Genomic DNA, 117440 nt, shown 5'->3' on the forward strand with positions numbered 1-117440 from the left:
ATATAGACCACAATGCATTGTGTTTGAAAGATTTTTCATGTAGAAAAAGTGCTATTTTAATTTGATTTTTATAAATGATCTGAGTTTTCATCTTCAGAACAAAGAAAAGTCATAAATAGTTAGGAAATAGGGAGTTAATATGTGAGAACTGGACTGAGTGGCCCCGCCCCCCTGGCGTTCCAAACAGGAAGTGGCTCCTAGAAGCCAAAATCCCATAGATTTCTATGGAGAAGCAAACAGCTGTTGCTCTGTCGTTCTATTGGTCAGAAGAACCGTTCTGGATCTGATTCCTTTTTGTAACCCTTGTGCTATCCCAGGCACTTTAACATTGAGAGTGAGGTCATCTGGACCCACTAGACCGGGGGTCGGCAACCCGCCGCTAAGGAGCCGCATGCGGCTCTTTAGCGCTGTGCTAGTGGCTCCCTGGAGCATTTTCAAAAATGTTTGAAAATGTAAAAAGATGGGGGAGAGAATATATATTTTATGTTTTAATATGGTTTCTGTAGGAGGAAAAACAAGACACAAACATTCTTTACATTTTCCAATGCTGTAAGAATGTGTAGAATAAATACGAATATTTATTTATTAATAAATTGGAACGCTCAGCACGCTGTCAAAAAGTTGAGCTGTCAATCAACTGGCAGCGCTGAAGAACTGTCCGTGTCCCAAACACCGCACGACTCCAAACAGTCTCAGAGAGGAGGTAGCTTTTAGCGGACCGCTAAGCAGGTGGCTGATGGAAATCGAACCACCGTCAGTTCTGTGCATTGCTTCATGAAGTTGAAAGTGAATATTCTGATCTCCTGCTACACAACACAGTCTGATGGCTGTCCAGGGGTGACGTTTTGCGTCACTTTGTCGTCTGTTTCAAACACGTGAAAATATTCCTGAAAAGCAAAGACCTGGGGCCTCATTTCTAAAGGTTGCGTACGCACAAAAGAAGGCGTACGCCACTCTCTACGCAATAGTTGAGATTTATAAAAAGCAAACTTGACGGGAAAATGTGCGGTCCTTCACGCTCTGACCCAGGCGTACGCACAAAAACGGGTGAAATGAGAAACGGCGACACCGTCGGCAGATGGAAGAAACACGTGAAAGTGAAAATGACAATACTGCCTCTCAGAAATAACATGAAGACTTCACAAAGCAAGTCTGACAATTAACAGCTACACCAACACCCGTTTGATTGATCAGCAGTGAAACAAACAAAAAAATCAAACGAAAATTACAACAGAAATTCAAATGAACACATATTTGCAGAAAGAAAAGTGAAATATGTTCTGTAATATTGGCATGTTGTGCAATTCATCCTCATAAATAATATAGTTAACAGAACGAAATAATGTACAAAACTGATATTCTCGTCAATGTGTCCGTCTGGCGGAGCAGATATAGGTGCGGGCGTGTGGACGGACGGACGGACGTATTAATTGTCCACTGGGGAAAGTTGTTTTCATAGTAAAACATTTCTACATAAGCTATGGAATTATGGTATTCATGCATATGCCTTTAGTTTGTTTTATTTTTGATAAAACAATGTATGGCGTATGTCTCAACCATTCAGAAAGCAACAAGAAATTACATTTGCTGATCAATTTCCCATTTCCACGTGGATTATTACCGACATCTGTAGCTTGTCAGATGTAATTAAATGGAGGGAAATAAAATGCCCCATCACAATGCGTAATGACGCACAATGGCTGATCTTAGAAGATGTGGCAAATGGAAGAATTCAGAGTGAACGCATCTTTAGACAGCAAGAAGACTTGCTGGCAAACGAGGACGAGTGGCTTATGAGCCGGTTCCGACTTCCTCGAGCCGTCCTATTGGACCTCTGCGGGTTTTTGGGCCCGGCGTTACAGAGGAGCACTCGGAGGAACTACGCGTGTCACCCGGTGCATCTGGCGCTCCGGTGCACCCCCCCCCCCCCCCCCCCCCGATGGAGCGCTAGAAGTTTTTTCGCCTCGACTTTGATGTCCGACCATTTCTTTTTTATTCGGCCACGGTCCGAGGTTGTGAGGCTACAGCATTTACGGCGTCTGCCACCGTCTGCCACTCAAGTGCCTTTTCGGCATTAGTAACGCCCACACTGTGCCCTCCAAACAACACTTTTCTCATCTTTTCCACCTCGCCAACGATAACTTCTACTTCACATTGAGTGAAGTTACGTTTCTTTCATTTCCTCTCCGTGTTTGCCATGGTTTCCCAATGAATGAATATTCATTGGTGGGCGTTTCACGGACTATTTATGGGCAACTATGGGCGTGTCATGAGGCCGCAAAAGCTGCGCTGCATTTAGAATTGGTTGTGATTTATTAAGGGAAAGATGCGTAGGATGTGCGTGCGCACGGTTTATAAATCCGAATATTTCTGTGCGTACGCACGTCCTATGTTTCATCCGTACGCCACTTCTGACGCAAATCCTACGCAAAGTTTTATAAATGAGGCCCCTGAACTTCCTGCAACTGAAAGATACTGTGGCCCAAAAAGCTGCACGTTTGGTGGATGTGACTGTGACAAGCCATCTAATCGAGCTGAATGAAAGTCTGCAGGCGCCGCAAATGCTTGAAGCTGTTCTGTCATTCCAGCGCAAGCTGACTGTTATGGGGCACGTCGTCACGCACGTTCCACTTTATTGTTTTGTGTTTGAATCCTCAAAATAAAAATGACATCAAAAATCGGATTTCTTTGTTACATTTCTTTAATTTTATCAAAGAAATGAAACATAATTCATTGATATTATAATGAAGGTAAACTTGCACAACAGAGCAGTCACGTGACGCGTCATTCTCCCAGAATGCACTGCAGGGCAAATAAACATTTAATCGTTAATTATGCTCATTATGTATTTGTAGCAACTTAGTCATTTTGATAGCAGGCTAATATAGATAATATAGATACACATTGCATGTGTTGCCTTCATTAAATAGGCCATAGACACGTTTGTTTTTTTCGTCCAATTTGCCTCTTTCAACATTTTGGGTTGCCGACCCCTGACCTAGACAGAGCTCTGAACCTTTTTTCTTCAATGATTTGTGATCTTCACTGGTGTCCATGGATTACATGAAATCTTTCCACCTTTATCCACCTTTGTCATGGTAGGGGGAACACGTCCATGTAGGGGGGGGGGGTCATAGGATAGCAAAAGGGTTAACATCTTCTTGATAATCCTTTTGTTTTCAAGATATTTTTTCTGTTGTTCAAGTTGTAAACTGACCAATCAGATGCCTCAATAAAAGGAGGAGGAGCTTGCTGGCCCCCACGTCCAACGTTCAAAACATTTTGGCAGATTTTCTGTTTCCTGCTTTCAGGGGTAATGCCTTTCACCAAGCTCACTCATGATTGGTGAGTGGTTGCCATAGAAACGATGACTCAGACTGACCCATTGTTTACTGCTGACGTCTGGCTCCAAAATGGCAGAGTCCATATTGCGGAAAAATGGGGACTGAATTGATTTTCTGGAGGGAGGAGTTCAACCCCCCTCCATGAACGGCTCCTGTCCTTCCGTGACCCAATCCTGTGTTCGGATCTGTTTGATGCTGAATTTTGTTCACAGCTGAAGACAAGAAATGCAGAAAAAAAACCACGAAGGCTCACAGGTTTGAAAGCGTCACTCGGTCTGGAGGAAATCTGACGGATTTGGATCTTGACCTGAATTTTTCTGGCACGAGTGAAGTTCTGGTTTTGGTTTGATGCGGTGTATCTTGAGCAGGGCTCCCACGTGTAAAGGACAGGAAACGCCGTCCTTCACCGTCAAACATGGCGGTTCGTTCTGGTCGATAAAAGGACTTTGACTTCCACTCTGAGTCATGACGTTCTGCCGTTTTCCTCTCAGCCAAAACCATCTAATGGCACCCCCCCGCCACCAACCCCACCCCCGCTTGAGGACAAGTGGGGGGTGTCATGGGGTCATTACTCAAGCAAAGCATCAGTGTGTGTCCCTTGCACAACCCTGGCGGAGCCCCGCCCCTCCCCAGAGGAAAACCGCCACCTCCGGGCCCCTCTACCCACACGGACCCCCTCCCAGCTCTGAGCCGCTGCGCACCTGGGCCGGCCCCGGAGCTGGGGCCCGTTCAAAGCCCAGATGAAAGCAGACATCCAGCACCTGCGTTTACCCAGCAGCCACTGCAGCGGGGGCCCCCCTCCCCACATCCACCTGCCGTCACTGACAGGCTCATCCGTCTTCCTCTGAAGCCTCTAATTAGACGCCTCTGAAGGTTTATGGAAGCATCGCTCAGCGTCATCTGCCTCAGCAGAAACACAGAGATGAAGAGGAACATCTTCTCTGTCATTATCCTCTCCTGGTTTCTGACGCCTCCAGCTTTTCTGGAAACTTCTGACAGAAGAGCTCAGACGGAGCAGAACCTGACCTGATCTGACTTCAGTCCCTCTGTGGTTTCGGTGAAAACTCACTTTGAGACATGAAATCATCCCAAACCAGACATGGAGACACGAATCTGCTCCTTCTGGATTCTGATCATTTTAGGAGCAATCCAACAAAGATACAAGCCACAAATAAGAAAAATTCAGGTTTCAGTTCCCCCCCGGGAGAGGTTTGTCCTGCTGCCCCCCCACTCGTCCCGCGCATCCAAAACGTAACCAATCAAGCCCCATGTCCGTTCCTTCCTCGCTGAGTCGTTATAAAATGCACGTTTTCCGTCATACGTGATGTTTTTGTACTTCAGACATGTTGCCGAAATGACGGAAGGGATGTAATTGGGCGTTGATAAAAAATTGATTAATGAACATTCTGGGTTTTTCTTGGTGTCGACGCAATGGACACGCATCCCAACCGGATCAGTGGAAGTCAGCCTTGAGTCGCCTTATAATCTAGTTCCCCACGGTGCAGAAAACACGGCCGTTGATTCTTGTTTTGCCATTTGTTCACGCACCACAAATCATGTCGACGTCGCGTTGTTGATCAAAAGTGTCTGTTCCCACGTAATTTTCCAAATCCGTGCGGCCAACAAAAAGGTTCAGCTCTGGACGCACAAAGGACGGGCAAAGGTTAGGATGCGGCTACGGTTAGGGTTCAACCATCAAGCAGTTCCTGAACGCGGCTGTTTCACCGCTCCTCCAGGGGAAGGACACATTATGGGACTTTAACCTTAAGTCGCACAGAAATACGTGCGAATAACATCAGCCTTATTGATCACAAAGTAATGAATGGTGAAGTGTGGATTCTCAGAAATGAATTTCTGATAATCCACACTTCGTCGGCCATTATCTCGCTTATACCATGGTCTATTACAAAATAAATAAATATTCAACCAGTTTTTAGTACTGGTACTTTATTCTTGTTATTTTTCCTGTTTGGATCATTTTATCACAAAACACAGACTATTTGTTACGTTGTGCGGCTCAGACCTCAACTGCAGCTCCAAAGGAAATCAACATCTATGCTGATGATCAGGATGTGTTAAATAAAGCATCAGATCAGAGAGAAAGTTCTCCTCTTACCGCTTGTTTTTGTCCAGATGATGAACATAGAGTTTGTTTTGAAGAAGCCAGCGCAGGATACATATCTTTTTAATGCACACCCAGCAGCCAATCAGAATCGAGAATTCACCTGGACCATAGTATAAAATGGCACATCACAGGTTTTCCTCATTTCCTGCAGATCCTACTTTTCAGTGGAGACATTGAAGGTTACAGTTCGGTCCCGGGAATCACCTCCAGTTGGATCTTTGTTGCGATTGTTTCTCTCACTCACATTTGCCAAAATGCTTCAAAGAAACCGCGTTCCGTGCCTCTGCCTCCTCAAAGGACTGTGGATTGTCACGCTCAATAAAGCTCAGTTCAAACCTTCTGTTTGTGCACAAACAACCCCCGGCTCTCATCTGTGTGGGGGTGCACCGAGGCCAGCCCCGTTTTTGCACTGCGCCTCTTTTCATGTGGAGTGACAGGACGGCAAACATCCTCCGATGGGTGTCACCTCTGGTTTCCTCCATGTCAGAACAATGATCTGCCTCTGTAAACCGCTGATGAGAAACATCAGCTGAGAGCGCAGAGGGCGACGCTGTTTACAAGAAGATGAGAGGAGACTCCACGCCGTGGACAGAAAGTCCTCGCATTTCTGCTGCAGCGCAGAACCTCTAAACACAAGCTTCTGAGCCAAAAACAAAGGAACCGTCAGAGAACGAGCCCTCGTTTGGCGCCTCTCAGCAACGCCGCTCCAGCTTCAAACTAATCAGAGGAATCTGTGCTTCTAACACAATCTGGTCCGGATTAATCTGCACAGCACGACAATCCAGCCCCAAACCCAAGAGAAGAAGGAACGTTTCAGCTCAGATGTTGAACACTGATGCAAACACGCCTGTGGTTTCGTAAAGTTAGGAGAAAATTTGCCTGTTTGGAGGTATAAAAGCATCCCAGCTCTTCTAGTCCTGACGATCACCTGAACGGCAGCATGGAGGTCCTGTTTGATTCCACCAGTTCCTTCAAAAATGCCTCTTCAGCCTCCTGGATCATTGCGTGTTGTGCAGACCACAGACGACCCGCCATTTAGATTTCCAGAAAAAGAAAGAAGCTGAGAATTTACACAACATTTTAGGGATCCAAATGCTGCTTCCATGTCTGGAGCAAAGATGGCGACGGAGGCTGGACACGACCGACTAGAGAAGCGTGTGAAGAGCCACTCTGATGAAACTGGTGTTTTTTGTGTTTCTAACACGTTCCTGTGGCATTTTTGTCACAAAGGAAGACAGACAGAAAGAAAATGAAGCTCTAGACTGCATTTCTGAGGATTTCTTTATTCAAATTGTTGTGAATCTGGAGCAGATGGAAAAAGATCGTATTTGTGACGTAGAAGAAACGCCGGGCGGGGCCGCCTGCTCTAAAGTCTCAGCAATGGGGGGCGCCATGCCAACGGTCCCGCCCACAACTCAGAGGTGAATTTCTAATGACCTCCTGCATTAGAAATTCACCTAAACTAAATACGATCACGACTCAAAAACTCTCACCAACACCCCGGCTGAAATTAGGCTGGGAATTAATTTACCTGGGAAAGACTCAAAAAAACGAAACAAAAACCAACAAAACCAGAATACAAGGACCAAAGCCTCTAACCATTTCAATCAAAGATGATGTGGCCGTATTTAAACCCGAGCTGGACGTCCACAGCCAATCAGGTGCTCCGGACAATTCGGGCTCCAATCTGCAGACGACTATTGGAGGAGAAGAAAAGAAAAGACAGAACCTCCCACTGCAGCAGAAAACCAAAGAAAACAGAAAAACGCTCCAAAAGGACAGACAAAACAATGTTACAGTCGTAGCGCCACAGAAACTATGTCCTACAAAACGAAACCACTGGAAACAGATCAGAGTGGGACTTTGAGGGGAGCGTGTCTCAGTTGTCTTGAGGTGGTCGTACGAGCCTCATGGAAATGGAACGTACCATTGTCGCGCGCGACGTGAATGTATCGTGACGTACTCGTACGGATAATGGAAGTTCCACCCACTTATGACGTCCGGGCAATGCTGTCCAGAAAAAATGCGTCCAGGAGGAAAATGAAGATCCGAGGTGGATTTGGAAAACCGAACGCATACTGTACAGGAAACACGGCAGAGAGGAACTACAGCCAACCAGGATGCAGAACACTCTTTGCTGTAATTAAAACACGCAAAATTGGACTTAAAAATAATCTGTGAAACTGTGTCATAGTGAGGGAGGGAGCCTAACTTTTGTACAAAACCAATTCATGCTATTCCAAGTGTCACTGTCGCTCAACTAGACTTTTTAGGTTTTTCTGAAGTAGGCTTATTGTTTAGCCTGCAAGAAAAAAATTCAGTGGATTGATAAACTTTATTTAAAAGGCTGAACCTTGCAGCAAACTCGTTCATCTCCTCCAGCACAGCGACGCTGCAGAATCCACCTGGTGACAGGATGAAACGGTCCCGGTCCCATAGAAGTCCTGCAACCTCTTGGCTGAACTTCACTCCTCCTCCTCTGTGAACCCAAACACGGACAGATTCACTTCATGCTCTGGGTACCGCCTCAGTTACCGCCGGGCGGCGTGAGGTCACGAATACTCGTGAGGCATTCAGGCGGAGCGGTGACCGCCATGAATCCCAGATCCCAGAAATCCTGGAGAGACAGCGGGAGCAGCAGCTTTAAAGCTGTGCTGATATTAATCAGAGGAACATGCAGACACACCACCAGCAACACCGTCTAGACAGTAAACAGTATCTGCCCCTGGGGGGGGGGCAAGGAATGTGGGCAAACCAGATAGAAAACATTCAGCCCAAAGGTCGACCGCATCAACAAGTCCTTGTCATAAATGGAGAGGATGAAGATACTAAAAAGGACGAGGTGAGCGTGTCCAGGCTTGAAGATGTGGCTTCATCAGAACGATGTCAGAGCTGCCCCAGGCTGCCCCCCACCCCCACCCCGGAGAGCTTTAGTTCTTCATCATCGCCATTGCAGAAGCTCCAAAGTGCTTGATGGAGCTAAACAGGGGGGGGGGGCACAAAGCAAGCATGGAGGGAAATGCGCCTTTTGAAGTCTGAACGCTGCTGCTTAAGCAGATCACGGCGAGGAACGATTGCTGGGCGGGAACAAAAGTTCCTGATGATCCGGGGGATTCTGGGGCTGGATTTGGTGGGAATTCCCGTGCCTGCTGGAACAGTTTACTCTGAAACGGTTTGATCTGTGCTAACAGACAGGTGCTACCATCAATCTAACGTCAGGGAGTTAATGACTCAGGTTTACAGACAGAAAGCTGAGGGACGCGGGGATAGACTTCTGTTTTTCAGAGCTTACTTCTGAAGAGTGCAGGCTCTGGCTCGGTCGGACGCCTGCGCTCAGGTGTCTGGCTGTGACGCGTCGTTATGAGGGATCGACCTGCAAAACACGGTGGTGCGGCCCAGTAAAAGCCTTTTGGTAAATAGTCAAATATCAGACTGATATTTGACTATTTACCAAAAGCCTTTTACTGGGCCGCACGGTGGTGTAGTGGTTGGCGCTCTTTCCTTGGGGCAAAGATGGTCCAAAAACATGCTTCAAAGGTTCTTTAGTCAGTGTTACGCCCCCATTGTGTCTAGGGGCACCGAGGCGGCATAACATAAAAAAAGTAAAGTTTTGGCTAATAATTTAACTGTAACAAAACACCAAACAAATGTCTCCATAAAAATATGTCAAATTTATTTACAAATAAACAACCAACAAGAACTAAAAGTGAAGCTAAAAGGCTTCAGGGTGAACCCAGGCCAAAATAACAAACAAAACCCCAACTAACCGAAACATGTAATCATACCTGTACAAAGGAAAAGGAAAAATAAAGACAAACACTAACCTCCTTAACCTAACAAAAAACAGGAGAAAACATGTACTAAAGAAAATGGCGGTTCACCCCTACAGCTTCACCTAACATAACTATAAACCAAAAGATTAATCAGAGTGGGCACAGACAAAACTACGAAGGACTACGAATACAAAATACAAAAGTGCAACACACAACTAAACAAGAGGTGAAATCAAAATCAAAACCAAAATGGAGAAGAGGGCCAAGCTGCAGTGGAGACTGTTGCAGCAAGGCTCCCTTCCCCCCGACTGGATGTCCAAATGGTGCTTTTAAAGCTGCCTCCACCAGCTTGTCCAAATTGAGGCCACACCTTCATGCACCACACCTGCAAATAATCAGACATACAAACAAAGATCCACAAAACACAGAAGTCCCGCTCTGATAAAGAAATCAGTGACCGGGGCCCCCAAGAGGGTTGTCCCGTCCCGCCCCAGAGCCAGGGAAGGGCCGATCCCAGCCCCAGGTGTAGACGGGAAGCCCATCCAGCGCCGCTGGGCCCCCCCCCCGAGCAGCGCCCCCCGCCAACCCCCCCCAGCACAGGCAAAGGGACCACCCCCCCAAGCCAAGCCAGACCACCACCCCACCCCCCCACCACGCACCCCCACACCCAAGCCCAGAGGACCACGCAGCGCCCCAGGCCGCCCCACCCAGGCGCCGGACCCGACCCCCCGACCAACGGAGCCCCCACCACCCCCGGCCAGGCACCGGAGGCCCCGACCCCCACCCCGGCCCACGGCAGAAGGGCAAGGAGCAGCGACGACCATGCCCCCCCCCACCCCCTAAGTCACGGAGTTAGCTATGGGAGACCAGAGAGACCGAATTCTTTCAAAGTTACTTGAACTTTGGGCTGACATTTTTTCCAAGCTGATATGATCAAGCAGCAGATTTCTGTGTTGACTTATATTTATATTTTTTTTGCTTTTCCAATTTATTAAAATAGTTTTTTTAGCAATGCAAAGAGTTATGAAAATGATAAAGCCTAATCCTCCTTCTACATCGATGGCACTCATGTCACCAAGCACACAAAGTGACGGTGAAGCTGTGATTGAAACCTTAAGCCAGACTGATAGATCGGCACATACCTGCTGCCAGAGAGCCTGGACAGGCGTGCAGAACCATAGTGCATGCATGTAATTGTCGGGTAGATTACTGTCACAGTGCTGACAAGTGTCTGAGTTACTGAGACCCATCTTGAACATCCTCTGTCCAGTGTAGTAAATTCTGTGAAGAGTTTTGAAATGGATTAGCTGCAGATTTGGACTTTTTGTCATTTTAAAGGTGTTTAGACAAAGTTCTGACCAAAAACTTTCATCTGTGCTGATGCTTAAATCCGCATCCCATTTTGTTGTCGGAAGTGAAATATTGTTATCTAAATTGCATAAAAGTTTGTATATTTTGGAGAGAGTTTTATTCATTGAGAAATTGATCAGAGTGGTAACTACATCTGGTAGCTTTAAATCGTTGTCTCTGTATTTAAACTTTTTAGTAATAATTGATTTAAGTTGCTGATATTCCAAGAAGTTATATATTCCATGTTTGTCTTGAAGTTCCTGGGGAGTTATGAATCTTCTAATAATAATTATGTGCTCTAGTTGTTTTATGCCCCCTGCTTGCCAAGCTGGGAAGTGGATAATTTTTTTGTTTATGAGGATGTCTGGGTTGTTCCAGATGGGTGTCATTTTGCACGGTTGAATTGATGATTTTGATATTTTGAGAAATTCCCACCAGGCTGTTAAAGTGGCATTTATATTAATACTTTTGAAACAATCCTGTTTTTTAACTACTTGACTAATAAATGAAAGATCTGACAGGTTGATCTTTCCACATAACGCCTGTTCCAAGTCTAACCATGAGTTGGTTTCTGGATTATTTTTTAACCATTTTAAGATGTATTGTAATCTATTTGCAAGAAAGTATTTGTGGAAATTAGGTAGTTCTAATCCTCCACAGCTTTTTGCAGATTTTAAAGTTTTTAGACTAATTCTTGCAGGTTTATTGTTCCATAGAAAGCTTGATATGGATGAGTCTAATGTTTTGAACCATTTTAATGGCGGTTGTGTGGGAATCATTGAGAAGAGATAATTAACTTTGGGTAAGATTTTCATTTTAACCGTGGCTACCTTGCCCATAAGGGACAAAGGCAGGTTGGTCCAGCGTGTTAGATCGTCCTGTATGTTTTTCAGTAATGGGGTGTAGTTTAGCTGCACCAGTTCTGATATTTTGGGGGAAAAATAAATACCTAGACATTTTATATTGCCTGATTTAACTGGTATTGTGAGTCCTTGCTCCGCATTACTGTTCAGTGGTAATAAAACAGATTTATTCCAATTAATGGAATAGTCTGATATAGAAGAGAATTCATTAATGATTGTTGCCGTTTCATTTACAGAATGTATATTACTTAAAAACAGTAATATGTCATCTGCATAGAGACTGATTTTATGATGGCTGTGTTTGGTTTTAATTCCTTTAATACTCTCATTCTGTCTTATTGCTGCAGCTAGAGGCTCGATAAATATTGCAAAAAGAGAGGAGGAGAGTGGGCAACCCGGTCTAGTTCCTCTTCCAAGAAAAAACCTGTTGGAAGTCTGTTTATTAGTTCTAACTGATGCATTGGGGTTGTGATATAATATTTTGATCCAATTGATGAATGATTCTCCAAACCCAAAATTATGGAGGGCAGCAATGAGGAACTTCCAATTTACTCTATCAAAGGCTTTTTCAGCATCCAGTGATAGTATAGTCATTTCCTGGTTTTTGATGGTGGCAAAGTCTATTATGTTAACGAGTCTGCGGACATTGTCATCCGAGTGTCTGCCTTTGATGAATCCAGTTTGATCAAAGTCAATTATGTGAGGAGTGACTTTTTCTATTCTCTGTGCTAGTGCTTTGCAGATAATTTTTACATCTGCATTAATTAAAGAAATGGGGCGATAGCTTGAAGGACTCGTGGGGTCTTTGTCTGGTTTTAGAAGAAGGATAATGTTGGCAGAGTTCATGTTAGGTGGTAGAGATTGGCTTTCATTGATAAATTTTACCGTTTTATAAAACGTTGGTGCCAGTTGTTCCCAGAATTCCTTATAAAACTCTGCAGGAAAGCCGTCAGGCCCTGGTGCTTTACCATTAGGCATAAGTAACAGAGCTTCATGAAGCTCAGACAACAAGAGCGGAGAGTCTAAATTTGTGATTTGATCTTCGTTTAACTTGGGCAGGTTTATATTGTTGAGAAATGAGTTGATGCTTTGTTCTGATGGATTGATCTGTGGAGTGTATAAGTTTTGATAAAAGTCTTTAAACGCATTATTAATTTTTACCGGGTCATGGGTGACATTCCCTGTTTGGTCCATAATAGAAGTGATTGTTGATTTTTCTTTATTAATTTTAAGCTGATTAGCTAGAAATTTGCCCGATTTATTTGAGTTTTCATATCTTTCCAGTCGAAGCCTTTGTATCTGGAATTGTGTTTGTTTATTGATGATGTCATTTAACTGCAGCTTTAAATTTTTCAGGTCCCCCAGTATGTGTTCCTGTGCAGAAGCAGCATAAGCAGTCTCCAGAGTTTTTATTTTATTTCCTAATTCTAATAAATCTGCTTTCTCCTTGCGTTTTTTATGCGTTGAATAAGAGATGATTTTCCCTCTCATGACTGCTTTTGCTGCTTCCCAAAGAATACTTTGTGATATTTCAGAAGTATCGTTGAATTCTAAGAAGGTTGCCCACTCTTTTTTAAAGAATTCAATAAATTCCTGGTCTTTTAACAGAGACGTATTAAACCTCCAGGTTGAACCCGAGGGTCTGGGTACTTCCCTTGAAATAGTAACAGAAACTGGTGCATGGTCACTGATAATAATTGGATGAATGTTGGAACTTTTAATTTCTTTCAAAAGGGAGTTACTGACTAATAAATAATCTAAACGAGATTGTGAGCGGTGAACTGGAGAAAAAAAGGTGAACCCCTTAGTGCTTGGATGACATGAGCGCCAAGCGTCGCAGAGACCCAGATCATTCATGTACTGCTTTAGAATACTTGCAGACTGCCATGTACGCTGGTTTGCTGCTGTGCTGAGTCTGTCAAGTTCAGGGTCCAAAACAAGGTTGACGTCTCCTCCTATAATGATGGTGGAGTCAGAGTGAACTGAGAGTGAGGTGAAGAATCTGTGAAAGAAGGAAGAGTCGTCAACATTGGGACCATAAATACTCACTATACAAAAGTCCTTATTCTGAATGGATATATTAATGATTACAAATCTGCCTTCTGGGTCAGTAACTGTATCCTTATGAGTAAATGTAACATTTTTATTAATAAAAACTGCAACCCCTCTTTGTTTGGAGTTGAAACTGGCAGAATACATAGCTGGATACTGGGAACAGCACAGGAGATGACCAGCTGATAAAGATAAATGGGTCTCCTGCAGCAGAGCTATATCTGCTTTAAGATCATTCAGGTGATTTAACACTTTCAATCTCTTTGGCCCAGAACCAAGTCCGTGCACATTCCAGCTAACGATGTTAAGACTGTTCATAGCTGTTCTAACCGGGAGAGTGCAAATTCGTCTGTCTTAGAGTGACCGTCGCTGCTGTTCTGAGCGTCAAACTCCAGGCCTGTTTGGCGACTGCCGTTAAAAAGCTGCAGCGGCTCTGCAGGAAGTGTTTGCATTGTGGAGTAACCACAAACAACAACACAACAGTGAAGCAGCAGGCTCACACTCCAGCAGCAGATCTTCCTCATCAGCATCGACCTCAAGAGAACGGAAATCTGGGAATCTGGTCACAGTCAGGAAACCGGGAAACAATGAAGATCACGGCTGCTGGAAAACCAAACGGCACTCACAAGCAACACCTGGGAAAACGCCATAAAACAGTTTCTTAAACAAAAGTCAAAATAAAAAACGGGGGGGGGTTGTAGTATTGTACTTTTTTTATTTCATTTTATCTACTGTCTGTTGTTGGCTGGCTGTGGTCAGAAATGAGCTAAGGCTACAATCCTGTTTATGTACAGTTTCTCTATTCTTAGAGCCCTAAACACAGTTTTTTGTGTCCCTTTATTAAGTAAATACATTTCAAACAAACACCCAAGGGTTTATCATGAGTTCACCTGTTCAGTTCTGACACGCGCACACTCCTTTGCATGAAAATGAGGTTTTCCCCTCAAGACAAACCAAAGGAAAGCGTCAGTGTTTCTTCATTTCATCATCTGGATGCTTGTTTTGCAAAAGGCCTCAACGCTTTAGCATCTGAATTTCTCCAAATCAGGAAATCTCTTCCACCCAGTCCCAGTGTTTATAAAAACACCAGTTTCCAAGAGCCTGCAATGAATTTAGATTTGGTTGGAGCTGCAGTGCATCTCACTGGGTTGGCAGTGAGCCCTTCCACAAGCCTTCTCCACCCCCCCACCCCCAGTTTCCACCGCCAGGGCTGATTGATTTGCTCTTTAATGCTTCCTGGGCACGGCCTGCGACGCACATCGGTGAGGCCGCGCTCTTCTGCGGTGGACTTAAGTGAGGTATCTGCCTTTTCGGCTGCCCGGAGGATGACGAGCTTCGTTATAAAAAGAAATGACTGCAGCGAAAAGTGCGGCTCCGGTGCCGAGCGCCGCTGCAGCTCCGGGGAGCAGGGTGCAGGACCAAAAGGGTGGCACAGAAAGATGAAGTAAGAGCAGAAAATGAAACTTTTTTGGGGAAAAAACTCCTTGGCATGCGGCCCATTTGACTGAAATACATTTTTAAAAGAAAAAAGATTCACAAAATCCAAAACCTTCAAGTTTTTAAGCTGTAATACAAACATAGAAACTGGTGCACACGTGGATGTCAGAACACTTTTCAACAGCTTTTCACAAAAACAGAAACTAAACAGAGACGCTTTGGTTTCCAATCAGGCTGCATGGTGGGACAGTGGTTAGCACTCTGGCCTCAAAGCAAGGAAGCCCATGTTCGAATCCCGGTGGGGTTATTTCTGTGTGGAGTGTGTATGTTCTCCTCCTTCCTGAGGGGGTTTGCTCCGGTTTCCTTCTACAGTGTGTCCCTGCAGCAGACTGGCGACCTGTTCAGAGTCTATCCCACCTTTGCCTAACAGTAGCTGGGATAGGCTCCAGCAACCCAATGACCCTCAAAGGGCCCTGAAAAGTTTAGAAATTAATTGATGGATGGGTTTTTCCATCATAGCAGTCTTTCCGGGACGATGGTTTAAGTTTAACGAACATGTTTGTCATTTCCATGGCAACTGTACCCAGAAGGAGCCGCAGTTCCAGAGGAAACTGCAGGTTGATGCTGTATTGATGAATGAAAATGAAACTTAAAGGGAATAATTAACACAAAAATAAAGAAAGAAAGAAAGAAATGATCAAAGTTGACCATAAATAAAGTGAAAATAGCACAAAAACAAAAATGATGTGTCTTTGAAAAATGCCAAACCAGCGAGCTTCTGCAACAAGGATTCCCCATGGATTTCGATGGAGGCAGAAATCCTGGAAATCCTGTAAAATCTTAAAAACTTCAAGGATTTGAAGGACCAAAAGTCATAGCTGGAAAAAACTGAAAGAGCTGAACATTTGAATAGTTGAATGGATAAAATAGATGAAAAACTGTAGGAGGAGTTAAGCACCAAAAAAATGAGGGAAGAAACTAGAATAAAGAAAGAGAAACAGCAAAACACTGGGTTATACTTTAACCAAAAATTGGTTGCTAGATAAAATGGCATGAATTCGTTAGGTGTGGACCATGAAAGTAGATGTGCAAATTTCTAAAGCCTAAGTCCAGAAAAACATGGCGGCCAGGAGTCCGTCAGCCATCAACACATCCTCAAATTTTATAATATTGGTGGATACGGGCTGCCTGTGGGTGAAAAGGATCAAACCTGTAGGGGGGACACAGGGTACCCACACCTAATATCAAGGTGGTAGACCGCTCTGCAGACCCGTAGAGAGAAAATGTTTTTTCTACGTCCATGCTGCAGTTGACAGATCGTAGTGAACACTTCTACAACACGTCAGGGGAAGTAGGTGAGATGTGCACGACAATGGTACGTTCCATTTTCATGATGTCCCTTAAGGTGGCCGAACGAGGCTCAGGGGAACTGAAAGACACACCTGCGCTCCCCTGAAGATGCAGCCGCTCCTCTCTACAACCCTCCATGGGTCCGGACGACCCACAGAACCCGTACAGGTCACTATGGACCCAGTTCATCTGTTCCAGACTGCTTAGGGACCGCGCAGACCAGCTCTGCCAGGTTGTAGCCTACATGTTCAACCTGAGCCTCAACACGAGGAGGGTCCCTGTGCTGTGGAAAACCTCCTGCGTGGTCCCACTGCCAAAGACCGCACAGGCAAAGGAACCCAACAACTTCAGACCTGTGGCTCTAACGTCTCACCTAATGAAGACCCTAGAGATGGCTGATCCTGAATCACCTCCAGCCCCTAGTGAGCCCAGTGCTTGACCCCCTGCAGTTTGCGTACCAACCGGCCATTGGAGCGGATGACGCTGTCATCTACTTGATGCACAGAACTCTGCTACACCTGGAGGAACCTGGAAATACTGTCAGAGTCACGTTCTTCGACTTCTTCAGCGCCTTCAACACCATTCAACCATCACTGCTCCGGGGAAAGCCGAAAGGAGCTGGGGCTGACAACCAGCTGACCGCATGGATTATTGATCACATCACCAACAGACCACAGTGTGTGAGGCTCCAAGACTGTATGTCTGCTCAGGTGGTCTGCAGCACGGGGGCTCCACTGGGGACTGTGCTCTCTCCTTTGCTTTTCACACTCTACACATGACACAGCCATCGTTGGACGCGTGGCAGAGGGAAACCATCTGGAATATAAAAAGGGGATCAAGGAGTTTGTTGACTGCTGTGAACTCAATCACCTTCACACCAATGTCACCAAAACCAAGGAGATGGTGGTGGACTTCGGGAAAAAGGCTTCTCAGTCTCCCCCAGTGGTCGTTGAGGGACTGGACATTGAGACGGTGGAGGTGTACAGGAACCTGGGTGTTTACATCAACAATGAACTGGACCGGTCAGACAACATAAAGGTCCTGCACAAGAAGGGTCAGAGTTGCCTCCACCTCCTGAGGAGACTGAGGTTCTTTGGTGTGTGTAGGCCACTACTCAGGACCTTCTATGAGACTGTTGTTGCCTCAGCAACTTTCGATGCTGTGGTCTGCTGGTGTGGAGGAATGAATGAAAGGGACAAAAAGAAGCTGGACAAGCTGGTCTAGAGGGCTAACTCTGTCCTGGGCTGTCCCCTGGACTCAGTAGGTGAGAGGAGGATGCTGACCAAGCTGTCCAGCATCCGGAACAACCCCTCCCACCCCCTGTATGTGACGGTTAGGACTATGAGGAGCTCGTTCAGCCAGAGACTGCTGGACCCCCAGTGCAAAAAGGAACGATACCGGAGGTCCTTCATCCCAAAAGCAGTCAGACTATGCAATAACACGGTGAAGGACTGCTGCTGGATTTACCTTATCTTATCTCATCTTCTCTTTTCTCGTCTTCAGTGGTTACGCTTTTGGGTGGAACTGGGAGAACATGGTCTGCAGTTGTGAGGACTGCAGGCAGCTTTCATTTCTTTCCAGGGTTTAGTAAAAACAAATAAAGAGACTTGGAGCGGATCAAGATTCAACAAGCTGGTCTGTCAAACACGTGTGTGACGGCGTAGACATGTGCGGCACCGACTGGCGTGGAGTCATTAGTGTTTGTTGATGATGTGACAGGAGACGAGTTTCAGAGTCCGAAGGAAAATCGGAGCAAAACTATGAAACTGAGCAAATAATGATCCAAATCCTGAAGAAACTGTCTGACATGTGAGTCCTTCATGTTTACTGGAGACAACAGTAAAGACAGAAAAACGATTGTGTTCTGGAAAAATAGGAATCAAAGACCCACACCCATAAAAGTTGTGTTTTGTGGCATTTTTCTGATGATGGAGGACATTTGCAAAGAAAATTAAGCTTAAAAAATTACATTTCTAAGTTTATATTTATTTAAATTGTTTCTAAAAGGCTCTTTGAAGAAGATCGTCTTTGTGATGAAGAAAATACACAAGCATGTAAACGGAGAGCTCTCAGCAACAGGGAGGGGAAGGGGTGGGTGGGGTTGCTCTACGCCAGCAGTCCCGCCCACAACTCAGAGGTGAATTTCTGATGAGCTCCTGCCGCTCTGCAGAAACTATGTCCCATAAAACTTTTAGGTTTTGGCAAAATAAAAAAATAAAAACAAAACTGGCATCATCGTAGAGAAAAGACCAGCAGGAAACTGATCGGAAGATGATCAAAGTTGGACTATAAATCCTAAAATTACAAATACAAACATTTAGACTTCTGCAATTTATTTTTACTTTAGGTTTACAAATGTATTAGGAGCTTTGCAGGAAAAATGTGACAAATTCTTAACATAAACTTGTCTGGAGTTGGGACTAAATAAAAACGCTGTCACCTCCTTTGATGAGCTGCCCCCCCCCTTCCAGGATCTATTTACAGCAGTGCCATTAAAGGAGGAGCCGACACCAGATGGGGGCGGCGGCTGACGGGGAGTCAGCAGGTAGAGGACGAAGCACACCTGACATGAAACATGAACACACGCCCCGAACAAAAGCCACTTCAGAAAGATTTCTCCATAATCCAGGGGCGCTCAGCAGATCTGAGGAGTGGGAAAAGTCCCACGTGAAAGCGGCGGGCCGGGCCTCTACCCGGCGCATTAGCAGTAACTCCTGTTTGAAAAGGACTGAACTGCCAGCACAAACACTGGGGGTTACATCAGGCCCCCGCAGAGATGAAAAAAATACCTCCACTTTCATCAACGTGCAATTAATCAGCATCTGGCTGAGCAGGGAAGAACCTGCAGCACTGCCAGCACATGAGAGCAAGCCGCAGAGCGTCCGACCACTTAAGGGACGGAGCGGCGGGACTCAAACCTGCCCTGGACCACAGGCTTCCATCCTGGTGAGGCAAAAACGGGGAAGAAACTGACCCGGTTCTGCGGTTTGGATGAGCAAATCCCTTCATTTAGTTCTTAACTCTCTTCTCCTGGACGCCCACCCCCCTCTCTGACAGAGGTTAGCCTGAAGGGGCCCCGTCACTCTGGAGCCTCCCACCCCCAAAAAGGCTTTGTCTGGGAGGAGTGAGTCAGGTTCAAAGCAGAAACCGGAGCTGACGGTGTCTGCGCTGGGCCGGAGCCAGCAGAGCGGGCCTGCAGGGTTGGAGTAGGTTCAAGCACTGAACAGCATAGAGGGGCGGCAGGGCAGAGCAGAACATGCGTGACCCTTTTTCTGATTCCCCAGACCATTCTGGCCAAACGAATTCACCTGGAAGTCATTTAAAGCTACAGGCAGGTGTGTGGAGCAGCAGGAGTGACCCCGACGCCCCGCTTCAGTACGGCGCCGTCACTCAGCAGCACCCTCCGTTTGACTGAAGGCCACACAAAAGCGGAGCAGGAGTTCAGGGTTTCTCAAGCGAGAAGCGATCGGGTTCACGTCCCGTCCGACATGAGCAGGAACACATCTGGTCCCGGTTTGCAATAAAAGGCAGAGAGACGTGTTGATTGCGATGGCGATGTCTGCCTGTAGTATTTACACAGTTCTCTTTCTAGTGAAGATCAGGCGCTCAGTCACGCTGAACGGCGGCGTGAAAACAAATTGTTGCATGTTTCCTTCACCCTGGTTGCCTCAGTCGTCACACCATGCGCCATTTACCACAAACTGGAGCTTTTCCAGACTAAACAAGTGGAAAAACATGAGGCCAAACAACCGAAGCTTGATGACTGAAATTTCCCGATAAAGTTTTCAGGTCATGAGAGAGAAGGTCATCCAAGTGGGCAGCTGAGTGCGTGGGATTTCCAAACGCTCAGGTTAGAACAGATTCGCTGACTCGGGTCTGACGCAGGCTCCACCACCAGCAGGGCTCGGAGGATTTAACAAGTCTGAACTTGGGTCACCATCTCCATTGCTCCGCTTTTTTTCTTCCTGAAAACACAAATATAAAAAACTTTAATGAGTAACATAGGTAAGAAATAGAAAACAACCGGTCGGTATGGCGTGGGGAATAATTAGTGGTGAATTTTCCTCGCTCCTCACTGTGTTTGATGTCAGGACGTCTCTTCTGGGGATGTGACAGTTCAATGTCTTAACTAACAACTAAAAAATGTCTCACTTTTCCTATTAAGGGGCCCAAATCCACCCACCCATTATCGGGATCTGTTTTGGCCCCGTTAGGGTCACGAGGTTGCTGGAGCCTATCCCAGCCACTGTAAGGCGAAGGCTGGAAACACCCTGTAGGGTGCGCCAATCCATACCTAATTGTATAAGTGTGTCAATAACCCTGACTGTAAAAAACACACACAAAGCAGCAAAACATCCCTTCCTGCTCATGTTCTTCAAACCCGTTTTTCTCTTCTCTTATAAAAATTATTATAAAGTGTTGTGTTAACATGGTATTTACATCATACCAATATGTTAGCTGTGTAATGCTAACACATTAGCCATGGCATACTAATATGTTAGCTTCGTGCTGCTAACATGTTGCCTTTTCCTTGCTAACATGTTATCAGTGTAATGGTTACATGTCATACCTTGCTAACATGTTACCTTAGTGATGCTAATACATTAGCTGTGTCATGCTAACATGTTAGCTTAGGGATGATGACAAAAAAATATTTCAAAAACCACTAACCAAACATAACTTGTCTTGGATGTCCAAATGAAGTTTTGAAATTATTATGGGATGGGACTTATGGCTTGGTGGCATCTTAAATGTGGCGTTCTTCTGTTGCTCGCACATTTTTTACTACAATACTGTGAGAGTATATTACATGAATTGTTGAGTCAACCTGAACAAAACTATATAACATATGATATGACCATATTAGGAAGGTGGGCGTGGTTAACAAAAAACTTCAGTTGCTAAGTCTAAATCCAAACATTTACTTTGGCCGATTCTTATAAAAATTAAACAGACGTTTTTGTCACTCCTGGGCGACCAAAATATAAAATGGTTGCTATGGAGATAAAACCAATCACATGCAGCTATGTTCAGGGTGGCAGAGGTTTAAGAGATGCGTGGCAGCTGCTCAGCCAAAAGGGGGTTGCGAGGGCAGAAGCTGGGGCAGGTAGTGCCTGAGGGACATACAACACTACTCGTGGCTTTCTTCTTTTACTTGCGTTTTAATCTTTCATGTATTTTATCCTAAAGCACTTTGACAGCATTGTAAACTGCTTTCTCCATACATCCAAAGGGCTGCTCTGTTCCCTTTGCATTTATTTTGTTAACTTTAACATTTCTAGGAATCATTCAATAATTTAGAGCTAATCTGTGCTAAAAGTTCTGAATATCGTGATGTTTTAAGCTTCTTTCTCCATGAAAGCCCCCGTCTTTCCTTTGATCTACCCTGTACTGGGGGTGGATGGTGATGGTGCGTGCACACACACAACAGTCTCCTCACTTCATGGAGTCATGACTTTGCTCCGTCGGCCTGTTAAAACCTGCTCAGTAACCCTAGATGTGGAAAGTACCCCGACAAATCTGGCGGTGCGGGGGGGCCCGACTGCCATGCAAACAGCCCTGTAGCATCAGCGCCGCTTTCCTCCAGACAAGATCTGAAACACTGTAAGACTCCCATCCTGCCTCTGATGTTGCGCCGTTGCATCAATGTGTCTGCACTTGTCAGCGGGGCCCAATGTTTGCACTTGTTTGCCGTTCAGCTCCCTCTCTGGAGGATCAGATATCTCCTCGTACTTTGTACGGCTCCCGTTCCCGTTTCCTGGCTGACTTTGATGCGAGCTTGTGCGCCAGCATGTTGTGTGGGTTTGATGCCCCCCCCTCACACCGACGCCGCTCCACACCTGGTGGAGACTTCAAAAGAGGGCAGGTGTGCTCGCTCTCGAGTCCCTGTGACCCGAGGACTGCAGCTCCATCAGATCTCTGATCCGGGAGCCGCTGGAAGCGAGAGGCTCTTAACCCCAGCCAGCGTAAAGACAGAGGGAAAGCCCAGGTGAAGGCTGGGAGCTCATAAAACAGGCCCCTCTTTAGCTTTTATTAGCCCTGTGTTTGTCTGGACTGCAGTCACGACTCGGGTCCCGCAGGGTTTCTGCTACGATCAGATCAGAGAGCAAATTTACGAGTCCCTGTCAGAAGGTCGGGCCGTGGTGGATCTTCAAGGAGCAGGTGGGCGTCCGTGTGTTTGTGCAACATGCAACTTGGAAGGAAATGGGAGGAAAGACCTGGAGCTTTTCCCATCCAAACAGAAACGGCTGATTTATTCCACGTAATGTGTCAGGATGCAGATGAGAAACGTGAAGGAGGATTTCACTGGAACCAACAGAGGTTGGCCTGTGGAGGCCTGAACGTCGCTGCATCAAACGGCTCTATCAAAGGACGCTTCAGGAGTTTGGTGCCGTTAAAAATGCCGCCTGAGACGTAATAACCTGCATGAATTCAGCAGCACACTCACACAGATTGGTTCAGGGGGCTGTAACCTAAGGCTGCGGAGCCACATGTGGCTCTTTGACCCCTCTATTGTCCAAGTGTCCCCAGTGGGGACGCCGTTCTGAGCCAAAACCGAAAAGCCCGTTTCATTTTCATTTTATGGAACATCATTTCTGCAAAGCGGCAGGAGCTCATCAGAAATTCACCTCGGAGTTCTGACTGCTGGCGTAGACCCCCCCCCCTTCCCCTCTCTGTTGCTGAGAGCTCTCCGTTTACATGCTCTCCCGCTTGTGTATTTTCTTCGACACAAAGACGATCTATCTCAAAGAGCGTTTTTGAAACAATTACAACAATTTAAATAAAGAAAAACATGGAAATATAAAAAACGTAGTTTTCTTTATAAATGTCCTCCATCATCAGAAAAATGACACAAAAACACAACTTTTATGGGAGTGGGTCTTTGATTCCTATTTTTTCAGAAAGCAATTGTTTTTCTGTCTTTAGAGTTGTCTCCAGTAAAGATGAAGGACTGTCAGTTCCTTTCATCCCTCCGTTGTGGATCTCTGGTTAAACACCCGCTCTGATGGTGTTTTTGTGTTTTTATTGTTTTCTTGAAAGAAAATTAAGAGTAAAATTACATTTCTGAGTATTTCTTTCGTTGTACATCAGTAGCAGGTGAAAAAAATGCTGTTTAAAAAAAGATGGTATTTGTGACATAGAAAATACTCTGGGCGGGGCCACAGTCTCCCTGCTTTCTGATCATCCACCTGCAGACCAACAGATCCACGAACGTCTCTGTTTTCCTGGTCTGAGCTGGAATCTGGATCAGAACTGGACAGCTGGATAGCTACGATATTGATCACTGTTTTTGTTGCATCGCTAACGTTAGCTTGGGGATGGGAGGGGCTGTAAGCTAGCAGGAGAGGGTGTAAACAGAGAGCTCCCAGTTTTTGGTGGCGGGAAGTGGGGCGGTGTTGGTTCGAGCCAGCCGTCAGAGGGAAACGAAGAACAAAAGTGGAAGAACATGTTTGCTCCTCAGGAACGTCTACAGGAAAGTTTGAACACATTTGTTGGTTTGTTCCTTCTTTGGAATGATCCATTTTTTCTTACATGGGTTGAAGCTGACCTCAGGACTTCAGAGTATTCCCACACTTTGAGAAAGGATGTTTGAAATGTGTATGAATTGCCTACCCTACTCAGTGCCCTACCCGCCAATTTTAACTGCACCCCCCTTAGTACACACACCCCTTCCCCCTCAAAATATACACACATAACACACACACACCCCCACAAACACACATACACGCACACACACATTTTGCAAGGACGGTGGGACCTAGGACCATCTGTCCCCTACCCCTTCTCTGGTGGGGGGAACGGGTCCCTTGGCGGCGGCTGCCGTGTCCCCTGGGTGCCAGTCTCCTGGGCCCGGCGGTGCTCTCTCCGCTCGAGGGGGGGGGGGGGGTTCACATTACACCTGAGCCGGGGGTGTCCGTGTCCCTGGGGGTGGGTTCAGGTCCTTAGCCCCTGGGCGCTGGGCCCCGCCAAACTTCCAACAGTGGCCGAGCCTGGTCGGGCCATATTTACAACACCCCTTGTGGGCCCCCCTTTTTCCCCGGGGTGCTCCCCTCCGGGGTGGGGGTGGCTGGCCCCTGCCTTGCTCCTCCCTGGACCAATCGTGGGCCGGCTGGGTGGCTGCCTGGAGCGCGGAGCGGGTCTCCCTTGGGGGGTCCTGACTCGTACCTGGGGTTGGGGCGGGGGGATGCCCGGAACTCCTGGGTGGTGCTTGTCTGGGGCTGTGGGTGCCCTTCTCGTGTGGGGCCCTGCGATGGGCTCTTCCGTTGCGGCGGGTGGGGTTGTTCTCCTGGTTGGGCTGGGGCACCGCTCTCTTTCCCCCGTGCTTCCCTGCTCTCTGGCTCTGGGGGCCTCGCGGCGGTCCTGCTGGTCCTGGCCTGGGTGGCGGATTTGGTCGCCCGGGGGGCGGTTGTTCCCTGCCTGTTCCCGTGTGGCGTTGGGGGGATTCCGGCTGCCGCTGCTGCTGCGGCGGGGGTCTGGGTGTGGGGGTGGCTGGGCGCTCCTCCTCCTTCTTTTCACATTCCACCATCCATTTTAGAAGAACATAAACACTCACCTGAGCACAGGTGTTAGCTCACCTTTGCACTTATAGTTTGCATGATTGAATGAATGAAATATTTCACACTAGTTGGTTTAAAGGCATAGGTATGCGTGTGTGAACACTATCTGTTTTGTGTACATGTTAACATGTGGACATTTTCACAGCTAGCAGGTGTGTTGATGACATTTCAGTGTGTGTGTGGACAGGCCCCACCCTTTTTTTTTTTTTTGAGCCTTGCCGTAATGATAAACAACCAGTAAACCTGTCTGCTCTATGCTGCTTCATGGTCTTATCCCCCCCCCCTCACTATCACCCCCCGCCTCTCTCTAACATCCCTCTCTCTTCTTCCCTTCTTTCCTTTTCCGTCCGGTCCAACACCAAAGATTTTCAATCATGGTTGAAATTAATAAAGTTTGGCCTCAATTACAAAAGGGGTTTATTCAGACATACCTTTGGTTTGTCTGAAGATTAATAACCCCTCTTGTTAAAGTAAAATATGTCCAACACAAGAGGCCCTCAGCTCTCATCTGCCTGCCCAGCTGTTGGACAGGACAAGTTAAAAAAAAAAACAAAAAAAAACATTAAAATGTGTATGAATGCGTTCCTCACCTGCTTTGTTTCCTGGTTTGAAGTCTGATCATTATTGCCATGGTGACCACGGCACAGATGGAGCCGATTGTGCCCAGGATGAAGCTCACGTTTTCCTCTGAGAAAAATCACACAACAGGTTGGTTGGGTTTTTTTCTTTTAAACTCTCGTTTGTGTTTGAGGACAAAATAAAGAGAAAATCCTTAAAGAGAAAATCCGTCAGTCAGCTTCATCCTCACACCTGCAGATGGAGACGTTTTGGAGAATTAAGTTCTTTCAAATCAGAAAAAGGAATATTTGCAAAAGACATCCAGACTTTACATTTTGCCTTTGAAGCTGAAACATATGAATCCAGAACATTTACTGAACATTTTCATTACATTAACAGCTGATCCCTGAAGAGGCAGACGGGCTTTGCTAACCTGTCAGGTTATTTGTTAAATGAGCAAAAGAAGATTCTGATCATGTCAGGTTTAGGATGGTGATGTGTGAACAATATGTTTGATAAACTAAATACAATGATTCAATTAGAGTGCAAAAAATAAAAACTATAACCTGTTTTCAAAGTATGATCCCTAAGTAGAAAGAACAGATAAAAGTAGTTAAGTAAATCCTACTTGGGTTGGGATTACTTTAGTTCACTTCCTCTCACTTCTTTTCAAGCAATTCTTGAAATTCTTATTTTAAGTGTTTGAAATAAACTAATTTCAAAATCTAGAATCCACATTTAAGCTAAAAGATTTCACGTCATAAAATAATAAAAAGTCAGAATAAAAGTTTGCTAAATGTCTTCATTCTTTGGGATCACTAAAGATCAAAAAAGTGTTTTAAATATCCATGAAATATCTGAAAACTCTAAAAGTGAAATAAAAATAAAAGTCTTGAAGGAGATTTGATCCCTGAAAAACTGAAAGAGCTGAAGCTTTAAAGCGTTCAGAGGAACCAGAGGAGGACCAGTTCTGACTCAAATACCCCCCCACCCCTGAAAAAAATAACAAGTTCCCTTTAATGTGAACAGACGACCCGCTGGATGGAAACCACCTGCCCAGTAGTCCGGTACCGTCAGCGGGTGCTGTCGATCCACCAGAACATGACATCCTATTGAGATGATCGATGTTCTCCTGTAACTCTGCGGCCTTATTCTGGTTCTGGTTCTAATCAACTCCGTCTGCAGCTGCAGAGTGAAGTCAAACTAGAACTCATGAGCAGATCAATCAAACGTGTTGATGGATGCAGAAAATACCTCAAATGACTCCAAACTGAACAGAGCAAAAACGTTTTACTTCTGCGGGACTGAATCCATCCTCCAGTAATTCTGATCCGGTTCTGAACCCGCTGGACTGATGACTGAACTCTTACAGCTGATAATAGGAATCAGAACTTTGCTCAAAAGTCTTCTGTCAGCGCGATCAAGCTTCTCTTTGGTTATACTTGACCAAGGATTTGAACCGCGTCTGTCCCCCTGTGTCAGGGCGGAAAGACGCTCCACCACTGAACCGGTGAAAAGTACACCAGCACCAGCACACACCAGAACCTGGTGATCCTGAGTGGTAAAGACAGCGCAGAGGATCATCGGCTGCCCCCTCCCCTCACTGAAGGACATATACCAGTCACGCTGCCTCACACATACCTCCTCCAACCACACCTCACTCTGACTTTTTACAAATACTAAATCACTGACCACTACAGATGTGTGCAATATCTTGACTTCTGTGCAATAAGTCAATATTTATTATGCTGTGCTCACAGCAACTCATCTCATTCCATTCTGTTTTGTAACATGTTTAAGATTTAACATGGTTCTGTACATATTGTTCATTTGTGTTAAGAGATGTAAATACAGTATTTCTATTTCTATTCTATTTTATTTTATTTAACTTCATCACTCCAAGGCTGCTGCAATGTCATTGTATCCGCATGTACAATGACAAGAAGAATTCTGATTCTGATTTTTAGGGGTGTGTATCAGCAGGAGTCTGGCGATGCGATCCGTACCGCGATGTGAGCCTATGATGCACATCGTATGTCCCTACGATGTGCATCGCGTATCGCGGTACGATCCGTATGGCGATGCATCTCAAGTGTCGGGAGTTAAACATCTGGAGGCCGCTACAAAGCACCACTATCCGGGTTTTTCTATTGAACCGGCAAGTTACGGTTTGTTTCCCATCCTAAGCAGAAACTGAGTGGTGCATAACGATAACAACCATGAGGATGACTGAACATTTAGCATTTAACACGATCGGATTCTCACGAGATCTGGTGGTCTTGGTTCTGCTCAAGGAGGCTCAGCTGGCGGGGCTGCCAACCAGAGTCAGGCAATCAGAGTAAATCAGAGTACATCAGAGGAAGTCAGAGTACATCAGAGTACAGTAAACTGAGCTTGAATTTCTCTGTTTTTTCTTCAAGGCCTGGCCTTTTATTGGTTGAAATGTTGGATTTTATTGAATGAAATTATTTTTGGTTCTATTGTTGTTGAACTTGAAAGGATACAAGCAGAGACATACTTTATCTATTTAAACATCAAGCTTTGGTTGTTCCAGAATCTGTGTTTAAGCAAAACTACAGTTTTTTTCCGTATGAAAAGGTTCAACATTCCAATTTAGCTGCAGTTAATTCTTCAGTAAACATGGAGTTTGTCAGGAATCGATCTCCCCCTAAACCCCTAGTTTTTGTGTTTTTCTGTTGAGGGGTTTGACCTTCAGCGCCAGCGCAAAAGAAAAAACAAAAAAAGGATAAAAAAGTTTTAAGGAACTAAAAGACAAACAGAAGGAAAACCATAAATGTCCTTTAATAAGCTGCAGAACCCACAGCATAAAAATAACACCCAGAAAAACTGCTGGAGTTTGAGGTTAGAGCTCCAAAAACGTCACAATAAACTTTATTGATCCAACAGAGTCGAAACAAGAAAAGCAGAATAAATATAAAGTCTCTAAATGTCTACAATAAAGAACATTAGGATGAAATGACAGTGATAAATCTGCTCAGAAATGGTGCTTTGTGGACTTTTAAAGTCCAAGCCCCGTCAGGAGACGGCGTTACAAAGGAGGAGAGAGGTCTCAGAAGGGGAGCAAAGCTCCTCTGCTCCTCCCTCAGCTGTTCTCTCAGGGGAACCGGAGAGGAGAACCCGGCAGAAACTGGAGAAGCTTTGTCACCGTTTCCTCTGTGGCAGCTGTCACCCTCCCTGTTCTGTCTTTCCTGTCTTTTGTTCTGAGACGCCATTAAACTCAGACATGTAACTCTGTAGCTTATCCGACACACGAGCAGGCCCCCCGTGGTCTCAGGACGGTGACGGCCACCGCTCCAGGTTCTGGTTTGGACAGCCCGACAGCTGGACCTCCACGTCCTGCTGAAGGAGAGGGGAGCCGCTGTCGCTCAGCTCATCGTCTGAACGGAGGAGGTGTTCACACCGATCCGTGACATGAGGATGCAGCATCACGCCTCGCTCACACGCCTTCAACGTGTTTAAGGTCACGAGCGTGGAAGGACGAGCTGTGACAAATCTATATAAAAAATGATTTCAAAGCTGCTTGATCCAAAGAAACCAGAACTTCACTCTGACTGTCCAACTAAAGCCCTAAAACCAAAGAGAACCTAAGAACAGTTTGGGCTTTTAAACCCAATTTGACTTTTTTGTTGTTGTTGCAACAAATAACAGCCAAAAATAAGAATTAAAGATAAAAATAGTTTAAATTAAAAATACGAATAAATAATGGCCAAATGTTGAGCCTTCAGGGTAAAAGATGGAGATCACAGCTTAAAGGACAGAAAAATCCTGTCATTCTTTGCTGAGACACAAAAAACTGCACTGGAAACCCAGTTTGCAGTGGGGAAATGCTGCCACCTGCTGGCAACAGCTGATATTTCCTCTGAGGAACCTGCAGGTGTTATCTTTATTTTATTTTTTTAACTTGTCCTGTCCAACAGCTGGGCAAACAGATGAGAGCTGAAAGCCTTTTGTGTTGAACATATTTTACTGTTACAACAGGGTTTATGAATCTTATGATACACCAAATGTATATTTAAATAAACCCCTTTTGTAATTTCAGCTAAACCTCCTTCATGTTAATTATATTTATAAATATTTTTTTTGTTGGACCGAACGGAAAAGAAAAGGAGGGAAGAAGGGAGAGGGATGACAGATAGGGGGGGGGGGGGGGTAGAGGGTGTGATCACAACTGTCAGGTTAAGATGCATGAAAAATCAAAAATGGGCGGGGCCTGTCCACACACAGGTGTGCAGGTTTTTCTGATGAGAACTTTAGATCTTCTCCTGCCTAAACCCGGATCAGAACAGTTTAGTTGGGTCTGAGCACCGACCTCTGACGCAGTGCGTCCGCTCTCCTGACCACGAGCCGTCATCCAGACACCTGCGTTCTTCTGACCCGAACAGCAGGAAGCCGTCATCGCAGGAGAAGCGGACGGTGTCGCCCTGCAGGTACCGAGTGCCGTTCTTCTTCCCGTTGGTGGGGGCCGGGAGGAAACCGCAGGAGACCACTGCAGCACAAGGTCACGGTCAGAACCAGCATGGTGGAGGGGAAGCAGCTGAACGATTTCAGTCAGAACCAGCAGGTTCTGTGTGTGTAAACGGGCCTAAATGTGCCTTCATTTGACGTTCACGAAGTGACAAAACCGTGTCCAAAATTTGAAATCAAAGTGTCTTCAACTGCAAACAAAATGTTTAAGTTTTGAAAGACAAACTTTTCTAAGCAGCAAATAAAAATAACATTTCATGTTTGTTCCTAAAAAGGTTGTGTTTTCAGAGGCGTTCTCTTGAAGGTCACTTCCTCTCTGTCTTTGATTTTACAGTCTCAACTGTCACAGACCAGACGGTTGGTGCTGATTGGTCTAGATTCCATCCAATCAAATGTCTTTGCCTGGCATTGACGGCGCTTGGAGCAGACGTGGCTGGGTCCAAATTGGAGGGCGGCGTTCTTCCTGGGCCGCTTACGTCACGGCGCCGTGACGATCGCTGTCCAAATTCAACTACTCCTTCAAATGCGGCCAGCAAATACGGCCTTCTTTTTCCAGATTTTACGGATTGGTCTGGCGTATCCTTCTATGCTGGCCATATCCCAGGATGCATTGTGGCCAAACCCGGAGATTTTCTGACGACAATGGCGGACTGTGAAGCGGGACCCGGAGTTGGAGGTAATTACACATTTTTATAATGACACCTCCAAGATTAACAGTTGGATCAAATAAGCCAGGAACATTCTGAGCTCCAACCCGGTTCACTACTCCTCTCTGTTCGGGACTCACGGTTGCTAGGCGACAGGACATTCACCGAGGCCACGGCTGGAATTACCTAAAGCAGGGGTGGGCAATTCCAGGCCTCGAGGGCCGGTGTGTCTGCATGATTTCCAGATAGTCTTGCCCTACTCATGGCTGATTACCTGGTTCAGGTGTGTCCAGCCAATCAGAACATGCCAGAGCAGGGTATGCTGGAAAACATGCAGGAATGCGGCCCTCGGTGCCCACCTCTGACCTAAAGGCTAGACTCGTCCAAATTCCCAGCCGTTCACATTCGACCCACCCGCTCAACGAAGGACACGACCAACGTCGACCGGGAAGGACGCAGTCCTGGACTTTGTGTCGGTTCTGTTCGGTCAGTCTTCCACCATTCTGGCCCGTTTCTCTCTCAGCAGAACCCAAAATACTACACGGTTCTGGTTTAACGTGGACAGCTGGACGCACATTACACATTGGGCTTTTAGCGGGTTCTTGAGCCGTCGTCGCATGACGAAGCCTCAAGACGACATGAACACGTGTGCAACTCGGAGACTCGTTCTGGTGAAAGTCGCGTTTACGAGGCGGCCATCTTTGTTAGACCTCCACAGGAGGAGCTTTCAGGGGGCGGAGACACCTCTCCATCCTCTGACCCAGACTCACGAGGGTGAAGGTGCGACGCCCCAAACTGAAAGTCTGAGACCCTTCTTCCTTGTGCTTTTGCTTGAGGCGTGTTGGTGGAACCTCGTTCCTGCAATTGTTCCGATCAGAAACGTGTGCAGAGATTTTTTCAATGCAGCTGAACAGTTGAAGGACTAAATCGTGTGATTGGACGTCCTGAAGGAGTCGGACGCCGTCTTTTCTCCTCAGAAGGTAATAAACGCCGCCCAAAAGGTGCGGTACCTGGTTCCAGCGCACGCCTGAGGGTCCGATGACCGCGGTAAGCCCCCAACGAGGCGTTTCCCTTCTCAAGGCTGCGAGTGACCAGAGTGTCGTGTTCACAGAACTCCGCCCCTTCTCCCACACACGCCGCCCTCATGTCGGCCACCAAGGGGTCGCCGGGCGTCTCGGGTGGAGTGAAGGCGGGAACGAAAGTGGAGTCGTGACTCGGAGGGAAATAGTAGGAATCCAGAAGGTCGTCTGAGTCGTAGGTGAAGAGCGAGGACGTCTTTGAAATGTTCCCTGAAGAAGAAAAACCAAAATCCAACATTCATTTCCTGGTCTTCACCTCTGTCCACCTGTGCTGTCCCTTCCACGCCTTCTTCAGCTCAAAATCTCCTTTTTCTGCTGCTGTTTTTCTGTCCCACAGTCTGGACTGAAGGAGCAGATTGTTTACTCGATTCTTTCTTCTTCCTGTGCCTTTGAGCAAAAATCTGACCCCCACCGCATAAAAGAAAGAAAAAGAAATCCCAGCTGGAGAAACCGTTAAATCCACGAATGAAACCAAAACACACGTGCAAAGGAAGTTTTAGGATTATTATGGGAGGCCGACAAGACTTACAGGTCGGAGGCCATTTTATGATAAAATGTGAAATTTGGCGTTTTTCATATTTTCCTACAGTTTGGGGGGGGGACTTTTGTCTGAGCGATTTTCGGGACAATTCCTACAAATGCTGAAACCACCAACGTTTTGCTGACCTTTGACCTCTGAAAGGGGCCGCCATCCTGAATTTTCCCCACAGAAAAACAGCTTTGGTTCCTTCAACAGAGTTATCCTCCTTCTAGGGATTTCCATTTATCGCCTCCTAACTCCTCGAGCCTCATGGGGAAGCTACTTTGGTGTTTACGTTAGTAGAACGCCATTAGCTCACGAACGTGGCGTTTTCCTTGTTGTTCGCACATTTCTTTCTGAAACATTGGGAAAATGTACTAAATCAAACGTTGGCTCAACTTAAAAAAAAATGATTTAATGAACAATATGAACAAATTAGGAATGTGGGCGTCGGTAACAAAAAACCTCTGTTGTCAAGGAGATCCAATTATTTACTTTTGGCGATTCTTATGATGATGACACCGACCTGTCCGTCACCCCCAGGACACCAAAACAATAAATGGTTGCTATGGAGACAGACCTATAGGAAAGCCGCCTTTTTTGAAAGAATTTGTTAAGTGCAGCTCTGACCAAGGCGGCAGCGGGAGGGGAGGGTGAGGGGCGTGTCCAAAGGGGGTAATGGGGGTGCAGCGAGGCCAGGTAGGCCGCTCACAGCTCTAACTAATCTTTAACTTTCCTGGTTTTGACCTGCCTTTGTCTTCCTAATGCTTTTGATGTTTATTCGCTGCCTCGTTGTGGCGGCAGCTGCGTGACTTTGCTCGGCGGTTCATCTTCAAGGCCGCGCACGAATAACAACCCTTAAGAAATCAGAATCTGAATTAGGATGAAGGGGAAAACTTCCTCACATGATGCTCCAATAACAAACATGTCCTCCATGTAGGCGCCCCGCCCAAACTGAGGGGGGCCACGTGATTGGTCAGCGGCCTTCAGTGCAAGGAGACCCTGGCTGTGGTTGGAGAATTCTGCGGGAAGCAAGACGGTGGCTGCCAGTGCCCCCCCGTTCAGGTGAACCTCCACGCCAACACCAGAGGAAAACATCACCGAGACGTGATTGGGGGCGGGGCCAAACACGAAAGCGCCTAGGGGGGAGAAGAAGATTCTCAAGCATCTCTAAGGTCATTCATGTGTAATTCCATCTGGACGTTTAGCAGATTATTGCAACAGAACAAACCAATGAGGAGTTCTAGCTTAAATGAGAGGTAAATCTATTTGCAGTGCATCATGGGAGCAAAGGCTGCCATGTCTGAAACACAGGAGAAAGCGGAAGTCCTGACCTCGCAGGTCCATCCATTTGTTCTCTGAGAAGGGCAGAACCTTCTGGTTCCGTAGAACCTGCAGACGGCCGCCCGCCAGACGGACCTCCAACACGTCCGAGGAGTTCTCCCTCATCGCCACGGCGGACAGCTGCGTGGCGTCCGCCAGAGAGCCTTTATGACAGAATCCTTTAGGTTAAATACAGGCGGAGACGTTTGCTCCTCAGAAACTCTCAGGACATGTGAGCTGTTGTCTACATCCAACATCCAAAGACGAGGAGGAAGGTCTTCGACACGAGAAGGCAACTCATCAGGAGACGTGACAGGAAGAATCTGGACCGTGGACTCACCGTTGGGGAGTTTGGCCCGTTCCGTTCTGGCCTGGAGGCTCAGCTCCCCGGAGGACAGAAGCTGATACTCTCCTTTCCCGCTGAAAGTGTAGCTGAAGCCGTCAAACGTTATGAAATGTAGATTCCCGAAAACCAGACCTGCAAAGCACGGAGAAACTCCACTGAGCCTGGGTCTGTCTGCGGCGGTTCCTCCAAACCCACTGAGACTTTTCCCGACCTGCTGTGGGCGGCTGGTATCTGCTGCATCCGCTGGACGGTCGATGGTTGAAGTAGACGTGGCAGCCATCCGACCACAGGCAGCAGTGGTAGAAACTCACAACGTCGTAGAGCCAGTGGGAATAACCCGGAACCCGAGGGGGCTTCTGGTACGGCGGCGAGCCCCAGTCGTGGGCTCTGTCTGGGGTGCTGCCCCCAGCGGAGTCCCCGGTCAGCAGCAGAGAGCCGGAGCCGTCGTAGCAGCACTGCTGCCCCGAGCCGGAGGCGGGCCTGCTCACGGAAAAAGAGAGACACCTTCATTTCAGGTCCCAGAAGAAGCGGCGCTCGGCCCGTCATCAGCCCTACCCGGCCCGGATGCCTCTGACGCAGTGGACGCTTCCAGGGTGGTACGTGCACGCGCTGCCGCTGTCCAGGTTACAGCTGTAATCGGTCTGAAAGGACAAAGTGGTCGTGAAAGACGTGCAGCAGCTGCTGCTGCACCTGGAAGCGGGTAAACGAAGCTCCGGTCCTGAACGTCAGAGGACTCCTGGACATTTTAAAGTCCAACAATCTGGACCCCCCCCCCAATGACTCTTCAGACCAGTTTGGATCCGCCTCACCGTCACCTGTGAAGCCAGAAGCCCCTTCCTCAAAATGTCTACGGTTTTATCGTTCTTCATCGCTCTGGTTCCTCACTTGTCTTTTCTCCCTGGTCACGCCCATCGCCATGACCGCTCTAAACTGGGGGGGCGGGGGGGGGGACGGCCTTCTCTACACTCCATCGTTGTTTCTGTTCATCTATAAAACCATCATGAAAAAGATTCTTGCCGTCTGACCTTTGGGTGCAGCCCCCCACCCCAGCAGGTCAGGTGGATCGACCCCTGAAACCGTCGCCGCCGTCGTCCAGCTGTTTTGTGGTTCTTCTGTCTGTCTGTACTGGAACAGGCCATGCTTGAGACCAGACACGTCTCCACCTGGATACTACTACTACTACTACTACTACTACTACTACTACTACTACTACTACTACTACTACTACTACTAATACTAATACTACTACCATTACTACTACTACTACTACTGCTACTACTACCATGACCACTACTACCATACTACGATGACCACTACTACCATTACTACTACTACCATTACCACCACCACTACTACAAGTACTACAACTAATAACAACAAAAATAATAATAATACAATTACCGTTACTACTTCTACCATTACCACTACTACTACTATTTCTACTATTACCATTACCACTTCTCTTACTACTGTTACCACATAACTTCTAACGTTACAACTACTACTACCGTTAGTACCACCGCCCCATGACTCACGTGAAACCGGCCCGTGTCGGCCCGTGCCTGAGCCAGCGTGCACGGACAGTCCTCCAGCTCATCCAGGACGTCCGGCAGCGTCTTCTCGTGGCGGTCCCACCGCAGACACCTGTCCCAAGCCCAGCCGGCGGGGTCGTCCCTGAAGGCCTGCTCCAGGTGCCAGGCCAGCACGTGACCCGGACTCCAGAGCCCCTCCACATCCCTGGGGATGAAATTACCCGGGGGATTTGAACCGTGCTGAGGAAGTGTCTCTGTGGTGCTGATGCTGCTCACCTCTCCCCCTCTGACTGAAAGCTGGCCGTGATGCGGATGTTCCCCAGCTCCCAGCTGGAAAACTCTGCTCTGGGCTGGGGGTCGAACCCGAAGTCCCCAGAGTTTGGGACATTTCTGCCCAGAGAGTACAGGTAGCGGAGCTCGGCCTGGGGGGAGGAGGTTACTGCCCCTGAGGTCCGGTTGACCTCCCTGTAACCCCACAGCTCTACGTTGACCTTTTCCGTTTGGATAAGCGAGCGGTTCCACGTCGTCCTGAGCGGCCCCGCCTCTCCGGTCACGCCGTAGTTCTGCCACCGTTCTGGATCCACCAGCGTGACCTGGAGCGCCGGGTCGGCTCTGCTGGGATGGACTGACACCGAGAAGAGACAGAGGAAACCGGAAGGTCAGTCTGGAAGCAGGAGATCCTGACAAGAGCCCAGGGACGCCTCAGAGGTCCAAACCCGAATGTTAACCGGAGGAATGGCACCGACAACCGCGTTGGTGTGGTTTAGCATGAAGGTTCCACGGAGAGTTTAGCCTTGAGGTTTTGGTTTCAAACAGACATTCCCACATCTACGACACATTTTTGGTGGATAAAAGAATCTCTCCTGGTTTTTTAACACACTTTTACTTTGCTACTTGGTTTTTGGATTCATTCATCAAGTATAGAGATTTTGTCTCTAGACTTTGTTAAAAAGCATAAAAACTGCTTGATCTCAATTTTTGTAGCAAAAATGACAAAATTCGCTCCTCTGAATTTTGTTTCAGGTTCATAAAATAAGGAGCTGGGGTTGTACTAAAAACAGTTTGTAGTTAAATGAACAGAGTCAATTATAACGTAGAAAATTCATTTTAATTTAATCCTTTTTTATTGATTTGGTTAATTGCTGCGGTTCAAAATGAACAAACAAAAACAGATCAACAATCTAAACCTTTAAATCTTGAAAATGAAAGCAGGACTCTGACAGGTTCAGGTATGAAACAGGAAATCAGACCTGATAAAAACTCTCCTGATCTGTTAAAATCCACTCCGTCCGTTGAGACGTCAAACGGGATCCAGCCCGTCTCAAACAGCAGCGGAGAGACGCAGAAGGCGCCCAGTTTTCCCTCCAGAAAGCCTCTTCGCTGCATTTCCCCTTTGAACCTGCAGACAAATGGAAAGATGAACGTCCCGTCCTGCGTTTATGCCACAACTTGAGATTAGAAACCTTTTGATTTTTCATAAACCGTGCAGAAAAACTTGATCCAGCTCAGATATTTTTAAAACCATCATATTGTTAAATCAGTAAAGCAGAAAAACAGAGAAGTGGAATTTCTTTACTGTTACTGTCATCCAACTCATTTCTAGCTTGGTGCTTCAACAGCAGATCATTATGGGATGTGCAGACATCTATAAAGCGGACCTTTAACTGGTCTGTTGCTGTGCAGAATTCAGATTCTTGTTGTGAAGTAAAGAAAATAACAAAGAGACGCATACGGCGCCGCGTCTGTATCAACCACAGGACAGGAAGTCTCTAAATGTCGACGCCAGCCTGACTGAAAGAGAGAAGAATCAAAGTTTTGGACCAATCGGGAGAACCGGAGAACTAAAGAACGCTCAGCACTTAACATGTATGGAGTAATATTTATGCCACCACGTTAAACACAAGACTTTCTAAGTTGCAAATGAAAATATTAAATATTTGCTTTCACATTTTTGCTTTCATTTTCCCAAAATGTTTTTCACATTTTTTCTTTGCTTTCAAAAAATATTTTTTAAAGTAAAAAAAAAAATTGGAAGCAAAGAAAAAGTATTTGAAAGCAAATATTTAATATTTTATTTGCAACTAAGAACATTTTGTTTGCAACATGGTAGCATAAATATTACTCCATAGACATGGCTAAAAAAATAATTCTAATTCATTCCAATGAAATAATTGTTGTGTTTGACACCCCCGTATTTTCAACTGTAATAAACTTGAATTCTCATGGTTACATGTTATTTTGTAAACAAGATAACTGGTTTAAAGCAATATTAAAACATATTTTGTTATTGCATCACTTATGTTTCCATTGACTATAACGAGGTGATCCCTACGCCAGGCGGCTGGCGTGCCGGCAGACGGAGCGCCGCTGCGGTACGGGGAAGCATCCAGCTCGGGTCGGGCATCCCAAATCCTATGATATTTCTCTTATTTTCACAGACACAATAATAAATAGATCCTTTAGTTTGATTCTTGTTTCCCCTCTTGAATGAATGTGGGTCACAGAGACAGACGTCGAGGCAGAAAGCGGCTTTAGCGGCAGGACGGAGACCGTCCCGGGATGTGAATGAGCCAGACGTGGAGACAAGATCACAATGGTTCTGTAGAGCTTTTTGAAATACATAAATCTGATCTCTCAACATCCTCCATGTCTTCCATGCATTGTAATAAGAAACACGCAGACGGAAATGTGAAGGTATCTGCTGTGAATCCAAGTATTGCTCACATCCATGTTTATTACGAATTATTGATTCGTTCCCACAAATGAATTATTTTTTCACCCGTGTCAGGTCAGGGGCTCCGTACTTAAGAGACTGAAGCAACAAACCACTTTCTCCTCAAAGTGGAGGAAGAGGACGGACAAATGCTGTTTTTCTTTGTGACTTCTCAGTAACAGACGTACACAATTCTCTTTGAGACTGTACAATAACATCAAACACACACACACACACACACACAATCACCAGTGACCTTAAAACAGCTCAGGAAGGCAACGGTGACTTTGAAAGCTCTCCATGGACGTGATCATTAACCAGAGGAACGACACAGAGCAAAACATTTTAAAGCTCAGTCGTTTCTCATGACCACAAAACGACCGTTTATCAGTTCAGTCCGTCATGTTTTGTATCCGCTGTTTTTTTTTTTTAACCCTTGTGCTATCCTAGGTACTTTAACATTGGGAGTTGGGTCATCTAGACCCACTAGACAGTGCTCTGAACCTTTTTTCTTCAATGATTTGTGATCTTCACTGGTGTCCATGGATTACATGAAATCTTTCCACCTTTATCCACCTTTGTCATGGTAGGGAGAACACCTCAATGGAAGTGGGGGGTCATTTTGACCCCTCAAGATTGCACAAGGGTTAAAGCTCTCACGCGGCTACCAACCAAACTGAAACCTGGACTTTGGCTTGACAACATGTTGGTCCTGAATCAGCGTCTTTGATGAGGGGAAAGTGCAGCAGAACCGGACCGCTCAGACCTGCAGAAAAGGTTCCCTCCAGGGTTGAGGTCCAAGTCCTGGATCCTGAGGAGTCTTCCTCCCAGCATGGAGCTGGAGTACGGAGACACCTGGAAGCAGGACCGCTGGAAGTCTGCGCAGCAGCTCTCCAGAGACACGCATGATGCACGGCAGGAGCATTCCTGAAGGACGGTCCCGCACCTCCCTCTGCATGTCGGACCTACGGCAGAAACATCTGTGACCCCAGAGGATCTGTGGGATCAGATCAGCTGATTCTCACAGATCTGTCACTTACCGGCTGTTTCAGTGGAAGAAATAAACCAAAGTCCCCAAACAAACAAAAGAGCTCTCATGCTTCTCGTCTTGTTTGGTGGGATTGAGGCAAAGGTCAGAAGAAAGTCGGATTCCTGTGACGTGGAGCTGTAAACAGGGACAAAGGTCGCAGAGAAAAGTCTGCTCACAGGTTCAACTTTCTGTGACACAAAACAACAACACCATTTTCTTTTCTTTTTTTTAAAAATAAATTTACATAAAAATGACCCTAAAAAATTATTTAAAATTTGAAATCTGTAGCATAATTAAACATAAAAATCAATTCCCAAAATGCTTTTTCATTTTCAAAACAACATTTTCAACACAGCTCATTCTGTCACTTAAGTAAAATGATAAAGAAATGGTATTTGACATTTCATTTTCTAAAAGTTCTTTATTAAATGTGTAGCAAAATTCAATTAGAAATATCTGATTTGACAATTAAAATGGGACAGAAATGATTTTCCATTTTCACAAAGACTTAAAGATAAAATTAAAAATCAATTCTCTGGATTGGAGAATTTCCATTCAATGTTAAATATAAAATTAGCCCAATAAAAAGTAGCTGATGGAACAGAAACCAAGTTATCTTGGAACAAAGATCTGATTTTAGAGTTCAACTGTTTAGTGGAGGTGAAGCAGAAAATACCCAGAGGGGATTTGAACGCATCAGGAGGATTTAGAGTCAAAGGAGGAGATCTGCAGAAAGCGCTGGAAAACATGTCCAAACGGTACGGCTTCAAACACGCCAATGCTTTCGGGGTTATTGGAATATTACATGCATAATTTGAATAGTTGACTGAGGAAAATTATGCCATTATTAAACCAGTTAATTAAAAACTGTCTTGTTTTTATAAACAATATTATGTTTATTCCAAATAATACAATTCTATTGAGAAAGATTGTGTTTGTAAATCAATGCCCAACCTGTTGATGGAAGTTTGAAAGTTTCAAAGGGATCTTTGGATTTATGTTAGTTACAGCAGGAAGTTCAGGCCTCCTAACTTTGAAAGTACAAAATGTGGAAGAAAGTTCCAGAAAGATGTGGGGTTATTAAAATATTTCTTAATCCATATTATCTTGAGTTTATTACTAAACTCATTGAAATCAATCAAATTTAATACATTTCGGATAATATTTTTGTTGTATTTTAATGTGACCGCTCAGCCACAGGAAGTAGAATGACGGACCGACGGAGATAATGCGTCACTTCCGGGTAACCCTTTAGCTAGTCAGCTAGCGTCGTTCTCTGTTTTTACCTCTTATTTAGGGGAAATGTATTTTCTCTGCACAATTATCGCGTCTTTGGTTTTGTTTTTGGTTTTAAAGTGGATGAAACGGAGGAGGTACGTCACGGACGTGAAAAGACTCGACGGGAAAACGGTTCTAATCACAGGTAATGCGGTGTTTTTAGCACGAGTGACAAGAAAACAAGAACAGGAGAATTGATGTTCGGCGATTTTTGTTTTAAGGTGGGAATTCCGGGGTGGGGAAAGAGACCGCGGTTGCCTTGGCAACGAGGGGCGCTCGTATCATCGTGGCCTGCCGAGACCCGGAAAAGGCCCGCAGGGCTGTGACGGAGATCAGGCTGCAGAGCCGCAGTCTGAACGTCTGCCACATGGACCTGGATCTGGCCAACCTCAGCTCCGTCAGGGGTTTCTGCAAGGACTTCCTCCAGAAGGAGAAGAGGCTGGACATCCTGATCAACTGTGCAGGTGAGCCCGCCTCCTCACCTGGATGCTGTGATAGGAAGATGACTTCATATGTCCTCCAGAGGGCTCCACAGGTCTCTAGAAGACTGTGCAGGACTTTAGCAACTTTGGAGGACTCCAGAGGACTGTGCAGGACTCTAGAAGACTCTGGAGGACTGTGCAGGTCTATCGGGTTCTCTGCATCCAGCGCCTCCTTCAACATTCTCACTGCTGCTCGTCTCCACAGGGATGCCCAGCGTCCTGGACTGGACGGACGACGGCTTCAGCATGTGTTTTGGGGTCAACCACTTGGGTCACTTCCTGCTGACTAACCTGCTTCTGCCCCGCCTGAAGGAGAGCGCCCCCAGCAGGGTGATAACGCTCACATGCTCCAGCTACAAATACCAGAAGCTGGACTTCCAGGACCTGAACTACAACCTGCTGCCCTTCTTCACCTACTGCCGCAGCAAACTGGCCAACATCTACTTCAGTCAGGAGCTGGCGCGCCTCACCGAAGGGAAGGGAGTGAGCTCGTTTGCTGTGCACCCTGGTGAGAGCGGAAAGCAGCAGGGTCGGGGGTTTGATTTCCTGTTTTCCACTCCTGACTGCAGCACTTCTCCCGCAGGTTTCGTGCAGAGCGGCTGGACGTCCCACTACTCCTTCCTGTTCCGGATGCTGATGCAGGTCGTCATGTGGATGTTCTTTGTGTCAACCGAGATCGGCGCCCAGACCGTCGTCTACTGCGCCGTGTCGGACGAAGCCGCCAAACACAACGGGGGTTACTTTGTGGACTGCAGACCCGCCGTTCTACGTCCTTTCGCCAGAGACGAAGGCGTGGCCAAAAAACTGTGGGAGGCGAGTGAGAGACTGGTTAAACTGGCGTGACTCCACGCCAACTTTTGGATGTACATATCTAATTTAATGTTTTATCTTCTTTACAAGTTTTTCAAGAAGTAAATTGTCTGAAATGTCCAAAAGAATTATTACCAGAAAATGATAGTTTTGTGATGTGATGAATCTAAAGAAATGCATGAAAGGAGAAAAAAGACTTTTATGTTTCATTGTTTGGTTTCTGTTTTATTTATTAAACTTTATTTATAAAAAAAGAAGAAGTTTCATGTCCATTAGTTCAAGTTGTGGAAATGACTTTAAAATAAAGTTAATAAAGTTTAAAGGTTAATGTAAGGAAAGTTTATTTTGGAGGAGAAATGTTCTGCATTTCCAGGAAGGAACAGAATTTAGACCCAAAACAGGAAAACATTCCGCCCCCTGCTCACATTGAAGTAGGAAATGAAAAAAACATTTTGGAGGACAGACTTAAGTTTGACTCAACAAATGCAGCTTCATTGTAAAAATGAAGAAAGCATTTCGAGTATTGACTTTTATTTTTAATTATGAGACAGAAATGCTTCCATAGGTGAGGACCGTCGATTAGGAAAGTCAGTTTATTAAGAAACTGCTGCCCTCTGCTGGTAAAGGTGGGAATTGTTGCTTGCTCTATGACAATAAAAAAAAAAGCAGGTAAAAGGCAAAGGTCATTTTGTCACCTCTGAACAGAACTCAGACGCCATCAGAAGGAGGAAGACGTGGACAAAAACCCTGTTAGACGAACTGAAATCTCAGTCAGAAGGACAGAACTGGTGAGTTTCACCATCCAATCAAACGATCGCAGAAAATGGCTGAGAGAGCAGCTCTTGTTGAACATTACCTGAGCTGTCACATCTGTTCAGAGACTTTTAAAGATCCCGTAACTCTGAGCTGCAACCACAACTTCTGCTCGAGCTGCCTGCAGAAGTTCTGGGAACAAGCTCAGAGAAAAAACTGTCCCATCTGTAAGAGAAAATCCTCCAAAGCTCATCCACCTGTGAACTTTAGCCTGAAGGAACTTGCTGACTCGTTTGCTGGAAGACGGAAATCTGGATCCTCATCAGGGGCAGAAGAGCAGAAGGTCCTGGTGGTCTGTGAGAAACACCAAGAAGAACCCAAACTGTTCTGCAAAGACGAGCAGAGAGCTGTGTGTCCCGTCTGTGAGTTTTCTCTGCACCAGAGTCACACAGTGGTTCCTGTGGAGGAAGCAGTCCGAGCGCTGAAGGAGGAGCTGGAATCAGACATGAAGTCTCTGACGGACAGGAAGGACCAATGCAGACGAGTGGAGGAGACGTTCCAACGTGTGATGCGGCACTTTGAGAAGCAGCTGCTGTCCACGGAGACGCAGATCAGAGCCCAGTTCAACAAGCTCCACCAGTTCCTGGAGGAGGAAGAGGAGTCCAGGGTGGCAGCTCTGAGGGAGGAAGAGGAGCAGAAGAGGAAGACCATGATGGGAGAGATGAAGAGGATCCAGGAGCAGATGTCCTCTCTGTCAGAAAGTATCAGTGCTGTTGAAGCAGAGCTGCAGAAAGACAAGGAGGCCTTCCTCAGCAGCTATAAAGCCGCTCAGAGCAGAGCCAGAGTCCAGAGCTCGCTGCCAGAACCTCAGCCGCCCTCAGGAGCTCTGCTAGACGTGGCCAAACATGTGGGCAACCTGTCCTTCAGAGTCTGGGAGAAGATGAAGGAGAAGGTCCACTTCAGCCCGGTCCTGCTGGACCCAAACACCGCACACGGAAAGCTTTTTCTGTCTGCTGATCTGACCGCTGTGAGATTTGGGGAAACTCCTCAGCAGCTTCCAGACAATCCAGAGAGACGCACCGAATATCCCGACGTCTTCGGCTCCAAAGGCTTCACCTCCGGCAGACACGGCTGGGAGGTGGAGGTGGGAGACCACCCGGACTGGATTATCGGTGTGGCCAAAGAGTCCGTCAACAGGAAGGGAAAGTTATTCGCCTCACCGGAATATGGGATCTGGTGTTTGTCCCACCGGAATGGAAAATACACCAGCGGCGACGGTAAGACCGTGACCACCAAGAAGAGTCTCCGGAGGGTCAGAGTCCAGCTGAACTACGAAAAAGGAAAAGTGACCTTCTCCAACGCTGAAGACATGGCGGACGTCTACACTCACAGAGACACGTTCACCGAGAAACTTTTCCCGTATTTCTTTGTTGGAAAATCTGGAGCTGCGAAAACGTCTAAACTCCAGATCTGTCCGACGCCGATTCCTCAGTGATGTCACAGTAAGTGCAGGTTTCTGGAGCGTCTGCACCTCCGACGTCTGTTCTGACATTCCTGCAAAGGACTGAGGAATAAAATGGGTTTCAGTATAAATATGTGTAGTAAAATAAATGTAGAACAAAAATTATATTAACCCTGAAGACGCAAGAACATTTTATTTATAAAGGTTCATTTGATCATTTTGGGCGAATAAACAAATAAATTAATGAACAAAACATGAATAAAAACATGAAAAACTAAATAAAATACAATAAAAAACAGCAACTAAATTTGACCTCATATGTTCTTCAGGGTTTTAGCTTCTCTGAGGACCAGAATGAAGCAGAAAAGCATCATTTAGGTTTTTACGTTCTTCCAAAATCATTGCAAATGAATTCATCATTCCTATTTATTATGATGGCTCAGAAAAGCAGATTTTCTCAGTTTCTTTTTCTTGAACAGCCTCTGTGGTGTTGAAAAGAGGTCTGCCCCCCCCCCCCCCCCCCCCCCCCTCCAAAAGCTCTCAGGTTCCTGAAACGGAGCTTAGAAAAACTAACTTTCACTTCTATTTTCTATTTGATGCTTATTACAAATAAATACTTTAAAAATCAGACAGTGCCATTTCTGGATTTTGTCTCTCATTGTTGAGGTTTATCTGTGATGATTTTTAAAGTTCTCTCATCTTTTGAAGGTGGAGAACTTGGACTATTGGTGGCCGACTGAATACTTTTTTCCACACTGCATATTCCTAGTCATTGGGGAAATGTTTCCCAGAAAAAGGGGTTAGTTTATTATTGAGCATTGTTTGCAATAGGAGGGTATTCTTCCAAAGGGGGCGGTCCTTTCTGCAAACACCAAAACCAGAACCACTTCAGTCAAGCTGGTTTTCCGCTGTGGTTCCAAACCCACGTGAGGTGCAGTCCTGTAGGTTTAGAAACTAACCACCAATTGTTGTAAAAGGTCAGAAGCATGAAGGATCTTCATCTATGCAGATGATCAACTCCTTTCTGAGTTCTGTTGGAATCTGTCTTAAAAGTCGTTGTTTTCAAATGAACTTCATCCTTTAAAACTTGAAGTTCTGATCCGCGGCTGAGTAGCTCGGTTGGTAAGGTGAGCAGCTACCATGCAGGAATCCAGGGTTCAATTCCCGGAGGGGAAGAAACAATGGTACTGTACACCATATCAATGACGAGCAGTTAACATCACTCAGTGAGGGTCCTTAGGCAAGGCCCTTAACACTACCGCCTCCCGAGCGCAGTTCAGTTGCAGCTCACCGCTCCCCCAGGGGATGGGTCAAATGCGGAGAAGAATTTCCCCATTGAGGGATAAATAAAGTATACGAAAAAAAAATGTAGCTGTTTAAACATTGTTAAGGATATTTATAAAAGTGATCAGAAATATACTTTCTGAGAGTGATGCTGTAAAACTCATCCATGCATTTGTTCCATCTAGACTGGATTACTGTAACTCCTTGTTAGCAGCGTGTCCTAAGAGTTCCTTAAGAACCCGTCCAGAAATGATATAAATGAATCTTCTAAGATTTTTGTCTCTTTTATCTGAAACTTGTAAGTTCAGCATAAGACAGTCAAACCACTGATAAGATCTTTGGTAAAATTGGAAAATGTGAAACTTGTATGGTTTGGCAATATATAAGAAAATGATATGATAGTAGTTCCACATACATTATTTTTTAGAAGAAATGTGTAATATAAAACTTTGATGAGCAAAAGTAATCCTACAAGTTTGACAGAAAACATTTGCAAGTCTCATTTGAAAAAAAGTCAAATTACACAAAACATTGAAAAGTTCAAATGTAGCAATAGGTTTTCTAGAAACGAGGTTGTTCATTCTCTCTCATCTAATGGATGTTCCTAAAAGTATTGCTTATGATATATCATGATATTGAGTCAGCAAAGCAAATATTGAAAATACTGTGGGATGTAATTAATACGAAGCAACACAAGCTAACGGTTTCTCCAATAAATACCACTATTTTCACGACCATAGGGCCCCACTGGGTCATTGGGCGGGGTCTCAGTTATGGGGGAGTATTCAGTCTTTGACACATACAAAAGGGGCACCGGGTGTTAAGGCGCGGGCACGTTAACGCCCCGTTCGGACCCTCAGAGCCTCCAGAGCGGGTTCATAAAAAGAACCAGTCTCCGTTTTTTTAGAGGAAACCTTTTTTTTTATTACTGTTCTTTCCTAACTCGGTCCTGGGAGGAGTTCGGTGAGGCCATGGAGAAGGACTATCGGTTGGCCTCAAAGAGATTCTGGCAAACTCCGGTGGAGGAGGCAGAGAATGAGGACTTTGGGGTGAGGCCGTTTATCACCCAAGCTGAAGTCACTGAGGAAGTCAATGAGCTCCTCAGTAGCAAGGAGTGGATGAAGTCCGCCCTGAGTACCTCAAGTCTCTGGATGCTGTGGGAGTGTCTTGGCTGACACGTCTCTGCAGCATCATGTGGCAGTTGGGAACTGTACCACTGCACTGGCAGACGGGTGGTGGTTCCCCTCAGATCCAGGAACAACAGTGCGGTTTCCGACCTGGTCGTGGAACAGGGGACCAGCTCTACGCCCTCTTCAGGGTCCCGGAAGGGAGTTTCCTCATCCAGTCCATATGTGTTTTGTGGATTTGGAGGCGTTCGACCGCGTCCCCCGTGGTATCCTGTGGAGGGACTATTTAAACATGTAGTTTTAGGGTTAGATAATCTAATTCTCTCTAAGAGTTCCTGTCCGTCCTGGGGGAGGATCCCTCCTTCATGTGGACACCCCCCCTGAGGTTTCTGCTTTTTTTCCAGAATCCGTTTATTTTTAGGAGTTTGTCTTAACAGGGAAGGAGGGTCTAAGGGCAGAAATGGTTTAGTTTAGCAATCACTTACTGAATTCTATGACTTTATGATTCATGTTTATTACGCAGTTACCAATATAAAGCCCATTGAAACGACTGTTGTTGTAAATATGGGCTGTAGAAATAAAAATGAAATGAAATGGAACCAACTTTGGACTCAAAGGAGTCACTGATCCCACTTACTGCACAACAGCAACCAGACAGGAAATACAGAACAGAAAGTGAAGCAGCAGATTTAATGTTTAACCACAGTCTGCCGTTTCGTACACGAACTCTAATCCAAGAGGACAAACGTCTCCAACCTAAGAACCAAGTCCAGAGTCATGACTGTTATCATTAGACTTTATGCTAGGCCTGCACAATAAATCGCAAATTTATCGTTATCAGGATATCAACCTGTGCAATAGGTATATCGCAAAAGACGGCGAAAATCGCAATAAATGGTTCCTTAAAATGTGCTAAAACAATCTTATGTTTTCTTTAAGTAAATGGCGTATACTTATATAGCGCCTTTCTTCCTACAAGGACAAAGCGCTTTACAGTCACAGACCCATTCACCCAGTCACACACACATTCAGACACTGGTGGCGGCTCCGCTGCCAAACACAGGCGCCCGCCCACCACCAGAGGCAAGGTGGGGTTCAGTGTCTTGCCCAAGGACACTTCGACTCATGGGTGTGCAAGGCGGGAATCGAACCTGCAACCTTACGATCATGGGTCGACCGCCCTACCGCTGCACCACGGCCGCCCCAAGTATTAAGTGAATCAAAAAAACCTTTTATGCATTTGACCAAATGGATGGAGCCCTTCTTGTTGGATGTTCACCTCCCATGTAGAATAGTTTCATTTGGAATATAATTTAAGTTATGTTGACTCTTATTTAAATTAAACTGCAGTGAAATGGAAATTATGTTTTTGGTTTTTTTGCTATTTGTTTATATATTGCAATATTGATCACTAATATCGCATATTGCAAGTTTTCCTCATATCGTGCAGCTCTACTTTACGCTAAGCGGGTTTTCTAGTCAGCACGACTCAGCAGTTTTTGTCAGAACGACTCGGTGGTTATCGTGAGCATGACTTCGGCAGTTCCTGTGTGACTAGGCAGTTCTTTCACCCACCATGAAGACAACCATATCTGGAGCCTCTGACTGTACCTGAGAACTGGACTGAGGGACCTTTGGGTCCTTGTTGTTGGTCATCAGGTGTGTATTGAAGTTTTTCCAGTTTATAGTCTTTACTGTGTTGCGGGTCTGAATCCGACTTTTGTGTACTTCATAGTAACTTCCAGCATAGTTGGTGTTAAACGTCCTCCAACACACGACGGAGACACAGTTTGGGGGAAATTACAGCCGCTTTACTTCCATCTGGTGCAATAAATCTAAATTATTAATAATTCCCCCCCCCCCCCCCCCCCCATCAAAAGCTTTACACTTAGGTAACCTTTGCTGCTCACTGTTCATGTAAAACAATAAACTGTACTTGATTAAAACAGACTTTTTATTTAAAATATTATTAATCATGTTGTTTTTGTTCTGTTTAAATCATATTATTTTCTAAATTAAACTATTTTAATAAGATCCTGAAAACCTCATTATTTGCTTTAAAATCTATAAATCGATGAAACATTCCTGCAGTTTGTCTAAATCAGACGTCAAAACAGCGAGGAGACTTTCTATTGAAATCTTGGTTTTATTGATAACATCTTAACATCTTCATGAAGATCCAGAAACACGTAAAGATAAGAGATCAAGAACCAGACGGTCCATTTACAGCAGAAACTGACATCCAGAAGGTGAGAAACGGCGGCGGGAGGCGGAGCTCACCGTCTGCGGTAGGCGGAGCTCACCGTCTGCGGGAGGCGGAGCTCACCGTCTGCAGGAGGCGGAGCTCACCGTCTGTGGGAGGAGTCCGTCGCTGCAGCCTCCGCCCGTCTGCGCCTCCTGCTGGACAACCTCCCAGAGCTCCTCTGTGTCGCCGCGCATAGAAAAAGCATGCAGGACCATCACATCTTCATCCTCAGAGTCGCTCACCTGAGAATCGTCTTCACTCATCATCCAGACAGAAGTTTTACGCGTTAAAAAGCCGAGAACTTAGTTTACTAGCAGGAAAGAAAAGCACAGAAAAACCAAAGCGCTTCATGCAAACGACACGCGCACCCCCTGCAACCCCCCCAAGAACAAACACGCCGACTGAGGCGAGCAACAGCCGAAGAACGCCTCTGTACTGTACACACCGCTTTTTGAGGAGGGGGGGGGGGAGGTTTACCCTTCAGAGGAAGGTCTACTCTAAACTTCTCCACCCTAAACCCATGTGGGGGAGGTGAAGCTGCAGCTCAACCATGTTAGAAAAAGACATGAAGAACAGCAGCAGGGGGGGGGGGAGCATCATCATCATCATCATCATCATCACAGGAGGAAGGCATGAGAACAAAGAAGATCCATAAAAACATCACTGCAATAAATAGACAATAACCACCAAATCGGTGGGACAAAGTGGCTGGCTCGGGTCTGGGAGGGTGTCTGCGCTGTCTTACCCCCCCCCATACAAAGCAACTCACAAAAACAAAAAAAGAATGAAAATCCAGAAACGCCCCCCCCCAGCCTGAACTCCGTCAGCATAAATGTATGAGCTCACAGACACAGATATTGCACATTCTGGCTAAAGACAGCCCCCCCCCCCCCGCAGGATGAAAGGTGATGTTTCAATCATAGTAGCATCTCTGAGGCCCCCCCGCCCGCTTCTAATATATAAAGATAAATATATTTCTGATTATTTCCATCTAGGTCCAGCTTAAGCCCCGCCCCTTTCCTGACATCACCACGGACGCATTGGGCCACCAGCAGGGGGCGGCAGAGGCGGCATCCAGCTGGGATCAAAACTCCAAGTTAACGGAAGACAAACCGGAAGATTCCCTCCGTTTCTTCTCCGTTAAAGATTTAGACGTCCTGCCGTGAATCGCATTTTTATCGACGCCTCCGTTTCACGCAGATAATCCAAAAAGCTCAAAGTGAAATGATTCGTTTTATTGACGCTTAGTATTGAAGCTTATGATGAATCCATCAGGTTGATGAATTATGACTTTTACCATCAGACCTTATGTTAAGCAGGTTTTCTAATCAGCATGACTCAGCGGTTCTCCTGAGCATGACTTGGCGGTTCCTGTAAGCATGACTCGGCGGTTCTTGCGAGCTGTCTGCTTTGATGCAGCCGGTTTAAAATGCCTCTGTAACCCCCACCCAAAAGACAAACAAACATGTTCACTAGGAATTCTGGCGTTGAAGCAAAGCGAACATGAACCCGGCGAAGGACAAAATAATCTGCCGTTATCCTTTTTTCCACTTAAGAGCCACGATAAAAAACAGCGAATGTGAGGGAAAAACATGCTTCCTTAAAAAGAGAGAGGTTTCCGCCTTAAAAACCACAGGCATCAGAAATCCTCCATTATACAAATTACAAATACAACTGCAGTCGTGTCGTCATGGTAACATCAGTGATATTAATCAGAATAGAGCGATGATCATCTACACTACAAACTTTACAAACTTCAGTGCAGTGTTTATGTCGCACACGTGTGGGTTCACAGGAGCACAAAGGGGCCGAGTCACAAAAATTGTGTTGGGGGGGTGGACACCCCCCCGCAGGGTGGAGGCGGAGTGACGAAGCTGGAGCGGCTGATGGAGACACGGCGGGCGGTGAAAGGAGAGATGCATGCTGGGGGCTTGAGGCAGGATTCCGGTGATGGAGGGGTTTCCCTGGAGGGGCCCTGCCCCCCCCCCCCCCCCCCCCCCCACGTGTTCCTTCACCTCCTGCTCCCCAGCACAGCGCCCCCAACAGGCCAGACTTCCTGATCCAGACCTTAAAGGAAAACAGACACAAAGAAAGTTTTGTGGTTTTGTCTCCATAGCAACCATTTTATGTGTTGGTCTCCTGGGGGGGGGGACGAACAGGTCGATGTCATTTTTATAAGAATCGGCAAAACCAAATTTTGGGATTTTCTTGGCAACAGAGGTTTTTTTTTAATAGCCACGCCCACATTCCTACCATATCGTGCATCGTTTCATTTAGTTTGAGCCAAAGATTCACGCATCAGATGTTCACAATGAACGCCGTTCCAAATGGACAATGAAACTCCAGGAGTCGGGGGCCACAGTTTAAATCTGTAGAAGTAACCAAAAGTGTAAGGGTGCTCCGATTGATCGGTCGCCGATCATAATCGGCCGATTATAGCTTTGGGATGTTTGATCGGCCGTCTCTATAAAGGCCGATCCAGAAAAGCCGATCAGATGACGCAAAACTCGCGAGACGATTTTTTTACGCGCTGCTAAAAATGGCTTCACCGGTCTGGCAATTCTACGTGGTGTGCGAAAAAGATAATACATTAGCAATCTGCAACGTGTGTACCAAGCAAATCCCACGAGGCGGAAAGCACGCAAAACATTTTAACACCACCAACCTCATCAGACATTTGAAGGTTAGTCACGTAAAGGAATATGAGCAGTTTTCAAAGTTAGCTAGCGCAAAGACAGAGCGAGACAGTTCAGCAACTCAAGCGCCACTCACTCAGCTGTCAGTAACAGAGACATTTCAAAGAAAGCAACCCTACAGCAGGGACAGTAAGAAGCATAAAGAGATATCAGACAAAATAATGGAATTCATTTGCCTAGATCACCAGCCTCTGTCTGTTGTGGAAGACGAAGGGTTCCAGCGACTCATGTCCTATTTAGATTCACGTTACACTCTGCCAAGGCGTAAATATTTCAATAACCAATGTCTGACTGACTTAAAACAATATTTTGGCTATAGCCTTTTTTGTTGCAGTTTTAAAAGTAGCCTAAAGCTAAATTTAAAGACTCAGATGTTATGTCTTATCTTATTTTATTTATATATTCTCCAGGAAAGTTGTATTAGTCAAGTCCTAAGTTGTTCCTAATAACCAAACACATGCTGCTAAGTTAATTTGTTGGAAATGTTGCTTCCAAATAAATACACAGTTGTCAATTCATGATGCGTTGTCTTCTCTTAATTGTAATACTTAATGTGCATTGCTGTTAAATATTGTTTAAAAAATTATGCTACATGATAAATAGAAGGCTTCAAATAGACCCTGTAATCGGTGATCGGTATCGGTATCGGGTGATACAGCTTCCAGCAATCGGGGATCGGTGATCGGCCCCAAAAATCCTGATCGGAGCACCCCTACAAAAGTGGTTTTGTTTTTTGGATGGGAAAATTCAAGATGGCCGCCTCTTGCAGAGGTCAAAGGTCAATAAAAGGTCAGTTGTGGTTGTAGACTTGACCTTGGTGGCCTTGTGTGTGAAATCACCAAATTTGAGGCTTTGCCACAAAGCTGTAGGTGCTGTGGCCATCCCATAATAATTCCTTTGGGCGTCTCCGTCACGTGTTTTGGTATATTTTCCTTTCTAGATGGTTTGTCCCACTGTGATGTCATCATTTTGTCTTTTTTTGGGAGGGGGAGGGGTCGTTCACTCCGTTTTCAGCGGGAAGCAGATGTGTTGGGGGGGGGGGGGGGGGGGGGGGGGGGTGATTTGGTCCTATGGTCCAGGACGGCTGCTTAGCACAGAAATGATCCAAACAGACATTTCAAACTTCCTTAGATCTTCCCTGAAGGAAACGAGGGGAAAGAGCATCTAAGCTCTCTAAGGAGCAGATCCGGTTGGGATCACGGGCTCCTGGACCGTCACGCAGCACAACCAGAAGGTTCTGGAGGATTTGGACCAGCAGCAGCTTCCAGGTTTTATGGCAGCAAGAATTCAGGAGTGCAGGTCAGGAGGAGGAAGAACGGAGTCACCAGACTGATCCTGAGCACACCTCCCACCTGTAGAGGGGGGGGGTCTCAGGATGAGTCCAGGCGGATTCCTCTGTGGTCGTCATAAAATCCTGCCTCAATCCCAAAAAAACGCCATGAAAGGGATCTGAGAAGGTCCGGAATGTTCTCTTCGGAGGACTTCCTTCATGGAGGAAAACGGCGTTTTGATTTCCTGTTGAAGACGCCTTTAGCCTCCGCCGCCTTTAAGGTCATAACGTAAAATGCCGACAGATGAGATGTAAACCTTAAAGAAGCCGGTTCGGCGCCGTACCTCACTGGAGCGGCGCGGCGGGGGCGCCCGAGCAGTGGAAGTGGATGTTCTGCCACTTGCTGTCCCTGCGGTGCCACACGCGCGTCTCCTCCGATTGGCTGGACCGCGGTCGACCCTGGTTGTCCACAAACTGGGTCAGACGGATGTAGGCGATGCAGGCGGCGTCCTCGCCGATCAGATGCACGTGGGGGTTCAGGATGGTGGTGTGGATGGGCTTGTTGTTCTTGGCCAAAACTGAAAAGAGGAGACGGACGGTTCAGTCAACGCTCAAACTCTGGGTTCTGATCCGATTCGGTTTGGATCCTTCTTTTATTTTATGTTTGGTTTCTTTTACACCTTTATTGTTCAGTTTGAGGATTACACTTCCATGTAATCTTCTTCTATTGGAACGATCTGGATTAGAATAATTTTAAAGTTGCTGTTTTTTTTACACTTTGAGACTAAATCTGTTTGTTGCTTTTAAACAGAAACTGATTAGAAGTTTTCATAAATGACACATTTTAACCATAGAAAATATCCATAATTTGATTTAAAACAATTTTGTAAAAATTATTTTGATCCTGAAAAAGAACTGAAACTCTTAAAGACCCACTTCAGCAACGTTTTGGGTGTTTCTATCATGTTCTGAACTGCAATGCTTATTGCAAATGAATTAAATAAATACTTTGCTAATGTTGGAAATAAACTTGCAATGGAAATAAAAGAGCCAATAAAGAAGTTGAAAGAACTTAGTTTCCAATCAAACAAGTTCTCAATGTTTCTGTCTGAGGTTAGTTCAAATGAAATACTAGAAATTGTAAGAAAATTTCAAAATAAAAGATCTAAAGATTGGAATGACATTGATATGTCATTAATTAAAAACACAGTTGAGTTCATTTTTGAACCACTAACTCATATATTTAACATGTCTTTTAGGGAGGGCATTTTTCCAAATAACATGAAAATAGCAAAAAATATTCCCATTTTTAAAAATGGAGATCGCCATATATTTACAAATTACAGACCAATTTCATTATTATCCCAATTCTCCAAGATATTAGAAAAACTTTTTGTTAAAAGAATGAATAATTTTATTGGAAAGTTTAACTTATTGCATGAGGATCAATATGGTTTTAGGGCTGGCAGATCTACTTCAATGATTAATGCAGCTGGTTGATCATAATTCTTCCTCCATAGAGAAGAAGAAATTTACTGTAGGCGTTTCTGTTGATCTTCAAAAAGCATTTGATACATTAAATCACACTATGTTACTTAGTAGGTTACAGAAATATGGTTTTAGAGGAATAGCATATTCCTGGTTAGAAAGTTATCTTACTAACAGATGTCAGTATGTTTATTTCAATAACGAAAAATCTGATGTGTGCTGTAACGTACCTCAGGGGTCTCTATTGGGTCCGATATTACTTATTTTATACATAAACGACATTTGTAAAGTTTCTGATTTGTTAAATTGTGTTTTATATGCTGACGACACTACTTTGTATTTATCAGGAGATAATCTGGAAAAGCTTCTTTCAGACATAACATAAGAATTATCCATAATCAAACAATGGTTTGATTCAAACAAACTATCTTTAAATAAAAATAAAACCAAGTACATTATATTTGGATATAGAAAACTGGAAAATATTTCTGAGTAAAAAATTTAAGATGTTGTTCTTGAAAGAGTAAATGAAATAAAATTTCTTGGAGTCATTTTGAATCATACATTATCATGGAAACCACACATAACTTATGTTCTCTCTAAATTGTCCAAATCATTAGCCATCCTACATAAAGTCAAATATTTTTTAAACACAGCTACATTGTATATTCTATATTGTTCCTTCATAATTCCTTATTTGACTTATTGTTTAGAAATCTGGGGGCAGAGTTACAAGTCAAACAAAACCTATTTTTATTCTGCAAAAAAAGCAATTATAATTGTAAATCACTCTTCATACAATCAATCCACAAAACAAATATTTCCTAAATTAAGGGCACTTAAATTTTTGGATTTAGTAGATCTTAGTACTGGAATTTTTATGTTTAAAGTTAAAAAACAATGTGTACCTGCCAAAATACTGAGTTTGTTTGAAATAAAAGTTAATAATTTTGATTTTCGGAGTAAAGATATGTTTAAAAATAAAGTGGTCAGAACTAATGCACTAAGGAATAGTATTTTTGTTCAGGGGGTCAACATGTGGAATTTATTATCCGACGATCTGAAATATGCAAACTCCATATTTCAGTTTAAGAAAATGTATAAATTTAAATCACGTTTTTCTGATCTTCAGTGTTTCATGAACATCAGTTGCACCAAAGTCTGGAGGCTCCAAGGACGCCGGAGACGACAGAATTCCACCTCCTGTGTGATGAAAGCCTCCAACGTCTATTATTGTCACAATTTCATTAACCTCCTACTTTCGCAGTTGCCATGGTGACATAACATGTGGGCGGAGTCCTTTTGCAGTCTAGGAAGGGGCCAGTTCCATTCTTAACACTGATTTGTCAGATTGTGGGGCATTTGGAGATCATGAGCACGGTTGGGTTTGCTCCTTTCGTCGTTCCTTACGGTTCTCGAAGTAGAATCTGTGGAAGTCCATTCCCTCCACCAGGTTCCCCAGAGCTTCAGGCTCGAAGGACGTCAGTCCCGGGTCGCAGATCTTCCTGAAAGCAGAAGCAGCGGTTGGTTTGCGGAGAACAAAGGTTCAGCGAACGGCAGCAGACGCCAGACTCACGCGTACGCGTCGAAGTCCCCGTTGTTGATGGCCTCTATCAGCTGCTCGGTGATCTTGATGATTTCCTGTTTGCGCGCTGCAGAGGGGAGGGGGGGTGTCATTCGGCGGGATGGCAGACGGTGACGGGCGGTTAGCTCTAATGATGTTAACTCAAGCGCCGCAGAAAAACACCAACATTTGAGCGTTCGGGCGAACTTCCAAGCCAAACCTCATGCAGAGTCTTAACGACGCCACGGTTCATCCTGAACAACTGCTCAACCCGGAGGCGTGGCATCACCGCCAGCAGGTTAGAGCCCCAAACGACCCCCCCCAGTTTATGACACAAACCGAGCACAGACCAACTCCATCCACTGATGCCTTCAAACCTCTGTACTCACTCTGGGGGAAGGAAGGCAGGGGGGGGCTGGAGGGGGGCTGAGGGGGAGGTGAGGGGGTGGTGTGTGCAGGCGGTGGGGCGGGCTTGGAGGATGGGGCCGACGCCGGCACAGAGTTGCTCTCGGGAGCAGGGGCCGGCTGCGCCTTGCGAACGCTGCTGACCAGGTCCGTGAGCCGAGACACTGACCGGGAGAGGGGGGGCGGGGGGGCACAAGTTAGAAACAAGGAAGAAAAAAGTTTTGTCTGAATCTTTGAAATCTCAGTAGATTTCATCACTTCATGATTATCGTGAGAAACAATCACTTTTCTGACGGGGAAGCTTCAGATTATTAACTGGAGACAGCATCGCCTGTTTACTGCCTGCTTGGTGCCTTTTTGCTGCCTGTTTATATTGTATTTGCTGCCTGTTTACGTGGTCTTTGTAGCCTGTTTATGTGGTCTTTGAAGCCTGTTTACGCCGTCTTTGCAGCCTGTTTACGTGGTCTTTGTAGCCTGTTTACGTGGTCTTTGCAGCCTGTTTACATGCCTGTTTACGTGGTTTTTGTAGCCTGTTTACGTGGTTTTTGCAGCCTGTTTACGCCGTCTTTGCAGCCTGTTTACGTGGTTTTTGCAGCCTGTTTACGCCGTCTTTGCAGCCAGTTTACGTGGTCTTTGTAGCCTGTTTACGTGGTCTTTGCAGCCTGTTTACGTGGTCTTTGCATCCTGTTTACGCCGTCTTTGCAGCCTGTTTACGTGGTCTTTGTAGCCTGTTTACGTGGTCTTTGCAGCCTGTTTACGTGGTCTTTGCAGCCTGTTTACGTGCCTGTTTACGTGGTTTTTGTAGCCTGTTTACATGGTTTTTGCAGCCTGTTTACGCCGTCTTTGCAGCCTGTTTACGTGGTCTTTGTAGCCTGTTTACACCGTCTTTGCAGCCTGTTTACGCCGTCTTTGCAGCCTGTTTACGCCGTCTTTGCAGCCTGTTTACGCCGTCTTTGTAGCCTGTTTACGTGGTCTTTGCAGCCTGTTTACGCCGTCTTTGCAGCCTGTTTACGCCGTCTTTGCAGCCTGTTTACGTGGTCTTTGCAGCCTGTTTGCGTGGTCTTTGCAGCCTGTTTACACCGTCTTTGTAGCCTGTTTACGCCGTCTTTGCAGCCTGTTTACGCCGTCTTTGCAGCCTGTTTACGTGGTCTTTGCAGCCTGTTTACGTGGTCTTTGCAGCCTGTTTACGTGGTCTTTGCAGCCTGTTTACGCCGTCTTTGCAGCCTGTTTACGCCGTCTTTGCAGCCTGTTTACGCCGTCTTTGCAGCCTGTTTACGTGGTCTTTGCAGCCTGTTTACGCCGTCTTTGCAGCCTGTTTACGTGGTCTTTGCAGCCTGTTTACGTGGTCTTTGCAGCCTGTTTACGTGGTCTTTGCAGCCTGTTTACGTGGTTTTTGCAGCCTGTTTACGTGGTTTTTGCACCCTGTTTACGCCGTCTTTGCAGCCTGTTTACGCCGTCTTTGCAGCCTGTTTACGCCGTCTTTGCAGCCTGTTTACGCCGTCTTTGCAGCCTGTTTTCGCCGTTTTTGAAGCCTGTTTACGTGGTCTTTGCAGCCTGTTTACGTGCCTGTTTACGTGGTTTTTGTAGCCTGTTTACATGGTTTTTGCAGCCTGTTTACGCCGTCTTTGCAGCCTGTTTACGTGGTCTTTGTAGCCTGTTTACACCGTCTTTGCAGCCTGTTTACGCCGTCTTTGCAGCCTGTTTACGCCGTCTTTGCAGCCTGTTTACGCCGTCTTTGTAGCCTGTTTACGTGGTCTTTGCAGCCTGTTTACGTGGTCTTTGCAGCCTGTTTACGTTGTCTTTGCAGCCTGTTTACGTGGTCTTTGCAGCCTGTTTACGCCGTCTTTGCAGCCTGTTTACGCCGTCTTTGCAGCCTGTTTACGTGGTCTTTGCAGCCTGTTTACGCCGTCTTTGCAGCCTGTTTACGCTGTCTTTGCAGCCTGTTTACGCCGTCTTTGCAGCCTGTTTACGCCGTCTTTGCAGCCTGTTTTCGCCGTCTTTCCAGCCTGTTTACGTGGTCTTTGCAGCTTGTTTACGTGGTCTTTGAAGCCTGTTTACGTGGTCTTTGCAGCCTGTTTACGTGGTTTTTGCAGCCTGTTTACGTGGTTTTTGCAGCCTGTTTACGCCGTATTTGCAGCCTGTTTACGCCGTCTTTGCAGCCTGTTTACGTGGTCTTTGCAGCCTGTCTACGCCGTCTTTGCAGCCTGTTTACGCCGTCTTTGCAGCCTGTTTACGCCGTCTTTGCAGCCTGTTTACGCCGTCTTTGCAGCCTGTTTACGTGGTCTTTGCAGCTTGTTTACGTGGTCTTTGTAGCCTGTTTACGTGGTCTTTGCAGCCTGTTTACGTGGTCTTTGCAGCCTGTTTACGTGGTCTTTGCAGCCTGTTTACGTGGTCTTTGCAGCCTGTTTACGTGGTTTTTGCAGCCTGTTTACGCCGTCTTTGCAGCCTGTTTACGTGGTCTTTGCAGCCTGTTTACGTGGTTTTTGCAGCCTGTTTACGTGGTTTTTGCAGCCTGTTTACGCCGTCTTTGCAGCCTGTTTACGCCGTCTTTGCAGCCTGTTTACGTGGTCTTTGCAGCCTGTTTACACCGTCTTTGTAGCCTGTTTACGCCGTCTTTGCAGCCTGTTTACGCCGTCTTTGCAGCCTGTTTACGTGGTCTTTGCAGCCTGTTTACGTGGTCTTTGCAGCCTGTTTACGTGGTCTTTGCAGCCTGTTTACGTGGTCTTTGCAGCCTGTTTACGCCGTCTTTGCAGCCTGTTTACGCCGTCTTTGCAGCCTGTTTACGTGGTCTTTGCAGCCTGTTTACGCCGTCTTTGCAGCCTGTTTACGTGGTCTTTGCAGCCTGTTTACGTGGTCTTTGCAGCCTGTTTACGTGGTCTTTGCAGCCTGTTTACGTGGTTTTTGCAGCCTGTTTACGTGGTTTTTGCAGCCTGTTTACGCCGTCTTTGCAGCCTGTTTACGCCGTCTTTGCAGCCTGTTTACGCCGTCTTTGCAGCCTGTTTACGCCGTCTTTGCAGCCTGTTTTCGCCGTTTTTGAAGCCTGTTTACGTGGTCTTTGCAGCCTGTTTACGTGCCTGTTTACGTGGTTTTTGTAGCCTGTTTACATGGTTTTTGCAGCCTGTTTACGCCGTCTTTGCAGCCTGTTTACGTGGTCTTTGTAGCCTGTTTACACCGTCTTTGCAGCCTGTTTACGCCGTCTTTGCAGCCTGTTTACGCCGTCTTTGCAGCCTGTTTACGCCGTCTTTGTAGCCTGTTTACGTGGTCTTTGCAGCCTGTTTACGTGGTCTTTGCAGCCTGTTTACGTTGTCTTTGCAGCCTGTTTACGTGGTCTTTGCAGCCTGTTTACGCCGTCTTTGCAGCCTGTTTACGCCGTCTTTGCAGCCTGTTTACGTGGTCTTTGCAGCCTGTTTACGCCGTCTTTGCAGCCTGTTTACGCTGTCTTTGCAGCCTGTTTACGCCGTCTTTGCAGCCTGTTTACGCCGTCTTTGCAGCCTGTTTTCGCCGTCTTTCCAGCCTGTTTACGTGGTCTTTGCAGCTTGTTTACGTGGTCTTTGAAGCCTGTTTACGTGGTCTTTGCAGCCTGTTTACGTGGTTTTTGCAGCCTGTTTACGTGGTTTTTGCAGCCTGTTTACGCCGTATTTGCAGCCTGTTTACGCCGTCTTTGCAGCCTGTTTACGTGGTCTTTGCAGCCTGTCTACGCCGTCTTTGCAGCCTGTTTACGCCGTCTTTGCAGCCTGTTTACGCCGTCTTTGCAGCCTGTTTACGCCGTCTTTGCAGCCTGTTTACGTGGTCTTTGCAGCTTGTTTACGTGGTCTTTGTAGCCTGTTTACGTGGTCTTTGCAGCCTGTTTACGTGGTCTTTGCAGCCTGTTTACGTGGTCTTTGCAGCCTGTTTACGTGGTCTTTGCAGCCTGTTTACGTGGTTTTTGCAGCCTGTTTACGCCGTCTTTGCAGCCTGTTTACGTGGTCTTTGCAGCCTGTTTACGTGGTTTTTGCAGCCTGTTTACGTGGTTTTTGCAGCCTGTTTACGCCGTCTTTGCAGCCTGTTTACGCCGTCTTTGCAGCCTGTTTACGTGGTCTTTGCAGCCTGTTTACGCCGTCTTTGCAGCCTGTTTACGCGGTCTTTGCAGCCTGTTTATGTGGTCTTTGCAGCCTGTTTACGCTGTCTTTGCAGCCTGTTTACGTGGTCTTTGCAGCCTGTTTACGTGGTCTTTGCAGCCTGTTTACGTGGTCTTTGCAGCCTGTTTACGCGGTCTTTGCAGCCTGTTTATGTGGTCTTTGCAGCCTGTTTACGCCGTCTTTGCAGCCTGTTTACGTGGTCTTTGCAGCCTGTTTACGTGGTCTTTGCAGCCTGTTTACGTGGTCTTTGCAGCCTGTTTACGTGGTCTTTGCAGCCTGTTTACGTGGTCTTTGTAGCCTGTTTATGTGGTCTTTGTGGCCTGTTTACGTCCTCTTGCTGCCTGTTTGGAGTCTACATTTCCTATTTCCCGCCATAGCAGACGCTTTCACATTTAACTCTTCATTTTTCACCTTTTCTACATTTTGACTCAAGCTGAGCTCAAAGGAAACAGACACAACATCAAGTCTGTTTTCGTTTTTGTCCATCTTCATATGTAAAATTCTTCATTTTCCTGTCTTCACTGTAAAGATATTTTCCAATAAGTCCCATAATCCTTTGCATTTCCACATCAACATCAGTTCTTTTCTGATCATATTCCGGGTTTTCCAGTGTTTTTGTCTCTTTGCGCTCGTCACATCTCATTTTGTGTTTTTCCGTCTTTTTCTCTCTGGACCGCGTTCTTGCTCAAATATCGACCATTTTCCAGCTGAATCTAGTAAATTGGGGCTCTCTTCTTTCTGTCATGTTTTAAAATCACATCCTAACGTCTTCATCACATCTGTGTGATGAAGATCTGAGGACATCATCACCAACTAGAGCTCCCCCTTCCTTCCTACTTACTCTGCATGGGGATGGCGGGGGTTTGTGGAGGGGAGGGGGCAGCGGGGGGTGGGCTGCTGGGTCTCCCTTCCCGGTCGGAAGCGGGCCCTGAGCCCCGCCGTACGGAGCTCAGTAGATCCGCGAGCTTCGCGGCGGCTGAAAGAGGTGAAGATGAGGAGGAAGCACTGCGATGAAAGCGGGGCCGGATGCAACATCGCAGCTCTGCAGCACAGAGTGAACACGGGGGGAGGGGGGGCATGCTTGAAAATGTCAGAAAATGCCAAAATAAAGTGAAGTGTGAGCAGAGGCGGGTGGAGAAAACTTGTTCTCAAGTAAAACTAAGTTCTACCTACAAATAACATTCCTGATGAAGAGTAAAAAGTACTCATCCAAAGGTTTACTTGAGTAGTAATTGAAAAATAAGTAGTATTACGTTTCAGTTTTGTGGTTAGTCCCACTTAAATCCTGTGTAAACTTCAACATTTAGAGAAACATTTGAAATAAACCTAAAACTTCACTAAATAAAGACGAGGATCCCTTTTCTTTTTTATGAAAAAGAACCTTTCATATACATTAAAAAAAATTCTGGAAAAGTAAAAAAAAGACCTCAAGTACACAAAAGAATAGTGCAACAGTGGTAGTAGAAGTACTTGTAGGGGTAAAACTTTTACAAAATGTAACTGAGAACACATATGAATAGTTACTTCCCACCTCAAGACGCCGTTTATGTGTAAAATGTTTCATGCCAGTGAATGCAGGGAAATGCAGAGATGAATGAAGACAACAACAACCAGTGGGTCTCTGCTTCATTCTACGCTGTTTGTTGCTGCAAGCATGTGCTGTCCCCCCCCCCCTACACAGATATTCTAGGCTCCATGAATGCAATGCAGGCCGCTTGTGTGCAAGTCGCAGTCTGTATGCATACGTGTCGCTGGCTGCATGAGTGTGTTACAGTCTGCATCCATTCATATTCTAGTCTGCATGCGTGTGCTTCAGGCTGCATGCAGTGCAGCTTGCAGACTTACAGTGAGCAGCAGCAGTGCAGCTGTCAGGCTGGGAGATGGAGCTGGACTGAGCCTTAAGTGAGCTGCTGTCTAAACTCTTCCCTGCCATAGTGCACGCACACACACACACATCCACGCACACGCATCCACGCACACACACACATCCACGCACACACATCCACGCACACAGAGGATGAAACCAAACAAGCGGTTCATGAAATGACAGAAAAAGGAAACACATCAGCAGCTCTGCAGAAACGCCACGGCGAGCAATAATTCATGAGAAGACGTGACGGCGAGGACAGAGGAACATCAGCAGCGTGGAGAACAGCAGAACCCGGACCATCGTTTCTGACGCTGCAGGTGAGGTCAGACCCAGGTGAGTAAACAGACTTCTACCAAACCCAGGAGGAGGAGATGAACCTTCATGATCCTCCATGAAGTTGACTCTGATGCTTCCAGTCAGACAAAGATTTGAGGGAACAGGAGGCGGAACGTGAGCGACGGCGGCTAAACCAGAACAAAACCAATCCTGAAGTTCACAGATGCTCCAAACTGGTGTCGTCTTACAAACCAGCTGTCCAGAACCGGCCTGACCGGACCCCCCCTTCAACGAGGGCAGCACAACATGCCCTGTTCCCACCAAACACCCCCCCCCACCCCCCATTTCCTCCGGCACTCACCTGATGCCCCCCGGGCCCTTCAGTTTGTGTCTGAAGTCGTAAAAACAGCGGCGTTGATTTCATACCATCTGGGGGGAGGGGGGGGGGGGCTGCAGCAGCTAAACTACCAATCAGAAGACTGTTTTTTTTCTGACAGCAGGGCTAAATTTAACCCCCACACCCCCTTCAGCCCAGAATCCCAGCCCTGTCCACTCCTCACTCAGGGTGGGGGCTCTGGGGGGGGTGGAGGTAGCTTTTTTTTTATTAATTAATTCCTAAATCCAAAGTAAGCTCAAATCTTCTTTAAATCCTCCAAAAACATATCCGACGGGTCATATTTGAAAATTTTCTTTGCCTGAATCTGATAAAACCAGAAAAAAGAGCAAATACTTTTCACACACAAAAACGTGATCTAATCCGGGGGGGGGGGGGGGGGGGGGGCAAACTGCGGCCCGGGGGCCGCATGTGGCCCGTTAAGCTATTTATTTGTTTCATTTTCCCTGTAATTCCACAGAAACACTTTAGTGACTCTGCATTCGTGAGCTTTTGGAAGATTTGTGGGTTTTTTTCTGGCGTTCATGCGTGTTTTTCAGAGCCGGACGGTGATTTTTCCGATTTCTCCAACTCCATTTGAATGCAGCATTTCTCTAGTTTTGCGTTTTTCTATGAGGGACATCGACCCACTGGTGAAATTAGCATGAAAATGAGAAGAAAAGTCAATGTTTTGAAATAAAAAAACTCTAAAATGTTCCGTTTTAAAATATGTCCATTTATTTTGAATCCAACTTAAAGTTTGTTTTGGCTCAAATTCCATACTGTTCCATCTGCCCCTGCCACTTTCGTCAAATGTAACAACCCGTTGTTGCCCACAAGTCAAAAGATTGCCCCCTCTGATCTAATCCCTGCAGAGCAGATTCCCACCTCCTTAGAAAACTCTGGATTAAGAGATTACAAGAACTCATAAGGGAGGAAACCCTCCTTTACGAGTTTAAAGAGTGGAAACTTTCAAAGTAAAAGCTTGAATTATTACAGCAGCTCATAAAGAGTCTGATCATTCGTTACAAGTGGCGTTAATTGCAGTATCAAGTGGCGTTTCGGCCAGCGTAGTGATAAAGAACATCTGGTTTATGTGAACTGGAACTACTTTAGGGTGAGGAACACAGCAGCCAATCAGAGTCGAGTATTCACCCGGACTATGGCATAAAAAAAATTCACAGCTTTTTAAAATGACGACTTTTAAAAAGATGCTACCAGACAGCAGCTTGTTAACAGGAATTGATGTTTGGCGTGGTCTTAGCCAGCAGCAGACTGGGAATAAAAAGAGTTTCGTGTTTTACCCCCATCAGAAGTGTCTGCGCGTGTCGAACGATGGGATCCTTTGTGGTTTGTTTCAACGCCTAAACTTGAGAAGCATTTCTGTAGCATAATTACAAAGTCAGTAAAGGCACTTCTAGTATTGACCTTTATTTTTATTTATGCCACAGAAATGCTTCCATAGAGGGGGGAGCGGCTGCATCTTCAGGGTAGCACAGGTGAAGCTCGTATGGCCACCTTAAGGGACGTCTTGAAAATGGAGCGTACCATTTTAGTGTATCGTAATGTATTGGTACGGATGATGGAAGTTACCCGCACTTAAGACGTACGGATGATGCCGCCGTACGCCGTCCTTACACCACGCTCTAGTCGTTAGTGAGGCGCAATGAAGGATTTAGGAAAAACAGGACTTTACCTCCTGAAATGTTTAAATTAATCATGAAAATGACTCTTTTTAATGTTTCCTTCCATTGAAGGACGATTCAGAGATAAATTATGACATTCAAGTTTCTTGAAATGAAAAAAAAAAAAGTCAAATTTCCGTCCTCTGGCCTTCCAGCTTCCTCCTGCTGCTGAGGACTTTAGGAAAGAAATAAAAGCTAAATAAGAAGGAGGATGAGGAGGAGGAAGAGCACGCTCTGTTCTGTATGCTTGGCACAGTAATAATGCATTCATGACCTAGTTTAACCACGGCGTGATGGCGTGTCAAGAGCGGTGGGGAAATATCCTCCACACGGACCTCACGCAGAGGTGTGATGTCACAGAAACCAGCCGCATCTTCTGCGCTGACTCCTCCCACAGCCCCCGCTCACCTCCTGAAGAGGGGGGCTCCCAGAGAGGTCAGGGGGCGGGGCTAGCTGTCAGACGATCAGCTGTGTGGACGGTCCCCCTAAACGTGAGTGGGGCGGAGCCAAAAGGCTTGTGAGGACGATGGGTGGCATCAAAGCGCATTTCTGCTCATGACATCACACGGAGGAACCCCGGAAATCTACCATCGCCCAGCCGAGGACCGCGGACGTCCTTCAAGACGTTCTGTCCTCGGAGAAACACGCTTTTTACCTGGAGGCTCCCGCATGGCTGGAACACATCTCACCTTTCACATCTTCATCCTCCACGGTGGTGTTGCTGCTGTCGGATGATTCCTGCAGAGCAGACGGAGACAGTCAGCGGAGCCCAGCAGGACTCTGCAAACACCCCCCTGTTACAACAGGGGGGGGGTGCTCTCACCCCCAACAGACAGGTTGGTGCTGCATCACATGTCCAGAAAAACATCCCAGATTACAAATCGTCTGTTTTACTGCAAAGCTTTTCAGACCTGAAGCTGTAGGAAAACCTGAACGATTTTCTTTCTTTGACTCAAACGCCTCGTCGGCTTGTAGACATGAGAAACAAACGGTTTTGTTGTTGTCAGGCAGTTTGGGTTTCATCTCACGTCAACAATCCGATTTGATTCAACGGGATTCAAATAAACGGACATTCATGTGTCGAGGTTAATTTGCCTTAAATTCATCGTCATAAATGCTGCCGTGCACGTTCTCACGGTAGAGGCGTGACGAGCTGCTTCACGTCTACGTCACACATGACAGAACAGGTTTCACTGTACTCTTTCTACAAAACCTTCACGTCTCCTCTGGATCAATCCTGCAGGAATGCTGATAAATCAAAGACTCAACCAATCAAAGTTCCAACATCTGCTCACTAGGGGGCGCTGTTGTCTAAACAAGCTCTGACCGGGGGGGGATCAGAAGTGGTTTGACCCTCCAGTTCTCTGCAGCTTCCTCACTGCTCCTGCGTTACCCAGCATGCACTTCCAGATGTCTTCATGGTTCCTGCTTCCTCAGCTTGAGGCTGCTACTTCTTGCAGCACCTCCTCCCTTTGGACAGGCCGTCTGCGTTCACACTGAAGTGAACCGCACCAGAGTTCATCTGCAGGAGAACAGAGAGGAGCAGAGCTCTCCTGTCGAGTCCAGGTGAACGTTCACACCTGCAGAACCGGGAGGAGCATCATCGCCATTGTCGGATGATTTTACGTAGATGTCAGCAAACTTTACGCCCTGCGTACAGGTGACTGTGAGGGGACGCCTGTTTATTAGCAAATGAGCCAGATTATTGATCATAATTGATTAATAATCAGTTGTTCTTGGCCGTGGACCTCGTCTGGTTGAAGTCCATCTGCTGGACTATTCAAACATGTAGTGTCAGATAAGCTAATTCTTCTCTAAGAGTTCTGGTACATCGCCTGTCCATCCTGGGGGGGGGTCCCTCCTTCATGTGGACTCCCCTAGGGTTTCTTCTGGTTGTCTGGAATCCGGTTCTTTTAGGAGTTTTTCCCTACAGAGAAGGAGAGTCTAAGGGCAGCTTAGTCGGTTTAGTTGTATTTTATAAGTGATTATAGGTTCTATACAGTCGTTCAGACGACTGTGTTGTTATATTTGACTGTATCAATCCGTTAATCCGGGCCAACCTGGTTCTGCTCTCATGTCTGTGAGCGACATCACACAGAGAGAACGACTCCGTCGGAACCAGGGAGGTTCAAGTGTAAGTTTAAGTTCAGATCTTTCTCACAGACGGCAGACAGGTCTTCACCGTCTCCCAGCCGGTCCTCCTCTTTGCAGAAGAGTTTCAATTAGCAGCTTTAATGGGCCTAAAATTCCCCAGCATGTACCGGGGCGCTGAGAGACTCTGCAACCTCATTAGGAGGAGAGCGCCACGCTCAGCTGATGGGAGCGGTCTCAGAGCGGTTTGAAGAGCAGCTGGTGACCTGCAGATGGAAACATCTTGAAGGGATCAACCTTCAGTTTCCGTCACAGATCAGAGGTTTTTTTTACCGAAGTCTTTAGCTTTCTAAAAAAAAAAGAAAAAAAGAAAAATCTTTTTCAACCCCCCAAATGCACTGAACCTCTGCGTTTCCCCCCCAGGGGGTGGAGTGTGCCACTTAAGCCGTTTCTGATATAAATAACCCCCATCAACACTTCCAGGGTTTGAATCAGAGCTGGTGTCCTGCAGCTCTGAAATCAACGCACCGCTTCCATTTCCAGCAGCAAACACGCCATCAGGAGCAACTTAGGAGAACACACCGCCATTAGCGCTCATGACGGGGGGCAAAACCAAAAACACATGCAGACTCATGCACCACCCCCAGGGGCTCACAGTAACTATTTAAGGGGGGGTAAGAGGGCGGGATCTAGCAATGGAAATCTAAAGCAGGAGTCTGCCACCTTCAACACCTGAGGAGCCGTTTGGATGGTTTTCTCTATGACCAGCAGGAGGCGCCGTTTCACCCGTGCTTGGTGTTTGAAACGTCTTATGCTAAATACAGACTGTTGATCTGTTTGAAACAGAAATGCCTTTTCTAAACCCAAAACATCCCTTTCTGCCTTAAGAGGCTACTAGAGCCACATGTGCAGGGGTAAAAGAGCCACAGCTGAGGGGTAAAAGAGCCACAACAGAAGGGTAAAAGAGCCACAACAGAGGGGTAAAAGAGCAACAACAGAGGGGTAAAAGAGCCACAGCTGAGGGGTAAAAGAGCCGCAACAGAGGGGTAAAAGAGCCACAACAGAGGGGTGAAAGAGCCACAACAAAGGGGTAAAGGAGCCACAACAGAGGGGTAAAAGAGCCACCACAGAGGGGTGAAAGAGCCACAACAAAGGGGTAAAAGAGCCACAACAGAGGGGTAAAAGAGCCACAACAGAGGGGTAAAAGAGCCACAAAAGAGGGGTGAAAGAGCCACAACAGAGGGGTAAAAGAGCCACAAAAGAGGGGTGAAAGAGCCACAACAGAGGGGTAAAAGCGCCACAACAGAGGGGTAAAAGAGCCACAAAAGAGGGGTGAAAGAGCCATGATCCCCCCCCCAATAGATCCAAGCGGTGGATAATATTGATCAAACACAAAAACCACAGAGGAGCGTTCACACTGATGGATGCAAAGACAGGAGAAGGTAAAGGAAGAGGAGGAGAAAGAGCACGACAAGGATGGATGAAGAGCGGGTCAGGACTGAGGGATGTTTTCGGGAGGGTGTACCTTTGTCCCGTCCACTGGATTATGGATGACAGTTGTCTGAGGCTCCTGGAGGAAGAGGAAGGGAGGTGGACGAAGATGAAAGTTCAGTGAGAAAATGATTGGACATAAATGCAGAAAGAAATGAGAAAAAAAAGAAGAAAGGGAAATTCATGAATGCAAATAAAGTGTCTTTAAATGCGAGATGGTCCTGAACCCTCAGGTGATGTCGCAGGTGATGTGCTGCGACAGCTAGAAATGTATGGCAAGCAAAAGATATCATAAAACACCAGGAAAATAATCATCACAAGAGACGGGATAATTACAACAGAGTTTAAGGGCCACCAAAAAAAGAAAAAGAAAGATTCTCCTCCAGAATTTTTTCTCACCGTGGTCCTAAAACTCCGTCACATAAAGGCATCAAAATGTTGTCCCAAGACGGGCGTATGGAACGGCGTAAAGTTTCCTTCCTAGAACACGTGTCCAGAGTGCTGTTTTATTGCATCACAAATGGTCGAAAACACGGTTTCATTTGAATAAATAGCGTCAATTTGACATAAAATAGTAGCGAGTCTAGAAGTTAACAGCGTCAGGTTTTCTCTTAATGCAGGAGTTGAATGTTTAAATCCAGAGAATGGGCAGCGATCTTGTTAGCCACATGCTAACACATGCCTCCTGTACTTTGAGTAGTGTAGTAGTTCTGTCTCGGGTTTGCTAAAGTGTACGTGTATATTACAGCACAAAAAACCTCGCTGCACTTTCTTACCTTGTCCATGGCCGTTTGTTAACGTTTTAATCCACGTTACAAGAAATGAAAGTCCCGCCCCGCTGCCTCGCCGGATCTGACGCACAAATTTCGTCCAATCAGATCAACCAGAAAGGTTACCGCCCCCAGATGACAAACATAACCCCTGAACACTGCTCCCAAACCCAGTGAGCGGGCAGCAGCGCCGCTCAGTTAGGATTGTAAAATGCGGGGTCGCTCGGTTATCTTTGCGCTCGTTCAATTAGTGGCAGCCACGAAACGGCAGGATTTTCTCTCTAGAGGTTCATTGAGCCGCCTACAACCTTGATATTTTGTGCGGGTAACCTGCGTGCCCCGTACAGACAGCCCCCATCCACCCCTAAGGACAGTTGGAAGATGCAAAAACGCCGCACTTCTGCCTGTGCTCACTTCTAAAATGTGCCTAAAAAACCTGCATTTCTGATTATGCAGACAGTCTTCCTGCTGTTTTATGATATCTTCTGCTTGCCATAACTTTTAGCCCATTCTGTTCCAAACATAAAAACGATCATTTCACTAACCGTTTTTTAACCCTAACCCGTCAAACAGCTTCACTGGAAACAGACCCCCCCCCCCCAGCATCCATTTTATTATTAAACAGAAGCTCACAGAGACAGAAGGAAAAAAACTCTGAGAAGAGATGCATCAGAGAGCTGCTGAAGATTCTCTCCAAAACCCCAAATTTATCCACAGTTCTGCTTGAAAAAACCCTCTTTGGACGCTAAATGAAGAAGTGGGAGGGAGCCTCGACACCCCCGACATGAAACCAGGCCGTGCTGTTCTGTCTGAGTGCTGGGCAGATGCTGGCAGCATTTCTGGATCCTCCTTCAAAGACCAGAGATGATGCAGACCTCCATTCATCTGACTGAGCGGCCATCACTAAACAACCCTTTTTTTAACTCGCGTTCGCTTTTCTGTGAAACCTTCCATTGTTGTCAAACGGTTTCCTTCCCGATGTTTTTGGGTGTTTTTCTGGTCGCCATCTGGGGGAGGACTCTCTGTTTTCACAGATTTCTGGGACTCTTGTCTCTGAAAGTCACTCGGAGCCCATCACATATTTCTTACAGCCCTCCTCTCTCCGAGGGAAGTGACACCTCTGTGATGACCAATCATCAGCTGTCTCCCCCTGATGATGTTCGTCACGCCGTCAAGACAACCGTCTCCTGGGCAACAGACACCGGTGTCAGCCAGGGAGGAGAGGATGCGCGAGGACGGAGTACCGGCTTTCGTATACCTGCCTTCTACTCCGACTGAATGTTTTCCTTCAGACGGATGGACCGTGCACGCTCGCTCGCACGCGTCCTGCTCGCATACAGCGTGGCTGCAGCGAAGGACAGATCACGTCATGACAGATCATGCGGGTCGGCTGCAGGAATGTGGCAGATCAACACTCACTTCTGCGCAGCCGACCCTGAGGGTGACATCTGGAGCGCAGCGCAGAGGCTGCTGGGAAAATAAAAATGGCAGGAAAGTAGGCTGACAACTCCAACCACATCAACTCCTCTGTCAATCTGTCTACAAGTGTTTTTATTGTGTTTTTTTAGTAAATAAAAGACCAAGTTTAGCAGCAACATCTTTGTTGTTTTGTTTTTTATTCCAGTAAGTTTCAATAAAAGCCTCACAACTCAGACGGCTGCAGTTTCCTCAGGATCACATGAAACTACAAAAACCCACGTGATCTCCTGAAACAATCACGCCTTTATTTTTGAAAAACATTTCTTTATAAAGTACGACAGAAGATCTTCCTCATCAAATATTTTGCCCAGAAAGAAAAATGTATGATGATTTCCTCAGAAATGCATTACATTAACATATCTTTCATTAACGTTAGTTTCTTTTCTTTTTTTTAATGTTTTTGCTGCAAAACGCTGAAGCGTTCAAATGCTGTCAGATTTTGAACTGTTGTCAGAAGTGCAACAGCAGAACAAAGCAGAAGTACAAATGATGCTTTTTTTTCTTCGTAACATAAATAAAGGATAGATTTTTTTTTTCTTTACTCACAGAAGGTTTGGAAAAAAGCATTAAGTGTGCTTTTATGAGAAATTCAAGCTGGATTTGATTTTAAATTGATTTTCTTTTTTAATTTAAAGGAAAAACTACAAATAAATTACAAATGAAACAATCAATATTATTGATTTATCTTTTAAAATAATGATTTTTTTTTAATGATGAGTTTTTCCTGAAAGCTGTAATTACAGCAAAGATGATTGAATAAATTAACATTTGATGATTTTGTTAATATTATACAGATCTGGTTTTGAACATAAGCTGAAGTTCTTTCAGACCCGACCGGTTTTTGTCTTCGTTGTGATAATTGTGCGTCGTCTTCCTGCTGTGCGGTTAAGGCCAGCGGTTCCCCGGATCCAGAAACGCCGGCAGAGGTCTAACCCGGCCTGACGGACCCAGCAGGTTCTGTCAGCTCCTTTTTGAAGAATCAACAGCAACCGAGAAAAGGGCAGCGAAGAACAACCCGTCTGTACACACCTGCCCCCCTCCCCCAGGCAAGGAGGGACGTGACGGCACCTGCTGGGCCCGACCCGACCAGACCGACCCGCCGAGGCCGTCAACGCTGCTCGGATCAACGGGACAGACGGACGAGGTTGTGATGGGGGTGGGGGGCATGCATCAGGAGGATGGACACGCAGACAAACAGGTGAGGGGGGGTAGGAGGTAAATACCAGAGCAGGTGAAGGGAGGTTCCCTTTGGGGCTGGTGACTATGCTGTTTTTGGTGCTGTTTGTCTGCGGCTGTGCAGGAGAGGAAGGAGACACACAGTGTTAACAACAGCAGGTGTGTGTGTGTGTGTGTGTGTGTGTGTGTGTGTGTGTGTGTGTGTGTGTGTGTGTGTGTGTGTGTGTGCGTCTGCACGGCATACAACGGTGGCCCTGAAGGTCAAATCACATCAACAAATTACTCCACACAATAAGCATCACCACAACATTTAAAAAAACAAAAATGGTCGCCACCCGCCCCCCTTTTGACCCCCCCCTCACTGGCTAAGCGGTTGCTGCACGCCCCTAACCCCCCACCCCCGGAAAGCACTGATTTTCAAAATGGCGGCTTTTCTGTAGGTTTTATCTCCATAGCAACCATTTTATTTTTTAGTCGCCTGAGGGCGACAAACAGTTCTACGTCATTTTTAGAACAATCGGCAAAAGTCAATGTTTGGATTACCTTGGCAACAGAGGTTTTTTTTAGTAACCACGCCCACATTCATGATATGCTCGTGTGTATGAGATGTCGTTTTGTTCAGCTTGAGTTCTGATCCCTTAGGGTCAAATTTGGCCGCTGTTATTTTTATTTTTTGTTTTTATTTTTCGCAGTTCATTGTTGTTTAACAAAATGTTCCAAAAACCAGGTCCTTCATTGGTTGGTGACCAGTCGGATTTCTCCACTGCCAGATTAATAAAGTAAAAAAGAAAATTAATTTTAAACGAAAACTCAACTTTTCACTTGAATCTGCTCACTACAAATGTGGGTAAAAGCTGCTGTAGATCAATTACAGAGCAGATAGATTTGACCCCCCCACATCATAGCAGCCCGTCCCACACAATGACTCACCTCCATGAGTCTGGAAAACAAACATCAAAGAGCAGAAAGTCCTTTGTAGCTTCATGTGATCAGAATAATCTGTCACTGAGTGCTGGATGAGCGGCGTGGAACCAGCAGCTCCGTCACTAACGGGACTTAAATCCTAATCTGTGGGACTTTCACAGAAAACGCCGTAAACCGAGGAAGTCCAGAAAAAGACTCAACGCGAGAAGATTCCACCTGAGATCAAGCGAAGAAAGTTCGGTCAGAATTTAGAGCGAAAACACGAGGAAAAAACGAAAAAGCGGCTCCATTTGTGGTTTTGCTGTTGGATCAGAACAGATGAGGAGACGTTTGTCACTTCAGAGGAGATCTACCCGACGATAAAACCCGATCAAGACGGAGAACAGAACGATTTAAACACCAGAACATGAGCAGAAACACTTTAAATGCTCGTGGATGTGGATGAATTCTTTAGGAGACTTGATGACTTCATGAGGAAAAGAGGCAGAAAAACACTCAAAAGCAAAAGAAAAAGCATGCACATGCACGTACGTGCACACACTGCCACTCGTCAGAAATCATCCACCCGCCGTGTTTGGAGAGGATGGATGACGTGATGGTTAACAGGAAATCAGGGGGGGGGGGTCATTAAAGAATAAAGAGCAAATATTCCAGACTACACTAAAAACATCTCAGTGGAGCGGCAAAGATCGAGCAAAAAAATGCTTTTCTGGTAGTTCTTGCTGCATTTTATGAAACTTCTTCAGACCAAAGACGACTTTTTGGTCAAATATTTCTCCGTTTTTTAGTGTCGATGCAAACTTGTAAAGAAAACTTTAAAAGGTAAAAAATGCGTTTAGTAAAACTTTACGTCTGTTTTTGCCCAAGGGGCCAGATTTTAGCAGAAAACTCACACTGATCCGACTTTAGCTCCACTTAGTGCCCAAGCTGAGAATTACAACTAAAGGAAGCTTGAACCCTCAGAGAGGAACGGAAATGTTTCGTCACATTTCCTATCAGAGAAAATAAACATTTTTATTTTGGACGGTTTTTGATCAAATCTACTTTTTGTGCTACTGGTGTTTTTGAACTTTATAAAGCTAAACATTTAATTCCAGAAATGCTTTCTTACTGCTGTGAGTTTGTTGTGACTGACGGTGAAATGAAGACTACCGACTTGATTTCTAACACTGAACTAAAAACGAGGGGAAGCCTGACGCTACGTTCACACCGCCCTCTGCAACGCGCGTTCAAGCAACCACTTTCTATGAAAAGTCGATGTAAATGCGTATTCATGACGTACTACACAGGTCTGTGTACACCCAGCCATTGAACGCATGTTGAACGGGAAGCCAGTGGAACTTTGACCAATCAGGGACTCAGATTTGGTGGCGACATATAGAACAATCGTATGGCAATAAGTATCGGAATAGAGTTATGGAAGAAAAAACCTGGAGCTTTGAACCATTTCCAGCTGTAGGTGCATCCGCTCGTGTCGGGTATGGTGACAGTCCAGTGTGAACGCCGAACGCCAAAGGCGTTCAAAAACCTGCATTCAGCTCGACACGCGCCCGGTGTGAACGTAGCATTAGAGGGAATAGAATTTGAACAAAGGAGAGACGGTAAATGCATTCTCACCAAATACTGGACAGTAGAGCTGGACTTGCGTTTCTGTCGTCAGGATGGATGGATGGATGGATGGATGAGCGGATAGCAGAAGAAGGAGGGTGTGTGAAAAATAAAAATCACCAACTTATGTTCCAACAGAAGCGGCTCCAAAGCAGAAGTCCACACCTTCCCCGTGAACAGAAGGGTTCTTGGGGATTTGAGTTTAATCCAACGGGACTTCAAAATTACTGCAGGCCAGAAAAGAGGAGCGGTGATGTCACAGCCAAGGTCGTCAGGGAACATTTAGAGGGGAAAAGAGCCCAGAAACCCCCTCTGAGAACGCGACAAGAGGAAAGTGGCGCCGTGACAGAAAGTCAAAGAAAGACTGGTCACACGATCATTTTAAATCAGTAAATCCTCCTTTTTTTCAAAATAACTTTAATGTTTTTTGGGGGGATGACCTGACTACCTCATTATCCTTTTGGTGATCCAGCTGATCGTCTGGGTACAAACGGGTGGCGAAAGGTGGGAGGAGCCTGAGGGAGCACCTGCTTGAAAAAGCATCAGGTGACATCACACCTTGATGAACTAGCAAAGAGGAAGAGGAGAGGATGAGGAGAAGGGATCGCTCTGGGGGCATAAAGACAGGAAGGGAGCGACGAAGAAGACAGTTTTAGAGACGGTTTGGGGCGAGCGCGCGGGGAGCCTGTTGCTAGGCGACGAGAGCGCCGCGCGCTGGAAGAGAGCGTCTATTTCTGTCGCACGGGTTTCCAGGGTCCAGACCGGCAGCTATTCCTGGAGCTGGAGTCACATTCCCTGCTGAACTGAGGGAGCAGGGAGGAAGGGGCGGGGCCGCCGCACACGCAGCTGCACGCCACGCACACACACGCAGCCCTCCGTCTGCAGCCGCGCCGACACTCACTCCTCCATCTACGAGTGCGTTTCCTCTGAACACGGCGTTCCGCGCTTTGTCGCACTCTCGCCGTGGAAGCTGCGCGTGGGAAGTGTTACTGCGGCGCGTTTGTGAGCGGGGGACGCTGGGAGATCTTCATTAAAAGGACGAGCAGGATTGTGAGGAGAGGGGGGGGTTAAAGACCAGATGGGGGGGTGGAGGAAAAAGGAAGCACTAAAGGAAAAGAGGAGCGGAGTGGGATGGAGGGATGAGAAGAAGAACAGCTGACAGATGGATCACGGGGATGAGCTGAATGATGACAGAACAAACTAGAGGAGGTCTCATGCCGAGGAAATGCACGCACACGCATGCACACGCACACACGCATGCACACGCATGTTCTGACGCTTCATCCAGAGAAAGGCTGCTGCTGCTGCTTTTGGCCTAAACCTGCCTAAAAACAGCTTTTTGTGGCACAACGGCCTGCAGCCAATGTCTGAAAAACAATCTGCAAACAAACCAGAAAACACCAAACTACGACAAAAACAGAAAAGAGAGAGCAAATCCAGACAGAACACAGGGGGGGGGGGGCTTCGGGAAATCCAAACCGGAGGTGTGGGGGAAACATGCTGGGAGGGGGGGCTTACCTTCACGTCGGCCTTTTTGTTGAGGAGGGTCTTGGCTGCTGCAGTGGCAGAAAAAAAACACACAAGGGTTACCAGAGGCTCCATGTTTGATGTTTGATGACATCCCATAATATGACGGTTTTAACAGGAGTGTGGGGAAAATCAGGATTAAAGGGCCTGTATCCTGCTTTTGTCAGCCTTTCAGAGCAAACTATCCATATGTAGGATCTTATTTCACCTTTGGCACATCAGAATACGGCTTTGGGGGGTTTAAACAGAAATCTGAGGTTGATGGAGTCCAAACGAGTTTGACTTCATATTGAAACCTGCTGATGTTTCTGTTGTCAGTGAAATAAAAACACTCAGTCAACTTAATCCTTTCCTAAACATTTGAATATCCTGGTAATAATTTCCATAATTTAATTAAAAGTAAAACTTTCAAAGAATCTAGATTTCCACCCTTGAATGGATTTCAAGTAATTATATGTTTATTTTTACATAAATTGGGTTTCTAGCTCATAAGATCCACAAAATTTCAAAAAATAATATGAACACTGGAGAAATCTGCCAAAATTCTGCAGACCAGGAATGTTTTAAACGGAGTTTCTCAAACTAATCAAAGCACCCCCACCCCCCACGTCATTAAGTTGGTACAGTCTGGGAAAGACCTCAGACTAGATAACAAGTCAAAAGACTGGCTGTCCACAGAGCGCTGAGTCCAACGGAAAGTCCAATGGAAGGACAAAACGTGGCAGGAACAGGAAGTACCCGCTGGCGCCAAGAAGCCAAACTCCCACAGACGTCTATAGAGACATAAGCAGCTGTTCCTCAGTCGTTCTGTTGGTCCTGGTTCTGATACCTTTAACAACATCTTCTTGATAATCCTCATTTTTCTGTAGATCCAGTTATATAAGATATAAACGGACCAATCAGAGGCCTCCTGGTCCCCACGTCCAACACTCAAAATGTTAGGCATGTTTCATGTAGCCCACTTTCAAGTGGTAGGGGTGTGGCCTTCCAACAAGCTCACGCCTGATTGGTGAAAGTGGTTGCCATAAAAACTCGGTCCAATCCATACTTCCTGACATCCAACAGGGAAAAATGCGACCGACTTCATTGGTTGGAGCCGGAAGTAAATAACTTTCTATGGATGACGTGACGCAGGCTCAGTCCAGCTCTCTGATACAGTCAACGTGTCTTGATTAGATTTGAGGGTTCTTTCCTCAGTAAATGGCAGAAAGCCCTTGGAACAGGAGACAGAACGTGAAAAAGTTCCCCGTTTCAACCGAACAGGTCGTTTCTAAAGGAAGACGGCCAATAAAACACGACCTGACAGACTCTCCCTCACATCCAGACCTTAGTGAGAGCATGAGAGCAGTTTCTAGTCTGATCGGATCACATCAGCATCCAGACGTAAAAAAACGCACTTTCCGGCACTCTGGGGTTCTCTTCTTCCCTTTCTTTCCTTCCCTCCTTCCTTTCCTCCATCCTGCCCATAGATGCTCCTTCGCTTCCACCGTCAAACTCCCAGCCGGCCGCATTAAGTGAAAAGAAGCAGGAAGGCCATGAAACTTTTAACGGGGCAGTGATTTGACGAGCGATCTGAGGTTTATCCACGCAGAAGCGAGCTCAGAGAGTCGAATTCAGAATGCTTCCTTGCATATCCCAGACATAATCTGAGGTAAGGGGGGGCTTCTGTTCCAGCCTCAGGGATTAAATATGTCAGGATGAAGGCCAGCAGTCCAGAGAAGTGATTAATAAGCAGCACTTATTCATTGACTGCTCCTCCCCAGTCTCCTTCTGAGGGCTGCAGGTTACAGAGGAGCAGAAATGGGGTCAGCAGAGAGTCGGGTTCTCCTGCTTCCTCTGACAGTTTAACCGAGGATGAGGAGGAGGAGGAGGAACAGATTAAGAGGAGCGGCTGCCTTTTTTTTAACCAGAAACCTGGAAATCAATGCAGAGTTATTTGAAACCGAAGGTTGGGAAGCTGGAAGCGCTCCTTACCTTGGCACAAATTACACATGAAGCAAGAAGAGAGAGGAAGAAGACATTAAACAAAACTATTACGTATCGACTAAATCACCCAAGATGCATCACTGCGAGAGAAAAGCAAGCACGAGCATGGATTCACATGGAGAGCTAGTGGTTGAGAGGTGTTTGGAGGATACGAGGGAGAAGATCAGAGCTCTGCTGCCTCCCCTGAATGATGACTGACGTCCTGCTGGACGCTGATGGGACTGGTGTTTGGATGTGGGGCTGGAAATCAGACGAACGGAGGAGAATTTGACTACCGATCAAAGCAGTTCAGTCGGTTTGTTTTGGGGCAGTTTTTCAGATCCATGATGGTTGTTTTGCTGGCAGGATGGTCCATCAGGTGACCTTTATGCAAATGAGCCATCAGGTGACATAAATTAGCCTCACAGGTGTAACCCTGAGTTAGCAGAGTTCAATGAGCTTCACTAAAGTTCAGTAAAGTGGAACAGAATGTTACAATATACAGTAAACAGGGTCTGCTTTACATTAAAGAGAGTGGAGACCAATGACTGTTTATGAGAACTGAACCAAGTGACCCCCCCCCCCCCCCCCCTCCCCTGGAGTTCCAGACAGGAAGTACCCGCTGGTTCCAAGAAGCTTAAATCCCAACAATTTTTATCCTTCAGGCTCCAACAAGGAAACCGTCGTGTGACATCACACTATCTAAGCCCAGTTCTCAGATCCAGCCAATGGACGGGACTGACTGGATCATGTCAGGTTATTTACTGGATTCCTTTGGTCTTTAAACTTTCCTGAATCTAAAGGTTAGACTGGAGCATCAGGGTCGACCCTAGAAGTCGTCATCTGTCCTTTAGGGATCCACCACAACTCCAGAAGTAAAAAAAACCAAAAGCTATCGGTATCGCTTGTCTCCATTTTCCTTTAGTTTAACTGGTATTGAACCCAGTATTAGGGTTTAGCTGTGGTTAGTGCAGAGACTTTAAAGGGTTCAGTCTCCAAACCTGAGTGTACGAAAAAGTTATTTTTGGATGTAAAAGGTTTAATTTACAACAATGGATTTAAACCTGCATGAAGATGGTCAATGTGCTGTAAGACACACGTCTCTACAGAGCTCAGCTTTCCCACTAGTCATCAATAAAAGACGAACCTTGAAGAGTTCTTATTGGACACTTTAAGTTAAGACGTCTACTTCAGAGTCTTGGAAAAGTTTTTCCTAGTAAAGTGAATTTAACTTTTCATAGTTGGGCTCCTTAAACAAGTTAAAAGACATTAACAGGCATCAGTAATGTGTTTACAAGACATAAATAAGACATTCATTAGCGTTTGTAGAGGTCTTACTAATGTCTTATTACTGGTTAATTAAGGAATCCTGTTGTTGCCTCCAGCTTTAATGCTCCATCACGGCTGCACATGTGGAACTCAGTTCATGGGAACAGGCTCTGCACCAAACCAATCCCAGTGTCCATCGTGCACCCAAACCCCTCCCAGAGGCAGTGCATGCACCAGTCCAGTGGCCCCCCCCCATGCAGCATTCACCAACCGGGCAGTCCCATCCTTGAAGTGTGGGGCGGGGGGGTGCTTTCCAGTGTCATTGTCCGACAGAGAAAAGAGGAGTGAGGGGAAACGTGTAGAAGGAACGTGAAACTGGCACTGATGGGACGCAGAGAGGTGATGGGAGGAAATGTGGGACGGCTGAAGACAGATGACGGACAGCGGGTCTGTGTGGGCAGAAGCTGATGATCAGGGAGGAAACAGGACACCGTCGGGCCAACAGGTGAGATGAGAAGATCTTTAGTGGAACATAAATAAACACTGAAGTGACTCCAGACTTAGCAAAAACGTAGGATGTCAGGGAAAAGCACGAAAAAAAGTTTTTACTCCTGCACGAGAAAATGGAGGACTGTGAAGGTGGCAGCCAGGGGATGATGGGAAACGCGGTTCGCCGGCATGCTCTGAACCCCCGTGCTCAGGGAGGAGGAGCCACACAGGGTAGGGGGAGGAGCCAGTTTCAAGGTGAGGACAGAGCAGAGGCGGGCCGCCGTGTCACCTTGTTCCACCAGCCCTGCGGTGGTGCCGGCGGCTGCAGCCGCGGCTGCGGCGGCCGCCGTCACAGAGGCTGGAGCGGCGGTCTGCCGGCTGCCAACTGTTAAACGACACGCAGCCACACACGGAGAGAAAGTTACGAAGCGACAAGAGGAGGGAGGAAGAGGAGGAGGACAGAGGCCAGGTGGAGGGATGTTCAGAGGGGGGGGGTGGAGGACATCGATGGGAAAGCAGACGGGACTCGTCAGTGGAGAAAAGAGGGACTAGATCTTTGCTTCAGACACGAATCCGACACGGATCAGACAGAGGAATCACCAGAGATAAAGACACAAAGCCGTGTGACCTTATGACCTCTACAGAACTTCTAGCTGGGAACATGATGAAGATGGAGATGCTGCAGAATTCAGAACAGGTTAGCATCTGATCAGACCTGCACTGATTATGAATTTATTTTTATTGTGACATAACTCGATATGAAGACTGTATAAGAGATCTGGACTGAGTGGCCCCTCCCCCCCGGCAATCCAAACAGGAAGTGGCTCTTAGAAGCCAAATCTCATAGGCCGTGTCCGAATTCCTTCACGTCATAGTGCTCTCTATAGTGCGATTGTCCTTTTTTAGTGCCGTCCAAATCTACAATTCCAAAATCCAGAGCCCTAGAAATTTCCCAGAATTCTCTGCGAAAAACCAGTGAGCATCGATGATTACTAGACTGCCGAATATAGACCACAATGCATTGCATCTGAACAATTTTTGTATAGAAATTTACAGACTTAAACAGCTGGTATTCAGTCGTTCTATTGGTCTATTGGTATTAACATCTACTTGATAATCCAATTTGTTTTCAGTAGTTCCAGTTATTTAAATTATAAACTGGCCAATCAGACGCCTCATTAAAAGGGGTAGGGGGTGTGGCCTTCCAACAAGCACAAACTTGATTGGTGAGAGTTGTGGCCACAGAAGCAATGACTCAGAGCGACTCGGACCAATCAGTGCTGACTGATGACATCTGAACGCGTCGACGTCCGAACCATGACAAAATGGCGACTGAATTGACTTCATTTGGTTGGAGCCGGAATAAACCATTTTCTGTGTATGACGTCACGCTCACTCAGTCCAGAGCTCAGAAACTGTCAATAATAGAGGCCGACGCTTTTCTAATCGGCAGCAGTCATTAAGTTAATAATAAATCATTAATGTCATCCATCTGACTTTTTACTGAGTGAGAAGTTCCAGAAAAATCTGGAAAACTTTTGCTAAAACCCCGAAGGTTCTGTTGGATGCAAATTGTCACAAACACAGAAGGCCCGGTTCTTGTTCTCACTGTTTATGGTCGTTTCCTCGGCCCAGTCCCCTCCCATACGCCTTTTTTGTAGCTCCGCCCCCTTATTGAGGGCAGTTCAAACGAAGATGCATGAATGCTGTGAGCAGCGTGGTTGCGTTAGCGCACACACATCCACACATGAAGGTTAATGAAGTTTAGATGAAGGTTTTTTTATTTTATAGCACTACAGTAAATCTCAGTCAATTAGAATTTTAGTAGAAACATTGTTTCTTCAGTAAACCAGCTAAAAACTCAGATGAATAAGCCACAGTTTGCTCTCTGATGTTTTAATGGTTGAGTCAAAATTCAGAATCTCAGAACCTGTGAACGCTTCGCCTCTGCAGACACAGTCGGACTCGGACCTGGTTGTTCACAGAGTGCTGCATTCAAGCCCACTGATGCAGAGCAAACTGATGCAAAAACTGTGAACTGAGAAGATCCTGAGAGGATGTGGAAATGAAGCCCAGTCAGGAATCTGGAGCAGAGTCACAAAGAAGTTTGTTTCACTCTGGAGAAACGTGGTCCAAATAAATTTAAGGAGTCTGGGCAAAGAAAAGTGAAGAATCCAACATCCTCCTCCTTTTATTTTTGTCTGTTTGAAGATCTGTCTTCTGCTGGTGTTGGTCCAGAGCGGAAGTTTTCCTCCTGATTTCATCAGGACTTTACTCCAGCTTCCAGTCCCAGAAGGACCAGGTCCAGGTTTGTAGACCTGGAGGTTCCTGTGGTCCACTGACCAGCAGACATACCGACTTGAAGGAGGACGTGTGGAGGGAAATGAAATGATGGCAGATCCCAGAAGACGGAGCTGCTGTCAGAGATACCTGAGCAGAGCCAAGCATTGGGTTGTGTTCAGGATTCTACTGTACGTTCCAACATTTCTGTTTCCAGAGTTTCTAATGTTCCTCACTCGTGTCATCATTTTCTGAGATCCTGAATTTGTGATCTGCCTCGTCTGAGTGATCCTCAAACTGTAAGTAAAGCTAAAATATCTGCATGTTAGTTGGTGAGACGATTCGCTGGATAAGGATCTCAACGTTGGAGCCGCTTTCCCTCAGAAACAGGTTGAGTTCTCGTTTCACTGACCACAACAGAGCTGCAGATGCTCCAGAGCTTTGGATCGGATGATTCTGGCTATAACTGTGGGACATCTTTAGCCTGCAGGCCCCCCTCACAGAGATACGCAGACAAAGACCAGAAGACAGACGCATCAGAAGCTTCACAGTCAGTGTTTCCCCACATTCCTCCAGTTTGGAGCAGAAGATGATGACGGCGAGGTTTGTCTAACTTTTTGTTTGTTTTTTCCATCAAACCTTTATTTTACCAAACAGTTTCTCATTCACAATGATGACCTGGCAGAAAACGAGAACATAAAAAAACAAACCAATGGAGTTAAGAAAACAAAAGGATGTTTTAAAGGTTGCTCTGGGCTCATCTGACCCGTCCGGGTCTTCAGTCCTCGCTCTACGTCTTTGTATTCAGGTCATTAGGGTTGCTACACCCTATTCTCCCCATTTCCTCTCGTGGGAATAATAAAGTACTTTTTTCAGAGGGAGGTTAGTGTATCGCTGATTTTAGCCAAAATATCCAAAAACCTGTCGTTTAGAACATAAAGGCAGGAGTTCACTAAAATCCACCTCTGAGTTGGAGTGGAGCAACCCCAGCCCCCCTTCCTGTCACTGAGAGCTTTCTGTTTCCAGGCTCTCCTACTGGTTTACAAGCCCCAGGAAGGCAATGTTACACTTAATTTTATTTACACTTATCCGCTCCATCCTCATAAAAAGGCCACCAGAATATGTTAAAAACACCAAAAACGAAATTATTTTCGGCGGCGTGGGTCTGATCCTGATTGACCCCCAGAGGGGGGGACCCCCACCAGGTCGGCCAACCAAACACCCACTTGGCCCAGCCCAGCCCAGCTCACCATGAAGGGGAGTTTTCTTGATTGTAAAACTAATTTTTCTGAGCATCCGTGTTTGCAGAATCTGTCACTCAAGCAAACATGTTTAAATCTGTTTTTGAACTCCTACGACTGTGGCGGGTTCTGCCAGTGAAGCCACGCCCACCAGCTTCGTAGCCGTAACCCCAAAACCACAATCTGAATGTCTCCCATCCAGGAATGCAGAGGCAGGTTAGTGTTTTCGACCTGAAACCTTTGTTGAACCCGTTAGACGTGACCCGCTTTATAGCTGCTTTTGCATCAAAAAAAGGATCATCTGTTGTTGCCACGGTAACAAAACTGCTAAAACCTTGAAGGGAAACACTGAAAATGTGCAGAGATGAAATGAGAATGAGATTTTTCATAAAGATGTTGATGATTTTTTTTTTTTATTACAACAACTTTCAGCTGAGGAAAATGCCTCCGTCTTGGCGTCTGCCGCCACTTCCTGTGTGACATCACTTTGGAGGAATAAAAAATAAATAAGAAGAGGCTGCTCTCTGCTGAAAACCTCCATTCATGGGGTTTCAGGTGAAGTCTTTATTCCTCCAGCACGATGTGTCAAAGGAACAACGGGACGCTCACTCAAACATTTTCTCGCCGCTGAAACGGCGCCACGTTTCCACTCAACCTTTCAGATTAAGAGCGCAGCAAACACTTACCTGAGAAATTTCGAGAAACCAGCATGGTGGTAAGGATGGCCCCCTGGGGAGAAGTGAGACTTTCTGAACCAAAATCACGTTTGACATTTATGTTTGCACAATATGTGCAACTTTCCACTCAAATCAAGCAAACACAGGCGTCCAAACTGAGACGTGACGACGATAATTGGTCGCTTAAAGCTTCTGACTCACAGCAGGTCGAGGCCAAATAAAAAAAGGACTGTTTGAAATGTCCCATCGATGCAGTTTGACTGACAGATGCAGACGAAAAGCAGAAAAACAGAAGCCGACAGCAAAGAGCTCTGAACTTTTAATGTTTAAAAAATATAATAAAAAAGCAAAGAGAGCAGAGCTGGGAAGCAGAAGCTGCCGGTCGCTTCCTGTGATCTAAAAACGTTCCTCTGCTTTCAGGATGTTGAGTCGGCCTGAACGGTGAAAATCTGACGGTTTGTCGGGGCTGGAGAACGGCGCCGCGTCCGTCCAGAGCGGACCTCGCTCTGGGATTTGACTGATCGCGGATGGCCACACAGGATCAGTTTATAGGGAAAGAAAAACCAGATTGCAAACTGGGAGGGAATAATAAAAATTAAAAACATATTTTAGTTTGAAAAAAGACAACTTTTTACTAAATGAACAATAACGTTCATTAGTAACTGCTGCTTCTTTGTGTTTTCTATTTTTTTTTTTTTCAATTTACAGTTTCAATTTAGACTCGTCGTTTGTGGAGTCGATCCTAATCTAGGTGGGGGCGGGGCTTTGAGCTCATTGGCTACTGGACATGATTGACATCTGGTGATGGAGTTTATGGCCGTAGCCAGGAGGGGTCGGGCATCAACAATGAAAACAGACACTGATTTTGGAGTGGAAATGACGTCACTGTTACTTCTCTCCCCCAATGTCAATCATTTCCTGGTAGCCAATGGGCTGAAAGCTCCGCCTCCACATAAAATCAGGATCAGCTCAGAAAAAAGAAAAGGGGAGAAAAAGAAGATAAATAAAACCTGAACACACAAAACAGCAGCTGTTTTGTTCTTTGGTAAGTGCTTTAGATTTATATAATAGTTTTTAATTGAAGTTACGATTCTTCAATTTTTCAATATTTCTTTCGAGTTTAACAGTTTTCAAAATGTCTTTTTATTTTAAATTTACAATCTGGTTTTTCCTTCACGTCAAGCTGATCTGGATTCAACCCCGTAGGCTGGAAGCAGCTGAGGACGATTTAAAGATCAACCCTTTCATCCAGAAAACCAGAAACCAGCTTTAGAAGGAAAGGTCCCTCACTTCTACCCTAGAACCTGCCCTAGAACCGCTCCACACCAATGACACACGTCTGAGGAGTACTCAGAAACAACAGAGAAGACAGGAGAGGTGGGGAAATCAAACGGACCTTGAGTTTCCTTCTGGCGTTGAACTTCTTCAGACACTCCACGGTCTCCTGTCGGTGCATCATGGATGCCACTGTGGAGCGTTGCTGAGGAGAGAAGGATGAGCAGAGCAGGTCAGAGATGGACAAAAACAGACGGCGTCCTCTGGAGGACATACTTACGCAGACCCACGGGTGCTTGAGGGCCTCCTGAGCCGTGATCCTCTTCACCGGATTGATGGTCAGCATCTGGTTGATCAGGTTTTTGGCTTCTGGGGTGACCGTGTCCCACTCCGGGGAAGGGAACTGAAGGGGCAAAGAGGTGAAGGTGAAAACCACCAGTCCAAACATCTTCGTCCCTCCTCATCTTCCTCAGGTTTTCCAGGAAGAAGAAACAAAAGAATATGATGTATTCCCATGTGGATTCTGGGTTTTCTCTTCATACGTTTGACATCAACCCTGTAAGCTCTGACATTTATTCCAATATTAGAAAATGTGGATCAACGTCTGGTTTTTGTAACTTTCAGTCCGCCTTAAAAAAAAACCCAAAGAGTCATTTTTTAATAACTTTAGAAAATCCGATCCTGCTTGTTTGGCTAAATAAAGCTTTATTGGCACAAGCGGAACATGACAGATGTTTTATTTATAAATAATTTTGCATTTTGAACAGAACTAAGGCTGCTTATATACACAGGCGGTGAAAGTCCGTCCCATTGGAGCTAATCTTGTTCTTGATCTGGATCAGAACTTGGTTTGGGTTGGTTTGTGTGTATTTCTGTTTTATTACCTATATTTCCATTAGCCACCAATGGTAGATAAGGTGTATAAAAGCACACAGGTGTCTGTGCACCTGTGGTTTTCGGGTGATGGGGGGAGTCAGGCTTTAGAGCGTTCTTTGGTTTCACCAAATATACATTTCAAATCTTCATGCAGTAATTTCCACCTCTGATTATATGTCCTTAGTTTAAACGGAGCACAAACCCAACAGACCGTTTCGCCGGTACAATAATCTAGGAGCCTCTGACATCCGTGTCACACAGACACTACTACGCGCATTAAATGTCGGTCTTTTCGTGATTCATGCGGGGTCTACTTAAAGTGTTTCCTGCGTTTGTCGTCCGTCGAGAGTTTCGGCCGACGGGTCTTTACATGAATTTGGTTTCGAGTTGTTCAAAATTTCGAGTTGGTTGAAAATTACGTCGCTTTTTGCGTAAATCTTACGCAATTATTTATGCGAGATGCATTCGCAAGGATTTTAGATGGCTCATACGCCGCACATATCACATTAAAATGACGTAATTGACGCATGAATCACTAATTAATTGCGTGTAAACAGCACAATGATCACACATGTCCATGTTCTACGTTGACTTGTGTGTTTCTTTGCGTGGTTTATCCGTACTTCTGTGGTTTTAGGGGGATTGGTGCGTAATTCCTCTGTGAGAAGTTCACGCACAGACTACCACTTCCTCCACGCTTCTTCACGTATGACCAGCTTTCATCAGGCCAATAAGCCTAAAATGCCTGTGGTGTTTGCGAGCCGTTAGCAGGAAGGAGGGGGTCACGACCTCCTCCCTGAACAGTTTCTGAAGCCTTCATGCTGAGATTCCACACTTTTATGCTCTATTCTTTATTTGATTTGATTATGTTTGATCAAATGCAGAGCTGAAGTTACTTTTTAACCATCAATATCTAGATGTATCTATAGTTTTTCTGATCATCAAACAACATCTTTAGTTTTTAAAAGTTTTCTGCTTTGTTACAGGAAATTAACTAAATTAATAATTTATTATCATCATCCACTTTACAGAAATAATTTAAGTTTGGATTCTTTTTTTTTTTTAGATTTTCATTCTTATTTAGCTTTTATAGCCAACTTATAGTTTTTTGCAACAAAATTTACAACAAAAAAAGGATAAAATATTTCAAAATCAGGAAAATTTGTGTTCAGAAGATCAAACATTTTAGGTAAAACATTAAATTAAAAAAAAATTAAGTTAAAACTGAAAAAAATATAAAAAATTAATCATTCAAAGTTTTTTCATTTCTGATATTTTAAGTACTTTTTTGTGTTTTCACAAAGATGATAAGTTTTATTCCTTTCTAATTTAAAGCTTAAATGTCATTTCATTTGATAATAACTAATAATAACTTTTAAAACCCTAAAATAAGCAGCAGCAGCTAAAAGGTCTCTGAGTTACAGATAAAACCTTCGTTTCCGATAGAAAACATGGAGGAAAACAAGAGGTGATTTGCTCCTCGAGTTGCATAAGAAAGATGTGAAAAGGAGCCCCCGGTGATGTGCCGAGCCCCCGCCTCCGTCGGGTGTCGTGTTCGGGCATAAACACTGAGGTATGAGTCCCACAAACGCTGCCAGCACAGCAGGTCAGGCTCTTTATTTGGCATGAAGACTTCCTTGGCTGCACCCAGAAATATGAATGAGGCGACCGAGTTATGCAACACCCGCTAAAAAGGATTCAGGGCAGTTGGGGGGCATTACAGCAGAGGGGGGGTAACTCACATCATACGCCCCGGCCTTGATCTGCTGGTACAGCTTGTGCTGGTCCTCGTCCCAGAAGGGAGGGTACCCCACCAGGAGGATGTAGAGGATCACGCCTGGGGGCACAAAGACGGGTCACCGTTAGGAAGCACCCACCTTCCTGTTTGTTTTGGGGGTGTCGTTGTGGAAAGATCTTCGGCGTCCGCAGCACTCACCGCAGGCCCAGATGTCCACGGGTTTGCCGTAGGCCTCCTTCCTCAGAACCTCGGGGGACAAGTACCCCGGCGTCCCGGCAAACCCTGCAGCCAAACAACAGTGGTGACTGTCGGCGGACTTCCTGTCTGTAGACCGGCAGGAACAGAACCGAACCGGAGGCCCCGACTGGGAGGGGCTTCATAGCGAGGTCGAAGGGCCGTGTCACACAGCCACATTCGTCGATGTCCGTCGAGGGTTTCAGCCGACGCGTCTTTATTTGGTTTGGAGCCGTTCACAATTTTTGGTCGGTTGAGAATTACGCTGTTATATCACGTAGTTTATATGCAATTATTACGTAAACCTTATGCAATTGTGCAGGACTGATTTTGGCGAGATGCGTACACAAATTTGTGGCTTTCCACTGACTTTTCACGTACTTCTATATCGCATAAACTCTGGTTTTTATGCCTAGAAAGAAATTCTACTGGATTGAAAAGGTTCTTTTAAACAGCTGTTCCGTCTCCTCCTTTCAGCATCTCTGTCGTCTCCCCACAAAAACATCTGGGGTTTCTGGTTCCATCTGCAGCTGAACTCACCGAACCAGGCCTGCTGGTCTCCCTGCACTTCTATGGCCAAGCCGAAGTCTGCCAGCTTCACTGCAGCGTTCTTACATTTGCTTGCGAGGAGCAGGTTTTCCGGCTGACGAGGAAGAGGAGAAGGTCGTTAAACATTCAGACGCCAGGAAGGTGGTTCCACAGAGAGTTGTGACAGAGCAGCAGGCATGCAAACATCTCTACAGACGCTGCAGACAGACGGGCTGGAAACACACAACGCGACGTCGAGCTGGATCTGACTGGAGGCCAAACGTAGGAAAAAAATGTTTGAAACATCGAAGGGTGGGCCTCTGAGACCGTTGCTCTCGGAGAACGTTCTCATATCCTCTGCAGAATGCTTGGACACCGCAGGGCGAGCTGGATCCAAACGCAGCCCAGCAGACCCCCCCGTCGTCAGTCGTTCTCACTCCTGGTGGTGCGAAGGCTCTGCAGGCTGCAGCTCTGTGGCCCAGATACAGCAGCTAGCCTGATTATTCTCCATCAGAGCTCTAATAATGGGCTGTGATCCCCACAGGTTTACGGCTCCGTCGCTCAAAACCACGGCCTCTGTCAAAGCAACAGCCGGGCCGCTAACCCTTTCACTTATGTTTCTGCTGAACCAACGATGTGACCTTTCAGCCAACGCTTCCAAATGTGTTCTCTGGTCTTTCGGGGGATGCGGTTGACCTGAGGACATCACATTCAGGCTCACCCGGACACAACACCGCGGGCTTCCACGGCCTTTGAGCTCACAGGGAGGAAGTTGGGTTACTATTTCTGGCTCCTGTCCTCACATGTGCCGGCTCACCTGACTTTCAAATCCATTCAATTGTATTTATATCGCCCAATATGACAACAGTGGTCGTCTCAATGGGTCTTCATACCGGTATTTGTATCACAAACATGACATCATAAAGAACATAAAATCAGAGAATTCGATAGGTGAAGGTAGAGAAAGTCTTTCCTCAGGGTTTTTTTTTTTTAACCCGGGCGTTTGAACCCGCCAACGCAGCAGCAGCAGGATAATCTGTGTAAACGGGCGTGGGTGGAATTCAGGATGAATAAGCGGCTTCCATGAAAAACGAGGCCCCAAAGTGGCGAAGCGGCAGAACGAAGGTCCAGACGGTCCGAACCGCTGTTACTGCTGTGCGATGCCAGCTTTCTGGCAAAAAAACACAATGATAGGCAGAAACTGGGAGGGGGGGGTGGGGTTATACAGAAAAGCAGGACCTGAGTGGGTGTTTGAACTGAATCTGCTTCCAGCAACAGAATTCTCCGCTCTGACGGGATCAGAAGAGGATCCCTCCTTTGAGGGGAGGTTCTTCAACACGTTCTCATTCATGAGGTTTAAAAGCAGTTCCGGAGCAGAAATGTTCTGATTCGCTGCGTTTCGGAGCCCGACTTGACGGATCTCGTCATACGGTGACCTATTGCTGGAAACCCTCCGACGCCGCGCCCCGGAGGGAAACCAGAGAGGCGCGACCTAAAAATAGACCGCCACAACACTCTGATGGACACAACACGCCTTGGCCGGAATGCTGGGACTGACATTTGCGTTGAGCTCCACTTGACAAAGTGCATCATGCAGGAGACGGCGCTGCACGCGCATGCATGCGAGGATGCCGCCTGTGCATGGCTACACGCGCATGCACAGGCGGCATCCTCAGCGCCGCGCTGCAACGGGACAGGAAGCAGGCTTCAGAACGGGACAACGGGACAGGAAGCAGGCTTCAGAAAAAGTTGAGACAGCAGAGAAAAAAGCTGAAAATTTTACATTTTTAAAGCAGAAAGTATTAAGGCATGGTTCATAACTGTAGATCAATTATTTCACTTAAAAAAAATGAGTCTGGGAAATTAATGATTTAGAAAAATTGGTTTCTACTTAAAAACAGGTAACATAAGGCTTTTCTTTGAAACTATTGAAAATTACACAAATGTCGTAAAAAGTCTTCCCAAAAAATGTAGAATAAAAAAAATATATAACCCGTACGACACGCCTGCCTCCCACCTACTTCCCTTACATGTTGTACAAGTGTTCACTACGACCTGTGGCCTGCCTGCAGCGTGCCCATAGAAAGAAATGTGCACAAACATTTTCCCTCTACGGTCTGCAAACTAACGACGGGTCACCTGCGTGTCTGGAGCTCGCATCCACCTGTTAGTGTAGTCGGAACGTAGGTTTTACACCGACTTTCAGCTCTGGCCTGCAAACAGCGGCTGCTGCATGCGATATCATGCGTTTGCATTAAACCGCTTTCAACGTCCAAACCGGATCCGAAACGGATCTGACAAGCATTCAGGTGTTCCTCAGCTTCCCACCTTTCTGAAGAGTTGGACAGACAGTTTGTTGGACCTGAGACATGGACACACGAGTAGCACAGCCACATACCCCCACCCCCAGACAGGTGACGGGACAGAGAGGCGGTCCCCACCACTCACCTTCAGGTCTCGGTGCACCACGCCCATTTGATGGCAGTGAAGCACCGCCTCCAGGATCTGCTGGATGCAATGACTGCATGCAAACACCAAGGAGGGGTGCATGTTAGTCTTAGCAGCGCTACAAACCCGTGCTCAGGCCAAGAGGGAACATGGGAAAAGAGGGCGGGGTCTGAAGGATAGAGGTGGACTGGAAAAGCCTCTTCTGTTGCCCGGCATCTGGTTTTGACCTTTCGTTTGGCTTCATGCGAGCTAAACCCTAATCCAGGGTTTGAAAGGGATCTGCAGATTGAAGGCCTCAGACGAGTCTTTCTGGTTCTTCTCAAAAGGCATAAAAACTACTCAGATAGAAGGTGAAATGCCTCAAAACACCAAAAGAAGATGTTTCAGTTAGAATTAATAATTTGCATATGATCAGAGTTTGTTTCTGAGTCTGAAACCATTGTCTCCACTTTGTCTCTGAATCTCACATTAACAGACTTTTCTTTCCTTTATTAAAAGAACACTTGCAGAGTCCCGCTTTCATTGAAGCTTCACTGAGACGGTTCCAGGAATGTTCTTGCCGATGGAGGAGCAACAGGAGAGTCCTTCCAGTCCAATCTGCTAAAACAAATAGATTTCAGGCCGCCTCCATTATTAGACCCACCAATAAAGAGGGAAACACTGCCGTGTTGATAAATGAAGGAGCTGTCAGACTTCCTTCTATGAAGGAACGAGTGAGTCACGGTGTAATTAGGAGGATTTCAAAGATCTGCCTGGAACCAAGTTTGTCGTCAAGTGATGTAAAGAGGAGCCTCAGCACCAGGATTTATGATGAACAAGAGTCACGTGTAGGGCTGGGTATCACTGCCATAACAACTTGTGATTGACAAGTTCACAATTTGAAGTGATTCAATAAAGTTTTGATTTATTTTGAAAGTGTCTAATCAAAATAAATTGATTTGGAAATGAAAACAAACACTTGATATGATTTACACTGAGCAAAAGAAAGACTTTTTTTTTATCAAACAGAGAAAGCTTTTTATTTTTTGCATAAAAAAACAAGAAACGTTAATCTAGTTAATCTAAATCAATGTTTTAAATGAAGAAAACCATTGGAGCCCAGCCCCAACCATGTCTGCATGACATGCATGTTGTCTGGAGCCGTAGTGGGATGGAAAACTTCCTTCTGGGTAAATGTAAAGTTTCATGTAAAGCCTGCTTTCAGCTCTGTGGGAACTTGAACACGCCGCTGAGCAGCTACAAAGCAGCCAAGCAGCAGATACAGAGCAGTCGCAGAGCAGCCACAGACCAGCCAAACGGCAGCTGCAAAGCAGTGGTAGAGCAGCTACACAGCGGCCAAGTGGCAACTGCAAAGCAGTCGCAGATCAGCTGGAGAGCAGCCAAACAGCAGCTGCAAAGTAGTAGCAGAGCAGCTGGAGAGCAGCTACAGAGCAGCCAAACAGCAGCTGCAAAGTAGTAGCAGAGCAGCTGGAGAGCAGCTACAGAGCAGCCAAACGGCAGATGCAAAGCAGTAGCAGATCAGCTGGAGAGCAGCCAAACAGCAGCTGCAAAGTAGTAGCAGAGCAGCTGGAGAGCAGCTACAGAGCAGCCAAACAGCAGCTGCAAAGTAGTAGCAGAGCAGCTGGAGAGCAGCTACAGACCAGCCAAACGGCAGCTGCAAAGCAGTAGCAGAGCAGCTGGAGAGCAGCTACAGAGCAGCCAAACGGCAGATGCAGAGCAGTCGCGGAGCAGCCACAGACCAGCCAAACGACAGCTGCAAAGCAGTGGCAGAGCAGCTACACAGCGGCCAAGTGGCAACTGAAAAGCAGTCACAGAGCAGCTGGAGAGCAGCCAAACGGCAGAGCAGCTACAGACCAGCCAAACGGCAGCTGCAAAGCAGTAGCAGAGCAGCCAGCTGCAAAGCAGTAGCAGAGCAGCCAAACGGCAGCTGCAGAGCAGTAGCAGAGCAGCCAGCTGCAAAGCAGTCGCAGAGCAGACAAATGGCAGCTGCAAACCAGTCAGAGCAGCTAGAGCAGCCAAGTTTCAGTTGCAAAGCAGTTGCAGAGCAGCTGCAGAGCAGCCGTAGTTACTTACTTCACTTACTGAATATTTATTATTCTGAAAACACCTTTTCTAGTTGCTGCTTCAGGATTTTCTCCGTCTTTATGTTTCACCACTGATAGTTATTTACAGAATTTAAGGCAAGTTTTTGACCCTCATTTCTGTCTCATCATCATCATCATCATCATCATCATCATCATCATCATCATCACACCGTAAGATCCAAAGTCACCTCTGAAGCCTTTAAGGAAAGCAGGAAAATTTCCCCCTTGAAGCTTTACATTAATGATAACCATCAACATTTTGGGGTTTTTTCTCCCCATAAATCAACAGTTTACGTCAAACCGCAGTGGCCTTGCTCAGGTGAACACATGCAAATTTGTCTTATTTCAGAGAAAATGTTAATTCTTTACATAAAATCTAAGGGTTGATATCAAACGCAGCAGTGAAGCTCATCATTGAACTTCCAAATGAACAGAACTTTTGTCATGTTGGCTAATTTATTCACTATTTCTTGATTGGAGTTGCTGCTTTCAGCTAAACACATCCGTTTAAACATTTCAATAAGAGGACTTCTGGTTTGGGTTTTTAAACAAATCTTTGTAAATTGTTCAGATAAAAATGTTTATACTTTAAAGTTCAGAATTAATGTGTTTTCATTAATTTGGTTGAATCGTGAAATAGTTTTAGATGATGGGTAAATGCGTCCATCTTTTACGGATTTTCTTAAGAAAATATATACGTGTTAAAATCTTATGACAACAATGTCCTGCATTCGAGGCTTGATTTGCAGAGCATTAGAAAGGCAGTTAAAACTCAAATTAAATGCAGCTAGCATTGTGATAGCATGCTAGCATTGACGTAGGGGCTGATAGATTAGCGGACAGATTAGCGGAACACAGTAGCATGGCTATCGTAACGTGGTGCACTTACATGTTAAGCAGTGTTAAAGAGTTAACATTTTAGCGTTAAGGTTCTAACATGTACGCATTGCTATGCTAATGTTAGCATTTGGGTGCCAAGAGATAAGCATTAACATGTCAATATTTTAGCATTGAGGTGCTAACACATCAGCATTGAGATGTTAATGTTAGCATTAAGGTGCTAACAGGTAAGTATTGACGTGTAATAATAGGTTAATGTTAAGGTGTGAACATATTAGCATTTACGTGCTAACATATTACTGTTAAAGTGCTCATGTTAGCAGGTCAAGGCTAACATGTTAGCAGGTCAAGGTACAACCACAGAAACGGTTGACTTAAGAGCTATAATTATTGATAAATAAAACCTGTAGAATGAGAAATACTAGACTTATTACCTTTCAATGATGAGAACACATTAATAAAAACGCACAGACTAGAAGGTGCAACAAGAAAATAGGTATATAGTTTAAAAAAAACCAACCTTCCTTCTAATTTTTTTTCTGCCTCTGTGTTTGTACATTTATAGAAATTATTTGTTGAAAAACATATTAACATATATAAGGATAAGAAGGTAAACAAGGCTGTCTGAACAATAAATAGAAAAACGGCCAATCAGAGCCAGAGGAGATGTGGAGGCGGGACGACAGAAATGAGGAGAATCTGACTGTTAAATGTCCATTTTTGAACAGATGGTTGTCGCACCAACAGTAACGTCATGTGATCATTTAATTCAAATCAGTGCTGCAGGAGCGTTTGCTGTCGTTGAATGGTTGATGTGTGTGTGTGGGGGAGGGGGGGGGGTGCTGAAACAAGCTTTCGGGTGTGGGTGGGGCTTAGAGGCCAGAGTCCCCTAGTGTAAGTTAAAATAGAAAGAACACAGGAAATAAGAAAACCTCAGACAGACGAGACGGACAGACGCCAAACTGACGAGGTCAGAGAGGTGGGAGGGGCTTAGGAGGGGAGGAACAAATGAAGGTGAAGGAGGCGAGCAGAGGCTGTGAGGGGGAGGAGTTAGGAGGGATGCAGGAGCTTCTCTGATTCGATACTAACCTTCAGGTCCCTGTGCACTATGTCATGTTGGTGAATGTGATGGACACTTTCTAGAATCTGATGGATACAGTGACTGTGAAGACAAAACAGAGAGAGGAGGAGGAGGGATGGTGGGAGAGGAGGAGGAGAGTGAAAAGAGACAAAAAGGGAAGAGGACGACGGGTACCTTTGACAGAAACGGTGAGAACATCAGAGGAGAAAAGGTCGGGTTAGAGGGGGCAGGTGAGGTGATGGGGGCGGAAACGTTTCTGCTATTCTGAATACGCTGAGAGCGGCAAACCCGTCAGACAAAACGCACAACAGCGCCGATGGGGGAGAGAAGCACGGTTGACAGACGGTGGAGGAGAAGATAAGCACCTTCAGCGGTAAAAAGGCGGATAATAATACATGAAAGAGGCGGTGGAGAGTGGCGGTGGAGAGTGGCGGTGAATCACGGCGCCCTGGTGGGCTGATGTTAGGCTGCCTCGCCATCACTAAAAATGGGAAGCATCGCAAAATACCCCCACTCCACTGCGTTTTCCGTGCACTCAAATGTGTGTGCATGTGGGCTCAGCCAGATGAGGAGAATGTGTGAGTAATAGAAGGATCCAGTGAGAAGGAAGATGGTCAAATGATGAATGTGTCACAAACACACCAGCAGAAACCTGACCTCTTAGCAGGAACCTGACCTGTGGTTTGCAAATGGTAAATGGCGTATACTTATATAGCGGTTTTCTACTTTCTTCGGAGGCCCAAAGGGCTTTACAGTCACAGACCCATTCACCTATTCGCACACTGGTGAATAGCCACTGGCGCCAACCTTCCACCAGAGGCAAGGTGGGGTTCAGTGTTTTGCCCAAGGACACTTCGACACATGGGAGGGCAAGACGGGAATCAAACCCCCAATTTTCCAATCGGAGGTCGACCGCCCTAACACTGCACCACAGCCACCCGTGGTTTGCAAAAACCGGACCTGTTGTTAGCAAAAACCTGACCTGTGGTTAACAAAAACACCACCTGTGGTTAGCAAAAACCTGACCTGTGGTTAGCAAAAACCTGACCTGTGGTTAACAAAAACACCACCTGTGGTTAACAAAAACCTGACCTGTGGTTAGCAAAAACACCACCTGTGGTTAACAAAAACCTGACCTGTGGTTAGCAAAAACCTGACCTGTGGTTAACAAAAACCTGACCTGTGGTTAACAAAAACCTGACCTGTGGTTAGCAAAAACCTGACCTGTGGTTAACAAAAACCTGACCTGTGGTTAACAAAAACACCACCTGTGGTTAACAAAAACACCACCTGTGGTTAACAAAAACACCACCTGTGGTTAGCAAAAAATCCACCTGTGGTTAGCAAAAACCTTTGACCTCTGGGAGAGGCTGCCATCTTGAATCCCTTCTAGTAGCTTCTACAAATTTGAACTCCTCCTACGTATTTAAATCCATATCTTAACCCCTCAAGCATCGTTGAGAAGCTACTTGGAAAAACAAATCTTGGTTTTAAAGTGTGTAGGTTTTTAACGTTTGCATGGCGAGCTCCGAAAAGGTGGTTTCTCCCAGTTGCACGCACATTTTTTACCAGAATATTGTAATCATTTAATCCCTGGCTCAAGCTGAATGCAACAATATGACATACCATATAAACATTTTTGGAATGTTTATATGGCAACAAAGTTGCCAAGGAAATCCAAAAAATTACTTTTGCAGATTTTTCTCAAAATTACATAGACCTGTTTGTCACCACCAGGCGACCAAAACCTAAAATGGTTGCTATGGAGATAAAACCAACAGAAAAGCTGCCATTTTGAAAAATGCATCCAGTCTGGCTCTGGAGCGGTGCAGCTACACCAGATGACTCACATTAGCTACAGTTTGCTGCAGTCCTGCTGCAGCTCAGGCTCTGTCCTTTTGGATGTTCTCCTTAGAAAAAGCATTTGCAGGATCATGAAGGACGGGGGGGGGGGGGGGGGGGGGGGGGGTGCTGGACCTCTGATCAGCCTCTCGTCATCCGCGGACCTCTGATCAGCCTCTCGTCATCCGCGGTGTTAAATGACCGATATGGCACTCTACCTCCCCCTTTGGGGCCCCCGTGTCAGCAGAAATGACGTTTACACCACGGTGAAAACACAACAAGTACAGCAGAAAGTGGGTTTTATTTTGAAAAATGTACTGGATGCACTTTACACTCCATCGCACGATTGCCGGTTTAAGTCGTTTAATTTGTTCCCAACGTCCGGCCTTAATTTGAAGCCAACGAAACGGATTCGGATAGCTGGAGAGGCCGGATCGGACTTGGCGCCGCGTGACTGCCTGTCGCACTTTTCCACAACAAGACTCCGGCAGCCGCACTGGAGCTGGACTGGATGCAGTGTGAGCCCAGCATAAGGGTCAGTGGGTGGGTGGGGCCTGTGGGCCATACAACACTGCTTGGGGCTTTAATTTTGAAATTATACCCTCTCGTCATCATCTTTAAATTCATGATGGGCAAAAAGTGAAAAAGGCCAAACATTCAGCGCCGATTTCCTGTTTTCTTGTCAGAAAAACTGAACGCCAAAGCCATCTGTGTGTCTGTCTGGAAAGTCACTTTTCTGAGCAAAAAAAGGACAAACAATCCCAAACACAAGACTGAAGTCTTTAAGCAATGACACAACAATAAAGAGTTGCAGAGCGTTCAATCTAGATAATGCCCTTTGAGGTATCCATTATGGGCATCATACCACCGTCACTCACTTATTAGAATTTCCATCTAGTTATTTTTTAGGTTTAAAACGTAAGAAGAAATGGACTATTTGATAGTAACGGCAACAGAATCTGCCTCTCGCTCCACTGCAGCTGCTGTCTGAGGACTAACCAGCGGAGGAAAGCGGTTTCTATGCTGAGCGTCAGTCAGGGATCCAAAGCATCATTCCAGAGGGGAAGTTTACCACTTGATGCAATTTGTTTCCTTATATAAGTCGCAGATACAATTATGTGTTTATAACAAAACAAAGAGTTAATGTCCTCCCAGCTGTGGCTGGACTGACCTCCTTTTCTTTGAACACATCAACAGTTGAACGGCCTCGATCAAACCTGATACCAGCTCTGGCTCTGACTGACAAGATGCTGCAGCGCCAGGAGTCTGTGTGACACTAATTATCCAAGCTAATTAAAGCCCCACTTCTCACCGGTCTCTGAGGAAGCCAGGGCCAGGGAGTGCACCACAAGGACGGGAGGGGGTGCCGCCCTGGATCAGAGACGTTCAGGAGGTCTACATGACTGACAGCGGTCATCGTCAGCTTTGATAAAGGCTGCCCAGTTTCCATTCTACACACTAGGAGAGCATGTGACTTCCGGTTCCGGGTTACACAGCAGAACGCGTGGCGTGCCTCTCTGCGAATACTACTATCTTCAAATTACTTAAAAGGTTGATTTTCCCCAAAAAAGAGAGCTGACCATGCCCCAGAAGAAACCCCAGGAATACGAAGACCTCAAAAAGACTTTTGACATTATTCAAGAAACGCTGAAAAGTTTTATGGAACAAGTGTCCGCTAAGCTAACGCCACTTTGGGAAATGATGGAAGAGTTCCGAAGATTTCGGGCTCAAAACGAGCAGCGAGAAAACCGGGTCGAGATTCTGGAGAAAAGACTGTACGATGTGGAACAGCAAGTAAGGATGAATAATGTCATTCTCACTGGAGTCCCAATCAAGTCTCGAGCGAAGCTGAATGCAGCAGGAGCCAGCACTGCTAATGCTAGCGCTAGCATAGCTAGCAGTGCTAATACGGAGATCGGTGCAGTGTCTTTGGAACAGCAAATACATTAATTTCTCACATCTAAAGGGATTTCCCTCGATCTCAATACCATCGAGACCTGCCACCTGCTCCCCAGGAGAAAGGAGACGGATAAACCAGCGATCCTCATCAGGTTTGTGAATCACAAACACAAGCTAGCCTTGATGACCCAAAGGAAACAACTGAAAGGTTCGGCTGCTTATCTAAACGACCATCTGACCAGAAGGAATGCTGAAATCTCAAAGCATGCACGGCTTCTCAGGAAGCGTGAGCAGATTGAGAACACTTGGGTTAAAGGCTGCAGGATTTACGTCAAACCGCTCGGTCCAGAGGACCGGGCCAAGGTTGTGGTTGTGAACACCATGAAAGACTTTGAAAAGTGTTTAATCACGGTCGTCTGAAACAACATGGAGTAATAAACCAAAGAGCCAAATAATTTCAAGAAATATGACACCAGGAATCATCACTTTCTCTGTATGTCTGACGTAACCTGAATAACAGCAGAGTTCTGACCTGCAGACAACTTGACCTCAACTTTCACCGTCGCTGATATCAGCTGAAGAAGGATATGGACCTGAATCTAATGTCTGCAGACATAACATCGAAGAGAACTATTAACTGTTTTGAACCCAGAAGAACAGCTGTTATCAGTAAAAGAAGAAATACCAACCTTGGACAATCGACCCTTTTTATTTTTCCCCTACAGCATTACTTCATTATAAAAAAAAAAAAAAAAAAGATAAATTGATTCAAAAATCTTTTCTAATGTAGCATAATTTTGCACGTTTTTAACTTTTGATAATTGATGAAATTTTGCTATGAAAATTCCTGAAACAGTGTTGTGTCTACTTTACTGATATAGTATTATGTTTTATTAATATGAATGGCTTTTATAAGTAACATAATCTGCATATATTTCAGATGACTGATCTGCATTTGCCATGTTGATTTCTAAAATAGTTATTACTGACGTAATACTTAAGTAATTCATCTTTATCATGTGCTTTATCGATATCTTATGATTCTTACTTCTGTCTGATAAAAGCTAGGAACCGGATATTGATAAATCATGTAATAAAATTGTTACAGTATAACGGGGTGGGATTATATAAGTTCGCTTCCTTCCACTCCCTTTCAAGCAATATTCGTTAATAAGTCTAATTATCCTAAGTTTGATTAGTTACTGTATGAATGTATAACTGATGATTATATTGCTGTTGTGTATTATTTCTACTTAATTGCTTGAAATAAACCATTTCAAATCAAAAAATTCAAATAAAAAAAAATGATACTGAAGGGAAAAATAGCTCCAGATAAATATTAGGATTTATCGCGAGTGAAGAAAACCTTCAGGACTTTAGTCAGACGCAACTATTTTCCTAAATAGAAAACAGATATACTCCATTTAAGAAAATCTTTCAAAGCTTGTGCATAGAGAAAAACAAATCTATTGTCTGTGCTCAACCTGTAGCGACGACTGTAGGTGTAGTTACACCTGTAGCTACCCCTTTAGCTACACCTGTAGCCTGTACACCTGTAGCCTGTACACCTGTTGCTACACCTGTACGTGTAACTACAGGTGTAGCAACAGGTGTAGGTCCAGCGACACATGTATGTGTCGCTACAGGTGTAGGTGTAGCTACATGTGTCGCAACACCTGTACACCTGCTGCCTGTAAATCTGTAGTGACACCTGTCGCTACAGGTGTATTGACAGGTACAGCAACACATGTAGCTAAACTTACAGATGTAGCTACATGTGTCGCTACAGGTGTAGTGGTTCCACCCGAGTTCAAGGCGGAACCACTCCACAATACAAGAAAAGGTCAGATTTGAGATCTTAGAGCGAAGGGTAAAAGACAACATCCTCCCATTCTATCACAGGAAAACACACCAAACACACATTCTGTCCAAGTGTGTAGTGACTCCACCTTAAGCTGTAGTCAAAGCACACATACACGGGATTCAGCAATGCCATTTCTGCTGGTTTTGGGTTGAGCACAGGTGTGTCTTGCAGTTCAGTTGAAGATCGTACGACCACCTCAAGGGACATCATGAAAACGGAACGTACCATAGCCGTGCGTGTGGTAAGTGTATCATAAAGTATTCGTAAGGTTCCAGGCACTCATGACGTACGGGTGATGCTGTGTCACGGCGCCCTAACGCCACGTTCTAGTCGTTAGTAAGGCGTGAGCACCAACTCCTTACTGACTGCACGACGGGGACTGCAAATGCTGCTTGCACGGGGTGCGCATGTGATGCGTAAGTGCCCGTAGGATGCTAACTTCCTCATTTCTAACAGTCAGGCTGCACAGAAAAGGAGCGTGCATGAATCCCGTGAGCAGCACTAACGGACTCCCTGTGCAGTGAAGAACTTATCTCCTGGGTTTGTTTGTGTTCATTCGCACAGTTGTGATTAAATGGAAACAGTGTAATTGTGTCTTTTGACATTTCTAGAACGTTGATTTGAGTTTTGCACATATGTGTGATGGCATCGGGGTTTCTTTAACGGTCAAACCTGTTTTTTTAGCTGAAAGCCAAACTGGTTTTATTTTTACGCACATGAAACGTTCCATGAATTTGTGTTTTGATCGGAAAGAAAATGTCTCTAGAAGTCTATAGTCTATGAAAGATTTACATGCAGATCCCAGCAAAGGTTCCAAAATCTGGATCAGAACCACAGAAAAAGAACAAAAAACTAACTTTCCCCCCAAAACACAACAGGACCACACGAGTTCGCCGGTATGTACCACTGCAGAGAAATCCGTCACAGACGGCGTTTACTGACACCTTATTGTGAAAATAAAAATCTACATCTCAGACAATAGCCTACGTGCACGATAGAACTTCCGGTTAACTTCCGTGTTTCGAGTGTAAGGCCGACAACTTCCTGTTGGTCGTGTTATTGTTGTGGGGAGTTTTGTTGAGTTGCTAGTTTTGAGTAAATAGGAGCGGATTTCGGGTAAAAGAAAGGCGTTTGTTGTTTCAACGCGTGACAAAGACATCACAACATTGTTGTGTACCCGTGTGCGATTTGTCAAAGTACAACAGTACTAAAAGCTTTCATAGCTTTCCAGTATAATGTGTCGGTGAGAGCCGAATGGATGGTGAACACGGCGGGAGGACTTCAGCCCAAGCAAGACGAGTCGTGTTTCGTATTTGCAGCAATCGGAAAGAAAATGCGTCATAAACACGCCGTTCGGAATACTTTGCTCCGGTCAGACTCGAGTCGTTCGGATCAAAATTTCTTTCCGATCGAGATAGGTGGGTTATACGGATCGTTTATCCGATCGTGGAGCATGTAAACGGTTCATTCCGATCGTGTGTCACTACTGCTCTGGGTTACGTCATGCATAGATGGTATTTCGCTGAGAGAAAGCATTGGAGCTCATACGGGACCGATCAGCTGCTCTGCGGACGCCACCCGTAAAGTGCCGCTCTGCTCTCGCCCCGCTGGCTCTCCCCTCTCTTTCACCCCTTATGAGGGAGATGCAGAGGGATGCGTGTCCACTGACGTCCGGACCAGGCATCAACCGAGCTCTGCGTTCGGGCTCCGGTGCCAGTGGGCCGAGTGAACCTCTCTGAGCACAGCAGCCGGATTTATTAATGTGTTTGAGGGGAAGGTGCTTTGTTACGTGTGCGTTTTGTTGTTTTGTTATGTGTGAGAATTCAGACTGCGAGCCGAACCGCCGCTCTGGGTTAGCGGCGGCCGGACTCGTGAGGGCAGAGCAGAGCACACAGTGTGTGTGAGCTTAGAGCAGAAATGCCGCTCAGTCCTTAAAAACTAGGGCTGCACGATATGAGGAAAACTTGCGATATGCGATGTTGGTGATTAATATTGCGATAACGATATAATTTGTGGTATATAAACAAATAGCAAAAACAACCAAAAACATAATTTCCATTTCACTGCAACAGTTTAAAAATTATACTCCAAATGACCCTTGTCGACGTAGGAGGCAAACATCAAACATAAAAGGGCTCATCTGATTGATCAACAACGTAAACGGGTCCTTCTGATTGGTTAAATGCATAAAGGGATTTATTTCATTTGATCAATATTTCAAGCTGCCATGAGTTTGTTTTAGCACATTTAAGGTAACCATTTATTGCGATTTTTGACATATTTTGCGGTATGCATATTGCACAGCTTGATGTTGCGATAACGATAAATTTGCGGTATATTGTGCAGGCCTATTAAAAACTGTTAAAAAAAAATCACATGGAATTGTGTTTCTAGTTGTGCCCCGACAAAATAAAGGCTGATGTTATTCCCAGACAATTACGTGCAGCCAGGATCCAGATTGCAGCGTTTCCCGCATGGTCCTGGATTTTGTGTCCATCAAAAGGCTAATGTTGTTGGCCCGTTTTGTTAGCCTCTCCCAACACTGGGTTCTTCTTCCAGCTCCGTACGTCTTCCACAAAAAAAGCACTGACCACACGGATTAAATATAAAATGATGAGCGGACCGGCACTACATAATATTCCTAACATTAATAAAAGCACGTTTGGAAGATCGCCTCGTATATTACCGAGCTGCTGCATAATATATGTGACACGCTGACAGCAAAGGTTTGTTTACAACGGGACACATTTCCCTTCCGGTATTTTCGACACGACATTTTGCCCATGTAACCACGCACTGGTCGACAACCCTGTATATGTCGTTCACGTCAATTTTCGGGAGACCTTGTAGACAACGGGTGATATATGCCATCTTTCGCAATCAAAATCTGCCGTGTCGCTGCTACAGAAGTCGCAAACCGGAAATGGTGGCCTCACACTCAAGGCGGCGGAAGTAGAACTCCTTAGTTACGTGCACGGAGCCTATTGCAGGCAAAAATTCATAGACAACAAACCACAAGACCTGAGTGAGAAACCCCCCACAAAAGTCATTTGGTACCTGCCAGGTCCAAATCAGTTCTTCACGTTCTGTTGAGTAACATAAAGGTCAGGAGGGAGGGGTCCGACCAAGGTCGAGCGTTCCTCCCCGATGTTCTGAGAAGCCTGAAGGTGCTTCGTTCAGGAGAAACTAGGCCGAAGCGTGAACTTCTCTGGGTTTTCTTCTCTAAATGGCATCATCTGACCTTAAAGGTTGACGCTGAAACCAAACTCCTCAAACTTTGACTTCCAGTTTCAGTACAAATATTCCCTGGCAGGAGCTGCTTCACTCTGATTCTCTCTGTATTGAAGCCAAACAGAAAAACCTGTGGGATATTTTAGCACACAATAGGCCAGATTAAGCATAGGTGGATTTATTGTGACGGCATCAGTTCAATTCTTTAATTTTTCCTACATTTTTGTCAAAAATTTCCGCAACTTTGTTTAGAAAACAAAAGAAAAAAAGCAAAAGAGACAAAAAATGTTTTCCATGTGATTTTGGGAGATTCTTTTGTAATCTTGAGGATTTCTGTAATTTTCTGGATTTCTGATAAAAATTTCCGTTAAAGCCGTGAAATAAGAGTTTTTAACATTTTTGTGACATCAAACCTTTAGCCCTGCGAACGGGGGGGGGGGCCTCCTGATGCTCGCGCATCAGAATGCGACGAAGAGTATTGGGGAACTGATGAAGAAGAGAAAGGAAGAAGAGGATTTGTGAGACAAAAAAAAGGGAGAAAACAAGTACAACAATGAAAAAGAGGTAAAAAAAAAAAGAGAGAGAGAAAGCATGTCAGAGCAAAGACCAGAGCCTGAAAACCTCCAAAAGCAGAGGAGGAGGAGGAGGAGGAGGAGGAGGAGGAGGAGGAGAGTAAGGCCACAAGAGTCAGACAGGAGACTTACAAATCAACACAAAGACAGGAGAGGCGGTGGGGAGGGGGGGCTGGGGGCGGGGCTCTTACCTGGCGTCGGCCTCGCTGTAATACTCTCTGGCGACGATGTCCTCGAAAAGTTCGCCTCCGGTCACTCTGAGCAACAAAAGAACAAAACAAAAAAGATCTAATTTATGGATTCACTTGAACTGCTTTCCGGAAGGGGGAGGGGGGGGGCACAGCAGGGATGCGGGCCAAAACATCCCAACCTCTTTTATCGTTACCATGGAAACTAGAGGGGAACCGCTGAGGAGTGATGTGGAGGGCGTGGGCGGATGACGGTGGAGGGGCAAATATATAAAAAACAGTTATGTAATGACAGGGATGCAGGGGGGGGGGGGGGGGGGGCAGGAAGGGGGGCGAGGAGGAGGAGAACTTACAGGTCAAACAGGAGGTAGTGGAAGCCCTCCTCTGATATGCTGTCATGAAGACGCACTGAAAGACAGGAGAGCGGACGTCACTACTCTACCCTGCTACGGGTTTCAGAGCCGCAGCTCCTCCTCCTCCTGCAGGAGGAGCAGCTGGAGCCACTCATCGATTATTTCCCTATACAGCACGTAGATCCACACATAGTAGATGGTTTCATTTGTGTACATCTAGGCTTTGAACATTACGTGGAAGACGGAAACGTACCGATGTTGGGATGTTTCAACAGGCGGCAAATCCGAGCTTCTCTCTCCAACTTCTGATGATCTGAAAGCAAAAAGAGGAAAAACTGGAATATCTGGAATCCGATGCAACTCAGACCAACTCAGAAGATCAAATAAGAAGATGAGGATCAAACCATACAGTCACCCTCCTCTGATCTCTTCCAAAAGTGTTTTTTTATTGATGATAATGTCGGGTTTAGGCAAAATCCAAAAAACCTCTCGTTTTTTTTAGGACATAGTTTCTGCAGAGCGGCAGGAGTTCATTAGAAATTCCCCTCTGAGTTGTGGGCGGGACCGTTGAGGCTAAGCAACCCCACCCCCTTCCCCTCCCATTGCTGAGAGCTCTCTGTTTACGCACATTGATCTAGAAGGAGCTGCGTTTCCACAAGAAAATGCAGGATTGAATACTAATAAATACTATGTTGCTGAATAAGAATGAAACTTAAAGAGGAAGAATTGGTAAAAAAAAAAAAAAAAAAAAATAGAGAAATGATCAAAGCTGACCATAAATAAAGTGAAAACAGAAAGTTTAAGGGCGATGAAGCACAGACTGACAACAGAAGTCTTCCTCCCCACCGGCGCCTGAAGAGAGCACGATTCCACAGAAAATCCACCCAATCTCTCTTACAGTCCACCAGAGGGGGAGCGAGGACGTGAACCGTGACACCTGGATGGACCCTCGCACCGGTCCGGGTTTGTTTTCACAACCAAAGTCCCGGAACCGGTCTGCAGGTCAGACAACCACTGACTGAACACCAGAACCACGAGGAACGAGACGTGAAACCTCCGGTTCTGGTGCCACCTCGTCTGCAACCAGGTCCTTTGCCTCCCGATTGGTGAGAGTGGTTGCCATAGAAACGTCGACTCAGAGCAATCACTGCTTACAGCTTGTACAAAACTCGGCTGAACGACTTTTAACCAGAACCAGAAAGGAGGGGCACATGATCCCAGTCAGCTTTAGGGTCGATTTTCAGGACCTTTTATTAGTTTGGAAAAGTTTAAATGGAACTGGCCCCTCATTTTTATGAACCTCCTGGAGCCCGCCGGCGGACCCAAAGGTCAGAACTAAACCCCACGGCGAGGCCTCATCTCAGCGCCGTGGGCCTCGCCTGTGGAACCGCCTGAGGACGTGGGGGCTTCATCCACTGTGGAGGTTTTTAAGAAAAAACGTAAAACGCATCTTTTTAGTAAAGCTTTTACGTAGTTTTTACTCGTCCACGTTTTCATTTGATTTTATAAATCTTATTAACCATTCATTTGATTTATTTTGATTGCTGGTGGGATGCGTATGTGTCGGGTTTTTGTGTGTTTTTATTTATTTTTATTTTTAGTAGTATTATTTTTACTACGTTTTCTCCGACAAAGTCAGAGAAGCCAGACTGAGATGGTTTGGACATGTTCAGAGGAGGGATAGTGGATATATTGTTGGATGTTGGAGATGGAGCTGCCTGGCAGGAGGGCAAGAGGACGGCCAAAGAGGAGATACATGGATGTCTTAACAGAGGACATGAAGTTGGCTAACGTTAGGGTAGAAGATGTTCATGATACAGTGAGGTGGAAAAGGATGATTCGCTGTGGCGACCCCTGATGGGAAAAGCCGAAAGAGAAAGAAGAATTTTTACTACGTTTTCTATTTTAACCACTATTTTTTATCTTCCTAAAATCTATTTTCTTATGGGAGGCACAAAAGTGCTTTACACATAAATTAGAATTTAAATGATTTTTTGAAAAATAAAACACTAAAAAAAGAGTTTTAACCTGGAAAGTAGAGGATGTCAGAGGACGGATGATCGTAAGCAACAGTCAGTCATCAATTCACATCTGGATCCAAACGGTACGGCTGGATGGCGCCGATGCTGCCGCCATTTTTGTCGCACCGCTAGTGTTAGGGTTGGGGTATGAGGGGCTGTAAGCTAGCTGGAGAATGTGTACACAAAAAGGATGCTGGGAAATTAGTGGAGGCTTACTCCATACTCCGAGGTGAATTTATAATTAACCCCTGACAACGACACAGGTTTTTTTAGGATTTAGGCACACAGAAAACGGCGTCATCCTCTTGAAAAGACCACCGGGAACGCCGGATCAGTTCAGGAGAAACAGAAGGAAATGTTTTCTTTTATTTAAAACAATCTAAAACTCCTCTGCGTGGCAGACTGTAAAAAACTCATTTATTTTTGCTGTGGGGGGGTCAAACTGCGTCAGAGGTCATTTTAGCCGCTCTGTCGCCCGAGCTCGTCATGCAAACGAGTCAAAAAGAAATGAAAAGGAGCAGGAACAGCGTAGCCCAAGGACAGCGCTCGGTCTGAGGGAATGTGTGAGGACTTCTATTTGGGTTAATCATCAGCAGAGACGACTCTCAGGAGAGGAAAACGACCTCCACAAAGACGGCCAGATATAACATCACACTCCCTCCAGCTGGGAAATGCGGGCGTGAGATCTCCTCTGTTCACTGAAATACCACGCAGAACCCGGACGCCGACACGCGGGCCGAGCGCTGGCTGCGGCGTGTTCCTCACAACACGCAAGCAGACATCAAAGGGTCATGAAACAGCCGGAATGCCTGCTGGTGCTTTGGCCACATATGACCCTTCAAGCCATGGAGCGCCGACGGCGCCCGCCGCGGTAATTCCACACCGCTGGCCCGAAGCCAGCTGATCAGAAGCGGGTCAAATCGCTGCAGATGCATCGCACACCTTTTCACACACACGTACGTACGCACACACACACGTACACAAACGCAGCTCCTGCATCCGGATCAAACATCCGTCATCCTCCAGTCCACCGGCGCTGTGATCGGATCAGAGCCGCCCTATACTTCTGTTGACATGAACTGAACTGACGAGGAGTTTGAGGGCTGTTACAGGGGGAGGGGCTACAAAAGGGCTGTTTACATCCGTGTTTTTCAACCTGTTTCGAGCCACGGCACACTTTAACCAGGACAAAGATCCCACGGCACACCAGCATCCAAAAATAGAAAATAAAAAAAAGGAGAAACTCAGTCTGTATTGATCTACAGTCCCTCCGTGATCTCACATGCATTTTTGTGACAATTGTGGCAGAAAAAGCTGGAAGCTGCAGCTGTTTTTTCTAACAGATGTAATAAAAGTTAAGTTAGAAGATTTAAAAACTGGTTGATGTGTGTTCGTTGTGGTTCAACAGGGAAGACTGATTGTGGCGCTGAGATGCTGTCACTTTACCACAATGCATCCTGGGAGATGTATTGATGTCAGACAGACTCTCTTCTCTGAGCTTCATTGTTTTGTTCACTTGTTCCACGGTCTGACACCGGATTCTGTGGAAAGCTACACCGCTAAAGACGAGCTTTAGATGCTATTTCTGTTGGAACTGAGAGACTTTATGAGCAGAATCAGAACAAGGAATTGAAGACTTGAACCACTTCTGATTGGTCAGACTGATGACGTGTGATTATGCCTCCAAGAATGATTGGTGGAGACAGTTAAAGGGGCGGGACTTTTCAGAAAACAGCTGAAGCTGCAGCTAAATCGCGGTACCGTCATTCTTATCAAAGTGTCTTTTATAGAATCAAATAAACACAAAGAAAAAAGTATTTTATGATCTTTCATATTCCTAACTACTCAGTGTTTTGTCAGGATGTTTGGATGAACACAGAGCTGATATGGGGAAATGTTTTTAGATCAGTGAATGGGTCATTTCCCACGGCACACCGGTTGAAAAACACTGTTTTAGATCCTGTAGAGAACAGAAAAGGGGTGGAGCTAAAAACCCTTCATTCCACAAACGCACAACAGACAGCATCACGGTTTGTGTCCTGCTTGTCTGTGTGTATATTTGTCGTGTTTTTGTGTGTGCGTATATTTGTTCGTGAATCTTCCTGTGTGTGTGTGCGTGCGTGCACACGTATGTACATAAGTCTGCACATGCGTGCATGTGTGTACAAGTATAACTCTGTGGGGGCATGGGTTTGTGCATGCATTTGCGTTGCGCATGTTTGTGTACATCTGTGCACGTGTGCGTGCATAGAGTCTCCATGGCTGCAGCAGCCGGTGTCAGATAGGTCATGGATCTATAAATAGGGCTGCAGTGGAGCAGCAGCTCTGTGGTTCTGAAGAACTCATCCATTAATAAAGAGCAAAACACCAAGTCGGGTCGGACCTCCACAGGCGCAGAGTCACAGGTGAGTTCTGCACCTGCAGGCTTTTTTTCCTGGAATGAGCCATTAGCTTCCTGCTAATAAAAGCAGGATAATCCAGGATGGATTTAATCTGATTACCGACTCTCAGCAGTGACACTAAAGTGAAGCAAAAGTGACAACTTCCCACCAAAAGGGTTTCTGGATTGAGATTTTTCAACATTTTTTTAAACGCGTGTCAGTTTCCACCCCTTCCACAAACACTGAAACTGTGAACAATGGATAAATCCAGGGGGGTCTGTTATTTACCTGCCAAAGTCTGAAAGTAACACCCAGAATCCAGATTTTTAAATGATTTCACCACATCCTGACTATATGAATCTGCTGTGGGTCAAAAACTGCTATAAACCTTCGAAAAAGCAGAAAAACCAAAACCTTTGATCTCAAGGAGTTTTGTTTTGGTTTGATCCTGAAGAATATTTCCTCCGTCGTGTGAGATCACTGCCCCCCCGCCAGGAAACACTTGTCCCAACAGCTGAACAACTGCTGCCCCAGAAATCGAACCGTCGCCCTGAAGGTTTTACTGACGGACACAAGCACATATGGGCGCTCCTTCCTGACTAATAACGCTCATTAAAGTGCCCGTGAGGGCGCGCACGAGCCTCCGTGAGGGCGCGCATGAGCCTCCGTGAGGGCGCGCACGAGCCTCCGTGAGGGCGGGCTTTGGGACCAGCAGGTCTCCAGTTACAGAACGGCGGGGGGCTGCGGCAAAACCACGCGGGGCGGTTTAAGGGGTCGTCCGGGCTTAGCGACGGACGCAGATCATCTTCTGACGTTTAATAAACAGCTGCTGACTGCAGGATGAAAACCACAATTCCCATGAATCATAGCGACAAAAACATCTGAACAGGAGCAGTAATGTTTGCCTGGCCCGCTGCAGTAACTGCCCCTCTGCTGCAGTAACTGCCCCTCTGCTGCAGTAACTGCCCCTCTGCTGCAGGAATTGCCCCTCTGCTGCAGGATCTGCCCCTCTGCTGCAGGATCTGCCCCTCTGCTGCAGAAACTGCCCCTCTGCTGCAGAAACTGCCCCTCTGCTGCAGGATCTGCCCCTCTGCTGCAGAAACTGCCCCTCTGCTGCAGAAACTGCCCCTCTGCTGCAGGAACTGCCCCTCTGCTGCAGGAACTGCCCCTCTGCTGCAGGAACTGCCCCTCTGCTGCAGGAACTGCCCCTCTGCTGCAGGAACTGCCCCTGTGCTGCAGGAACTGCCCCTGTGCTGCAGGAACTGCCCCTCTGCTGCAGGAACTGCCCCTCTGCTGCAGGAACTGCCCCTCTGCTGCAGGAACTGCCCCTCTGCTGCAGGAACTGCCCCTCTGCTGCAAGAACTGCCCCTCTGCTGCAGGAACTGCCCCTCTGCTGCAGGAACTGCCCCTCTGCTGCAGGAACTGCCCCTCTGCTGCAGGAACTGCCCCTATGCTGTAGGAACTGCCCCTATGCTGTAAGAACTGCCCCTCTGCTGTAGGAACTGCCCCTCTGCTGCAGGAATTGCCCCTCTGCTGCAGGAACTGCCCCTCTGCTGCAGGAACTGCCCCTCTGCTGTAGGAACTGCCCCTATGCTGTAGGAACTGCCCCTATGCTGCAGGAACTGCCCCTCTGCTGCAGGAACTGCCCCTCTGCTGCAGGAACTGCCCCTCTGCTGCAGGAACTGCCCCTATGCTGCAGGAACTGCCCCTATGCTGTAGGAACTGCCCCTATGCTGTAAGAACTGCCCCTCTGCTGTAGGAACTGCCCCTCTGCTGTAGGAACTGCCCCTCTGCTGCAGGAACTGCCCCTCTCCTGCAGGAACTGCCCCTCTGCTGCAACAACTGCCCCTCTGCTGCAACAACTGCCCCTCTGCTGCAGGAACTGCCCCTCTGCTGCAGGAACTGCCCCTATGCTGTAGGAACTGCCCCTATGCTGTAGGAACTGCCCCTATGCTGTAAGAACTGCCCCTCTGCTGTAGGAACTGCCCCTCTGCTGCAGGAACTGCCCCTCTGCTGCAGGAACTGCCCCTATGCTGCAGGAACTGCCCCTATGCTGTAAGAACTGCCCCTATGCTGTAGGAACTGCCCCTATGCTGTAAGAACTGCCCCTCTGCTGCAGGAACTGCCCCTGTGCTGTAAGAACTGCCCCTCTGCTGTAGGAACTGCCCCTCTGCTGCAGGAACTGCCCCTCTGCTGCAGGAACTGCCCCTATGCTGTAAGAACTGCCCCTATGCTGTAGGAACTGCCCCTTTGCTGTAAGAACTGCCCCTCTCCTGCAGGAACTGCCCCTGTGCTGCAGGAACTGCCCCTCTGCTGCAGGAACTGCCCCTCTGCTGCAGGAACTGCCCCTGTGCTGCAGGAACTGCCCCTCTGCTGCAGGAACTGCCCCTCTGCTGCAGGAACTGCCCCTGTGCTGCAGGAACTGCCCCTCTGCTGCAGGAACTGCCCCTCTGCTGCAACAACTGCCCCTCTGCTGCAACAACTGCCCCTCTGCTGCAGGAACTGCCCCTCTGCTGCAGGAACTGACCCTGTGCTGCAGGAACTGCCCCTCTGCTGCAGGAACTGCCCCTCTGCTGCAGGAACTGCCCCTCTGCTGCAGGAACTGCCCCTCTGCTGCAGGAACTGCCCCTGTGCTGCAGGAACTGCCCCTCTGCTGCAGGAACTGCCCCTGTGCTGCAGGAACTGCCCCTCTGCTGCAGGAACTGCCCCTCTGCTGCAGGAACTGCCCCTCTGCTGCAGGAACTGCCCCTCTGCTGCAGGAACTGCCCCTGTGCTGCAGGAACTGCCCCTCTGCTGCAGGAACTGCCATTTTTTTCTCCGGTTTGGATCCCTTTTGGAGCCAAGATGGTCTCCAACCCCTTAGAGTCAGACACAGGTGTGTGATGGGCGGGGCTTACCTCTGGCTGATAACTTCTTGGTGTTGATTATTTTGGCGGCGTACTCCTGTCCTGTGGACAGCTTCACACACCTGCGCACCACCGAAAAAGCTCCCCTGCAAACACAGACACAGAATCCTTTACACTACATCCACATTCAGGACTTTCAATCTGTTTCTAAAAAACGAAACCTGTAAATGAAAACAAAACGGAAACGAAGTTCAGAATCTTCAGAAGCAGCTTCAGATCTCCATCCAGGCGTGAAGAAGACGTCTTCCTCACAGCTTCAGTCTGAGAGCTGTCAGTCAACGCTGGTTCTGCTTCTACGCTCAGACAGACACCCAACCAGGTCTGGGTCAGAGGTAGACGGGCTCAGTTAGAGGCCACGGTCCTGCCGCCGGTGAAACCAAACCTCTGATCTATGTCCTTCCTCACTGATCTGGTTCTGGTCTGTGAAGGAATATGAAGCCTCAGGTTCCCTCCAAGCCCAACCAAACTGCTGAGCTGGACCTGAGAAGAACACGAATCCACTAAAGACCCAGAACCAAATGATCAGTTTTCAGGTTTAACACGTTTACACTAAGTATAAGGGACTGAAACTAGTTTCACCATGTTTCATCAGTGGATTACGGGAAACTTCTAGTCTCATTAGAGTCTTGAGACTATCTGGTGATGAAGAGGAACCGTGACGGACGTGAACATCACCAGGAGGGAAAAACCAACAGACACTCAAATGTTAGAGGCTCCATGGTGTTTTTCAGATCTGGACCAAAACAAAAGCGTTTTCCAAAATGTTCACTAACAAAAAAATACAATATTTATTCACAACACTTAATAGAAATCATGTTTTTGACATATACCTGTGGTATTTGTCTTATGAAAGAGGACAAAAGTAATAAAAACTCATTTTGAATTTCAGAGTACTTCCCCCATTAAAACTGCTGTCAATCAAACTTTCGCAAAGACACTCGGTTTGAACTAATGAGCTGTTGTGATGTCGCAACGGCCCTGTAGTGCATGCGCATTGCACAAACTCCCTGATCTGCCCCGTCCGGCGTGCAGAAGCTCCCTGATCTGCCCCGCCCAGCGTGCACACATGAAATTAGGATCGACTCTGATAACAAAAAGCCTGGATTGATCTTTAATCTTTGGATTAAGACTAAAAAATATTAAAACACGCTCAAACAAAAGGGAATAACTGCAGTCTGTTTTTTACCAGACGTCTGAGCTCAGCTGAGTGGGCGGGGCTTCTGCTTTTTTAACTATAGCAATAGATAGTAGCAAATGATGATTCAGCTTATAAAAGAAATCAATTTTACTTTGAAAGTATTACAATGACTGCACTTCCTTTCCCCTCACGTTTGATGATCTCTTCAAAGACGTTGAACGTCTCTTTGATCTTTCCGACTTTAACCAGCTAAATACCTAAAGTGACTTCTTTCTTGTCAAGCTTTTCTGTACTCCAAGTTCCAAAAATGATCAGGCATTCTGGTCATTTGTGTCGCTCACAGAAAGACAAAAATCCTTCACTGAAGGAGCATTTTCAGGCCACAGAGGCGAGTTGAACAACGGAAACGTCAGAGCAGCTTCCACCAACGAAAGCAGCTCCTCAACGCTCAAAAAGAGCAAAGAGGGTTCAGGAAAAGGAGGTTCTGTGTCAGGACTTCAACTGGACCTCAGACACGATCATTAAACAAAGCTGAAGCTAGACTGAATGAAATGCTTCCCTTCTTCAAGCCGTCGGTGCTGCAGATCACAACTGGTGTCCCTCAGGGTTCTGTGCTCGGTCCACTCCTCTTTATTATCTACCTTCTCCCGCTTGGTCATATTTTCCAAAAACACCACATCCATTTCCATTGCTATGCGGATGACACCCAGCTCTATCTTTCCAGACAACCCAACTCCACACGGCCTCCATTAGCGCTGGTTGACTGCATCAATGAAGTCAAATCATGGTTCACCTCAAACCTTTTAAAGCTCAATAGCAATAAAACTGAACTTCTTCTGAGAGGCACCAAATCCACCCTGAACCAGACCAACCATTTCTCTCTCTTTCCATTGACGGCTCCACCATCTCTCCCTCCCCTCAGGTAAAGAGTTTGGGTGTCATCCTCGACAGTAGTCTCTCTTTCTCTTCTCACATAAACAGCGTCACCGATCAGCCTACTTCCATCTACGCAACATCCAACGTCTCCTCCCTCCCTCACTCCTCACTCCACTGCTGTACTCGTACACAGTCTTGTTAATTCCCGCCTGGACAACTGTAACTCACTTCTGTTTGGTCTCCCACAAAGAAAACCTCCATAAACTTCAACTGGTTCAAAATTCAGCAGCTGGTATCATCACACGCACTCCCTCCATCAACCATATCACAGCTATTCTTCAACAGCTTCACTGGCTCCCCATCCCATTCCGCATTCAATACTGAATCTATCTCTACACATTCAAAGCCTTTCACAGCCTTGCACCTCCACATCTCTCTGACCTCCTTCATATCTCCACACCTTCTCGCTCCCTCCGCTCCTCTTCTATCCAGTTTTCTGTCCCTTCTGCCCGTCTTGTCACCATGGGGAGCCGGGCGTTCAGTTGCTCTGCTCCCCGGCTTTGGAACTCTCTCCCCCCCTGACCCCCACAACACTGACACACTCCCACATTTCAAATCAAAGCTAAACACTCATCTTTTCCAAATGGCCTCTTCACTGTAACAGTAACCTTTTCATGTTATTATATACATTTGACTTAATTGTGTATGTATTTAAATTGTTGTTGTTTTAACTGTTTATTGTATTTCTTGTACTGCATACATGCTGTGCGGCCACCTTGTGTGCCTAGAGAGGCGCCTTTTAAATAAAATGTATTATTTTTATGATCCTTTTTTTTCATGCTTACAGCCCCTGACATAAGCAGAAAAACAAAATGATGGTCAGAATCATATTTGTCCATCTGTCCGGTTCTGATCCAGATTCCAGCTCAGACGAGGAAAACAAAGACATTCATGGATCTGTTGGTCTGCAGGTGGATGCATCAGAAAGGGGCGGAGCTTGGAGAATTTGGCCCCGCCCCGCGTATTTTCTATGTCACAAATACGATCTTTTTTAAACGGCATGTTTTCATCTGCTCCTTATTCACACTGATTTGAATAAAGAAACAGTCAAAAATGCAATTTCAATCTTAATTTTCTTTATAAAAACACCTTTTTCAAACCGTCTTTAAATGGAAATGAATTTTTCCATTTAGGTCAATCAAATGCTGTATCGTACCGTCACAAATCTTTTCTTTGTTGATTCATGGACCACGTATAGAGATGCGCATTGACTCATGGACGACTCCATAAACTACAACTCTTTTAAAAATGAGTTTTGTGTGTTTACATTTGTATTGTTTCATAAAACACGAATCCTATTTAGATTAAACCGAAACGAAATCGTGACACAAAAGAAATTTAGGTTTGAACTGAAACTGTATCCTGAAACTTAAGCGAATCATTGCATGTCCTTATGTCTATTTTTCTCTATTTTTTTAGGTTTTGCTTCTCAAAGAAATCAATAAATAAAGAAGTAGATGTTTCCCTCAAAGTTAATGTGCTTTAATAAAACATAAAGGTTTTATTTAAAGATGTTTTTCTGCTCATAATGTTAATAAATTATAGGATATTTCCAGTAACTGTTCCTCTATCAGGCGTTTGATCGTTAAATAATTAAAAAATCTTTATTTAAAATAAACCGTTTTAAATAAAAAAAAAAATGTTTTTATGTAAGCAGACAGAAGAGGGTTCGATTCCCTTCATGAACTTCATCTGATCAGAAGTTGACAAGTGCACAGCCTGGGTCGCGTCGTGCACGCGCCTGTTTGAGCGCAAACGCGCAAAGCAGAAAGCGCCGTTCTAGTTTCTCCTTTTTGGACACAAACGTCTCCATCCCCGCCGCCTTCCTCCTCCTCCTCCTCTTCCGTGGACACTTTCTGCTCTCCTTTCCCGCCGTTTCCATCTTTCCTCGGATCAAACAGCGCCGCCGAAGGGGGCGCGCCGTTTTGCTGACAGTTTGCCCCCGAAAAGACGCCGCATCGCTGCCCCGCCGTTTGCCCGCACCGCACCGCACACACTCCGCGCGAACACGTGGCCAGCATATACTCACTTTCCCAGCTCCTCGTACAGCTGGTATTCGTCCGTGAAGCGCGTGCACGTCGTCGTAGCCATGTCGCTCCCCGGTCTCTCGCGCTTCTTCTCCCGGTGTAAACTCCGAAGAATTGCCGCTACTGTGAGTAACGGGGAGGCGGGAGCTGCGGTGAAAATGCGGGTTCCGCCGGGCAGCTGAACGGCTGTTGGAGCGGGAACAAAAAGCCTCAAAGCAGGCGCCGAGTGACGGAGGGTGTGAGGACGAAGCTGCCCGCGAGTGCGCTCTCCTCTCCGGCTCCCCTGTCTGACAGCTACCGCGCGCGAGCGACAACCAACAAGCTAGCTGAGCCATCTACGCCACTTCCTGCCCAGGCCTTCAAAATAAAACGCTCACAAGAAAAATTGTTACTTTGAACTTTATGGCTGTTTTTGTTTTGTTTTTTTGGTCAAAAGCAAAATTTTCAAAAAAGCCATAAAACAAACTGAAAGCTTAAAAAAATTTGTTTTGAAAAACACAAAAAACACGAATATTTTTACAACCAAAAAATGTACATTTGTACTTAAGTTTTAATTTTTAATGTAAAAAGTCGTGTTTCCATTGTTTCATATTTCCTGTCATTTTCTTTTTACTTTAACTCTGATGTTTTGTGGAGGTGAATGTGGTGACCCCTTAAGGAAGCAGCTGAAAGACCACAAGCAGTCCTGCATTTAGTGAGTGAAGTGTTCTGATTGGATGGTAGGGGACTATGAGGTCCTTAATATAGGACGGGGCCATTCCATGTAAGGCCTTTATAGGTTAACAGGAGGATCTTGAACTTGATTCTAGCATCAACTGGGATCCAGTGAAGTGAAACCAACACAGGAGTGATGTGATCTCTTCTGCTAGTTCCAGCTAACAATCTAGCAGCTGCGTTCTGAACAAGCTGGAGACTTCTTAAGGAACTCTTAGGACACGCTGCTAACAAGGAGTTACAGTAATCCAGAATAGACGTAACAAATGCATGGATGAGTTTTTCAGCATCACTCTTAGAAAGTATATTTCTGATCTTAGCAATATTCCGCAGGTGAAAAAAGGCAGTTCTACACGCCTGAGATATGTGAGCCTTAAATGATAAATCCTGGTCAAATAAAACCCCAAGGTTTCTAACTGTGGAATTGGGGGCTATACTTATGCCATCCAGGGAGACTATCTGATCAGACAGAGCATCTCTGAGGTTTTGAGGACCAAGTATAATGACCTCAGTTTTTTCATGAGTTCAGGAGGAGGTAATTGATTGTCATCCAGGTCTTGATGTCACTGATGCAGGCGTTCAGTTTCTCTATTTGGTCATTCTGGTCAGGTTTCATGGATAAATATATCAGCGTATCATCTGCATAACAATGAAAATTAATGCTGTGTTTCCCTGATTATGTTTCCTAGGGGTAGCATATAAAGCGTAAACAGGATCGGTCCCAAGACTGAGCCCTGTGGGACTCCATAGTTAACTCGAGTGCAGTGAGAGGAATGTCCATGTCCACTGATACCTAAACCACTGGAGGGCAGATCATCTGATCCCTATGTCCTGCTCTAATCTACGGAGTAAAATACTGTGGTCGATAGTGTCAAAGGCTGCACTGAGGTCTATCACACACACACACCCGACAGCCTTATTCAATTTAGTAAATTTGACCACTTTAGACTTTTATTTTGAAGAGAACACAAACATTCTCCATCCTTCACCTGGCTGCAATCAGTGG

At 46.0% G+C, this 117440-nt stretch overlaps 4 protein-coding genes across 53 annotated transcripts; 2 read left to right on the top strand and 2 right to left on the bottom strand.

The window, feature by feature from the left end:
* Positions 1 to 18259: 18259 nt before the first annotated feature.
* LOC101170683 (sushi domain-containing protein 2) lies at positions 18260 to 40058 on the bottom strand. Its single transcript, XM_078953344.1, has 15 exons — positions 40040 to 40058; positions 39096 to 39220; positions 38822 to 39020; positions 36593 to 36741; positions 35619 to 35967; positions 35346 to 35547; positions 34366 to 34451; positions 34022 to 34290; positions 33805 to 33942; positions 33476 to 33628; positions 33047 to 33280; positions 31553 to 31831; positions 29741 to 29917; positions 25443 to 25539; positions 18260 to 20259 (listed from the first exon to the last, which is right to left on the bottom strand). Exons 2-15 carry the CDS (start codon positions 39151 to 39153, stop codon positions 20208 to 20210), a joined length of 2442 nt encoding a protein of 813 aa, XP_078809470.1. The 5' UTR covers positions 39154 to 39220; positions 40040 to 40058; the 3' UTR covers positions 18260 to 20207.
* Positions 40059 to 40277: 219 nt separating this feature from the next.
* On the top strand, positions 40278 to 41915 carry si:dkey-174n20.1 (retinol dehydrogenase 14). Its single transcript, XM_004072041.5, has 4 exons — positions 40278 to 40508; positions 40585 to 40827; positions 41051 to 41353; positions 41429 to 41915. Exons 1-4 carry the CDS (start codon positions 40388 to 40390, stop codon positions 41686 to 41688), a joined length of 927 nt encoding a protein of 308 aa, XP_004072089.1. The 5' UTR covers positions 40278 to 40387; the 3' UTR covers positions 41689 to 41915.
* Positions 41916 to 42330: 415 nt separating this feature from the next.
* Positions 42331 to 44123, top strand: LOC101170436 (zinc-binding protein A33-like). Its single transcript, XM_004072090.4, has one exon. It carries the CDS (start codon positions 42479 to 42481, stop codon positions 43901 to 43903), a length of 1425 nt encoding a protein of 474 aa, XP_004072138.1. The 5' UTR covers positions 42331 to 42478; the 3' UTR covers positions 43904 to 44123.
* A 4284-nt stretch (positions 44124 to 48407) lies between these two features.
* On the bottom strand, positions 48408 to 116015 carry camk2b1 (calcium/calmodulin-dependent protein kinase (CaM kinase) II beta 1). Of its 50 annotated transcripts, none has more exons than XM_078953346.1 (25): positions 115723 to 116015; positions 111611 to 111705; positions 104565 to 104624; positions 104312 to 104366; positions 103962 to 104027; positions 94371 to 94443; positions 87922 to 88024; positions 87346 to 87429; positions 87152 to 87246; positions 84814 to 84936; positions 84655 to 84738; positions 83268 to 83310; positions 79350 to 79445; positions 75329 to 75363; positions 73820 to 73852; positions 71326 to 71394; positions 67888 to 67932; positions 64961 to 65009; positions 61913 to 61993; positions 60909 to 61043; positions 55934 to 56113; positions 55557 to 55632; positions 55391 to 55485; positions 52837 to 53070; positions 48408 to 50593 (listed from the first exon to the last, which is right to left on the bottom strand). In XM_078953346.1, the coding sequence occupies exons 1-24, from the start codon at positions 115782 to 115784 to the stop codon at positions 52838 to 52840; spliced, it is 2070 nt and encodes a 689-aa protein (XP_078809472.1). In that variant the 5' UTR covers positions 115785 to 116015; the 3' UTR covers positions 48408 to 50593; position 52837. The 50 variants fall into 50 exon arrangements, with proteins under 50 accessions (XP_078809472.1, XP_023813917.1, XP_023813921.1 ...); XM_023958149.2 differs by lacking the exon at positions 94371 to 94443 and adding an exon at positions 90358 to 90430 and having other exon boundaries at positions 115723 to 116006; XM_023958153.2 differs by lacking the exon at positions 79350 to 79445 and having other exon boundaries at positions 75329 to 75366.
* Positions 116016 to 117440: the final 1425 nt, after the last annotated feature.

Source organism: Oryzias latipes, chromosome 9 (assembly GCF_053564925.1).
Source record: "Oryzias latipes strain Hd-rR chromosome 9, Olatipes_Hd-rR_3.1".
NCBI lineage: Eukaryota > Metazoa > Chordata > Actinopteri > Beloniformes > Adrianichthyidae > Oryzias > Oryzias latipes.

What these genes read in the sequence shown, in the direction of transcription:
- LOC101170683 (XM_078953344.1), bottom strand. Translation starts at nt 39,153, where the DNA reads ATGAGAGCTCTTTTGTTTGTTTGGGGACTTTGGTTTATTTCTTCCACT. An exon ending in GTCAGAGGCATCCGGGCCGG is followed by an intron (nt 34,291 to 34,365) that starts GTAGGGCTGATG and finishes TTCCGTGAGCAG; the next exon opens with GCCCGCCTCCGGCTCGGGGC. An exon ending in CAGGCGTGCGCTGGAACCAG is followed by an intron (nt 29,918 to 31,552) that starts GTACCGCACCTT and finishes CTTGTGCTGCAG; the next exon opens with TGGTCTCCTGCGGTTTCCTC.
- si:dkey-174n20.1 (XM_004072041.5), top strand. Translation starts at nt 40,388, where the DNA reads ATGTATTTTCTCTGCACAATTATCGCGTCTTTGGTTTTGTTTTTGGTT. An exon ending in GAAAACGGTTCTAATCACAG is followed by an intron (nt 40,509 to 40,584) that starts GTAATGCGGTGT and finishes TTTTGTTTTAAG; the next exon opens with GTGGGAATTCCGGGGTGGGG. An exon ending in CATCCTGATCAACTGTGCAG is followed by an intron (nt 40,828 to 41,050) that starts GTGAGCCCGCCT and finishes TCGTCTCCACAG; the next exon opens with GGATGCCCAGCGTCCTGGAC.
- LOC101170436 (XM_004072090.4), top strand. Translation starts at nt 42,479, where the DNA reads ATGGCTGAGAGAGCAGCTCTTGTTGAACATTACCTGAGCTGTCACATC.
- camk2b1 (XM_078953346.1), bottom strand. Translation starts at nt 115,784, where the DNA reads ATGGCTACGACGACGTGCACGCGCTTCACGGACGAATACCAGCTGTAC. An exon ending in ACGCCAGAAGGAAACTCAAG is followed by an intron (nt 83,311 to 84,654) that starts GTCCGTTTGATT and finishes ACTTCTCCCCAG; the next exon opens with GGGGCCATCCTTACCACCAT. An exon ending in GGAGGATGAAGATGTGAAAG is followed by an intron (nt 61,994 to 64,960) that starts GTGAGATGTGTT and finishes GCACTATGGCAG; the next exon opens with GGAAGAGTTTAGACAGCAGC.